The sequence below is a fragment of the Pezoporus occidentalis genome, unplaced genomic scaffold (genome assembly GCF_034315485.1).
Source record: "Pezoporus occidentalis ecotype Australia unplaced genomic scaffold, CSIRO_AGI_Poc_V1 ctg5, whole genome shotgun sequence".
Taxonomy (NCBI): Eukaryota; Metazoa; Chordata; class Aves; order Psittaciformes; family Psittacidae; genus Pezoporus; species Pezoporus occidentalis.
In genome coordinates this window covers 2032361-2176539 of record NW_026915835.1, presented here as the reverse complement: position 1 = coordinate 2176539, position 144179 = coordinate 2032361, and positions in this window count along the sequence as shown.

Here is a 144179-nt window from a genome sequence, read left to right as displayed (position 1 = left end):
ATATTGTTAAAGACATTTGAGAGCAAGATTGCTGAGAAACTTGGGTGAGATTTAATATAAATGTCATAGTGGTACTTGCTCAAAGCCATCCAGTAGATTGAATATGTCATTGTTTGTACAGTTATTGCAGCAAACAGTTTGCTAGAGTGGCAAATGTAGCAATTTATACTTGAGAAGTTTCTTACTATCTGGAGTAGGGAACCCTGACATTATAGGATAAATCCTTGGATTACTTGCCCCGATTTTATTTTTCTTTCGCTTCAAAACCAATTACTGCTATAATTTCAGAAGACAAATCCAATAATCAAGTCATAAATCACATAGAAGAATTTTTGCTTATAAACATCATAAAATCCTACTAGATAAAAAAAAAAAAAATCACAGAGGGTTAAGTACCAAAAAAAAAAAAAAGGACATATTTAGCCTAGTATTTATTTAACTAGAGTACTTTGGCATTGAAAAAAACCTAAACATTTAAGCTGTAATAACAAAGATAGAATCATAGAAGCCTAGAATGATTAGGGTTTGAAAGGACCATTAGATCATCTAGTTCCTACCCCCCTGCCATGGGACACCTCACACTGTTACCCCTTGTCCTGTCACTACAGTCCCTAATGAAGAGTCCCTCCACAGCACCCCTACAGCTCCCCTTCAGATACTGGAAGGCTGCTATGAGGTCTCCAAGAAGCCTTCTCTTCTCCAGGCTGAACAGCCCCAACTTCCTCAGCCTATCTTCATACGGGAGGTGTTCCAGTCCCCTGATCATCCTCGTGGCCCTCCTCTGGACTTGTTCCAACAGTTCCATGTCCTTTTATGTTGAGGACACCAGAACTGCACACAATACTCCAGGTGAGGTCTCACAAGAGCAGAGTAGAGGGGCAGGATCACCTCCTTCGACCTGCTGGTCACACTCCTTTTGATGCAGCCCAGGATACGGTTGGCTTTCTGGGCTGCGAGCACACACTGAAGCCAGCTCATGTTCATTTTCTCATCGACCAGCATCCCCAAGTCCTTCTTTGCAGGGCTGCTCTCAATCTCTTCTTTGCCCAACCTGTAGCTGTGCCTGGGATTGCTCTGACCCTGGTGTAGGACCTTGGCATGGTTAAACTTCATGAGGTTGGCATCAGCCCACCTCACAAGCGTGTCAGGGTCCCTCTGGGTGGCATTCCATCCCTCCAGTGTATCAACTGAACCACACAGCTTGGTGTCATTGGCAAGCTTTCTGAGGGAGCACTCAATCCCACTGTCCATGTCAGCAACGAAGATGTTAAACAAGAGTGGTCCCAACACCAGTCCCTGAGGGACACCACTCGTTACTGGTCTCCAGCTGGACATTGAGCCATTGACCACAACTCTGTGTGATCTAAGGCATCAGAAGAAATCACAGATTGCTTTCCACATTTGTATCCAGAATTCACTTACAAGAATTAAGGATATTTTCTTCTTAATAAAATATATTGAAAATCTTTAGTGTGACAGTCAAAATGTAAATTGATTCCACATACTTTGCATAATATCTCTAGTACCATAAACATCAAATGAGATGAGGATAGGACTATTTCTAGTACTCATGGCACCATAGATCTATGTATTGTCCCAGGCTAATACCCTGGGGTCTGAGCTAGCCTGTACCTGCTGCTCTGAAACTTGTGCCATCATCTCTGTTAAGATTTTGGCAAGTAAAACCACAAATGTTGTGTACAGTATGTGGAGATCTGTAAGCACTCTTAAGGGCCTGAGGAGGGGAAATTCTGCTTGCATAAATTATCTGTTTACCTGTGTCCAATGAAAACACAGTGAACTGGTACGTTTTAATTAGTATTAGTCCACCTACGACTCACCCCACCTAGTAATTTACATTCAGCATTGTAGTTCAGTAATAGTAGAAGATCTGCACAAAGCAGACTTAACTGGTTCAGATCTGTCTTTCTAGGGAACATTTTGCATTTTCTCTAAAATAAGGTATATGGATATTCTGCAGGCACAATGTTGTACCTTAGGTATCACAATCTTAGGCAAGAAACACACACTGCCTGTAATACTGGTCACTGGAGCTGAAAGAATTTGTAGTACTACTCAAACGCAAATTTTCTAGATTCTGTGTTGGGCTTTGGGAAAATGTAGGTAATATTCCAAAGGACTGTAGATGTGGCATAGGTAATTTTTAGTTTGCATTGACTGCTACTGTTAAGCACAAATGGAGGTAGCACCTCTGCAGATAGTTGTATCATTACAGAAACCTGCAGAGCTGTACAGGGTACAAGAAAGCAGATGTGATCATTCTCTGCATTGCCTATAAGATTTTCTAGAGCAAATATTTTTTCATATTCCCCCCACCCCATGGTGTGTACATATGTATCAAATAAGCTGAGTTCAATCCTACATTCTTAAATTCATAAATTCTTTTTAGATGCATTTAAAAATATTATCAATCATATTTGCTGAAATAAAACCTAAGAAAACAATATAGAACTGGAAATCAGATCTGAAGCAAAATCTCAGGTAGGGTAAAAAGTAAAAAACAAAGCTAAAGTAAAGTTATGTACTTTTCAGAAATAGAGCTATTAAAACTCCAAAGTTAAATATATGTAGGTTTAACAAAAGTTTCCATAAACTGTGATTTGCACCCAATTTGTATGTTATTTTTCATAAATGCAAAAGTTTAAGTTTTCAGACTATTATTCTAGTTTTAAAAGAAAGAAAAATCCAGCCAAAAAAAAACCTTGATCTTATCATCATGGCATTGCCTTTTGTTCTATATCCCTTGCAAATTTTTCCAAACATATAATTTTATTTGAAACAGAGTTTAATTTAAACTCAGATGTGTCAAATCTACCTTGAATAGTTTAATTTAGACTTAATAATTGCTCCATGATTCTATGATTCTAAATCTACCTTGTGAAGTTTTAGTCTGAAGAAAATCAGCTCACCTGAAACATTGGAAAGAGTAGATGTTAAAGAACTGGAGCTGGAATTCACTGCTGGTTAAGAGGCAGCTTTATGCAGTTGTCATTCACCCATGTGATCATTTTGTTTCATGAGTGTTTCTACTGATAATTACTAGGTATATGTCCTGCTATCAGAAATATTGTGTAGTCTTAGTAGCAGAAAAGGGGGCAAGATTAGCATTCATGCCATTAGTTCCCTTATTAAGTCCTGTAGATGGCTTGCTGAATAAGCTGTAACCCAATGCAGTCAAGGAAATTCTGGTCCTGTAAGGACATATTTATCAATCTGACCTAAGGATCCTATTTATCAAATGTAAATTCAGATGAGTTAGATCAGATCAATTTTGGATGTTACCCAAACTTACTGACTACCTGCACTAGGTGCATGCCGACTCATAATGAATTTCAGATTTAAGTAAATTTTTAAAGGCATCTGCATATGGATGGAGGGTAGCTGAGATGGCACACCTATAGTTTGGACTCAGGCACAGGCCTGCCTACGCAGCAAGGTCAACTCTTTGGATTGATTTTTAATAATTCCTCTGCCACAGTCCATCCCATCCACCCTGGGATTTTGAAATTTTGTTGCACATCCATGGTGTCCTTATTGGAAAGCCATTGATGTAGAGAAAGAGGGATTTAGGGACATTTATAGTATTTTGAAAGTGGCAAATAAAGACATGATGGTCTACAGCTGACAGTGTGGATCTCAAAGTAGCTGCAGTGAATTCATACAAGGACAAAGATACAGATTGTCATCTCTCCACAGGAAACAGAATTTTACTTACAGGAAATACTTTAAGATGAACATGAAATGTTTACATATTTATTACAATTTATTTGACTTTATGGGGGATGAATTGATTGTTGAGAGATGAACAAACTAGTAAATATATATATGCAATATCAGCTCTCAATTGCCAAAATACATTTGGGAGGTTTAGGTAAAATAAAATTTAAAAAAAAATCTTTTGAAGAATTTTTTGTTTGAATTTGAAATTTATTCTGAATATGAAAGAGAGAAAATGTCCTTGGAAATCCTAGTAGAACAGTAAAAGTAATACATACTCTCAACTGTAAGAATAATACATGCCATTTCCATTTCAGTCTTATGTTGGCAACAAAATTAATTTGCCATTCAAGTGGCAAAACAGTAAGAAATAGCTATGAGAAAAGTCACTGTAAGAGACACTGGAACAATAATAATTTCTGTATAAGACAAATGTTCCTTTGCATTGTATTTCATGGCAGGAAATTCTCAATCCATATATTCATGTTTCAAAATTGGTCAGGAGAAAGAACAAAATTATTTCATCTACTCTAGAAACTATAAAAATAAACTCATGCATACATAGAGCAATGGCAGCAAAATCTTTGTTTTCTTGGACCCTTGTGGACCTTGAAGACTGTGATCCCTTGTTGCTTTGTTGAGATGCTGCTGAGTGAATGGAGTTCCAGCTCCTCCCAAAGGGCTTCTGTGTATTAGGAGTTTTGAGACTCATGAAATCAATCCTTAGTTGTTTCAGTTAGAAAAGCACGTTTTCTTCCCCACCTTTTTCTTTAAGGATTTCATGGCGTTAGATTCTTAGTATCCAACAGGAATAACAGCCAGCCATTTCTCAGCACTACTGGGGTTTTCATACTGTACAAGTCTCTCAGAAAAAATGTACTCAGTTAAAAAAAAAAGAAAAAAGTTTAGCCTTTGTTACTATCTCATTTTTTATATCTTCTCAAGTATATTTGCCTCTATTGTCCTGTTCTCTATTGAGATTCAGCCAGGATGAATATCAACCACAGCCTTCATTTGTTTCTTACTATTTTACCGCAGTATGTATGTCCTACTTCACTACCATCCTAAAGTAAACCCCATGCCTGAATATTTTATTTGTTCATGTCAATGGACTGAAGGAAGAAAATATCACAGTAGAATATAAAGTAACAAATTCATTCCCATGTTTGAGGATTTCCAAAAACACCTATTTATCTAAGTCACAGGTAATTCAAAGTCCAAATCCCTGTGCCCTTCACTGTGATTCTAAGTATTTTTAAGTATAAAAGGTATTTTATACTTTAAAAGATTTACAAAGGTATTTAGGGGCTTTAAGTTTCATGTAGATGTTTGGTAAGATTTTCTGAATTTGTATTGCTAGTCCCCTCTCATTGAAATTAATGTCACTGAAATCAAGAGAAGTTCACTGACATTTCTGAGAGGGGGGAATATAACCAGGTATCTGCATGTTTAAACACCTCACTTCTCAGACACATTTGAAAACCTTGTTAAGAAGCCAGGTCATTTACACACTTTTGAAAATATTCACTTAGTTCACTAATTCATATCCATTCTTGGCTATCAGTGAGCAGCTGGAGCTTTGACTGTAGTGACCTTAAGTGAAGTGTTACCATAGGGCTTCAGAGCATAGTATCAAAAACATTATTTAATATTTAAATGTGAAGTTCCTGATCAGAGATGCCAGAACACTTTGTGAGCTGGGGATCTGCCGTGGTGGTTGTTAAAATTATTTTTCCCTCAGAGAAAGAAGTCTTACTGAAAATTGCTGAGGCTTAAATTTAGATCACCATATCATCTCTGCCTTCCCTGTTTTCTGCTCCTTGCCCAGTATAATTTACTTTCTACACATTGGTGTTTCCTCAAGATTGCTTTCTTTTTGCATGCTGCAGTAACAATAATAAGATATTCTGCCATTGCCTTTCAGTCCAGTTATAAACATTAAGCCAAGAAGGTGGGGCTGCACCATGCAACATGCATTCTCAGAAATATGGAGGTTAATTTCTTAATTAATAGTGAAATAAAATCGCAAAGATACCGCAGTGTGAAAGAATAACCAAAACTATGTGAAAAAAAAATAGTTGCAATGGAAACCTTAAAGGCATTTTGAATCCTAATATTTCTTATAAACTGTTCATCTGTTCATTAAACCTTGTCTGGATATTCACCGACTGCTATACAGATGAGCAGAGGAAGCAAGAACTGCTAGCCACTTCTCAGTACCGAACTTCTTCATCACCAACAGAGCTTTTCACTCACTGATTTCTCTCGGTCAGCAGTCTTGTTTTTGTTCCCAAGAATACAGTGCATTTAGAAAATCATATGATAGAATCATAAACCTCCAGGATGAAAAGGCAGTTCATTTTGTGCAATGAATGATTGTTCTCTCTCCACACAAGGGAACAATCCCTCATTTCATAAGTGTGTAGGAGACTTCTATGATTCAAATATACTTCCTTTTATTTAGGGCTTGAACTGAAAGAAGATGGGGAGAGTAACTTAGTATTTTACTTTTGTTCTTCATGTTTAATGGGAGAAACTTTCTTTTTAAAGGAGTCAGTGATGTATGATTCTATGATTTTATATACCCCAAGGCAAGAGACTTCCATATATGCTGGCTTTCATATAGTGAACCACAGTGATCTCTAATATTGTGTGCACACACACCTCCTTTTTTTTTTTTTTTTGAGTTTGGAGGTGTCCTGGGTTCAGCAGTAGCACTCATTTTTCCCCTTCTTGGTAGCTGGTGCAGTGCAGTGTTTTGACTTTCAGCTTGGGAACAGAGCTGATAGTGATGTTTAGGTTTGGCCAAGGACTTTGTGAGCCTCATGCTCTGCCAGGGAGGAGGGGAGGCCAGGAGGAAGCAGAGACAGGACACCTGACCCAAACTGACCAAAGAGGTATTCCATACCACAGCACGTCATGCCCAGGAGGTAACTGGGAGTGAGCCGGAAGGGCTGGGAGACTGCAGGGTTGGAGGAGGTATCGGTCAGAGCTTGGTCGGGCTGGGGGGGGGCGAGTTATCGGTCGGCTGGTGGTGAGATGATGTATTCTCTTCCCTTGTTATTTCCTTTATCATTATTATCATTGGTGGTAGCAGTAGTGATTTGTGTTATACCTTAGTTACTAAACTGTTCTTATCTCAACCCGTGGGAGTTGCATTCTTTTCGATTCTCCTCTCCGTCCCTCCGAGAGCAGGGGGAGGGCAAGAAAAGGGGGGGAAGTGAGCGAACGAATTACCTGACTGGGTTTAAACCACGACAGTTCTTTTTGGCGCCCAACGTGGGGCACGAAGGGTTGAGATAACGACAGATCTGACCAGATTAATAGTCACTCGTCACAATGCTGATTTATTGGCTCTCAGAGTTGTTCTTGTTGATCTCACAGCTTCAGAATGTTGTAACTTACGTAGAGCCGGTATTTGCTGTGTTAGTGTTTATCAAGTGTGGGGCCTGGGCTAAGGTTCTTGTCTCACTGTGCTTTATGGCAATGGCTTGTAATACGGACGGGCTCCAGCAGCAGGGCGGGACGGACGTGGCCGTGGACTTGTACCTGGCCGTCCGGCTGCTCTTCACCGCCCTGTCCCTCACCCTACTCTCCATCTTCGTGAGGCTGCGGGGAGCAGAGGGGGAGCGGCCCCGGGAGCCGGCGGCAGCCGAACCGGCCCGGGAGAGCGGCCCCGGGGACCAAGCGGCGGCGGGAGCGGGGCCGGAGGCCGCGAGGGGACGGCTGCGAGTGGAGGAGGTCGGGGCGGTCGAGGAGAGGAAGGAAGGGGCTGCCGAGCAGCGGGAGAAGGCGGCGGAGGAGCCGAGCCCCGCGGAAGAGCCGAGCCCCGCGGCCGAGCCGAGCCCCGCGGAGGAGCCGAGCCCCGCGGCCGAGCCCAGCCCCGCGACGGCCGAGAGCATTCCCCGGAAGCCGCCCGCCGAGCCCCAGGAGGATGCAGGAGACCACGCAGCATTTCCCAGCAAGGCGGAGGAGGAAGAGCTGGACTCAGGACAACAGAAGCTGGCGGTGGGAGAGCCGGCAAGCACAGCAGCTGCACCAGCCCCAGTGACAAGTACAACAGCATCAACTGAGAGTTCTGGAGGTTTTGAATGGCCTTTGGGTATCCTTGGGACCTGCCTGCTGATTGTGATGGGGTTCAGCATGGTGACACACACACAGACTGTGTTCTACCCACAACCATTTTGTCTGATCTCAAAAGTTAAGCAGAGTCAGGTTTGGGTCTTGTCTGGGGTTAGACAACAATATAGCGTGACCAAGAGGTTTTCTCCAAGGCTGGACAGTGATGAGTGGCAGGGTGTGTGTGACAGTATGGGCAAGTATCTAGTCCACTGGGCCCCTCCAGTGCTTTGGAAGCATTGGAGATGGAAGGCAGCTGTATGGAGTCCCCAGCAACAAGTTGCAGAAACTGCTGAAGGGGACAGTGAATTATTTTAAGCCTGGTGGGCCCATGGCACTTCAGGCCATCAGAGCAGAGATGCAACATAGAGATGGACTCATGATCGAGGGGTGGATTTAGCAATGGACACTATTGCCCAGGTTATTCACGAGTGTGAACACTGCACACAGTCTCTCCTGCTCTGGAAGACTGTTACAAGAGATGGAGCCTGACATCATGGACCAGATGGATTCAGCAGCTTTATAGCTACTGGTCCATGCACTTAGATAAGAGTGATGGTATATTGAAAATGTGGGATCTGAGCATGACGTGAATGGTATGGAATAAGGGGTGGATAATGTCCTGGGTTCAGCAGTAGCACTCATTTTTCCCCTTCTTGGTAGCTGGTGCAGTGCAGTGTTTTGACTTTCAGCTTGGGAACAGAGCTGATAGTGATGTTTAGGTTTGGCCAAGGACTTTGTGAGCCTCATGCTCTGCCAGGGAGGAGGGGAGGCCAGGAGGAAGCAGAGACAGGACACCTGACCCAAACTGACCAAAGAGGTATTCCATACCACAGCACGTCATGCCCAGGAGGTAACTGGGAGTGAGCCGGAAGGGCTGGGAGACTGCAGGGTTGGAGGAGGTATCGGTCGGAGCTTGGTCGGGCTGGGGGGGGGCGAGTTATCGGTCGGCTGGTGGTGAGATGATGTATTCTCTTCCCTTGTTATTTCCTTTATCATTATTATCATTGGTGGTAGCAGTAGTGATTTGTGTTATACCTTAGTTACTAAACTGTTCTTATCTCAACCCGTGGGAGTTGCATTCTTTTCGATTCTCCTCTCCGTCCCTCCGAGAGCAGGGGGAGGGCAAGAAAAGGGGGGGGAAGTGAGCGAACGAATTACCTGACTGTCTTTCCCAGCAACAAATCACCACCGCTAACCCACATATATACATCCATATACATACAGAGGTTATTTTGGATTTTGACTTCTGCAATGAACAGCAAAAGTGAGACTTTAAATTTACCAGATTCAAATTTGTTTGAATTTTAAATTTCCCAATGTATACTGATACCATCCACCAAGATCTTAAGTCATCAGAAAAAGCCGTAATTGTTAGTAATTGTTTCCTATTAAAGACAAATTTTCAAGAATAATGGATCAAATTATCTAATATGAGGTGAGAAAGATGAGTTAAAGAGCAAGCCTTCTGATACTGTCCCAGCTCCTGCATTACTTAGCACAAAAAAAGGTAAATCAGAATTATATCCTGATCTCTCTTCAAGTACCTGTGACAACCCTATTATGCACCATCAAAGTCATCTTGCTCCATCTGTTCCATCCCTTTCTTGAATTCCTTCTGAATCTTGCTGCACTTCTTTTGTCCTTTGTTGTCAATGTGCCCAACTCATAACAGAGCTATGAAAACTAGATAGAACTCCCATAATTATTTGTTCCTTGAATCTTAGGTTGACTCAAAAATTTAAAATATAGGCCTTGATGTGCTGACAGAGAGAATAAGTTCAGAAATATTATCTTTTCCTTACTGTTTCCATGTCTAAGTAATGTCATATACTTAACGCACTGCATTAGGTTTATGACTCCTTGGGTAGCTGTATCAACAGTAGACACGAGCAGTCTCTGTTCTCCTACAGGGACTAAGTGACAAAGCTAGTAAAATTTAACACCAGTATAGAGGCTGATAGTATGTTCCACCTGTCTGGGACAGCAAATAATTTCTAAAATTTGCATGTAACATATAATTAGCAAACTAAAAAAAAATGTTCTTAAAGAGAAACACTCTGCAAAGCAAAAAGTTTTGGAGTGAATAAAGATTTATCAGTGTGGAAAACAATACAGAATCTTTACCTGAGAAAGGAATTGCAAATTCTAGGCAGGAAAATATTCTTCTTATCATTGAAAACTGAGACATAATCTCTAAATGATCTCTACTTTTTTGATCATGGTAATTAAAACTTTGACCCAAAATTCTCATCTTATATTCATTATGTGTTGTTTTTTTTTTAATTATGTCAGCTGAATCCTTGATATGCACCAGAGTAACTGAAATAAAAATCTCCACACCTTGTTCCAATGTACTTTCCTCATATGTTAATCTAGTTTTATTGCTGAATCTGCTATTTAGTTGCTGTTATTTTTACTGAGGTTGCAGGTCCTGTTTACTGCTCATGAAATCAAATGGCTCTGTCACTTCTGACTAAGAAGGAATATCACCTACTATCATTTCTTCATGCTGAACTGCTTAGGAAAACATCATTTTAAAATGGCAGAGTCATGCAGTTGTTTGTTTTTTTTTCCTCTGGCATGTTCCTTGCTCAGATTTTTCTAACCTGATTTTCTTAGCAACAAGAAATAACAGAATTTTGTGCTTATTGTGCCTCCTACAAGCCTGTTTTTCTATTAGTTGCTATTCTTTATTGACCAGATGAAATGTTCACTAATCAGAATTTGAGCTCCTTTATATATCATAATTATCGATTTGTTGGAATATATGATCATGTTTAAAGTATACATTGGGTGTGAATTAATTTTCTGAGAATGATTGGATTGAGTAACACCAAACATTTGATCATTAATATTCACCACCAGAGCTCTGGGAAGATACACAGCAAAGAAAACAAAAACATGAAGACTGTAGATGAAGAGAGAGTTGGGGGTGGAAGATTATTTAATTTCTTTAGTTATCATATATCATAATCCTTTTCCAGTGCACCCTAACTAAAAACATGCCCCAAAAGACTATGTCAGATAAGCAGCTATAATTACGTCTGAAAAGGTTTGGTCATTTTTCAGCAAATGCAGTAATGACTTTTTTCACATGTACTGAGGACCAGGATGAAAAAGGAAAAAAATCTAAACAAAACCCACAGTACCAGCAACTGACACTAGCTCTTAGCTCATTTAAGGTAGCATTACTCTGTTGTCTGCTGCCCTGCACCCACTGAGAGGAGGAATTTTAAATATGAATGAGGGATTAGCTGTAGTACCAAGATAGCTTGAAAGATAGGATAAAGAAAAACAAAATCAGTAAAGGAAGATTTATTCAGGGAAAAAAGCCAGAAATCTAGAGTAAGATAAACTCATGTTGTTTCTTGATTTTTAATAGCTTTTTCTACAGCAGGGAATAATGTAGCTCCATACTGTTAGAGGATAATAAAGGAATATAATATTAAAATATCTGGCATTTTATGTGTATAAAAGGAAAACACATCGTACAGTTAGGTATCCAACTTGACCAGCCACAAAGCTGTCTGTTCAATATTTAAAAAATAGTAATGTGTCCTGTTCAGAGCTGTCACATTGGCTGTGGAGAACTGAACACCCAGTCTGGGGAAGAGCACCATCCATTGGAGCTAGAGGTTTCAGCAGACCTTTGCAGCCAGGCTAAATGATAAGTTCTTGTACAGTTAATCAAAATAATTGGCCTTCTCTCTCCAGTTAGCTTCAGACCTTAGCTTTCAGAGAGCTGCAAGTGCCAGTTTTTCCTCCAGGAAAGGGAGCTGGGATCAGTAGGGATAACAGTGCAGTCAAGAACAGCAACCTGACTGTAAGAAGTGAATTCCAGGTCAAGATCAGGGCAACAGATAGTAGCCAGGGTGAGAAACAGTCCAGTGATCACTCAGCACCAGGTCCAGATTGAGGGGGCACAAGCCCAAGTGCAGATATATGTGCAACACAGCTGCGATGTTGCCTGAAGTGGGCTGGTGGTACCACCACAGCTTGAAAGTAACTCCCATGGGAAAGGTGGTGCAGGACCTCACTTCTAGCTCCTTTGCAATAGCTCTTAGCATTAATGAAACTGATCTTGGACTCAACCAGCTGAACTCCTTGACTCAGCCAACTAATCTCCCAGAAGGGAGATGAGCTCCTAGGAGGGAGATGAGCTCCAGGTCCTGACCAATAGGGCAGTGCTCATGAGTGCCCACTGCTACGCTGTGCAGACCTTTAGGAGACTATTTATCCTTTCACATAGGTTCTCAATCACAGATCTCAGTGTCACACTGCTTGTGTATCTTATTCTATCCACACTGGTCTACAAACCAGCTATATGGGAAGACAGAATAACTAGAAACAAAGCTGACAGTACAATGGAGCAATCATAACTACTGCTTGGCCACAGGATGTGTATCAACACATTAACTGCTCTACATAGAAGTTTATTTGAAAGTGGAAAATTGCAGTTATGTATGTTCAATTTTAAAGCTGTAGAAGACAGGGCCATCGCACGTGGTCATCTAGTCCGTGTGCACCATTCATCTAAAGTTCAATTGCATGTCATGTTGAGATCTAAGCATACCTCACAGTGCCACGTTCCATACTAAACATGAGCACTCCTACATGGGGAATATACGCTAATATGTAAGCCTTGGGAATCCAATTTTCCAGCTTAAACTAGAACATACGCAGTTCACGCCAGAGCTATAATCTGACTCCAGAAGAAATTGCTCCCATCCTCAGCTTCAGTCATTGTTTGTCCTACATCTACTACATTCCACTTAACATTAATATTACAGTTAAGAAAATAATAAATTCTTTATATAAGATTAGCATAGCTTGTGTTGAATTAAAAACTAGAGACTTTATTTGCATTCACAAGAGTTAGTCTTAAAAATGACCACTACTGGCATGAGATACTGTGGTTCCCGCAATTTGAATCTTCAACTTTTGTCAACTGCAAGTCTATCTTTGGAGAATTTATAAACTTTCTAAGCCTCTGCTATTCTAAAATATTAATAATAAAACCTTTTAGTCCCAATACACAGAAATAACCTTACCAGCTGGCATCAGCATAGTTTTTCACAGTGGCTGGTAGAAGGTAAAGTTTCATATACTTAAAAATCTTTCAAACAAGTTAATCTGTGCCTTGTCAAATTTTCACAAGTAAAAGCAAAAAATAAAATAAAAATAAAATCAAACCAACAAAAAAAAAACAACAAACCAACCAAAAACACCCCAATCCTAAACCCAAAATCAAACAAACAAATAAAATACCCCAATAAAAACAACAGCCAAACTTTAGGAAATTGAATGAGTTATTACTTTTTTTTATAGATTTTCATAGATGTTGGAATGGCTGTGAAAAAAACACAGAAAAGATCAACTATGAAAGTTTCTTCTGCCCATGAGATGAGAATGGGTGTTAATAACTAGATTCATATGTTTGGCCAAATGTCCAGGAGAAAAGTGAAAGGGCAGAACACTGCCAAGATAAAAGACTATACCTGAGGTCAGAAAACACTGTAGGTTATAGTTAGGTTATTTTTTACTTTGCTTCTCTTTCTCTGCTTGAGCCACATTACAAAAACATGCAATACTCCAGAGACAGATCTGTGTGAGTGGGTTGAGGTATCCATTCTTTTTGTTTGTTTGCTTGTTTCTTGCCTCCAAGCAGAGACTTGCTGTTGCAGCTACAATGTGTATGCGTGCATTTTGAACCAGTACTTGCCTGTAAAAAATAGGTTCAACAAGGTGAAACCTGCTGAGTAAGACAAGGATACAGAAAGAGACAATCATGAAATCTGGGGTTATTCACTCATTGAGGCACATCCCAAGATAATTTCAGTATTTTTCTTTTCTTGCTCACATCAAAATTCTGTATTCAAACACTTTGAACCTCTGACTGAGACCAACAATCAGAATCTCTTACACTTAGTCCTTACTGAATTTAGAGGATGAGAGAGGAGGGGAAAAAATTATTCTAGTTCAAATTAGATTGAGAAAAGTGAAATTAAGAACTGTTTTTCAAAGCTTTTAAAAAAAAATATATTGCATAAACCACACAGTAATATAATCTGAAGAAGAGAGAAAGGATTAACCAGCTAAACTTCCTTTTGCATGCTATTTGCTTTTGTCTTTTTCCTTACATTATAAAGAAGCAAGATTTGCTTTTTCTTATTTGTGGGTGGGGTTTGTATCTGTGTCTCCACCTTTTAATTTATCAGCTAACATTCAGCCAAATTCAACAGAGGGATTTAAGTCTCAGTGGTGATTGTTAAGGTCCTCCAATTCAGATGAAAACAGGAGGCAGGAAAGAGGAGTCTAAGGTAAAAGTCTTGAGATAAGTGCAGTACTTACCAGATGTGAAAGACTTCAGATAAGAGAAATTCAGTGACAAGGCCTCAGTTTGTAAAACTTCAGGTAGAGACCACATGTTAGTATGCGCCAGTAACCCAGGAGAAGGAAACTGTTCCCCTACTTACAGGGCTTACTGCCTCATGTACTAGGATTTGGTCATTGTTTCAGCCTCCTGGGACCCTTGTCATGTCTCTGGACACAACAGTATTGCAAAAATATCAGCACTAATGAAGGCAGAAAACAGGAAATGAAAACATCTGGTAGCATGACCAAAGTTCAAATTCAATGCCTTGTTGGCCATTACCACCATAAAGAGAATCTCGTGCAATACCTGGGCATCCTAGCTAAGGGCATAACAGAAAGGGTTTAAAACTACTTTATAGCAACTTATGACACTCCTTCTTCTAAGAAAACCTTTATTTTGAAGGATAACTTTTCCATAAGCATTAGCAGTTCTTTTCTTGTGTGGATTTTCATAATTGAATTACTGCCACATTGTCAACTTTTCCAATTTTAATACAGCTCTTATAATTTTTGTTGCAACAGTTATTAAACACAAGCAATTACACAACAAAATTAACTCAGTGGTAATTTAAAATAATACTAAATAATAAAGTAAAAACAAAATAAGTGTTTAACTCTTGCAGCTTGGTGAAATGATTGAAAATGGTACCTGAATTATATGCAGATACACAGACAGAAACTAGAATAATTAAAATTGCATTACATTATTATATAGATACCCAGTTCTACCAATTATAATGTACATATATCCATTAAAATCATATTATACCAACACAGTAGCATTATATTCTGGGGGCTACCTTATGATTTAGTATTGACAATATTTTTATCAATACAAACATTTCCTTTGCTAAAATGTTGTTCCAAAACTGCAGCTGGTTTAAATTGACCTCCCTTTATTGATTTACATCTAACAAGGATCCAGCCCAGTATTTTGAAATGCTTGCTTCTAACTTAAGGCACTTTTAGTAATATAAATTGATTACTCTAACTATACAACCAATTGACTCATTCTGTACTTTATATTAATCCACTATTTGTAGCCTGCCAATGAAGTTCATAAAGATCCTTCTCATAGTCCGTTAATATTGACTCTCAGATTTAATGAGTTCATTACAATAACCATTACTGTATTATTAAAATGCAGAAGGAAATGTAAACCTGTTTCATGCAAAGAATGATATAATTAATCAAATGATACTTTTATTATTAGCATTATTGCCATCATCCAACATTTAGTAGTCTTAGTTTATGTTTCAGGATAATTTTCTTTTAGGCACTGTAGAAACCCAAGCAATATATAAGCAAGCAGCAGGACATGAGTTAGACAGAAGAATTTAAAAATACACTTAGACATTACAAATTAGTGAAGAAGACATTTGTGTCAGTCCAATAAAACCTAATCAACACATTTATATTAAGGCTTATTAAGTAAGACCACTTTAAGCTTATTGCAAAAATGGTAGCGGAAGCTCTAAGTCATACACCTAGGATCAGTTTTGCATTTATCATTTATTCACACACCATTTTGTAATCTTTCTTTTTAATTCTACATGCTTAGTTCTTCAGTGCTGTGAAGCAGTCCCTCCTTCTACCATAACTCAGTGTCCTGAAACAGGGAAGGGAAAGTTTTTGTTGAGTATGTTGAAAATAGATTTCCTTCCAGCATACTCTTGTTAGTTCTTCTGTGGTGGTTGTTTTAAGAGAAAAGTATATACCTTTCTTAGTTCCTTGAAAATAAAAATGGAAATGTTCAAGCAGAAATTTTGGTTCTGTATGTTCAGATATTCAGTCAGCGCTTTGGGGTTCTGGCCTCAAAACACACACTGACATTTAAGAATCATACAACACCAAAACTATGGAAAGTAGGGATTTCGGACTTCTGCCCTCTCAGCTTTCCACCTTGGCCAGCTCAGGATGGCTGGCTTGGGTGCTGTTCTTTCCCAGCACTTGGGCACCACATCCAGGATTCTGGAGTCTGCTTTCTGCACCTACATCTGCACTCCAGCATTACACATGCCTGAGAGATTCTTTCTAACTCTGATCTGGCAAGGGACAGCCTGCAGCCATACTCCAGGTCATAGTGACTGGGCTGCAAAAAGGGAATTGTCCCACCTCCACACCCAGTCATCAGCTATTCCTAGAAATAATCTGGGAGGATCATATTTGGCACAGAAAATGACTGTGTCAGGGAAAGTTGTAATGATTTAGCAATATACATGCTGAGCTTCCAATGCCTGGGAAAATTCCCAGGCAGTGTTAATTTCACCACTGCATATGCATTCTTTAAGGATCATCTACCTAAACCACAGCTGTCAAGTCCCTTACTTACATTTATTGCTGGATCACACCCTCAGGTTTCTGTAATTACCAAGTGTTCCTTATCCTTCTGCTGCATTTCATCTAAGGCAGTCAAACCATTCTTAATTAATAACCTAATATATAAGCTATTTACATGGCTTATCAAGGAAGGGCCTGATCCTCCAGATACAATTGTAAGGTGGTATCCTGCAGAAAATTACCTTTGCTGACAGCTAAATTGAGTACCACTTGATGGAATTCCACCTCCCTATGACAAGAATGGATTTAGCTAATAGTCTGTGAAGAAAAACTCTGTCCTCTGAGCCAAAGGAAGGCATCTCACAGGTTCACCAGAAGCTGCGCTAAGCTCTTCTTACCTGGGAATCATTAACTGATTACCTCCAGGAACAGTACTCTAGAGAGACACTTGTAAATGCACGAGAAATTTTTCTTTAACCCAAAACATGAAGTCTGTGCTGTCACTTAGTTTTTCTTCCTGTACAGGTAAAACTGAGCAGCAAAGATCACTTTGATGCTGGAAGCTGATAAACTCTGTGACTTGGAAACTTCTTCAAAGGCACACATACACAACAACAGTAATATGTGTTTGAACTTTAATTACGCAGGTGGATATCATATTCCCAGCTGTGCTGGGTAGTCTAAAACTCTGGAAAAGGAATCAGCAATAAAGATATTTGCTTCAGGTGAAACCCACTGCAGTAAGATATGTGCAGTTTCACACTGCTTACTACATAGGTGAACTTCAGTACCTCTGCATGGAGCATGAACTGTAGCCACTGTCAGCTCACTGTCCGTGTCAAGTTGTTCCCTTCTATGGGTTTCTTGCATATTAGGCAGATTATTGTAGAAGAAACATACATAGTGTGAAAATCGGAACCGCTTTCTGGTTTTTGAACTCAAGCATAACCTGCAGCCACTCCCGAAAATCATACATGGGAAGCAAGATCCAAATATAGAACATCTTTTCTCCCCAGTCTGTGATTTCTTTATAAAGTGACCTTAGTTTGCAGGTCCTCTGGGAGGCCCAGATTTGTTTTTACCACACACTGGTATAGATGGCCCTTTTGTGCACTTAGCATGCTTAAATGCAATCCCAAGGAAGTCATAGACACTTGTCCAAACAGCTCCTGAATTTACAGCCCTGCATCAAGCAGAAAGTAGGGCTTCATGGAACAATAACATGCGTGGTTGGTACAAAGGCCAACAATAACTCAATGTGTTTTACTTTGTTTGACATGGAACTGAATTGATGGGCTGAGGACAATTGTATGGAATTTAACAAGGCTAAGCGTTGGGTCATGCACTTGGGCCACAACAACCCCATGCAAAGCTACAGGCTTGGGGAAGAGTGGCTAGAAATTTGTCCCCTGGAAAAGGACCTAGAGGTGTTGGTCACCATCTGGCAATGTGTCCAGGTGGCCAAGAAGGCCAACAGCATCATGGCTTGTATTAGAAATAGTGTGTCCAGCAGGACTAGTGAAGTAATTGTCCTCCTTTACTTGGCACTGGTGATGCCACGTGTTGAATATGTATTCAGGTTTGAGCCCCTCACTACAAGAAAGACATTGAGGTGCTGGAGTGTGTCCAAAGAAGAGAAAAAAAGCTGCTGAAGGGTCTAGAGCAGAAGTCTTATGAGGAGAAGCTGAGGGAACTGGGGTGGTTTAGCCTGGAGAAAAAGAGGCTCAGAGGAGACCTCATCATTTTCTGCAACTACCTGAAAAGAGGTTGTAGTGAGCTGGGTGTTGGTCTCCTCTCCCAAGTAACAAGTATTAGGACGAGAAGAAACAGCCTCAAGTTGTGCCAGAGGATGGTTAGATTGGATACTAGAAAAAATGTTTTCACCAAAACAGTTGTGAAGCATTGGAACAGGCTGCCCAGGGAAGTGGTAGAATCCCCATTCCTGGAGGCATTTGAAAGATGAATAGACGTGACACTTCAAGGCATGGTTTAGTGATGGACTTGATAGTGGTAGGGTTCTTAAAGGTCTTTTTCAACCTGAATGATTCTGTGATGCCCAGTTACCATAACCAAAACTAGTAAACCAATTTGAAATGTGTCACCTGATCTGACTTTGTGAATTTTGTGAAGTCTTCACACAACAGTTGTCAAATGTGAGCAACAGAATTTTAGACTGGATATTGCTAAAAGTTATTTAGCGATACATGATTGATCTAACACAGGACCAGTGAAATTTTTCACAGAACATACACAGTTCTCTGGCCCATATCATCATTCTCCCAGGGATAGATGCAAGTTCTTCAAAAGGAAAATGAAATAGCATGGAGATAGAAATATTGGAATTGAGTAGCAAAAGTAAAATATACTGGTAATCTTGGCATTATTTACTATCCAGTATTTTTGTAAAGGTAAGAACTTTAAATCAGTCTCAATATGTTCTAAACTGCTATTTATTACTGTCAGGCACCATATTACTGGTATTCAATAAAACAAAAAAAACCAAAATAAACAAAAAGGCACTTTTAAATATTGCTTCTGTCAATCTCCATATTGTATCAAAGGCACAAAAGCTGACAATTTCAGTTACTTTTTATACTTCTTTTTCCCTTTTAGATATTTTTGTTGATCCATATCTGAAAATAGGCAACAATGATGTTTGCACATTATAATACTTCTATAGTAAGGTGGGAGATAAAAAACAAGAATAATTCTATATTATATTAAACGATTACAGGTTGTGATTAGATGGCTCCTTTCATCCAGGAAGCTCAAAATACACTACAAACATACACTGATCTGGAACTAATGCATAACCTGTTAATGTCTGTAAGAATAGTTCAAATAATTCTGTGAGCTTTGAATCAGGCTCTTAATCTGAATTAAGATAATTTATTTGATATAAGAGTCAAAACAATTTTAAACGAAATTATATTGGTTTAATGCACTTAGATAGGTGTACATAAGCATGTCTATTGCTTGTCTAGTTTGGCATGTTTCTGTAAGTGCCAAAATGGTGTTAAATGATGGTAATAAAATGTTAGACTCCTACACAAACTTATGGATTGACCAGAAGTGGTCAGGCTAGCTTTTTTAATATTGTTGCCCAAAGGATCTATTTCCAGGTTTGAATACTCCTAGTTTTGAAAAAACTCAAAGTCTCTTTATTTTCCTCCTAAAAATAAACTGAAGTGACATCTGCTGTCCTTTTGTGCTTTTCCACATGTTCACCAATTTGAAAGTCCTGAAAAAATAGATGGAATTCTTTATTTACAGATAAGAAGATACTAGCTGCATGTGATCAATAGTGTTATATCTAGAGATTCAAACAGCTCAGTTAGAACCATAACAGGCAGAGTTATTACCAGTAAATCAATATGATGTCTCTTAGCTATGCATCTCTTTCAAGAATCTGTATAGTATAATGATTACCATTATAAAATAAAGTCCAGTCTCTTTTTTGCTATCTTCTGGTTTTGATCTTGTAAAACTGGGAATTGATTTTCCTAAAAATCAATATTATGTTTCCACCATGTGGCAGATACACCACTTAGCAACAGCTCCAGGTGCCAGCTCTTGAGTGGGATTGGGAATGAATACATGCTGAGGGAGAAATTGCTCAAAAATTTCAAGATCAACATCTCCAGGCTAAAGAGCTATTTATTTTCTGTTCCATGGGTGCACCACAGCAGCCTTTCCTAAGCAAACCTGATGTGCATTTCCCATTGATTTTTCTGTTTTCCCCAGTAGATTTAAACATCAGCAGAAATATTTCTCATTTATATGCTAGATTTCCACAGATGTGAATAAATCCTGCTCATCTCGCATGAGAGAATGTCAAGGAAAGCAGAAAGCCAGCTGCTGCCCTAAAGAAAAGTTGAAGGTTCATCTACTTTGATAATGACAGTCACACAAAATATCAGACATTTACGCTTTCAGCAATCCTTGTCACAACTGGATTCATTTAGAAGACTTGATGCAATAAGAGATGTAAAGAATCACTTACTTTTGTACAGGTATTAAAGGGCTATAAGCCTTCATTCAAAAGATGAAGACTGATAAAAAAACTTATTGTCTTTAGGCTATGCTGTACCTCTGAGATCTCATCAGTTATCTAAATCTGTCATAAAGCATGTTTAACAAAAAAGACAAAGTATTGTCTATCTGGACAACTTACTTCCTTCATTAATATATTGCTACTGATTTCTAATAGTGATAGGAGATTTTGTCATTGTTATCTTATTTTTTCTTCTTATAAGCCAAGATATCAGTTCTTTCATGACACCACCCTTATGAATATAATTTTAAACAAACCATGTACCAACTGTTTATGTCTCCTAGAGAGCCCTTCCAACTGTTCATGTCTTTAGGCAAGTCCCAACAGGGAAGCATAACTGTGTTCCCAGTAGTTATTTTCTGAGCGTGATTGGTGAAGTTTATTCATAGAGTCTAAAGTAAATGGTATTCCTGTATGTGAATTAAACATGGATTATTTATTTATTTATTTCCCTCTTTTTTTGTGGGATTTTTTTCTTTTTTTTTCCCAAGAAAAGCTTCACATTTCTGATGAAATGACAGCAACTATAAAATAATAATAATGTAATTTGTATAGGATTTGAGTATCAAGGCATTACTGTTGTATAGAGAATGAAATCAAAACAGTAGTGTCTTCCCAGCTTTGCCACTAACAGTTTTCCTGTAGTAACAGATTCTCCTGTGGTCCCCAGATGACTTCCAAATAGCCAACAAGCATTGTTTCTGCTACATACTTATTTAGCAGATATGAAAGCCTGTCTTGTCACACTGAAATATGTGAATTGTTTTGACACCAGTCTTCAAGCAGCATTACCTTGTATATCGCTTTATGATTCTACATGTTTGGGTTACTATGGAAAGAATGAACTATTCCAACTCTTTTTATGGGTAGTAAATTCAAACATGATCAAGTTTCTTAGAATGCAAAAGCTTCATTAGCAAAGATCTCATTCTCCATGCTTTTGGCCATTATGTCATGCCCCATTACCATCTTTACTGCACAGCTTTATAGTTAGCAGTAAACTTAATTTGGGTTTGGAGTAGTTTGCTAAGATTCCATCAGGACACAGTTGTTTAGATGTAGGCTTGTAGTCGCTGTACGCCACGTTTTAAAATTTCTGTCTTTTGGTAGGTTATTTTCTCTTTCTAGTATCCGATGATTTTAAGATTTTTGAAATAGCATTACAATGCACATTTTTCAGTATCTTCTTTTACTGAAGTTATTATTTCAAATGTTCTTTGATAATGTAATAAATCATACATTAAGGTAAATTGTCATATATTCAGATATTTATTGTACCCATTTCTCAATAAGAGTGCTTTCTCCCAGTTTCTGAAATGTCTGTTTTAAAATAATGCTCCAAATTTAACAAATCATAAAATAAATCTGGGCCTCACAACTTCATAGTTGTCATAAACAGCACACAAATGATTCTAGGTCCATGCATGCTACTTGTTTCCCACAGGCAAAAAAGAAGAAAAATCTTCCAATACCTGGCATCATCTTTATTTATAGGAAACCAGCACGTGGCAATCATAACACAAGAGGTTAACTGTTCTTCACCACCTGAACATTTTTCATCAGAATTTTAAACCAGAGTCCCTCAGCATGGGGCTAGCTGTATTCTCACTTTAGAAGATCAATGCGTAACATTGTTGGGAAAACCATGGAAATGTCTGTTTTATTAATTAGAAATGAGTACCTTAATTCCTTACACATAAAATTACCTCATTCTTAGTCATTATGAAATGTTTATAATTCAGAGACATACCTATATTTGCAAAAGTTAAGGCTGATTTTCTATTCCTATTATTTTGTCATTTGCAGATCATGTATCCCAAATCTCGAGTAAGTGCATTTTGATGCACTAGACAGATACAGGTAAATTTCCTAAAGAATATCGATAGAATATGATTTACATTTTTGTTTGGTTTTTTTCCTTTACTATTTGCTAAATGGAAATCGCTCATATGGTTAATTTCAATCAGGTTTGAGCTCTGATTTTCTCTCAATTAAAAATGAATTTGTTTCTGCATCTTTGCTTGTGATTTCTTAGTCATCTCATCAATCTAATGACTGAATAAGTTAAATGTGAATTTCAAATGCAGATAATTCTTTTGTATGCTTCTAATAGCCTGGCAGCCATGACAAAAACCTTTCTAATTTATAAAATACTCATATATATTTTCTTCTCACTATAAAGTGATCATAAGAATAACAAGTTTTGTTGGTTTCTTTTATTCCAAAGGGTCTGAACCAATATAACTAGATGTTGATACCTTCCTATCACAATGATCTGACAAATTTTGTATGCAGTCTGAAGCTTCACATAACACTTCAACTTTGGCATCTTCACAAGCATATGAAAATCACCAAATCTCAATGGAAAATTACTCAGAAAGTTAGGAAATTACTTTTTGAGCAGGCGTCTAGACGTGTCTATTTTAAATGTAAGTATACCATGTGACAATATGTGAAATTTGTGAGGTGACTTTAAAGTCACAAAGTCAAAAGCATTTGATCAAAGTTTTAAAAAATCCCTTAAAGAGGAATAAAACCCATTCTTTTTCTTTTAGTCTATATTTTTGTTAGATACAGTGAAAAATCACTGTTGTGATATACAGTGAAACTTAGAGTTTTTTCTTTCCCTTTCTGTTTCACTTACTAAATCATATTATCTCTCCATCAAATAAAACGTGTGCAGAACTCAATATGATTTGACACAGAATATTTTCTCTGTGGATTACTACAGGAAGGCTCTAATAACCTATGAAAATGTGTCATTGTGGATTCAATTTGATAGTTCTTTATCAGTCATTTCTATCAAGACCTCTCAAATCCATTTAAAATTCTATAATGACTTTATCCTTATAATTTCCTATGTAGGTTTTCTGATAACAGAAGAGAAAATTTTATAACAATTTTCTTAATATAAATCACAGTCCAGGTTCATTGCAAAATAGAAAGGATTAAGCAGTAGTGGTGACTGATCAACAAATAGAATAGCACAAATACCTGCAAGATCCTTTTACTGACATGAGCACTTGTCTAGAAAAATTAAACAAAGATGTGTAAGAATAGATGTACAGAAGTGACTTTGGCCTCATACTATTGACTGCAGCAATATTTGTGTGCATTTTAGATAAGTACCTACCCAATGGGATTCATAAGGGCCTGGCAGGACACCAGAAAATACAATGGGCAGAGAAGTAAGACGTGGGAATGTGATTCACTACAGCTAACATACTGCCAGGGAAACCTAAGTTAATTAATAGCAACACGGAGGACAAAAGCATAGATATGATTACAGCATCTTCCAGGCCATAAATATTTTAGTCTGATACTATAGAAAAAATGCATCTTTTCTTGTGGGATTGACGTTTCCAAGAACTTTCTCCTTCTGAGAAGGGAGGAAAACAATGAATTGTTCTGCTGTCAACTTCAGCTATTAATGCCTTTCAATATTTTTTGACCATTCACAAGTAAGAAAGTTCATAGAACATACTTTGAGAAATAAATTTTAGACCGAGGCTTCACCTCATACCTTTTGAACCACTACAGCTCAGTTTTCATATTCCTTTTGAAGAGAGCCATAGAGTGCCCAGTGTATGGATAGATGACAATATTGTAATGACACTGCTTGAAAGAAGAAGACGTAAGGGAGTCTCAAGGCTAACAGATGTAAATTATTCAAGAATAAGGTGAAACAAGAAAAGATGTGAGGAATAGACTTTCTTTAAAATTCTGAGTGTTTCAGTACACTGGCCCTGGGCAATTCTTTCAAAGCTAGAGAGAGGAGATTGGTTTTGCAAAAGGAGACACGAGGACAAACTGTAAATGTTATTCTGTTAGAGAGGCTAGAAGGGGCTCTTCATGTCACTGGCTGAAGAGTTCTGACACTGTAAACTTCCAAATTACATCATTAAATGCATTAGTGGACCAATATCTATCTTAAACTAGAATTTCTTCCCCTGCAATATTTGTCAGAAAGACAGGAATGATAATTTCCAGGTTAAATGCAAGATCTGGATATGTCTGTTTGCCACTGTGCCAGTGTAGTACCTGAGCTGCAATAGTTCTTATTATTCCTGTATGTTTATCTCTCTCCTAGATGTATTTACAAACATTTCCATTTTTCTAGTTGGCTTTTCCAGTTCTTTTCTAAAAACATGACAAGTTTTCCTTTTCCACAGTTATCATGGCAGACATTTTCTAAGTTCATTGCCTTAAAATTTTACTATGGCATGTCATATTATTGCTGCTGAAGCCTCAGAGTTGCTTTATTCTCCCTATACCCTATCTGCATTGACACAATCTTCCAGCTTTGTGGTTTTAACCCATATTAATGCTATACTTTGGTTACAGCCAGGGTTATTCAAAAAAGTTAAACAATAGTGTTTATGAGACACATGATAAGGAATTAACTAACAGACTCCCTCCATCTTAGTAGATAATTTTTCACTTTAAGTTCCTTATCATTTCCAGCTAAAGTTACCAATCCACCTTAAAATTCTTCTCCAGTTCCTTATAGATTCCAGATTAAGTAGGTTCATCCCACTTTACCATATCAAATATTTCACTAATTTAAGGGAGCTGCTTGTCCAGAAATAATTTACCTTTAAAAAAAAATCACTTTAGTCCTGTACAATCTGAAATAGAATCATAGAATCATAGAATAGTTAGGCTTGGAAAGAAACTCAAGATCATCTAGTTCCACCCCCCCTGCCATGGGCAGAGACACCTCAGACTAAACCATGTCACCTAATTCCATCCAGCCTGACCTTGAACACTGCCAGGGGTGGACCATTCACAACCTCCTTGGGCAACCATTCCCCTGCCTCACCACCCTTGCAGTGAAAAACTTCTTCCTTATATCAAACCTGAACTTCACCTGTTTAAGTTTGAAGCCATTACCCCTTGTCCTGTCACTACAGTCCCTAATGAAGAGCTCTTCCCCAGCATCCTTGTAGGCCCCCTTCAGATACTAGAATATCTGCTATGAAAATATTGCTATGAGGTCTCCATGCAGCTTTCTCTTCTCCAGGCTGAACAGCCCCAACTTTCTCAGCTTGTCTTCATACGGGAGGTGCATAACACATTCTGTCTTATCCGAATTTCTGTCTACCTTTGCATGTTTTTTCATACTTTTTCTCAAGATTCTGCCCAAACCAATTTCAGTCTAACAGTCATTAGCTATCCAGATAACATTTTATAGATAGCATTTTAAAACAAGCATAATGTGTTTCTCTTTTTCTGTCATACAGTGCCCCCTCTATTTTGAGATGTTTATTGCTAAATTTATAATTCCATGTATTGTGTCAGGACATTGGGATGACTTCTAGTTTAATCACAATGGTCTTCAAGTTTGGCTTCCACTTTCAGCATTATAGTCTCTTTTCCATATCCTCCAGCCCATTACATAGATTGTCTTTGCTCCATTCTCAACTTTCAGCTTTACTGAAAATTAAGATGAAGCATTTATTAAGGTTTTGAGCCATTAACTTTAATCCTGATCACATTCTTGTTCCACAGTAACTCCACCACTTATTTCTCTGCTTTTTGATAATTTGTATGCCAAAAAGGGATTTTTACAAGATTTGCCAGCTTATATCTTCAAAATCATTGAAAAATCTTCAGTAACTTCTTTTCATTTGTGTTAAAGAATAATATATATCATGATCCAATTGAATATTTTTAAATCATCATTACTCTCTTTGCTGAGTTTGCCTATTAGTCGTTAGGTCTTTCCTTGGGGATGCCAAAGGGCTTTTAAATAGAAGATTTTGAGTAATAGACCACATTTTCTTTCTTTCTTTTTGTGTGTGTTTGTTTGTTGTTTCTAGTTTCGTTTGTTTTTTTCATTGTTAATTTATTTCCTTTATTAGATAGTCTTCACAAATTTACAGGATTCAAACATTTTTATCTCAGTCTTTCTTCCAGTTTGATTCTGTGTTTTAAATTTCTTATTTCTTTCTATTATAGTCCTTACATTTTTCATCTCATGTTTGTTTCCTCCCTAATTTTACCTGCTAGATGTAAAAGATATTAACATTGAGAAATGAAAAAGACAAGTTCTTGACTTCAACACCTGACATCCAAATTTATTCAATTTGTTATTTATTATTAAAAGTGTATTATAGAATTGAATGAGCAGAACTCATAAGCAGGAGTTACCCGGGGTATGCATAAGTCATTGTGTGATAGGTTACATGTACTTAATGTAGCTATTCACTTTTTTATTCATGAAAAACTGGGTAGATTCTACATTAATTGTAAAATACCTTGAAGGCCTTAACTATTTTTGCAGTTTAAGGCTTCTTCAAACATATTTATTCATATGTTATGTGGACCTTGCCCATTTTAGACAGGATTAAGATGAATCACCCTAATTCATGAATGTCAACCCTCATTACAAAGCTGTGTCACATTTCATTATAAAAAGCAGCTTGAGAGGCGCTTACTAATTTTATTTATTAATTATGAAACAAAGTCTGAGAAAATGGATGTTTAGAGAGGTTAGTCATGCCCTCTATAACAAGAATGCTACATAAAATAACAGCCAGTACATAGAATATTATTTTCAATTGCCCTTTACAACATTCTACCCCCTCAGTAAAGCTGTAGTAAATTTATCAATATTATTAACTTACCTCTAGAAATGTATTTTCCTGCTGCCTGAAACTGTGTTAGCCAGAAAGTCCAACACTGAGGTTAAGACTTGAAGACATTTCTATGTGGAAATTTGGAATTAAGTTTTTATTCTTCTCAGAAAGACAGAAAGCAGAAATGCACCCTGCCTAATTTTTCCTCTAAAAGGAATTTGCAACTGAAGAAATCTCTTTGGAGGTGGTTAATTCGATCCACTGATTGTAGAGTGTCCTTAAGGCAAGTCTGCTCCATAGTCCATGTCGTTTAAGACATCTCGGAATTTTTTTTATTTGGCTTTGTTTGGTTCAGTTTGTTTTTCTTTAAAAAGTGTATGTATTTTTTTTTTTTTTTTGTATCAGCCTTGGATGTACATCTATGCAAACAGTCAATATTTCTACTGATCAATATTCAATTTCCAAAAGTAAAAAGGATCATGAAATTCTCTGCCCAGTATTACAGTGGAGAGGATTCTCAAAGTACAAAACTACACATTTGTTTAAAGGATCATCAAGTCTGATTTCTGCACACTGCAGCTCTGCAAACATTCCGGTAACTTCATTGCATTACCAAATGTCTTTTTTTTTACTTTATTTTTTTTCACTTTATTTTTTTTCCTAATCAAACTGTTGTTTATATTGCTGAGGCTATTTGGTTGTATGCGATAAACTCTTGGAAAAGACAGTTGTAGACCCAATCTGAACATTACACCTTGCAACAACACACTAGCTGATGATAATGATCATGTCCTTAACTTTGGCTATCTTCAGTTATTACTAGAGCTGAAAATCGGAAACTGCAGGCTGTGCAGAGGAATTGTGTTTCTCAGCGTTTTTTGGTTTGTTTGGGGTTTTTTGGTTTGTTTTGGGGTTGTTTTTTTTTAATGAAAAATTAATGAAAATGAAAAATTTTCATTTTTAATGAAAAAAAAACATCTTTCAGAATTCAACTTCTGTCCTTCAGGAACTTCACTACTGGAGAAGATGCAGCATAATAAATATATGGTATAACTCCATTCTGTAGTGTTTCATAAAGAGTAGGGGAATGTGACTCTCAAAAATTGCTTATACCTTACCTTGTCTTACCTTAATCTTAGACTGTAAGAACACATTAATGAAGGATACTTATATTTTTAAAAATTTTCCAAATAGCTCTTTAATGAATGATGGTAAATGTATTGTGCGCCTTGCTGACAATTATGAAGGAACTCAGAATGTTTTCATGCGCATGTTACTGGGATTATTAGTCTTAGGAGAATTTAATCATCAAGCACTATTAAAGCACCATTAAAGGTTCCTATCTTCTTCCAGTGTACCTGAGAAACAAATAAATGCATGAGCCCTCAGGCTGCCCATATTAAAACAATCTGTCTACATTTCTCCTGCCCCTATTGTGCTTGAATAGGTCAATAGTCTACTTCCTTCAGTCTTTTCAAATTCACCTTTAATGACAACCCCTAAATCCCTGGAAGTCCAACTTTACCAGCCTTTTGATGAGTTTATCACCTTCCTATACAGTTTTCCAAGAGTAATCTTTGCATCACATATAGGTTCCATGGTGTAACTCATTACAGCATTTTAGAAATAATATATACTTTGTCCATTTTAATAGCTGTATAATATGTAATAGTAAATATGTTTGTTTTCATTATTATATACTGATACAATTCTTATCTAACACCATCAGAACTTCGGTTTGGGCTTATGAAAGGATGAAGTTGGAAAGCAGAAAGAATGAGGAGGAGAGGGTGGTAGCAACTAAGTGCTATGCCAAGAATCTGTTCAATGTTCAATGCTCTTAAATTTAAAATTAGAAGTGTTTCACTGTACCTGAATTATTTTGGCTCAGATAAGTAATTCCAATAGATCAGTTTTAGCAATAATCTTCTAACTTTAAATTGTTATTTACTGAAATGTCTAGTTCCTTCAGAACACAATTTTAGAGGCTGAAGAAGTTGTCCTGTGGAGCTGCATTACGCTAGCATTAAGGTGAGAGACAGAGTAGTGATATTATACAATATATTCAGTTACTCAAACCCTGAGTAATTTTTTAATATTTTGAAACATTTATATACAAAGTTTCACTTTAATAATATGCCATATCACCATTATTAATGAGAAGAGTGACTGAAAGTTCAAAACCTTTACACAAGCAAGGAGAAAATGGAAGCAGGCAAATACAAATTTGCAAGTGAACAGGAGTCGGCAAAAAATCTCACAATTGAGGCTAAGGAAGAGCCACAAAGCAGAAAATTTCATATGATGATATAAATTTAAGGAGATATTTAAACATCCACCTACCTGAGGTGAAAATTAGGAATGTAATATGAAATGCTAGAAATATATCACATTTATGTTTTGCAGGCACATTGTATACTTCAGGGTTATAGATAAAAGATGCTGAGATCTGCCAAAATCCAAGTCCCTTTTAACTTTTTGAAAATAATCTGATTAATTCTAAGATCTTCAAAAGCAACTGAGGGACTTAAAAGCCTAGGATTGGATTTGCTTCACCTAACTTTGGTTGAAATATCATTTTAGGTAGACTATAGAATTAGTAATCTCCATAACTATGTTAGCCATCTGAAAGCAGCAGCCTAGTCTAAATGAGTCTTTTAACTTCATTCCACAGCCAATGCAGTCAAACGCAATCCTCAAGAACTATGAGGTTGGATACTTCCTTTTTTTTGTGATAATGTAAGTCATACTCTTCCTGTGTGAATAATCTGTGCCTTTCTTAGTGGTAATATTTTATACCTTTTCTTCAAAAGTACAAATATTTACATAAGCTACAATGCAAAAGAGAAGAAACCCAAGGAACTTTAAGTCCATACCCAACTGAATGAATTTCCTTGTCAGTCCTGTCATCACCAGAAAAGGATTGGGTGTTTGTGTTATATAAATTTATGTCCTTGTTTGCAAAGCATTCTCTGCCTTCTATCTAGGAAAAAGCAAAATTTCATACTTAGAGGTTTCTCCTGCTGGAATCACCCTCTTCCATGGAGATGGCAAATGAAATGTCAGTTCATTAAATAAGGTGTCTAGTTATATTTGTCTTAGATATCACACTCAATTTGTCTGTTAGTTTTGCACAAACTAAAGTCTTAGTTAATGTAAAACCAGAATACATTTCCACATTTTTCCTCAGGGGTCATGGAATGTCAAAAAGTATTAGCACATTTAGTTGACGTCTTAAGACACCCCATGATACTACAGAACCTTTGGGTGAAAAGGAGAAGAGTCCTTTATGTAAACAAATGAAAAAAAAACAAACAAACAAACAAAAAAAAAAAAAAAAACAAAAAACAAACAAAACCCAAACCAAGCAAATGATGGAAAGAGTCACAAGACAGAAAGACAAAGGTTATTACAAATGTGCTAAGCTCTGGGGGAGGTGATGTACTTCAACCAGTACCAAGAAAAACCCAACCAACAAATAGTTGTTATCCTTTCCATACAATTAATGCAGACCCCTCTGCTGTAACAGTTAAAAGGGGGGTGAAATGTGACATCTTTAATGACAAGTGCAGGGGCTGTAGTGCTCTTAGCCTAATAAAACATTCACAACCAACATGCAAGACATCTTTATGTGAACTAGGTTAAATTTTCCCAAGATGTTGGGTATGTGCCCATTACTGTACATAAGAGATGCTCAGGGCTGGGAAGGGGTACTGAAGAGGGAATGAGAGTGGGAAAGTCTGTGTAACTCTTCTTGCAGCAATTAAAGTGGAGCATCAACAGATGTTTGGGTTGGGAGTGAAGAAAACCAACATTACTTTCAGTGAGCAACACTGAAACTCAGAACCATTTAAGAAAGTTTCTAATGCCTAAGTTAGAACAAACTCACTAGATACTTGTGATTTTTTTGCCTTTGTTGTCTTAGCGTTTGGGTTGTTTTTATTTTTACTTGTTTAACCAGCATGTGTTTTCACAAAATGAACTGAGACAAGCACAATCTATGCTGAGTTTACTGTGAGGAAAAAAGGGTGCTGATTCAACCCCCACATGAGAAATGGTAGAAGTCAGGCAATTTAAAAAAAAATTTAAAAAGGAAAAGAGAAAGGAATCACATGGAAAGATTCAGGCATCTCTATGTAAGCAACAGTTTGAAAGAAAGTGCAAAATAGAAATTCACAGATCATCTGAGTGGAAGGCTGTTTAGTCCAAATTAATCCTGTTTCACGGAAGGCTTCTACCTGAAGCACCTATGCTAAGAGTATAAATGTTTGGGTCTCCTCTGAAGCCAATAAGGACAAGAAAGAGACACAACAACAACAACAAAACCAACAACCAAAGAGCCTACCTGTCCTCTGGAGTCTCCACACACTGGTGCTCACCCCCCCCTACGCAACATCAGATCAAGAGGGAGAGTGAGTTTTTCCCATTAGGGAAGTGTCTTGGGATAAAGTGAATCACCCTCTGGGAATGCCAAAATAATGTGCTCTGCCTGCTTGATCACCTGCTCTACTAGATCAAAACCAAAATGTGTATCAAAGATAATAAGAAAGAAATAATCAAGGGAACTTTAGTAGTTCCATTTTATGTATTGCATCTTAGTTCCATTGCATCTTCTCAAATTCAACCTTGCAGATTAATCTGAAATATTGTGCAATATTTCTGGACTTCTGAAATCTTTCAAAAGTCTACCTCTTGGTCCAAGACAAAATCAGGAGGTGAAAAGATGAATTTGAAAGAAAATGAATAGCCTACTTACAGGTGCATAAGGTGAGATCACAGAAATGGGACTTATATGGCATAATTTTGCATTGACAATTTTGTCTGCTACATATTCTACTGAAAGCTACTGCATTTTATTGAAATCATTGCATCTTTTATTGAAATGGGGAAGGATGATTTGGCTAGATACGCTCCATAGGACTTTTCCAGCCTCAACCATTGTATGATTTGGTGATTCTGTGATGATGATTTGACCATCATTACGCAATTTATGGTTCTACTTTTGGGGGGTTGATGAGCTATTGTACTCAGCTGCAAATTACTTTTTCTATTATTCATGTGATTTACAGAATGAGTAAACTGGGTGTTACTAAATCATGATAAGATAACACAAGAACATAAGAAAGGCACAGACCGTTTGGAACAAGTCCAAAGGAGGGCTGTGAAGATGGTCAGAGGGCTGGAGCACCTCTCCTATGAGGACAGATTGAGAGATTTGGGATTGTTCAGACTGGAAAAGAGAAAGGACACCTTACAGTAGCTTTCCAGTACCTAGAGGAGGTCTACCAAGAAATTTGGAGAGGGACTTTTTACAAGGGCATGTAGGAAGAGAAAAAGCGTGAATGGTTTTAAACTGAAAGAAGGCAGGTTTTAATTAGATATTATGAAGAAATTCTTTACTCTGAGGGTAGTGAGGCACTGGAACAGGTTTTCCTGAGAAGCTGTGGCTGCCCTATCCCTGGAAGTGTTCAAGGCCAGGTTGGATGGGGCTTGGAGCAACCTGGTCTAGTGGAAGGTGTCCCTGACTGTGACAGAGGGGCTGGAACTAGATGAGCTTTAAGGTCCTTTCCAACCCAAACTGTTCTATGAATACATGATCGATCATCACCCAGAAGTGAATGATAGATGACAAAATATTAAAACATTATTTTATACCTACAGCTAAAAGGCAACTTAATTACTTTTTATAGCTGCTTACTAAAATCACTGAGTAGAGTGTTACAAATATTCTGCAACTGTTTGATGTGACTGGCTATTCTACCAGAAGTCAGTGGCCTTGCTTCAAGAAGACTGCCAGAGAAACACCCAGCCATTTCCAAGTAGGTAACTGATTACATTGCGGTCACTGATTAATCTCCAATATGTAATTCTTTCTTTCTTCTACCTGCATGCATATATCTATAGAACAAGCAACGGAAAATAACATAAATCGCTACAAGTAATATGTCTCAGACAACTGTTTCTAAACAACTCATGAGAAATGGGAGATATAAGCAATTATGTTTTAGTTTGTTTCAAAACTCTTTAAAGGTACCCGAAGTTTTCATGAAACCAAGATTGCACAGACATAAACAGTGGGTTTGAGTTCCAGATACTCAGATGCAATCTTTCTCATAGATTTGCATTCCCCAGTTCTATTGCCCATCCCATCCCTGCTGTAGTTATATTTTGATGCCAGTTTTACTTTAATATGTGGAACACCATAACAATTCATAGTACATTAACGTATAAAAATACTCCTCTCCAAAGAGCTCTATAAAAGTAAATGACCCTGCTGAGCTGTGTCCAATCCTTCGCATAACTTTTATCTGTAAAGGGGAAACAGAGTTGAAAAGTGACATGCGCTTTTAAGATTTATAAGAGTAACAAGAGTAACAAGATCCTCTGGAGCAGCAGTTACAGAAGTTATGAAAATGTGTCATAAAATCATTGACTGTCAACTTTAACATTAACATTAACATTAACTTCATCCTAAAGCTTTTAGCTAGTAAATTTGTAATAGTAATAAAAGTTTTGTCAGAACCGGTACTTAATTATATATATAAACCCCAGTTCTGTTCTCGTAAATTGAAATATATGTCACTCTAATTAGAAATATATGTTATTGATAAGTGTCTATAAGCTGGATCTGTTTAACACCTATCCTTGTGACATTATTTTTTATTTTTTTTCAGCAATATGACATGATTTTGGGGTGTTTTGGTATTCAATAAGGACTGATTTTGATTTTCATAATTTGAACCACTCTAAGAGAGACTGACATTGCTAGTTAAAAGGAAACTGTCATTTCTTCATTAATCAAATAATGATGGCTAGAAATACACTGAATGATCATTATTTCATCAAGAGCAAAAACATGTCCTAATGGACATGAAATTACCATGGTGGCCAATGACTGATTTTAGTGTCATTGCAGTCTTATAATTAAAGCTCCAAATTGAGAATTAAGAGGTATCTCTAAGCTCCTAATTAACCCAGTGATGGAAGCTGTAATGATGTGAGGTTTTATCTGTGCATAACTTAGGCATAGTGAATAACAGTGGCAATTTGCTGTTTGTAACTATGTCAGTCAACATGCTCTATTTTGAAAGTATTGCTTACTTATTTTTTGTTGTCTTTTCTTTCACACCACATTCACCTTCTGAGTTCAACATTGATGACCCTCCATCCTTACAGAAATTTCACTATCTTAGTGAGCAAATAGGTATTACAGTTCTACCCTAAAGAAGGTCAGATAGTTGAATTCTTGACCCTCTGACTCAGGAGGTGTGAATTCTAAGGCACTGAATGAGATACAGAACGACGCCCACCCATGTATGGGGAAAAAGCTTTGACCATTAGGGTATACTGCAAATGGCTTGAAATGGCAGCTATTTTCTTTTTTAAGAATTCATCCAGCCCCATTTGACACCATTGCAGGCTGCAACCCAAGTGGATATATACTGCCCAGCATTGCTCCTTATCACCTGGGTTTAATAGACCTGGTAGTCATTTGAAAGGTCTTCAGACATACAGCAATTACATGTATTTGTTTTAGGAGGGTCTCACAGAATGATATGGCTAATAAATATATAGATAGAGCATTAAATTAGTGGCTCAAGCACTGTACCTCAAACAGCATTTTTTAGATGAAATCTCACAGTACATGTGTAGAAAAGACACATTACTGAACTTACTAGCTGGATGCTTTGCAAAGCTTCCTGCATATGTAGAGCCAAAGAGCAATCCAGCTAAAATCCACATCTTTCCACTATTCTTATTCCTGATGATGAGCTTAACAAATAGAGAAATCAAATGCTCCTATATAAAATAGATACCTTATACTTGACAAATCAACAATAGGAAAATTAACAGATAGAATTGACATTAAATTTCACTAATGTTACCCAGTGACAAGATAAAGAACTCATTTACTATGTTTGAAACAGGCTTATAAATGATGTTGAAAATGGAATAGAGTTACCTAGTTTTTCTGTGGTGAAGAAATCGTCTTATAAATTACCCCTAGAAACAAAAACGTATGAATAAAAGAGATAAAAGGGGGGTGGTTTGTATTTGTTTGGGATGCTGGAAAAGAATAATGATCAGTTAAAGATGAGGTCAGTGACAGGAGTATCACGTGGTGGTGGTTGGAAAGGGGAAGTAGATTTATGATGGTGGAATAAAAGTCAATTACAATTTGAAGTTTAAAGACAAGAAGCACAAATGATGACAAGTGAAGGGGTATGATAACATGATAAAGGCTAACCTGGCACTGTCTCTGATAGCTTTTTATCAAAAGATCACATACAACCAAAAATACAGACAGAGCCTTGGGTGACATGTTCTAGGGTGAAGTGTCCTTGCCCTTGGCAGGGGCGTTGAAACTAGGTGGTCTTAAGGTCCCTTCCAACCCAAACTCTTCGATGATTCTATACACTTTAATCTACCTTTTCAACAATGCAACCATGAGGTGTAATTAAACAATGTTAAGTGTGAATATGCAGTATGTAATAATAAAATCTTAGTAAGAAGATAGAAACTAGAGTTTAACCACATCTAAATATGCAAGATGCATCTAAATATGCAAAACATGCAAGGTCAGGTTTTCTAAATAAACAGAATAATTAAGCATCAGGTTCCATAGTTACTGGTGGACACTAATGCCAGCTTATGTGACTTTTAAGTCTGGGAGTATTATTGCTAGGCTGTAGAGCAGAGATAGTGAGCTTAGCTTAGCAGTAAAGCAAAAAAAGAAGATGCACCCAACTGCAGTATGTGAATTAGAATGCAACAGTGAAGAAGGATAAAATGATCACTTTCTTCTGTGATATTATAAAAAAATACATTGATAAGCAAAGTAATGTGTTCTTTTAGAAATGTTTTCCTTCATATTGTTTTAGCGTATGCTAGAGAGCTCACTGTTCTCAGTATTGGCTGCACCTTTTATCTTTGCTACCCCAGTGTAGTTCATAGTCATCACCCATTTTACTCCAGAATAAAAGGACTGAAATTTCCTGAACGTTTGTACTGTGAATTTGTTCAGCTGTCTTCCACCTAATCATAGGCTATAAAAAACTAGAGTTGGACTAATGACTAGGATGCAGTGAATTTGAACCAGTTTTGGTGTATATGAAGAGTGTACTGGCAAAGGAGGCATAAGAACTTCGTGTTTCCAGAGGAAATATTTTTAACACTCATGCAGTTTTGGGAGGACTGACAAACATAAGAAAGCTCAGCATCTGAGGCTTTCTGGGAATTATTTTTTTCCATGAGGAGTAATGTGATCTGTCAGAGGACCTAGCAGTGTTTTTCATTGAACAGGTCCAGTGCAGGCGACAGTAGGCACTGCTGTCAAGAAAAGGTCATCTATAAATTGCATACAGAAGCAGAAGAGTACATTGAGCTAAGCTTGTTAAAGCAATAGGCTTTAAAGTGTGTAAAGAGGGAATTCAACTATGGTCTCTTTGGAAAAAAAAAAAAATTAAAAAAAAAAAAACAAAAAAGAGAAAGGCATTTTGGTTTTGGTTCTAAACTAACACAAAGAGATTGCAGAATAACCTGTCATAGTCCAAGACCAAATTACTAATGTGTAAATTAAATGGACTTGGATATCAAAACAGTTTAATTACAGGTATATGCACCATTTTAAGTATTACACATCATCTCTATCTTACATCTGGAGAGATGGGAAGGTCTAGGAGGAAAGTTGGGTGGTCCCAGCTGTGCAGTGCATGGTCCTGGGCCCAGACCATGAGGTCCCCTGGAAGTCAACTTGGTGTTCTTTCTTCTGATCTCTTTGGATCTCCTTCTGGGTTCTCCCTCAGGTATTCCTGGAGTCTCTCATATATCCGTGCAATTTCTCTCATCTGCTCCTGAAGTCTTACCATCTGCATGCTTCCAAGAGCATCTTTCAGAGGATCTACTCTGTTTTCCAAAAACCTATTTCCAAGTGTGCCCCCAAGAGTATGTCTCCCAAAAACCTCTCCCTGCATGTTTCCCCAAAAGCCTCTCACCTGTGCATCTTCCAAGAACCTCTTTCCCATGTATCTTCCCAAGATCCTCTCCCTTAAGACTCCTCCAAGAGCTCCTCCCCATGTCCTCTTGAGCACCTTTTCCCACTTTTTCTCCAAAAGTGTCTCACCGTGTCTCCTGTTCCTAGCAGCTGCTATTCTTGTGTAAAGATGTGTGAGCCAGAGCCCCATGAAGTCTTCTGCCTGGCTACAGAACTAGACTTCTCCATTCATGCCAACCCCACCCCTCAACCCTGCCAGCTATTCCTAGTACAGACCTAGGTGGTGAAGTCCCAAAACACCACACAGAGGTGGAGACTGATAGCATGGAAGAGGAAAATGGTGCAGACTGGCTGACCATAACCTCGAGCCATGATGCCACACCAGCAAGGAAAGCAAAGCAGTGTTACCTCAGCACCCAGAGCTAAATGAAGCTGTCAGAAGGGGTGGTAAGAGTGTTTGTACAGTGCGTGGGGTTACTTTTGTTGTGTGACATGCAAAATATACTGTTAATTCTGCATTACCAGATGTAGCTTTTGGAAGCCCAAACTCCTTACTCTTCCACCCTGCTATCTGACTCTTCATGTACACCCAAACTAGTTTGAACTGTATTCATTGCACAGTAGTCATTAGCTCTGTGTGCTACTAACACAGAATAGTGTCTATTTTGAAAAAAAAATCCATAAAAAATCAATGTAACCTGGTTTCTGCGTGTGATATCTCTAAATGTACTGGCAATATTTAAATGGAATTTGATTTCTGTTATGATTATTATTATTATTTTTAGATAGATTCTTTTACTGTGTGGATCTCTATTCATGTTTAAAATTCAATCCCTAGCATAGGTCAGACAAAATTACACATCACTGCTAGTGTTTGGATGAGCATGGAAGCCATTCTGTAAGAAATCCCTCTGTGTGCCAATCAGTTAGTGAAAAAACTTGTGACTGAAATTTGCTAGTGTGTGATCCTGCCTGCTAAATTTTATTGCCTGAAGATATTCAAGTTAGTTAAGAGACACAAATATGGGTAAAGTAGAACCATCTACAAATGTGAATATTCATGCAATCTGGGTAGTCTCTCACTGTAACTGCAATTTCCCTAAAAATGTTTATTGCATTTCAAGATATCTTTAATTTTTTTTTTTTAAGAGAGGGAGAAAAATCTAGATAAGCATCTTTTTTCTTTTTTTTTCTTTTTTTTTCCTCTTCAGATGTGTATTCACTAATCAGATTCTTCCCCCCACACAGTCTCCAGAATCCAAGTCTGACTTCAATAGAAAAAGTTGGTTCCCCAGTAACTTTTGTAAACCAGTTTCCTGAATTAAATTTCTAAACATGCTATTTGGGTGGAATTCAATCTGAGATTAAGACAACGGCATTTAGGGGATTGATTCTATTGCCTAAGCACAGCTGTCTATGTCATTTCAAACACCAGTCATATCCTGTCTAGCCTCTAATGGGTACTTCAGAAGGACATGAATCTCCCACTGGTCCTGGGCTATATATGTCAACCCTGTGCAGATGTCTTGGATACGCCAGGGCTTCTGAAACTGCAGTGGAAACTTATGTTTCACTCACTGAAATGAGCCTTATGGCAGAACACTAGATCTTGAATATTTTCAGTAGCTCCCCAAGTGAGATTCAGTTATCTAAACAAAAGCCCCCAGCACCGTATTATATTCAAAACATCTGCAGAGAGCTGAAAGATGTGATACAGGACCTACAGAAGCTCTCTATATTTCAGAGTAACATCTAGAGATTAACTAAGACACACATCAATACCACTGATTCCTGTTCCACTGAATCTAATGAAATTTTAGAAACCTATCTCCCATTTAGACACCTATGCAGAGGCAACCAAGCTTGATGAATCCAAGTTAGAACTGAACTCTCCCTCTTTTTTCTCTATAGTACTTGTATTAGACACCTCAGACTCTCACACTATTTCTGTTCTGTGAATGCTAAAGATGTCTAGCCTGAGATGGTTAGATCATCTCGCATCCAGAGAAAAAAACAGATACTCTAAACCAATGCATATGTTCCTGTTGAATCTAATATTTCGTTGTGTATGGAGTCGAGCTCATACCATTGTATGGCGTATGAAGTTGTTAGTATGTACCTATGTTCATATTCAGGAAATCTCTCAGCGGGCAGGATCCAGGTGGGGCTGTGGTCCCTGACTGCAGTGTAAAGCACATTTTTCACATCTTGCTCGGTCTGGACTAGCCCAAGTGCTACTGTGTGAATGGTCTCCTGTTTAATTTGTTCAAAGGCTTGTTGCTGCTCAGGATGCCATTCAAAGCCAATCTTCCAGGTCATTCAATAGAGAGGACTTAAATCTGGAATATGCATTCTGCAAAACCCCACAACCCCTAAGAGTGTTTGTGAGGCTTTTTTATTAATTTGTAGAGTCATTGCTGTTGTTTTATTGATTACACCCACTGGGATATGATGACACCCATCTTTCCATTTTATTCCTTAAAAATGGATCTCCTGTGCAGGTGTTTTGACTTTTATTTTATGACAAAGCCAGATTTCTTCATTATTCTTTTCCCTTTCTCAGGCACTTCCTTTCTTGTTTTGCCCAACAAGGATGATTTCGTCAACATATAACAGGTGTTCAGGAGCTTCCCCCTCTTCCAGTAGATATCATTCACACCACAACAAAGGACAGCATGGGGCACCATCCCACTGGCTGCCAGGGAAAAATGCCCCCCCCCCCCAGCTGTCATCATTGCTGCCAGTTCAGGGAGGCCTTGCACTTCCTTTGGACCCATATTACCAAAGCAGTAATCCAAGGCATGAAGCACCATTCCCATCTGTGGAGCTGAATGTGGTGACATTCAATAAAAAAATCATAGTAATTCACCCTCAGCTATACTTCTAGTCTAGGTGACACCCATTGATGGCCAAAACCTGAATCATTTAAGATCTCTTTGGAGCCATTCCAGACTCCCATACTGCTATGTCTTTTAAAAACAATTTTTGTATATAGTTTATACTTTTTTGATATATTTTAAAGTATCACCTGTAAATGTAGATTTTTATCTCCCACCCCTCCTCCCCCTTAAGACAATTAGATACAACGTTTGGAATTCTGGTTTTATGGTTTGCAACATAAAAAATAGTAATTTCATATTTGAGCACACTTCTAGTAATTTCACTTTATTTCACAAAGCTAGTCTTAGAGTGACTTTTCAGATCTGGTATTAGAAAGAAAGAATAACAAAAGTTATATCCCACTCCCCTGCCATTTTCCTCCTGCAGTCTGCAATATGGCAAAGAAATTACATGAAAAGAGTCCTGGACTATAGCTGTATGAGAGAATGAAACATTTGTATTCTAGTTTTTTGTCTCTATTACTTGAAGGACAGCTTACCCAGAATACTACTTTTGTGACCCTACTAAAATGAATATAATGGTGAACTTTTCTAGGAGCTAAGACTTCTGGTATTCTTGCTCAGAGCTTTCAGTTTCTGCAACAGGCAATAGGCTTTTTTAGGGCTTCTGGGAATTTTACAGCGTAGTCAAGGCTGAAAGCCACTTTCAGAAAAGACTTCGAGGGCTTTTGTACTCATACCTCCTTGACATAGACCACAGATGTCATCATGTTTAGTCTTCTGTGGTCTGTAAGCTTTAGATCTCAGAACCCAGACTTTAGGGCACATTTAGGTCTGCCACAAGAGAAGCTGCCTTGCACAGGAAGCAGAAATATAAAAAATCCTGTCACATGTCAGACTTATCAGATGGACTGCTCAAGGGCTAAGTTGTAGTAGATGCCTATTAAGTGAGCTTCCTCAGTGGAGCACTACTTGCTGGGCTAGCACCCCAAGAAGTACGTTCTGATAAAGCCTGATATTTGGTGACAAAGAGTCACTCTGCATGAAACTTCTGGTTTAGGATGAAACAGAGAGTTCTCCAAAAGTGTTTTACTTTACATTTACTAGAAGGAAAGAGCTGAAGGTGGTATATTCAAAAGTCAACATCTACGCTGTAGAAAATTAAAGTTAGGAGAGGTGAATCCTACATTATATTGCTGTTTGAGTGGGTGTGGGGTCTGAAAAAATAAACCGTGCTCCTATTTGTTCAGTCTTACAAGATTATTTTTTTTTCATTGTGGTAGTTTCATTTCTCTGCAAATATTCCATAGCAGTTCTTTGAAATGCTTAGACTTTACTCTCATACCATTAACATTTTGTATAAATATATTTCTAATAAAGCAATAGTCTCTCCTACTACTTTCTGATAACCTACGATGAATACCCTCAAGCAAGTACAAACATTCTTCTATGCACTTTTGATACCTGTTTCCAAGATGTAGCTGCACCTAGCAATATGCAAGAACAGTTATTCCAAAGAAATTAATGTTTTCATACTCATGGGATCACCAAGTGGGAAATTTCCTGTTTCTTTATCTTGGTCTTTATAGGAATGAAACCAGAAACAATTGAAAATTGAGATCTTTAAAAATCATAAATGTATTTATTTCCCTGGAGACAGTTTTTCCTTGGCAATCAGGTGTCAATTTGGTCTCAGGCTTAGGGAGGGGGAATTTGCAGATTTGTTTAAAACAATTACACTCAAAGTGTGTAGTTGTCTGTGTTTGATGGGGCTTGGTGTTTCCTTGGCAGTAAATTTGTATAAGGTTAGTTCTTCCTCATGATAAAATTACTTTGATGACCCTCACTGGGAGCTGTGTAGCATGTTTTAACGTGGATTTTAGATAGCTTTAGCAACGTAAGGGTTTTTAATGTAAATGACAGCCATCTCTGTGGAGAAGCAGTATAATCTGAGAAAGTAAAAGTCTCATAATCTACAGTGTTCAAGTTGGTCAAGTCTCTAAGTGAGCTGGATTCTGTAAGTCCCAATCTCTCCTTCACCCCACTAGGGGAGAGTGAGCAAGTGTCTGTGAACGTTTTTATGTTGAGGACACCAGAACTGCACACAATACTCCAAGAGAGGTCTCACGAGAGCAGAGTAGAGGGGCAGGATCACCTCCTTCGACCTGCTGGTCACACTCCTTTTGATGCAGCCCAGGATACGGTTGGCTTTCTGGGCTGCGAGCGCACACTGAAGCCAGCTCATGTTCATTTTCTCATCATCCAGCACCCCCAAGTCCTTCTCCGCAGGGCTGCTCTGAATCTTTTCTCTGCCCAACCTGTAGCTGTGCCTGGGATTGCTTTTCCCTAGGTGTAGGACCTTGCACTTGTCATGGTTAAACTTCATGAGGTTGGCATCAGCCCACCTCACAAGCATGTCGAGGTCCCTCTGGAGGGCATTCCTTCCCTCCAGCATATCAATAACCCCATACAGACTACTGTGAAGAAATTCATCCCTATCCTAGCCTAAATTAGTAGTCTTCACTTCTTACACCATACCATTTATGTCATGCTCAGGTCCCAGACTATATGACTGATTGCTATTAACCACTGCCTCCCAAACCATCCTTTAATACAGTTCATGGATAGTCCTTCAGCCTTTGGACCGCACTTGTGAAATGTGTGTAAAATGCCTATAAATGTGCACAAATATCAACAAAATGCCCATGGAGTTATTTCAATCCATGACTTTGGGCTCCACCTGTTATGGTGGTCACTCAGGACAGGATAGGCAGTGTGTCGTGTAGTGTTACTGGTTTGTTTGATTATGGCACATGTTTTCCATTCACAGATAACCTGTGCAACACTGCCAGTGGTCAAGTCCACCCTCTGATCAAGAACCTGTCTGTGTGTTTCATCTCTTCCTAGATGTCCTGATGTGTCATGGACCCATCAATTTATAAGTAGGTCATCCTTATGTTTCCAGTCTAAATCCCCCTAAACCTATTTTAGCCATATGGACCACTTGCTTGTTGTTTTGATGCTCCTCATTGGCACAGCTCTTGGGTATGTGAGTATTTACATGACCTACTTTTAAAACAAGGTTCTCTACTTGGGCAGCTGTATCTTGCAAAAATGCAGCAGCCCAGATGTGTTTACTGCTGCACTGCTAGTTGGTCTGTTTCTATTAGTGTAGCCATCTTCACAGAACATTTGCTGCTATCCACAAGTCAGTATAAAGATAGAGTAATGGCCGTTTTTCTCACTCAGTATAAAGCCAGCTAGGTGACTTTCACTTCTGCAAACTGACTTGACCTTTTCCTTCAACAATTTTTGAATTTGTCCCGTAGAGCTCCATACAGCAGCTTTCTACCTCCAGCATTTTCCTAGAATACAACAGGATCCATCTGTAAACAGAGAATATTGCTTCTTATTTTCTGGTAATTTATTATACAGGTTGGCCTCTTCAACACACTTCACCGCCATCAAAACATATAAGCTCCAAAACATATAGGAAGCAAGGTTAACCACCTTGCCTTCAGTAGAAGTTATCTATCAGACTGTGATCACTTGTTTAGTGTTTGTATGTTTGCTTCCATCATCCCTGTTCTTGTTTCATGAGCCCAAGTCCCAGCTGTGCCAAACAGCACTGAGAGACAGGTAACACTCAGCTGTTATTAACATTAGCTGAAGAGAAAATTTAACATTTCTTCTAAAGGGATGAATTTTATTAATAAAATACACCATGTCTGTGTTTGCATGAGGAAAATTTTAGGAGGTGAGAGAAGCTTAATTAATTGCAATACAACACAAGCAGAGATGGACAATGTTATTTTCAAAATAGGTTCAAGTTTTGGCTTGCCATTGACCCAAAAGACTTGAGCACACAGGCTACATGTATTTGCTTACACCCCAGTTGGAATAAGTGAAATTACTTTCTAAGAAGGCCAAACCTAAGCACAGGATACACAAACCTGAGTACATTTGCTCACAGTTGACCTTTCCAAGAAGTACGCACACCACAACTAAAGCGTCTTGGTTTTACTAGTTCCACCCTGAATCAGAGCACAGTCATAGCAGAATACAGCATGCTATAAAATTAGGAATGGTAAGAGAAATTCTGGAAACTTCAGTGAGAAAGATGTTAAATAAATACTCTCCATGTATTCAAGTAGGAAGCCAGTAGCCTTTCCCATAAACAACAGTAAATACCTTTCCTTTCACAGTTCTGTTACATTAGTTTAATGCATTACATTTCTATTAATGTGAAAATATTGGACAAATCACTACAGACTCTGTCCCAGTTGCTGAAGTAGTTGGAAAGTTCCTTACGTATGTCAGCTATGTCAGGTAGTCCTGTATGGATACTGAAACGGAGGGAGGGATCAGTTTGCAGACCTATATGTGTTTGTCTAAAACCACTTTGGTTTTTATCAAAATCTCTAGTGTAGGACTTTCTATTTTATTGTGCAGGAGGATCATAAGATGCTCAAATGTGATTTCTGGGCAAGGCATGTTTCCAGAATTCATCGATAGCTTTGCAGCCCACTCCATTCCTTGTTAGGCTGTTCAGTGAGCAGGCAATGAAACTTCTCCTCTGCAGACATAGATGGATTCCACCAGTAGCCTGGAAAATGTGTTCTCTTCCCTCAGGGACTTGCAGAAGATTAATACCCTCCAAGGCTTGCCTAGCCTTAAATAATATTGAAAGAATAAGAACATTAGGTTCCTTGTCTGACTTGCCCTAACCCACAAAATTAAAACCCCTCAAAATATAACTGTCCAAACAAATTACATCTGAAGTAGTAATATCATTGTATCTGCTTATATATCCAGAAGGGGTATCTGAATATCCCATAATCCAAATTGTTCAAGGGTATCCTTTAATCATGAAAATATTATGTTTTCCAAGGAGAGGGAGGAAGGCTTAAATTTCTTTTTCTCCTACTATGGATAAAATGTAGACCTATCTTAAAAATGCAAGAAATTTTCTGCTGGATCAGACTAATCATACATCCAGTCCAGTACTCTGTCTCAGACAATAGCAGTGAGGAAGGTTATTTAGTAAGAGTATGGTAAGCCTGCTCATTTTCTGCAGCCCATCCCTCTTGTACTTCAATACCTACAAATTATATATTAGGGATGCTAGAAGGAAAAACCCTCCCTAGCCCTTTTAGCAGCACTTTATGTATTAGGTATCCAACAATTTGTTCTATCACTTCTTGAACTTTGGACCCTGTCTGCCACCAAAGTCTCCTATAGAAATTCACTTCCATCATGCAAAAATGTTCCTTCCTTTATGTTTTTAACTGGTCCCCTATTACTACCATTGAGCATCCTAGTTCCAATGTTGTGGCATTTGGGGGGTTAACAGTCATCTTCACTTGAACACTTCTAACTGGACAGAAATTAATTGTTCTACCATGTCCTACTCCTGACAGCTTAAAGTTTCTGTATCTCAAAGTTAAATGACGTGAAACATCATAGTCCTTTACACAGAAGCTGATTTCAAGAGCTCTGAATATTCATGTCAAAAAAAGTCCAGGAAAAACAACTCATTTTTTGAAGTGTATAGCCCAAGCCTGGATACAGTACTCGACCAGTAACTCTGATGAGTAAGGCAGAAGGATTTCTTCACACATCTTGCAGTCTATACATTTATTCACACCATACATGCATGAAATGTTTATGACAGCATTACGCAAATAAGAACCCTGCTTGGTCCTTCTGTTTTGATGCTAAAACACTAATAAATTTCCTCAAGATTTGGTTATTTGAAATACTTTCATTGTTTTATTGCCTTACTTATTTAACTAATGACATGTCTCTCTAAATTGTTTTTGAAATAATTCTTTGTGTCAGAAGCCTTGAGATTTTTTTTTCTGAAGGAAGGGAAGGACCTGCTCCAACACTTTCAGTAGTGAGTGCTGACCTAATGATTGTTTTTAAACCTTCCTATACTGGCAAGACCAGCTTCCTTAGCTATCCAAACTTCCTTGACCTCTGGAGAAAATCCATTACAAGAGTCCAAATTGAATGTGTGGGCTAGTTGTGAAGGCCTGTAGTCCAAGAGCTGTAAGATTTAAGATGTTTTTTTCCTTTGACTTCTGTCAAGAATAAACTTTATACTTTGTCTGCTGATTCATTGTCCTGAAGAAGGGGTTTTACACCCATTTTTCTTCCTCTCTTGGTAGATAAACAAAGAATCTATAACCCAAGATTTAAGACCAGATGCTGTAACTGAAAAGAATGAAAGTTTCCTATAAGTCCAGCCAGAGAGGCAGGCTACACATTGACAGCTGTCTCACACAGTGGGGGAGCATGTGCTTCACTCCAAGCAGTATAAATTCACAGGGTAAAAATGCCTTCTCAGCCCCACTCCTGCTGCACCCCCAGCAAATACATGCCTGAACAGAACACATAATATTTCTTTCTCTTTGCCACCCTGCAGAGCAAGGGGACTTGTGAACACAAAGCATACCTTATTTCCATTACTTGGCCTGCACCTGGCCACAGTGATGAGAGGATTTCTTCATTGCTTGAACCAGGTTAAAAATGTCAACCTGCCTTGCACCTACTCAGTCCACTCTAGCTTTGATGAGTATAGATGCATTTCAATTTTTTTATTATTTAATGAGAATGTATCACTGGTACAGACAACATTTGCACAGCTGGCATGCATATTTCTGTACCTAGTGCAGACTTACTCAAATATCAGAACAAGCACACGATAATCCTACTTAAAACAAAGTCAGCCTGGATAAAACCATTTTAGAATAGTTGAAGTTTTTAAAACACACTATCTAGAAAATCCAGACAGCTCAATGGTGCACTTTTAATCATGCTCCGACATACCATTACATTCAGAAAGCAAAAGCACATGCTAAGGTGCTTTTCTGAAAATATAATAAATATATAATGGAGGTGGAAACAATATACCAATAGATAAAGTCTTAATGCCTGATACCGAATAAAAGGCAATACACAGAGAAATGCAAACAATAATCATTAAATAAGGGCAATTGGGAAAGTAGTGTAACTCAGCAGAGCAGGGAGCCACTAGCAAAGGTATATTGGGGTCATGGCATGATCAAGGGACAAGCTAGGAAAATAAACATTATAAATGGATATAAATGGGCCAATATTGCATTTGTTAATTGCTAGAGAAAATAATATTATTTGTACTGAAACAAGAGACAGCTTAATGAGTTTTAGATTTATTAAAGAAATGTAAAGCCTTGCAAGTTTTGAACCTAGTCTAAATCTCAGTGTCTAAATTGGAAGTGGCCAATCTGTCACTCCTTATCTTTTCAGTGATACTGTAGGAGCTATTGGGAGAATATACTAAGACTTCTTGCTGTGGCTACATGCAGCTAAATATCATACAATCATAGACTCATACAGTGGTTTGGGCCAGAGGGGACCTTAACGACCATCTATTTCTAACCCACCTGCCATGGACCTTCCACTAGACCAGGCTGCTAAAAGCCTCATGCAGCCTGGCCTTCAACACTTCAGGGATGGGGCTTCTAGGGGCAACCTGTGCCAGTGTCTTACCCCCCTTACAGTAAAGAATTTCTTCTTAGCATCTAATCTAAATCTACTCTCTTCCAACTTAAAGCCATTATACCTTTGTTCTATCCTTACATGCCCTTCTAAAAAGTCCTTCTCCAGCTTGTAGGAGTGGGTCTTGTAGGCCTCCTTTAGGGACCAGAAACCTGCTATAAGGTCTGCATAGAGCCTTCTTTTTTTCCCATCTGAACAATCCCAATTCTTTCAGCCTGTGTTCATGGAAGAGGTGCTCCAGTCTGCTGATCATCTCTGTGGCCCTACTCTGGACTCACTCCAACAGGTCCATGGAGTAGCAGAAGGAGGCAACATGGAAAGCAACTTAGACAGTTCTTGAAATGTGCTCTGGAGCAGGACACTTTTAACACAGGTCTTCAGTCACTGCTCTAGCTATTTCTCTTGCTTCACCTGAAATAAAACTGATGGCATGGACTAATATATTCCATAGGCTGCGTCCTGTCTCCTGCCTCTTAAGAGATCAAAACATTTTTACAAATAATATCCCCTCAAGTTTCCAGATGGTCACATCATTTATGTTTTGAATTATAATCTGAAAAGCTAAACTTCAGAGTTTAGACAATAGTCTGGTTTGTGACTCTGTTTATCTGGCTAAAGATATAAACCTGAAAAGTAGTCATATTTGCATTTTACCCACAGCTTTTCCTCACTAAACATTGATTTAGGAACATATTATCTCAGAGGTGTTTTGAATGTATTACTATGTTATTTGTATTCTTTTTAGTCATCTTAATCTCAGCTGTCGATGATTAGTCTAATCATGATAAAATTCTCATGACAAACTGATGTAACACATTTTTTTTTTAGCCTTAAACATGACATAAAATGTCTTTTGTATTCCAGTTTCTCATCTTAAAGGAATCCAGAATTCTCTTAAAACCTATTTTAGATATGCTTTTTAATATTTTCCAGTGACTTTTAGTGACTTAGATAATTCCTAATAAATATGTGGTCTATAGGTACCCACTAAAGCAGAAATTTTATTTTCCCAAATTCTTTTTCAATTAGTGCCCATCAGTCATAAGTCAAGTTCAAAATTTACAAAACACGACAATAAGATTGAATGTTAGTACAAGATAAATTTCTCACACTCTTTGGTGTTCATTCCACATCATGATGTACATCAGTGTAAATTCTACTTGTGTTTGTGTTTGTTTTGGCTGACTTTTAATCTCATTGGCTTTTTTTTTTTTTAATGCTGCCATGAACATTTACCAGCCTTTCCTGAACTTTTTTTTAATAAGTGTATAGAAAATGTGTATCTGAAATATCTGCCAAGTGACTGGCATAAGCTTTTGCCTACAGTTATTGAAAGGTTACAATATGTTCTTAAGATTCTGACTATTAACTTTGTTTATACATCAGCATCCCAATTATCATCATTATTATTATTATTTTGCCTGGGTAACAAAGAAAGTTATATCTGGAGGCTGAAATCAAGGCCCTTGCTGATTCTCTAAAATGAAATTTGTTGACTATTTCCCTTCGGAAATGTGCATTGTTGTATGCAATATTTATAATATGGATAGATACGTCGTATGAAAATAATTTATTTGTCTGTTCTGCTCAACCATTGTTTAATGAATTCCTAAGAATTTGAGAGCAAGCTGTTGGAGGGCCATTATTAAATTTCATATTTGCTCTGCAGTTTTTTTCACTACTCCTTCATCTATTTAGGATTATGATGACATTAACTTTTGTTTTCCATCACAAATAAAATCTTTGAATATTTGTTATTTGCAAGATGCAAAATTTAAAATTTCATTGCCAATGCTTACTGGTCATAAAATAGACAATTTACGTTAAAATAGATTTTCACTTAAAAAGACCCTGTCAGGAAGAATACTGAAATCTGAAAGAAAAACATGTCAAAATAATAGTTCAGTGTTCACTAAGAGTATTTAAAAAGCGGCATCAAAATTATTCTGGCATTGTTGATTTTATTAGGTATTTCCTTGCTCTTAAATTATGTGAAAGGGAGACAAGTGTATGACCAGAAGGGATGCCATTCACTATACTATTATTCTTATATATAACTCTAGCCTGCCACCTTTTATTCATCTCGTCTATAAACTAAATTGACTTAATCTTTTTGATCTTCCTTCCAACAGAAGTTTTCTAAACCTATAAGGATTCTCATTTGCCTTCTTTGGACTGTTTCTCTTCTGCTGCATCTATTCACATCAAAATGAACACTGCAGCAATGAATACTGAGTTTCTGAAATGTGCATCATCAGTATTGATCTATTCAATATTTTACTGCTCAAACAGTAGTATGTCTTTCAGGTATCTCTGGTGGTTACAGAGCACTGAACGGAGGTTTTCATTTAACTATTCCAGTGACACCAAGATCGGTTCCCTAAATGGTTACAGCTAATTAGAAATCCATCAATGTGTAGAAGTAGCTTGCATGATTCATTCCAATGCCCCATACCTTCCACCTACAATAATCTTCAGCCACTGGGTTGTTTAATTGTCTAGTTTTCTTAAGTACTTTTAGAGTCTGATTATTTATATATACAGTGCTTTTTAATAAATTCATTATTAAAATATCCAAGCACCTCCTAAATAGAAGGTTTTTTAAAAATTATTAATCCCCATTTCAATTTAAATGTCTTGTTTACACAAAAGCTTCTCTTTTAATCTTTAATTCTTTGAAATCATTGCTTGAAAATGCTGTAAGCATTAAGCAGGGACTTGGCATTTCTGTGTTTGCTTTACGTAGACAGGTATGGAACAGTCAAGCCTACTGCTTAGTAAAGTGAGAGCAGTTCTATGTTATTGGTTAAGTGCACTAGAGCATCTAATATTCCTATAGCAGAAAGCAAAACTGGAGTGAGGTGCACTGGAATAAAACTCCCTGGCTCAATTTCCCCACAGGGCACTACATCTTTCTGACCTCTTATTGTAGGTCTGGCCTGCCAGTACATGCCAGTTCTTAAATTTTTTAGTATTTCCCATCATTACTCAGTTAAAGCTCTCAGTTACATTAGTATTTGCATTTAATGCATGTAAAAATTGGCACAAAGTTGAGAAGTAGGTCCCAGGAGCAAACAATATATAACAGAAGATAAAATAATTCTATCAAATCTTAAATCAACAGGTAAGATGGGGTCTTAATTAATTTTCCCTACACCCCCAGGCATCCTAAATGATTTCCTCTGACTTTTTTCATTTTTCATATGGATTCATACATATAATCACTTGATTAATGTATTTGACTTTTTCTATGGTAATGTTTTAGAATCTTAGTATTGACTTAAAGACATCATGACACTGTATTTTCTTCCATGGGTGAAGAGAACTATAAGGACCTGCAGACACATTTTCACTCTTAAATTGTGTGTTGTTTTATTCCCTAATCCAGAGATCCAATTTCAGTGTTTGTGGGGTGGTTTTAGTGTTTGGTTGTTTGGGTTTTTTTTTATTCTTTGGATGCATTTTGTTAGAAAGATAAAATCTTGAGGCTAAGGATGCACCCTTTGTATTTTTATTTTGGGTGACATTAAGACCAAATGTACTGTGACATATCTCAGTACAGAATATGTGTTCATCTTTAATCTCTTGCTTGTTTTAGACACAGATCCAGAATTGAAATTTAATAATGAAAATTCCATATTTGTTATATGAACTTGACAGAAATGCTGACTAGCAGTGGAATGAAACCATAGCTTGATCCCTATGCTACAGGTTCAGCATGGAATGTGTTTAGTCGTGAAACACAGTAATTTAGCAGGACAGATAGGAGGTGGGCAAGACAAATATGGCCAAAATACCTCAAACTTCACAGTCAGTTGACACTTCTGAATGATCAGCGCCCAAGAAAATTCCACCACTCTCATATTTTCTGGATTTTGCCCTAAATATAGGCTAGACACCATGCTGAGGATCTGGAATTCCTATAACTCTGTAACTGATGAAAAATAATCATGTATCTGGCATTTCTAGTAAAGAACCCAGGCATGCTGCATCCAAGTGTACTTCCTCACTGCACTCTGAATTCACACTGGGAAGTGATCTGGACATATGCCAGCTTCCTGTACCTTGATTTCAAAATCAAATAACCTGGATAAGCATCCCATATACCATAAAGCTTTCTCAGTGATATGGAAAATGGTGGTACCAGGGTTCGGGACATGCTCTGTAATACTGCCAGATGGTAGCAAGCATAAAGGCGCATCTACTGTTCTTGCTTGGCTTCTTCATTTTTATCTACAAGGCACTGCCTGTATATACTTGTGAAAGATGGAATGAAAAATCCTAAATTATTCTCTAATTAAAAAAAAAAAACAAAACTTTTGACTGAAAGATTAAGATTCAGTATTTGTCTCATGTAAAATACATAAACAGTTCCAGAAGTGAAAGTCAAGCCATTTTTCTTTTGCTTAGCACCTTCTAGGCACATAGTTGAACAGTAAGAACTGAGAAAGGATCTGACTTATTTATTCTCCTTTCAGTCAGAAATTCTGCCTTCTCAAAGACTCAAATTAAATAGGTAGGCTATCCATTCATCTTCAATGCTCCATAGGTTTGTGAGAGATAAAAATGTGATAGAGTTTTAGATCTCCTTGAGAGGAGAGTTTAGGCTAACTTTTAGGATTCCTTTTTCTTCACTGAGTGTACTAAGTTATTACAGAATAGTCAGGTCCTGTTGTCAGAATTGTCAGTAAAAATGTTGATGTCAGCACCTAACAATAAAATGCAGTTTTAAAATCACACTTCAATGAGATTTCTACCTACTATTTAAGAGAAGTCTTAAACCCAGGAAGAGTGTAAAATTTTCCTGCTTTTTGGTGTTCCCTATTTACATCCCAACATTTAATTAAGTCAGTTGCTGAGATCCTTGAATTTGAAATCTCAAGTCAGCAATCAGTAGAAACTCCATTCTAGATGTTGCAACACTGAGCCTTACAGCATTTACATGGGGACCTAGATGATCAGACTGCCTGCTCACTAAAGGTAGTGTCATCACTGGGCGTGTGCAACAGAATCACTAATACGGAAAATATTGCCAAAAGTTACAGCTGTTTTGTCTTTTCAGGAACTCATATAGTTTTGACAGATTTTCCTGAATATGAATGCTTAAATTTAATCTAAATTGTGCTTTAGGTACTCAGCTTTTACATGTATCAAAGGGAAATAGATGTTTTGCTGGACTTAGGAGCCTAAATACTTAAGCAGATATGAATCACACATAGTTCATGAATCAGAATTATTAGGGTTGGAAAAATACTTGAAAATTATCAAGTTCAACCATTAATGTACCACTCCCAAGTCCACCACTAAACTATATCCGTTAGTGCCGTGTCTACACATATTTTAATTATCTTCAGGCATGGGGACTCAACCACTTCCCTGGACAGCCTGTTTTAATGCTTGACAAACACTTCAGTAAAGAAATTTTTCCTAATATCCACTCTAAACCTCACCTGGCACAACTTGAGGTGATTTCATCTTGCCCTTTGGCTTGTTATGTGGGAGAAGAGACCAACACCCATCTCGCTACAACTTCCTTTCAGGTAGCTGTAGAGAGAGGTAAGGTCTTCCTTCAATCTCTTTTTCTCCAAATTAAACAATCCCAGTTCCCTCACCTGTTCCTCATAAGCCTTGTGCTCTATACCCTTCACCAGCTTTGTTGCCTTTCTTTAGAAACACTCCAGCACCTCAATGTCTTTCTTGTGAGAGTCCCAAAACCGAACGCTGTATCTGAAGTGCAGCCTCACTCTTAAGCGTACACCCCACGACTTAAAGAAACTGGTCTTATTATTAATGTCTGAGGCAAAGAAGGCATTAAGTACATCAGCCTTTGTCACTGTGCTTCTCCCTGCATCCCATAAAGGATAGAGCTCTTTTTTTGTTGCTAATGGATACGTTTATAATATATTTTTTTTATTATCCTTTATGGCAGTAACCAGATTAAGTTCTAGTTGGGCTTTGGCTCTTCCAATTTTCTCCCTGCATAATATCACAACATCTTTGTGGTCCACCTGACTTGCTTGCTCCATCTTCAAAGATCATAAACTAACTTTCCTTTCCTGAGTTTCAGCCAAAGCTCTCTGTTCAACCAGGCCAGTCTTCTTCCCTTCTGGCTTCTCTTTCAGCACATGTGAATGGTCTGCTCCTGTGTCTTTAAGATTTCATTCTTGAAGATTGCCTCCAATCAACTTGTGATCGAACAGGACGTGGCTGGGTTATTATGTGACAATGACAGCAGTGTATCTCAAAAGACTATTTTTTTTAGGGGGTGAATATATAAGAAGATGAAATCTTCTCAATGGGAGGCTAGTAAATCTCCAATTGGAGAACTAATATTTCCCTTACTGTAAAGAATTCCTTTACAGGGTTGTTCAAGCAACACTGTTCTGGGACAACAAAACAGATTCTCAAAGATTCTGGCTAGCCAGCACATTGTAAGTGACCTACCTCCAGAGTGACAAGGTACATGAGTGAATGTCTTAGGCAGTGAGCAATGAAAATTTATGTAAGACTATGACAAATATGCAGTTGGGGAAAATGATGCATGCTTGGAAGAATTATCAGCTTCTTAATGAAAAAATGCTCTAACTTCTGCTTTGTAAATTTAATAAGAGTGTCAACTTTGGACTGACTTTTCTATTCCTTGATTGTGGATGCAAATAATTATCACATCCAGAGGACAAGAGTGGAGCTGAAAGGCTGAAAAAAAGCTGGAAGTGTGTTGAAAATACTGTTTTATCCAGGATAGTAAGAATATAAGAAAACTGTGAAGAGCTGAAGGACTCACGATACTGGTAGACTGGTCAATAAAACAGAAGGTTCAGAGAAAGATGACAAGGTGTGGAATAACATCTGCAAGAGAGATGCGTAAGTAGGCTGGGACTATTCAGCATTAAAAGGAGACGAGTTAGAGACATAAGATGTATTGAGAGGACTGGTAGACCTTAACTGGTAGACCTTAACTGCTCCTTGTCTCTTCCAATACAAAATGGAGAAGTCATTAAGCGCAGCTTTGAGGATTAAGTTTCAAATAAAAAGAAACAACCAAACAAAAAAACTCAAAACAATCCAAGAAAGCAATTCTTCAGTGAGGATAGAATGATATTGCAGATGCAAGAATCTTCCCCTGGTTTAAAGAGAAACTGAGCAAGTACTTGGAATAGAGAGCCATTGGAGTTTACTAGAAAGACAAACATCAGCTGCCTAAACTAAAAAAACCATCATCAGAAACGCACATATATACTCAGTCTTACCCAGCATGAATCTGTGATCTGCCTAGAGACAGGGGATTGAACTAGATAAACCCTTAGGCTAAGCTAGTGTAACCAATCTTCTGAATATCATTCATCCTGTTCTCCTCAGAATGATAGTATGAAAATTTACCTACTCAATCACATTCATCAAGAATTATTTCCATTCTTTTATCCTCCTTTTTTCCTCAGATTCAGAGTGGCAGAATATAACTGCTGCAAAGCAGGATTAGAAACTGAAGCTATCCATCCACCAGTAATATGAATCTTTGGGCCCTTTTCTGACCTTTTCTATTTAATTACTTGTCTGTGTTCATCTCATTTTCAAGTAGGGATCTATTTTTATTTTTTTTGGGGGGTGGGGGGGAGGAGTGGTGGTTATGTTCTTTTTTTGGCCTTAAGGTTTCATTTTTGCAATGAAATTCTCAACTAGCTCTAGTCTTCTTTCCTTAATATGCTCATTATCTTAATTGATTTCACTTTGCTTATGTTTTTCTAAATCTTATTATGACCAGAATCCTGTCCCATTTATTCTGCATCATCCCAGGGAAATTTCTTGGAGAATAAGTGGAAAAACTCCACAAAACATCACAGGAGCTATTTTATGAATAATATTGTTCTGTTAGATTTGTATGTCAATTCAGCAATATCATACTTTATCTGAGAACTTCTTGCCCACCAAAATTTTTATTCATTTAGTCCCTCTGGGTTCTGGTGACTGAAGTGACACCAAATAGTTCTATATGGAAAACAAAACTGAGATTGCTCCTTTCTCAGAGAGTTACGAGATCATTCTGCTCTGACAGTCACCCATAAGTTGTATAGACTTGGTAGCCCTGTGTTGAGCCTCCTTTAGTATCTTACAACAAAGCTTATTATAAGGAAATTTTATTCCATCTTGGACTTTAGTGCTTCTGGTTGACTTGACATCAGGCAGGCTTTTCTATACCTGACCATAAAAGATTGTAGACTTATAATTCCAGCTGGAATAGCTAGGTACAAAATTGCTGTATGGCCCCTAATAAACCTGCTGTCCTTCATTTATACAGCCTACTCTGTTACACAGCAGGATTTGTTCAGTTTCAAAAGGTGAGGAGAGATTGAGTCATGATGGAATAAAATCCTTTCCCATGAATAAACATCTCTATTTGGAAGAGCTTTTTAGAGATATTCTCTTCCAAATCTCTTTCTAAAATATTGATGAAGATGTCTAGGCTTATATTTACAGGAGAAAAGGAGCTTAGATCTAAAAGCATATCATCTTGCATTCAAACCAGTTAAGAATATTGGTAATTATTTTTATGCATATTCTTATTAAATATGTATGTATCACTTTAAATCAAATAACACTTCACAGAGATTTAAAAACCCAAACCTTCCCACCCCAAAGTTCACATCAAACAATATATAAGGAGCAGAGAAAAAAGAACGTGCAATGCAAGATGGGGTAAGTGCTACCACTAAGATAATAAGAGTCTCATTCTGTTGTAAATGGGACATGCCAATGCTGATGGTTTAATGTAAGAACATGTAAGTCATGAGGGAGAAAAGCAGATAATGATGGAAAGCTTAAGAAGAGGGATTTGAAAGAAAAAGGGAGAGCATGCAGCCTTCTGCAAAATATATCTCATATCAAGGCAACTCCTCTGCAATTGCTCAAGTCATTAAATCAGGGTTAAGCTTGGCCTACAAGACCTAAAACATAGCTGTGACAAAGCCACAGCCCAAGGCAAGATTCTGTGCATAAGTAAGTACAAGCAGCATGAAATTCCAGGGTGCACTAGGTATACCACATAAGAGTCTTCTGAGACCCTGAAAGTGCTGGCTAAGTCGTGTCCAAAGAGTACAGAAGGCTCAGCACTTAGTCATGCCAGTATGTTTCTAGACAGACAGGCAGACAGACAGATACTTCTTCATTGCAAAATACCTTTCTGATGGGATTGTGATTCTGTTTATGTCAGTAGCTCATAAAGGGACTCTGGAAGATTATCTGTGACTTCTAATTGTCCTCTTGCTCACATAATTGGCCCTAAAATATAGAAAACTGTATAGCAGAGACTGTTGAACAATACTACCTTTACAGAGGATTTTAGGAAATATTTATCATTTTTCTTTTGGGAGAGACATAGGTAGATATAAGGATTATCCGTCAATTATTGAAAAGAAAATGGTTTTCTTTGAGAAAAGTAAAACTTTTTTCATCCTATTAGCCATGGACTGCACTGATACATAATTCTGTTTCTTTGAATTGTGCAGGCAGTATCATAACTATAATAAAGTATGTTTTTTTTAATATTGCATTGCTTCCTATTTAGTGACCTGACAATATATAATGTAGTACTTCATGTGGTATGTTTTGTTTTGACACACTGTATGAGCAGATTCATGATGCAGTTATATCACAGTATCACAGTATCACAGTATGCTAGAGATTGGAAGGGACCTCAAAAGATCATCTAGTCCAATCCCCCTGGCGGAGCAGGAACACCTAGATAATGTTACACAGGAATGTATGAGTGGGTATTTTTAACAAATGATGGATATGTTTGTCCGGTGTTCACGACCACAGATTGCTTTATTTGTAACAGGTATATAGCAGTACTTGGATACGGGGCACATAGATGAGCACGCACAGAAATATAGAAAATGTTTCAAATGCACGTTTCCCTCTCTTTCTCTGCCTATGCTCTCTTCTAGCCTGGAGGTGCACTGAAGGATATCACTAGGTCTAACAAAACTTGTTCTTATCAGCTGAAAGTACTTGAGTTGCTGCTTAGTTGAAGTTCAGCTCAATTTCATGGGTTTATGAAAGGCAGCTTCTGCTTACCAACCTGATCTCCTTCTGTTACAAGGTAGATGTAACAGAAAGTTACACTTTGTAGATGAGGAAAAGGCTATGGATGTTGTCTACCTAAACTGTAGAAAAGCCTTTGATAATGTTTCCCACAGCATTCTCCTGGAGAAACTGGCTGCTTATGGCTTACATAAGCCTTCTCTTCACTGAGTTAAAAACCGGCTGGATGGCCAGGCTTAAAAAGTTGTGAATGGAGATAAATCCAGTTGATGGCTGGTCACAAGTGGAGTTCGCCAGAGCTCAGTATTGGGAGCAGTTCTGTTTAACATCTATCAGTGAGTTTGAGGAGGGAATTGAGTGCACCCTCAGTAAGTTTGCAGACAACACCAAGCTGGGCAGAAGCTTTGATCTGCTAGAGGGTAGAAAGGCTCTACAGAGGGACCTGGAGAGGCTGGATTGATGGGCCGAGTCCGGTTGTATAAAATTTAACAAGGCTCAATGAAAGGTCCTGCACTTGCATCAAAACAACCCCATGCAATGGTGCAGGCTTGGTGAAGAGTGGCTGGAAAGATGCCTTTCAAAAAAGGACCTGGAGGTGTTGGTCAATAGCTGGCTGAACATGAGCCAGCAGCGTGGCCATGTATCCAAGAAGGCCAACAGAATCCTGAGTTCTATCAGAAATAGCCTGGCCAGCAGAACTAGAGAAGTGTTTGTCCCCCTGTATTTTGCACTCGTGAAGCCGCATATCAAATACTGTGTTCAGTCTTAAGCCCCTCACTACAAGAAAGGCACCAAGGTGTGTCCAACCAAGGACAACAAAGCTGTTCAAGGGTCTAGAAGTCTTATGAGGAGTACCTGAGGAAAAAGAGGTTGTATAGTCACCTTTATCACTCCCGACAACTACCTGAAAGGAGGTTGTAGTGAAGTGGCTGTCAGTGTCTTCTCCCAAGTAACCAGTGATAGCATGACAGGAAATGGGCTCAAGTTGGACCAGGGAAGTTTTCAGTATTATGAAAAATGTTTTCAACAGAAGTGGGTTGCCAAGCATTCAAGCAGGCTTCCCTGGGAAGTGGTGGACTTTGATCTCTGGAGGTATTTAGATGTGTAAATGTGGCACTTAGGGACATAGTTTAGTGGTAGTCTTAGCAGTTTCAGGTTTACAATTGGACTCAGTGATCTTAAAGGTCTTTTCAAAGCTAAATAATTCTATGATTCTAGCAGACATGTGGGAATGTGCTTTGCTTTTGGACAACAGATAAAGGGGATGCAGTCAAAAAGTACCTGCAATGTGCCAGGCACTGAGACCTGAATGGCTGTCATGCCTCAAGACTTAACAAATGCAATGTTCACAGGGACAACTTTCATCTAAGTGGGTAAATCTTTGAACCTGAAGTTACTTTTCCCACTTACAGAAAGGCAAGCACCTTCCCCAGACTTCAGCATCCATTGAATTACCAGTCTCAGCAGTAAATTTTTCTTTTTATCAGCACTGTATACTTTATTTGCATACCAGGGTATAATTCCAATGAAAGCTGCTAGCTTGCCTTCTTTTATTTAATATAAACCACTTTTTTTTTTCCTTTTTTTAGCTAAAGGAAAATATTTGATTTGTGGTATTTTAAAGCATAGTACTACATTGCTTTTATTGTGTATGCTACAATTCCAATTGCTTTTCTTTTAATTATGGAAGTGTCACTAAATGTGACTTCAAATATTTTTAGAGTACCTGATCTCTGCTTTTTTGCCATTTTAGAGAAGCTCAATGTGTCTGAACTAATAGATCAAGGAAATCTATTTACTTACTTTAAATGTTTAATGTTTTTTTTTCCTGAACAGCACTGCAAGATAGTGCAAAACACCAGCAGGGAAGGACTGGTGGGAAATCCTGCTCCAAGGCAGTCTGGGCTGCAGTGATCATGAGATGGTGGAGTTCAGGATCCTCAGGACAGTGAGAAAGGCACACAGCAAGCTCACTGACTTGAACTTTGCATTCCATAGGATAAAGCCCTAGAGGGAAGGGGGAGCCCTTAGTAATCAAGGATCACCTGCTCCAAGCTCAGGAGTATTGCATCCCAACAAGAAAGAAATGGGACAAGAAGGCCAGGATGCCTCCACAGGTGGATAAGGAGCTGCTAAGAAAACTCAGAGGAAAAAGGAAGGTGGAAGCGATGACAGGCAGCCTGGGCAGAATACAGGAACATTGTCTGGAAACCTAGAGGTCAGGTCAGAAAAGGTAAGGCCCAGCTGGAATTGAGTCTGGCAAGGGATGTCAAAAATAACAGGACAGGTTTCTATAGGTATGTATCAAACAAAGCACAGACTAAGGGTAATGTGGGGCTTCTCACAAAAGAAACAGGAGAACTGGTTCCCCTGGATTTGGAGAAGGCTGAGTTTCTCAATGAGTTCTTTGCCTCAGTCTTCACTGGCAAGTGCTCTGTCCACACTGCCCAAGTCTTGTAAGGCAATGCAGGGACTTCAAGAAAGAAGACCTGGGAGAATAAAGACCTTAGGCCCACTGTAGGAGGTGACCAGGTTTGAGATCATCTCAGGAACTTGAATGTGCAGAAGTCCATGGGACCTGTTGAAATCCATCTGTGGCTCCTGAAGGAGCTGGTGAATGAAGTTGCTATGCCACTGTCCAGCATATTTGAAAAATCATGGCAGTTAGGTGAAGTTCCTGATGTCTGGAAAAAGGGTAATATAATGCCCATGTTCAAGAAGGGGAAAATGGAAGACTAGGGGAGCTACAGACCAGCCAGTCTCACCTCTGTGCCTGGCAGGATCATGGAGCAGATTCTTCTGAAAGCATGTTAAGGCACATGAAAAAAAAACCAAGGTACTTGTTGACAGCCAGCATGGCTTCACTAAAGGGAAATCCTGCCTGACCAAGTAGGTGGCGTTCTGTGACGTGTCTATGGAAATGATGGATGTGGCAAATTTGTTCATGTCATCTACCTGGCATTATGTAAAGCTTTCAGCACTGTCCCGCAAGACATCTTTGTCTCTAAATTGGAGAGACATCAATTTGGTAGACGGACCACTCAGTGCATAGAGAACTGGCTGGATGGCTGCACACAAAGAGTTGTGGTCAATGGCTCAATGCTCGGTTGGAGACCAGTAACGAGTGGTGTCCCTTGGGGATCAGTGTTGGGACTGGTCCTGTTTAACATCTTTGTCGGTGGACGGTGGTATTGAGTGCACCCCCAGCAAGTTTGACGACGACATCAAGCTGTTTGTTTTGATAAGCTGGAGTGAAGGAATGTCATCCAGAGAGACCTTGACATGCTTGTAATGTGGTCTGATGCCAGCCTTATGAAGTAACCATGCCAAGTGCAAGGTCCTACACCTGGGTTGGAGCAATCCCAGGCACAGCTACACGTTGGGCAGAGAAGAGATTCAGAGCAGCCTTGCAGAGAAGGACTTTGGGTTGTTGGTTGATGAGAAAATGAACATGAGCTGGCAGTGTGCTCTCGCAACCCAGAAAGCCAACTGTATCCTGGGCTGCATCAAAAGGAGCGTGACCAGCAGGTCGCAGGAGGTGATCCTGCCCCTCTACTCCACTCTTGAGAGACCTCACTTGGAGTATTGTGTGCAGTTCTGGGGTCCTCAACATCAAAAGGACACGGAACTGTTGGAACAAGTCCAGAGGAGGACCACGAGGATGATCAGGGGACAGGAGCACCTCCCGTATGAAGACAGGCTGAGGAAGTTGGGGCTGTTCAGCCTGGAGAAGAGAAGGCTGCGTGGAGACCTCCTAGCAGCCTTCCAGTATCTGAAGGGGGCCTATAGGGGTGCTGGGGAGGGACTCTTCATCAGTGACTAGCAATAGGACAAAGGGTAATGGGTTCAGGCTTAGGGGAAGTTAAGGTTAGATATAAGGAAGAAGTACTTTACTGTGAGGGTGGTGAGGCACTGGAACAGGTTGCCAAGGAAGCTGTGAATGCTCCATCCCTGGCAGTGTTCAAAGCCAGTGTCCTGGGTTCAGCAGTAGCAGTCATTTTTCCCCTTCTTGGTAGCTGGTGCAGTGCAATGTTTTGACTTTCAGCTCGGGAACAGAGCTGATAACAAGCGATGCTTTGGTTTGGCCAAGGACTTTGTGAGCCTCATGCTCTGCCAGGGAGGAGGGGAAGCCAGGAGGAAGCAGAGACAGGACACCTGACCCAAACTGACCAAAGAGGTATTCCATACCACAGCACGTCATGCCCAGGATGTAACTGGGAGTGAGCCGGAAGGGCTGGGGGACTGCAGGGTTGGAGGAGGTATCGGTCAGAGCTTGGTCGGGCTGAGGGGGGGCAAGTTATCGGTCGGCTGGTGCTGAGGTGTTGTATTCTCTTCCCTTGTTATTTCCTTTATCATTATTATCATTGATGGTAGCAGTAGTGATTTGTGTTATACCTTAGTTACTAAACTGTTCTTATCTCAACCCGTGGGAGTTGCATTCTTTTCGATTCTCCTCTCCGTCCCTCCGAGAGCAGGGGGAGGGCAAGAAAGGGGGGGAAGTGAGCGAACGAATTACCTGACTGGGTTTAAACCACGACAGTTCTTTTTGGCGCCCAGCGTGGGGCACGAAGGGTTGAGATAACGACAGATTTGACTGGATTAATAGTCACTCGTCACAATGCTGATTTATTGGCTCTCAGAGTTGTTCTTGTTGATCTCACAGCTTCAGAATGTTGTAACTTACGTAGAGCCGGTATTTGCTGTGATAGTGTTTATCAAGTATGGGGCTTGGGCTAAGGTTCTTGTCTCACTGTGCTTTATGGCAATGGCTTGTAATACGGGCGGGCTCCAGCAGCAGGGCGGGACGGACGTGGCCTTGGACTTGTACCTGGCCGTCCGGCTGCTCTTCACCGTCCTGGCCCTCACCCTACTCTCCATCTTCGTGAGGCCGCGGGGAGCCGAGGGGCAGCGGCCCCGGGAGCCGGCGGCTGCTGAAGCGGCCCGGGAGAGCGGCCCCGGGGACCAAGCGGCGGCGGGAGCGGGGCCGGAGGCCGCGAGGGGAGGGCTGCCGGTGGAGGAGGTCGGGGCGGTCGAGGAGCGGAAGGAGGCGGCTGCCGAGCAGCGGGAGAAGGCGGCGGAGGAGCCGAGCCCCGCGGCGGAGCCGAGCCCCGCGGCCGAGCCCAGCCCCGCGACGGCCGAGAGCGTTTCCCGGAAGCCGCCCGCCGAGCCCCAGGAGGATGCAGGAGACCACGCAGCATTTCCCAGCAAGGCAGAGGAGGAAGAGCTGGACTCAGGAAAAGAGAAGCTGGCGGTGGGAGAGCCGGCAAGCACAGCAGCTGCACCAGCCCCAGTGACAAGTACAGCAGCATCGTGTGAGAGTTCTGAAGGTTTTGAATGGCCTTTGGGTATCCTTGGGACCTGCCTGCTGATTGTGATGGGGATCAGCATGTTGGCACACACACAGACTGTGTTCTACCCACGACCATTTTGTCTGATCTCAAAAGTTAAGCAGAGTCAGGTTTGGGTCTTGTCTGGGGTTAGACGAGGATATGGGGGGACCAAGAGGTTTTCCCCAAGGCTGGACAGCCAGGAGTGGCAGGGTGTGTGGGACAGTATGGGCAAGTATCTAGTCCACTGGGCCCCTCCAGTGCTTTGGAAGCGTCGGAGATGGAAGGCAGCTGTATGGAGTCCCCAGCAACAAGCTGCAGAAACTGCTGAAGGGGACAGTGAATTATTTTAAGCCTGGTGGGCCCATGGCACTTCAGGCCATCAGAGCAGAGATGCAACATAGAGATGGACTCATGATCGAGGGGTGGACTTAGCAATGGACACTATTGCCCAGGTTATTCACGAGTGTGAACACTGCACACAGTCTCTCCTGCTCTGGAAGACTGTTACAAGAGATGGAGCCTGACATCATGGACCAGATGGACTCAGCAGCTTTATAGGGACTGGTCCATGCACTAAGATAAGAGTATATTGAAAATGGGGGATCTGAGCATGACGTGAATGGTATGGAATAAGGGGTGGATAATGTCCTGGGTTCAGCAGTAGCAGTCATTTTTCCCCTTCTTGGTAGCTGGTGCAGTGCAATGTTTTGACTTTCAGCTCGGGAACAGAGCTGATAACAAGCGATGTTTTGGTTTGGCCAAGGACTTTGTGAGCCTCATGCTCTGCCAGGGAGGAGGGGAAGCCAGGAGGAAGCAGAGACAGGACACCTGACCCAAACTGACCAAAGAGGTATTCCATACCACAGCACGTCATGCCCAGGATGTAACTGGGAGTGAGCCGGAAGGGCTGGGGGACTGCAGGGTTGGAGGAGGTATCGGTCAGAGCTTGGTCGGGCTGAGGGGGGGCAAGTTATCGGTCGGCTGGTGCTGAGGTGTTGTATTCTCTTCCCTTGTTATTTCCTTTATCATTATTATCATTGATGGTAGCAGTAGTGATTTGTGTTATACCTTAGTTACTAAACTGTTCTTATCTCAACCCGTGGGAGTTGCATTCTTTTCGATTCTCCTCTCCGTCCCTCCGAGAGCAGGGGGAGGGCAAGAAAGGGGGGGAAGTGAGCGAACGAATTACCTGACTGGGTTTAAACCACGACAGCCAGGTTGGACAGACCCTTGGTTTAGTGTGAGGCACCCCTGCTTATGGCAGGGGGGTTAGAACTAGGTGATCTTAAGGTCTTTTCCAACCCAAACTGTTCTAAGATTCTATGACTGGATAAGTTTCTATGAAGCAATGTTCCATTTAAAGAAAATATGGAGGATATGTTTGCACTATCCAGAAAACTAAAATAAAAAGGGTGGGAATAGATTTTTAGGTATAATGTGGTGGTATATCTGGAACATAGAGCAGTTATATGTATTCAACATGCATATTGTGTGGAGGATTAATCCATCACTATCTCCTAATTCTGCAGTGTTCCAGTACTGTGTTATCTAAACAGACAAACACTGGACAGCTCCTACTCAGCTCACATTTCACAGCTGTATGGTAGCACAGATAATTCAATTTGCTCTTCTGAACTGTGCAGTGGCTGTGCATGAGCATATGTCTTCCATATATTATTTGTGCTGACTATAGTTCTCAGCTTTTAAGTAATCTTTATGCTATTCTAGGCTTCAGACAGTCTTCCTGTTTTTCTTATATCCCTTAAATATTACATATTATTTGTTATAGTACAGAACCAGACTACCTCATGATAATATTAATGTCTCTAGATAGTGTTTAACTTAAGGTGAAGGTGTTCAGATGAATAATTTGAAGACTCCTGTGGGCACTTATATTGATATACAGATAGCATATATGTGGCTAAGTCCGAAACACTATTAAAACTGCTACTGTGCCCTACAGGCATGTGCACACTGTTACTATGTCCATTACAGTAGGCCCAACTTGGACAGTTCATGAATTCAAGGCTGAACCTGGGGCATGATTACCTATACTTTGTAATTACAATTCAATTGTCTGTCCAAGTTCGGTCATATGCTAGCTAAAACCCTTCCAGAAAGCATCTGGGCACATTTTAAGGTATAGCAGGATACAGGGAATGTTCCCAATATGCAGAACAGATAAGGCTATCCTGTTCAGAAGAAAAAAAAAGATTTCCTATCTCCCCTCTAGAGGAAATTTTTGAAAGAACTAGAAACCTGCACTGTCATTTTCAGGGGGGCAAAAGTACAAATCGAGCAATTTAAATATAGAGTCAGGAAGAATCAAAGTAAAGACTGACTTGTCATTAAAGTACATTCGCCTTCCCAGTTCTTTCATGACAGGAAAGAGAAGCAGACTGGTAATTAACATGCTCAATCCACTACAGTTTGCAGACCTGGGATAAACTGAACACTTTCTACCCATCCTGCCAATTATGTGTGGCTTATACTGCTCTCTGTATGTATTTCTCACAGAAAAATATTTGTGCATGCATACATTATATCTAAGCCTTCACCATCTTAATCACACTGTGTACCCAGAGTGTGTAAAACCCCCCAAATCATTAGCTAAATTCATATTTAGACAAATACATAAAAAGTAGTCTGATTTTCAGTGATGCTAAACAGCAGCAGCTTGAAAGTATTTTATAAACACTTTCACAACTTCCAAAGCATTTGGCTTAAAGATTCTCTTTCTCCCTGATTTCCTTAACTTCAATTCTTGTCCCCCAACAGGAGTGCTCAGATTATTGCCCCTAACATTTGCTCATCATGGTTCATTCAGTAATGCTCTGGCAAGTTTATTTCAGGTCCAAAGCAAAGTACACACACAGAGTGTGATGAAAAGCCGCATTCTGGAAAAGTCAGATTCAGAACACAAAGTCAATTTGTGCCTTAAAAATAAACTGCCTGGCTCAAGATAAGTTATGAAAAGTAACACAAGTTTTTCTAAAGTCACTATCACATCGGTTTGATGACAAGCTTTAGACAGGACATGAAAACACCTAACAGATGATGAACATACTTTCTTCTCTGCATTACTTTCCCCCCTCTCAATAGACCATTGCAGAGATGTACATAGCCAAGATACACCAGTTTTCATGGATGTTGCTGCCTTGCCAGTATCAACTGCTAGAGAGAAATATTCTGGTAATTTTAAGAGTTATAGATGTAAAGTCCAAATTATTTTACATCCAAATGAAACCTTTCCTTAAGACTTCAGATAGTTCTGCTTTCTTAGTATCTATCTCATCCATCCCTATCTCTCTCTTTTTTCTTTTTTCTATTTTTAATTTTAATTCCCTGTTTTATTTGCTAATGTTCATAACTTTGATGTCACATATTTAAATAGGAAGCATTTGCCTGTTTGTGGTTACAGCTGGGAGATTGTTTTAAATAGAAGTGAGTAAATTCCTTTACTCTCAACTATCCAATACTGAAGATGGGGTGGAAGGAGTTGAAAGAGTACGTAATGTTTTTATCTTCTGTTCCATTCAAGTTAAAAACTACTTAAGGGTGCTGTTGACTTCTGGTTTCACTTCATTCTTGATAACTTTTTCCTTGATCCTTTCCCATCTGCTTTTTGCCCTCTCCGCTTCATCAAACTACCCTATCACTTTTTAAAGCAATTCATGGCCTTGGTTTTTCTTCCATTTTCAATTATAGGAATCAGTATTCTCCTCTGCATTGCACTGAGGTTTTCTGTTCAGGGGTTGCCAGCTGACCCTTAGTTTAGGCTAAATCCTTTCAATCCTGGTTTTGTCTTTCGCTTTTTACACTCCTTGATTGTGGGATTCACTTCTATTAGACATCAGAACTGTAAAGTCAGCACAGCTCTTTGGGGAAAAAAAGAGAACTGTTCAATTTAATTTTAAGACTCACTTCTCAATTTCTAGTCTAAAACTGTTCCAAGCTTTTGTTTGAGTTTTTTTTATTATAAAGTGCTTTGAGATAATTTGTATGGGCAGTATCGTATAATATTAATTTCTAGCTGTATTGTAAGGTGTATTTCATCTCCTCTAAAGCCAAAAATGAAGATTTTGCTTGATCTGCTTCTGTAAAGACAGATTTTCCATCAACCTTTTCATAGAATCTTAATAAATAAAACTTGTCTTATAGATCTAGGAAGGATCAACCATCTTGGATATATCTGCCTGATAATTCATAGAAAGGCATAAATTAGACACAGAAACTGTCAATTTGATGACCCAGTTTGTGTCAGAGCCAGTAAAAACATTTAATTATAATTCATTCTAATTTCAAAGTTTGAAATGGCCCAGACAGTGGGGAATCTGGAACTTCCTTTTGGATCAGTTGTTTTTAAGTGATTCATAGAGGCTCATGCCTTTCACAGAAAGCAACCTCACCAAAATCACTTTTGATCATGTTTAAAGAGTGGCAAAGTTAAATTCAGAATTCCATCAATAGTCTAATGCTCTAACACTTGTGGGACTTTTACATACACAAACATCTGTAAAGACATAACCCTGCACTAATACGCAAGGTGTTATTCTGTCTTATTTTGTAATTGCTCTTTATTACCGTTTTTCTAGTAAATACTTTTGAGCACATATTTGTAAGTGAAGGAAGAGTCTTATGTAAATCAGTTGAGAGTGCCTAAGTCCTCATCTGACTCTCACAGCTCCCATACTTTTTTTTCATTTATCATTAAACATTCACTTCACATTTCTAATCAGTGTAAACTAATCTAATAAATCCTATGTAGATAAATATAAAGTGATGCATGTGGGAGAAAACAATCCTAACTTAACATACAGAATGATGGGTTCTGAGATAGCTATTGCTACCTAAGAAAATACACCTTGAGTTGCTATAAATATTTCTATGAAAGTATCAACTTAATGCTCAAAAAAAGCAAACCAAATAGTAGGAGCTGTTGGTAAAGAAATACAGTACAAAGCTGAGAGAATTGTTATGATATTGTATAAATCCATTGTGTGATTTTATCTTGAATATTATGTGTTGTGTGATTTCCCCATCTTAAGAAGAATATAATAGAACTAGCAAATAGAGAAAAGAAACAAGGATGACCAAAATGTGGGATTCTTCAGGCTGTAAAATAGATGACTGAAGAAAAATACAACAAAGGTCTGCAAAATCATGCACAGCATGAAGAAGATAGACTTGTAATGTTTTTCCATTGTCTCTGGCAGTATAAGATCTGAGGAATCTTAAACAAAGGCAGCACAGAGGGCTAGAGTAAAGGAGTTTTTCATAGTAAGGCTAATTAAATGTTTGGAACTGTATACTACCAGATATTGGGTATGCTGAACATTCACAGGAGTTCAATAAGAGAGCAGACAAATTCATGATTGGAGGAAGGGAGTGGGAGGATAAAAAATAAAAAAAAAAACAACCATCAAGACCTATCAAAGATTAAGATTAAGATTGACTCTCTGACTCCAAAAATCCTTCAGTAGTAATTGATAGGAGCTGAGGGAATACATTTAAGAAGCTTACCTCTGCTGTTGCTATAATAGAATACAAGATAATGGACTAAGAAATACTTTTGGATATGAATCAAAATGTGGCTGTTATGTTTTGGGTTTAACCATTTATTTTCCTTATTTTATAATTCCCATTTTTGGTATATATTTATATTAGTGTTTTTTCTAGAATTGCAATTTTGTATTTGTCATTACAACCTGTCAAGTGGCATTTCTCCATAGTCCCCTAATATCTAGTTGCAACTAAATCTAGTGGAATTAGCAGTCTCATTTTTCATATTAAAAAACCCAGTTGGCATGTTTGTTTAACTTTGAAAAATAACATTAAAAAGTTGGACTTTTTTTTTGTCAGATTTTCCTAAAAGTTTGTTCAGTCTGTCTGCAATTTGCAAACAAAGGGATTAATACAGACATTTAATTTAATGTGCAAACATATCAACAGTTATGCATGAAGCTACGAAAGGTTAAACTTGGCTCATGAAGCTCCTTTGGTTAGCTAAAAAAGTTAATAAAAAACAAAAAGGTGCTTCTGGGAGCCTGCGTTTAGTGATCACAGTACTTAAAAAGGAAGCCACATTTCTCACAATTTGCAGAGAAACCTACCACATGGTGGTTTCTAGACTAAGTTCAAAAGCTTACAAAAATATGTTTACTGGGTAGCTGTCTAGATTCCCTCTACAATTATTAGAAGAAATGTATCCTTATAAGTGTAATGAAGTTCTTCTACTTTAGACACGTGGATTATGCAGAACCAAACAATGGAAATGTCTGTTTCTGTCTGCGAATGATGAAATGATTCTATACCATTGGCTCAAAAACAGGTGCAAGGAGTCTCTAGCACTGCCTCACAGTAAGTTACGTCACACTTTGAGACCTACTGATGGTACTTCCATTGATTATAGAAGTAAAGAGTGTACTAAAGTTATTGCTTTTCAGTCTCTGAATTAAAGTCTTGGGGGGGGGGGGGGGGGGTTGCAAAAGGGTCAAAACGACCTGACTAGTATTATAAATAGCTTCCAATAGTCCTATTCATCCAGGATAACAGGAAGAAACTTGGTTAAGATTCCTGAAAATGTGTAAAGTTAGTCATCTCCCACTCTGTCCCTCAGGAATATTAACATCATGCATCCAGCTCAGAGGGGCAGGTGAACTCAGGCAAATCAAGACAAATTCTCAAAGAACTGGTAAAACATTACTTTAGATTAGTCCTTATTTCCTTACTTCTTCTAGACAGGTTTCTTCTAACATTTATTAATGTTAAATAGACCAGTTAAATTACCCTTTTGTCCTGGTTTCAGCAGTAGCAGTCATTTTTCTCCTTAGTAGCTGGTGTAGCACTATGTTTTGACTTTTGGCCTGGGAACAGTGCTGATAACACTGGTGTTTTTAGTTACTGCTCAAATGTTTGGTCTGGCCAAGGACTTTGTGAGCCTCATGCTCTGCCAGGGAGGAGGGGAAGCTGGGAGGAAGCAGAGACAGGACACCTGACCCAAACTGACCAAAGAGGTATTCCACACCACAGCACGTCATGCCCAGGAGGTAACTGAGAGTTACCCAGAAGGGCTAGCTGTACTGTGGGGTTGGACAAGGTATCGGTCAGTGCTTGGTGGGGTGGGGTAGGGGGAGTTATCGCTCAGCTGGTGGTGAGGTGTCGTATCCTCTTCCCTTGTTATTTCCTTTATCATTATTACCATTGGTGGTAGCAGTAGTGATTTGTGTTATACCTTAGTTACTAAACTGTTCTTATCTCAACCCTTGGGAGTTGCATTCTTTTCGATTCTCGTCTACATGTCTCTGGGAGTAGGGGGGGGAAGGAAGGGGGGGAGTGAGTGAACGAGCTGCCTGACTGGTTTTAAACCACAACACCTCTTTAGTGACAAAAATAAGTTTAACATAACTTCAACTCATCATTTAAGTGACATTATAATATTTTCTATGAAAGCCTATTTTTCTTTCTTTTTTTTTCTTTTGCTTTTGTTTCCTTATTTATGGGTTTGGTTTGGATTTTTTTTATTGGTTTGTTGTTTTGTGTTATGGCTCACTTTCTTTTGTTGTTTTGGTTTTTTTTTTTGTTTGCTTTGGGTTTTTTTTTCTTTTTTATTCTCTGAGTAATAAATTCACAGTAGTAGGAGAAAACTTATAAATCAAGGATATCATACTGTTTAATTTGGATACTGAAGGGAGGGCCTAGACTCTTTGTGTAATATTCAATAGTTTTGTTTCTGTGAAATTATCAGAGCAAATAGAGGAGAGAGGCCTCTAAAATGTGGTATTGCAAAATAATATTTCCATATTACTCTCTTTCAGACATTTCCAAATGAATTTTTCATTATTCCAAATAGAATTAATTGCTATGTTTCTATGAAAACTCTGTTACAGTTTTCATGGTTCCTGTGACTTGATAATAGTTGCTGTGGAAATGTCTTAGGTCAAATTGTTCTTAATAGCCAAATAGGAATTTAGTATGCAGTGGCATGATATATAACAATAGCTGACGAATAGTGCTGTGGAGCAAAAGATATATCATTATTCTCAGCTAAGAAAAAGAAGACGACATGTTAAAATTCAGAATGGGTTTCTGAGTAGCATACTTTAACACCGCACTAAATTTTGGCTATACTGGATTGTGATGTGTTAGAGTCATAACTCCCTTTAAATTTAACAGCAATTGTTAGAGGCCAATGGTTGCATCTGGTTTAGATGAAAAAATATTTGAACTATATATTTGTTTCCTCTTCCCAATCCATTTCCACCTATATAGCTTCTTTGTTATTTCTCTGTACTGTCACAGCATGACATTCTCCTTGAGCAGAAATTGTCATCAGAAATGCAGTTACATTGCTTTGGAAGGTCATTGATGCCAGGAAAATCTGACCCACCAATAGTGTTCCCAGGGACAGGAAGAAGCCACACTCCTAGGTTTTAAGCTTGAATCCATAAATCAGGTACTTTAGGGGTAGATAAGATAGAAAATGAAAGCATTTCTAATTTATGTGATTTAGCACCTGATTTTAGTTGCTTAATTTATGCTGTGATCTGTAGAAAATTAGCTGCCAACATATCTTTTGGATATGCCAATATATCTTTTGCATATCTATGCAGTGAAAATACACAACCCTACTACTATAGACTGTCATAGGCACAAGTTCCCAATGTCATACTCACCTTAGTTTTACAGAAGTACAGAAATCTAGGCAGGACAGGACAGATGTATGTGGTAGCTGTCCTTGCGGCTCTTTTCCAAAGAAGTTTACAGTTTCTGGCTTTTTTTTGGAGCCTGGGGATCCCCCTTGGCTCTACTAAGGCTGTCCGAATATGGCCAGGAGCTGTTTCCAACATCAGGTCTTAGTCTCTGGAATATGCTGGCATAAAAGTTTCATCTTACCCAGCCTGTAAGGTGTTTTGAAACTGTGGCAGAAAGGGAAAAGAAAGAGGGAAATTCAGGACGTATTTGGGGAAGCTTTTTCCCCAGATTCCCTAGTGTTTTTTTGGTTGCTTTTTTCTTAAGGTTTCTTCTCAGTAGTATTATTTCAATAACATTTTACTTCATTATTTTACTATTCCTTCCTACACATAAAATTAGTGAGGCATGTAGTAGGTTGCAGAATGTAAGGAGTTATTCTGATCAGTACTGAATGCTGAAGTTACCTAAGGCTTCTGATAAGAATACACAAGTGCTCATTTCTTTTCCATTGTGAATGCAGCAGCATTAAAATTACTTATCTCCTTGCCTAACCCAGACTTATTTAGAGAAATAAAATTATAGTCTGCCTCTTCTAATGAGAGACCAGAATGCCGTCCACATCATATAGTAATCCTTTTTAAAGCAGGGACACTGTGTACAATTTTTTACATAAATGGAAAAAAAAGAAAAGTAATCTTATCTATTGCATATCACCCTTTCAGTCTTATGCTGGTTTAGTCAGACTAAAGCTGTTGAGAGAAATTTCTCCACTCAGATGAGAAGCAAAGATGAGAAGAAGCAAAGATGAGAAGAGGCATTGCAGTGGTGATGGAAAAGCTTTATATAATGAGACAAATCCCAGAATCTCTAGGGAGCTCATTCAGCATGGAAACCATTTCATGTTTCTTTCATTATGGGAATGATATTCTAGCTATTAGAAGTACAGAAGTGAGATTGTCCATGCAGTTATTTTAATAGGATTATTCTGAGTGGGTTGCCATTTGGTTTCAAAAACAAGAGCACACAAGCCTGTTTTTCAACTGCACCATGCTTCAAACAATTCCAATCTATCACAGGGTGGTAGCTTTGGAACCTCTGATTGTATAGACCTGTCAAGGCATTACAACATAAACTGCACAATCTACCAGAGCTGCAAAACTATTATTCAAGAGTCCATTTAGTTTCATAAACTCTTTTTCCCATTCCCCAACACCTTAAACAAAATATGACAGTCATTTATATTGTATAGTATACAAGAAAGATCACTTACTGCGTGAAAAAGCTTATCTAGTTGCCTTACAAATGAGGAGAGAAACGAAAGTAATGGAAGCCAGGAACAACTTTGTGACATGCTATGTTATTTTTTGAAGTGCACCGATAAGGTTGTAATTCCTGTGATCTCTGCAACGATACCTTTGCTGTCCAAGTTCAGTTATAACAAGGATAGAGGTTGCCTATCAAAGATGTGTAAAGTGACATATGCTGCAATAAAGTTGAGGCAAATACAGTTGTTTCTTTTGAAGAGTCAATTTTTATTTTGGTAAACTGAAGAGTTTTGTTTTCTTTTATTCTGGGTTTTATTTTTCTCTTTTCTGTCCTGGGTCTTTTTAGCTGTTATAAATTACGCTGTTCTCTGTATGTAGTCTGAAATGCAATGTCATATATACTGACATGTCATCCTGTGAGAACAGAGAGTACTAGACAATCCTTGGAAAAAAAAAATATTAAAAATAAAACCCCTGAAGCTCAAGACAAAACTATCCTTGGCACAAATATCTATTTTTTCTATACAGTAATTGCCCTATGTAAACTGAGCTCTCCTAGCAGAAAGATACCCTGAAGCAAGCTTGAAATACAGCACTGTACTTTATAGAACTGGACCAGATTTCTCAAAAATAGAGTGTTAAGAAGTCTCCCCGAGTATTAACTTGAATAGCACAAGCTGATCACACTGGAGAGCGTGCTGATATGAAGAAAGACAAGTATACTTTCAAGGGACTGAGATTTGAAGTATTGATTCAGTCACATTAATTGAATTTTTGCCTTGAGAAGTGATTACAAAAATGTTTCTCCAATATTAATTTGTATCTGCTTTGGATAAGATTAACATTAATTTCTTCACCAGTCCCCATTACACTTTTATTATTCATTAGCATCTCCCTTTGCATGTGTAAGAGACCTTGATGAAACATGTTTATTCATAGACTAACCTTTTTAAATAATTCTAACAGCTCTCTAACAGAAACCTTCCTGGCATGCTGAATATCTCGTCTTTGTTTCATTATTCAGTCCTTGTGCTCTATCTTCCACTTGAGATGCTGAACATGAATCATACTGCTCTTCCTACTGCTCTCTTCCTCCCACTGAAATGTCCTCTGCAGCCTGATCCCACAGGGTAGCTCTGTTCACAAAATACTGCAGCAAATTGTCTCTGGCTAGAATCTAGGACAGTGCAATTTCCACAGAGCTCGAGTGCAATTATTGGTTTATGCTGTCCTTAGTTCATCACATATTTGTTATCACGTTTTAATGCATTGTTCATTTACCTCTCATTAGACTATTTGGTGTGAATTAGTCTTTGATGAGAGCTTGAGAGGCAGCATTTCATTTTTTGCTTTTCATTTACAAACTTGTGACTATTCTGGGTTTTGTTTTTTTTTTCTTCTGTTTTTGGTTTGGTTTTTTTTTCAAGTAAAAGGCAAAGAGAAAGGGGGAACATAAAAAAAGGAAAAAAACCCACATTTTTTTATCAAAATCTATACACTTATCTCCAACACTTGCTAAGTTTTAATGAATATGCCCTTCAAAATTCACTACAATACCTTTATTTTAAAATACAGAATGCAAGCATGCATTCACATTTCTGATAAGGCCTTCTTCCACAGAAATAATATGTAGTTGCCTACAGCTAAATGCTGTCATACCTGCATTATCCTTTTGTATTTATCTTTCTAAAATACCTAAAGGAACTAACAAAGAAGGTGTTAAAAATGCAAAAAAAATATGCTTCTTGCTTTAAAGAGCTTACAAATTTTAATTTTCCACCTTAGAAATAAATTAGTGAACAATTTCTTTCCTTTTCCAATTAGGTTTAGGAAGGACTCTGGAAAAAGATACACTGATCATGCATTCATTTTTTACATACCTGAAAAATAACTCATTTCAAGAGGGAGAAAAAATACACATTAATTCAAATCCTGAAGTTTTTTATAATTAACTGGTATATTTAGATATTAAAGTAGCCACAACTGAAATACTATTACAGCATTCAAAAGAATGAGAGTTAGTTTCAAATATGTATTGTTAAAAATGTTTGATGTTTTTGGTTTTATGGGGGAAAGAAGGATTTGAAAGCCTAATAATCTGTTCTCAAAGTTAAGATGGTAAGGATACCAAAGATTTGGAAACCTAAGGGAAAATTCAGTATCTGGAAATTAAATTCCAACTGCCTAAGTAGTAGGCAAACAAGAGAGCAAGCATTTCAAAATGGAAATATTTTTTGAAACATTTACTTTAATTAAAAATAAATTACTTGCAGAACAGAAGAAGAGTCTTTTGGGGTGGGTGCCTTGTGGGAATATTTGAAGAGCTCAGGGAACATACTATTTTCTCTCTCTCATTAGACTCATCTATCTATCTCAACATATAGAAATTCATATCCCTGATTCCCATTAATGTTAATATAAAGAGTAACTAACTACTAACCTCCCAAAGACTGTAGAACACACTCATTTTTCCCACTGTCTCTCCACACCATGTTATCCAGCAGAGATGGATGAGTAAATCTAGGTTTTTTTTAAGTTTGAAAATGAAATAAATGAAAACTTAAGTGAACAGAAAGAAAGCTAAAGCACTTGCTTTGGCTAATGAATTGAACTATATTCTGCTCATCCTTAAATGCAGTTACTGACACAGCTTTTCCATCAGTTTAAATATGTGAATTCTGAAGAAGAAATTAATAAATTTCATTAGACCATTTATTATATCTCCTGTTTATTTTCAATTGAGGACAGAAAGGGGCTTCTACCAGGGAAGGAAAAAAAAGGACTAAAATAAAGAAGTTATGATTAATGTCATGGAAACTCCTTTATAATCCTCTGATAAAACAAGTAGTACTAAGGCATGGGTATTAAAATCCATCTTTATTAATGCACTACCTGCCATCTGTGTTGTCTCTGGTAAGATATTTGAAACCTGTCGGTTAAGTGCAGGGCATCCTTTGTGTTGGGAGCAGTGACAGAGGAAAGGCTTGCTTCATAGAAACACAGTTTTTCTGAACCCTCCACAGCCTGAGTGGAAGGCCACAGTCCTTATGGTGTTTGTACATGGCCTCTGCCTGCTTAATCACCCACTGCAGAATTTACATTTTTCCATCCTGAACAATGGATTTCTTGCAACAATTACCTAGAGCTACTGACAGCCGATCTAACTTTCTTCAACTATTTTTTCCATTGACAGAAGTGGCTTTTCCAGGATAGTGCATGTGTACTTTGACTTCTCCTAGACTTCCACAGACTACAATCATTTTGTTTTATATTTGCAGTTTATGGCTTTTTAGTATTGAACTGGTTTTATGTCTCAAGCAATGAGAGCACAAAGCATGTAAAGCAGGTGGTTTTGGCTAGTGTGCAGGTTTCTGACACGAGGTTTGCAGGCAATAGTTTGCTGGCTTGCAGACTTTGGACTTACAAATTTTAGCTTGTAAACTACACATTACTGAGGGATTCTTATGAATAAATGTATACCAGAGAATTAACTTTAATTCTAACCTTTCTTTTTATGAATAAAAGTAAGTCAGGCATGTAGCAGTAAATTTTCAAAGCTCTGTGAAGGTTTTTCAACTTCAAGACTCACATTAAATTCAATCAGCCATATGTTCTATTGGCTTGCAGGGTGCAGAGTTTAGTTTCACGATGTAACTTGTCGCAAAGATTGTTTCAACAGCTCCATCTTTCGAGGAAGTGAACTGATTTTGGATTCAGGAAACCTGAGTAAAATCCTCAGCTAATCCATGTTCTCCTCTCATCTTACATTGTCATCTCTTCAATGGACACTTTTTAATCCCTTTACCTCAGTCTTCTGTGCTTCTAGCAGCATGTGGAAATGAAACAACACATCTACAACATGAGCACAACACTAAGAATGTGGTAGTATCCAAGTAGATAGGTTACAGTTCTCAGAGCTATTATGTCTAAAATGTTGTAAAATAGTACATAAGAAAGTGTAATGACATTATTGTTGCTTCATTAAAGTAATGGTATCTGTTGTTTCATAAAGCTTTGAGCACTACCATATCTACAGGTATAAACTGGGGAGAGGGATCAGGCTGTCTCTATAAATAGCACTTGAGGGCTAAGATCCAAACCAACTTTTAATTTTATTTTTTTTTTATCACATACTATGTGACTCTTGCTCTTTAAACATGACAGTAATGCTGAGACATTATTTTCCCTTCTGTCTCATGGACTGTGGAGTTGTCGTGGTTTAAACCTAGCCAGACAGCTTGTTCACTCACTCCCAGTGAGTGGTGCCAGATCTGAAGCAATCAAGGCCCGCGTCCCCCGTGGGGGCTCTCCCCTTCCCCGCTCCCAGAGGGATGGGGAGGAGAATCGAAAGAATACAACTCCCACGGGTTCAGACAAGAACAGTCCAGCAACCAATGTACAACACAAATCACCACTGCTACCACCAACAACAACGATAAGAGAAAATAACAAGGGAAGAGAATATGATACCACCTGTCAAAAAACGAGTCCAACCCAGAAGACCCTGTGTCCTTCCTCGTACCTCCCAGTTACCCCCCCCGGCATGACTTGCTGTGGTATGGAATACCTCTTTGGCTAGTTTGGGTCAGGTGTCCTGTCTCTGCTTCCTCCCGGCTTCCCCTCCTCCCTGGCAGAGCATGAGCCTCACAAAGTCCTTGGTCAGGGTAAACATTACTTAGCAACAACTGAAAACATTGGTATTATCAGCACTGTTCCCAGGCTGAAAGTCAAAACACAACACTGCACCAGATACCACGAAGGAGAAAAATTGACTGCTACTGCTAAACGCAGGACAGTGGTACAATGGAGTTCTAAGTATGATAAAATATATACGTCAGACCTACCTGTTGAGAAAAGGTTCTTGCTCACAAAATCATCTTTACATTTATGATTGAGATCTAGAAGCAGATGATGAAAAATTTCTAAGACACCTTAGTCTATATTTGTTATGGAAATGAAAGACAGTGTAAAAAAAGTCCTACCACAGCCTCATGTCACTTAAGAACAGAACAAAATTTGCTGGATTTTCCACTAGATCACCATGGACAATGATCTCTATTCCTATATGAAGGAATGTCTCTATGGATGAATGTCTCTATTTCAATATGAAGGAATCTTTTTACTGAGTGCACAGATTGACACAGAAAGGTAAGAAAAAACTTGTATGAAACAGATTGGAGAAGACTGAGAAGCTGAAGTGATACTTTGTTCCCACCTGCATCTCCAAAATCTCAAGGAGAAAAAAATGGCACAGGCTTGAGCAGTGATAGTAGGACTGTCCAGAACATGAAACAGGAAATTCAGGAAAATTAAACTGAATTTAAACAAACAGAAAAAAAAAAACCAAAAAAAACACACACCAAAAAAAAAACCCACAAAACCCACAACCAACCAACCAAAACCAAACCAAACAAACAAATCCCAACAAACAAACACAAAAACAAAAACAGTTCCATCAACCAGAAAAAACCCCGACATCTGAATCAAACAAAAACCAGTTCTCTTACCTTACATTACACATGAAGGGGATAACAGGTGAATGGGGGCAGGCTGTTCGTATTCAGACTGTCAGAGTGAGGGGTACATGTAATATTTTCTTGTTTCATAAGTCAGGATATTTCTTGCTATCATAAAGAGGAATGTAGAGGCTATCATAAACATGATTGCACCTATCTGTACCACCCAGATGAGGGGATAAAAGTTTTCTTCTGTTAGGCTTTGCCTTGGGATAGGGTGAAAAGGGGGATAGATACCTTTAGTTAAAAGCAAACTTATTTTTGAAATGAAGAACTACAAAAATCAGAAGCCTTGAAAAATTTCAAGAAAAGATCAAATTGGTTTTAGGATCTGAGCATACAGAAGGTTCCCCAGTTTAAAAATAATGAATCAATCAGAAAGAAAAAGGAATATAAAAAAAAAAAGGAAAAGAAAAAGGAATAAAAGGAATAAAGGATTAGAAAGAGTGACAAGGCAACCAATGGGGTGGGGACTACAGAACTGTGGAGACCTGTACTTTTATTCAGATGGTTATGGGAATATCACTTTGGAACATGCACGTTAGCATGAGTCTGTACCAAAGCCAAACACTTTCAACTTCCAGGAAAGCAGAACAGGAAAACAGAAGATATTCTTCAATCCCTGTTTGGTCTTAAAGGATTTTTTTCACTGAGAATATTTTACACTAAATTAATATTTGCACACTAATTCAAAGACAATGTTAGAAGTATCGAGGGCCTCTTTACAGAATAAGAAACAGTTCAAAAGTTGTGTGTATCCTATGACTGCTGGGAATTAAGCAAGGAGAAACAAAAGCATTTTATGCCTTCTTTTTCAAGACCTTTTCAATGGTCACTTAGCATTGCAGACTTTTAAGGCACTGTCACAGTCAGCTATAGGCTGGGTATGTATACACAGAGAGACCTGAAAAGAAGGCAGCAACTCACTACTGAAAGAGAAAGCTGGAATCAGTTACATTTGAAGAAGCATTCAATAGGAAAGGCAGTAGAACTTTGTCAGATGCATTTGCTGAATGTAAGGAAAGAAAAATGCAATAGTATCTGATTGAGTCATGTCATCCTTACATCCATGGCAAGTGGATGATATTCCATAAATATGATGGATTGTCCGAGGTCTTTCCAGATGGCAGGAGAGGGGAGCACTAATATTTTTATAACAATGTAGATTTGAAAAATAGACAATCTAACAAGAATATTTGCTTCAGGACAAATAAAAGAAGTAGAGCTTCCCACACTTATTTTGTCAAAGAAAACCAGATCTTCCCCAGGTGTCCGACAAAATATTTTCAAAGATTCATGGATTCTCTCCTTCCAGGCCTGGCAATGTCTCAAAGCATGTGAGATGTCTCTTTCAATAAAGCCTCTCTCCAGGGTTTCTGAAGACTCATTGCTACCTTCTCTTTCTTTCCTCACTTCATTGCTACCTCAATCCCCCTCCCACATCACAAAAAGAACATAATTGTAAGAAATGTCAACTGAAATTAATTAAATACAGCAGCATAAAACATTGTGTTCTGGTAAAAAATGTCTTAGTAATCATCATCGTAACCATTTCACATACCTGAAGCAAGCAAGAGCAGGCATTCATTATAATGTGCAACCAGGCAAAAAAGAATTCAGGACCAATAAACCAATAAATAAGGAAGTGTATTAAATTGTTGCCTCCAATAATTTTCTTTTTCAGGCAGGAGTAACTTGTTTTGTCCTTACTGGTTAAGGAAGCTAAACTTATTGAACAACACTTTAAATAAATTCATCTCCACTCATAAGTATTTTACCTTCTTCTAAATGCCCTTGAATACTTCATCTTCTTTATAAGAAAAGATGAATAGTATCAGGCTATGCACATACACTTAGCGATATCCATAAAGGAAAAATTTTATGTCTTGTAGCTGCTGCTCAATATAATAGCAGATATAGATGGACAGGAAAACCTGGATTTGGCCCACAAAAAATATTGAATTATAAATTAAAAGAAATAGCTTGGGAGGGAGAGGAGGAGAACAGAAGCTTGTTCACAGAATAAGACTCTATATGCGAATTTTCAGCCAGTAGAATACTTTTATGGGCATGTTTTTAAATCCTGAAAATAGGGGTTGATAATGGAAATGCTGACAAACCTTTTGGTGTTCATAGGTCTGTAATATCCTGTTTAATGCAACCAAAATTGCAAGGTATGCTTTTTATCCTTTTCTGCTAAGAAGGCAATTACACAAGCATCTTGTTGGCATAGTTTATAATATGATTAAATAGGCAACATTAAATAAGCTGGTGATTGCATCCTCAAGAGAGAATGTATTTCAGTTAAACTTCAGAGTTACCATGCTTCTTTATATTCAAAAGCCCTTTAAGCAGGACACATAATGGCATAATGCCACTCATCCTGGGCTCAGGTTGAAAATGAAGGTGCCCAAAAATATAAATATTCTGTTTTTTCTGCTCCTGCTATCTTAATTTTAATGTTTACAGAATGTGATGAAAGCTGTCTGTATTTGCATTTTATTTAATCTTAGGGAAGACTAAACTTCACACATCTGGTGGAGGCAATCTCCTAAAGTGTTTGCTTATGTAAATTAAAAGTAAGATTTCACCTGCTACATTTCCAAGCAATTCATTTGTGCTCACAACTGTAACTAACAAAGATTAAATTTTTGAATTCACATAATTCAATTTGTACTTCCTTCTAATTCACCTTATATTAGTATTTTGTTTGCATCCATATAGTCTTATGTTCATAAAAAGACTGTGTTTGCAAAAAAAACCAACAAACAAACAAACAAAAAAACCCAACCTAGAAATCTTCCATAAATAATAATCCTCAATCTTGTGTTCCTCCTCTGCACTAGAGACAGAATAAGCCACAAACTTCGGACAGGAAATGAACTATAAAATTATAAGTTTTTGAAGGAGTTCTTATTTCAGGACTATGATTCTAGTTCAAATATCTGTAGCTTATTAATCTTCTGCTATGGCTGCTAATTATGAAAACTAAAAAAATTTAACTACATCAATACATCATTATATAGAAGTTCCTGTAATTTTCTTATTATTGTTTCTCTTTGAATATCCTTCAACTCTTAAATTTCTTTGTTGATGCAATGTCCAGAGTTCTAGGCAATATTCCACATGAATAACATTAGACTATCTATACAGAGATTCTTCTTACCTTCCTGGGCTGTAGAATCAACATGCATCTTGAAATTAATCTAGTCTGATTTATTTATTTGCCACTCAATTGTGTTATCAATTTATATTCTTCTGTCCTTAGATTACCAAAATAACAACTGCTTACCTTTCACAGTACGTCTTGATTAAATGTCATCTGGACATTGCACTGACCACAGCTGATTTCAACCCCTAAAGTACTGGATATGCAGACCCAGAATGTCTTTTGGGTAATCTCTTAGAATCCACCTTGGTGCTCTATTATTTGCTGTTTACAAAACCCCTCCATTTAACATTCTTTGGCCCCTTTTCAATCCATGCATCGGTATACATACCCAAGCCCCAACGAATTAATCTGAGGGTGATATTGTGCAAGAGATTTGAAAGCTTTACCAAAATCAAACTACAGTGCATCTGCCATTTCCCTTCGCTCACAAAGTTAAAAATTCTGTGCAATACAAAGCAAATAAAGTGAGCCTGGTAAGATCTATTCTTTAGAAATCAAGCTGCATATTGCTCTCGGTTATCTTTTAGAAAAATTAATTAGACTAACAGGGCAGCTATTGCCAAGAGTCAAAATGGTATAAGTCTCCCAAGGACAGCTGTTCCTGTGAATTGCATCCCAAATTAAGTAGACACCCTTGGATTTAAAGAACTGAAGAGATATAATACAGGAAAGTTTGAAGCATGTTATAATAATAGGATCAGTATAGACATAGTGGTGTATGAACTTCAAGTTTCTGAACCTAAAAAATATTCAAATTCCTGACCTTGAAATATGTACAGGGTAAAATTCACTGCAACTCAGCTGTTGAATTTTCCCTGTCAGAATACTATAAAATTGTGACATAAAGTATCAGCTGTATCAGAAACAGTCTTCTTTGGAAAATCAGTTTTCAAGACTCACACAGTGTAGAGGGTGGTAATATATAACCCAGCCTGTTCAACAAGTCAAGCAAACACAGGATAAGAGTGTCTCAACCCAGGCATGATAAGTTGTGTTTCCAATTTTAACCTACCTCTTTCCTGCATATATAGAAAAGGCATTTGCTCACACTAAATATGTTCCCATTAATGACAGCTTCCATTTTCTTCCTTGTCATTTGTCCTGGGTTTAGCAGTAGCAGTCAATGTTTCTCCTTCTTGGCAGCTGGCGCAGCGTTGTGTTTTTACTTTCAGTCTGGGAACAGTGCTGATAACACTGATGTTTTTAGTTGCTGCTCAGTAATGTTTACTCTGACCAAGGACTTTGTGAGGCTCATGCTCTGCCAGGGAGGAGGGGAAGCCGGGAGGAAGCAGAGACAGGACACCTGACCCAAACTAGCCAAAGAGGTATTCCATACCACAGCACATCATGCCCGGGGGGGTAACTGGGAGTTAACGTGGAAGGACACGGGGTCTTCTGGGTTGGACTCGTTTTTTGACAGGTGGTATCGTATTCTCTTCCCGTGTTATTTTCTCTTATCATTGTTGTAGTTGGTGGTAGCGGTGGTGATTTGTGTTGTACATTGGTTGCTGGACTGTTCTTGTCTGAACCCGTGGGAGTTGCATTCTTTCGATTCTCCTCCCTATCCCTCTGGGAGCGGGGAAAGGGTATATGGGGGGGGAAGGAAAGAAAGAGGGAGGAAGAGGTGGGGGGGAGTGAGTGAACGAGCTGTCTGGCTGGGTTTAAACCACGACATCATTAAATTAAAAAGTGAAAAGAAATGAGGTTTAAAAACCAAGCAGAAAGTGTCTGAACACTTACAAGACTCCAGGTCTAATTTTCCTGGGGTTTTTAGTTTTAATAAATCTTTGGTGAACAGTTAGCATTATCCTGCTAATCAACATAATTGTAATGATCGGAAACTTATGTGGAAACATGAATATATGTACATGCAACCAGAAAAGCTATATGGATGATAATCATATTACCTACACTTTTAGGCTCCGGCTTATTGGCAGAAGATCTTAGTTGTCAAATGCTTGTCTTATGTAGGCTCCTACACCTCAACTTTCAATCTTGTGATTTTGCATTAAAAGAGCAAGAACATTTCACTCCCACAAAGACTGCAGATATCTTCTGTCTGTGTGCCTAATGCTTCTTCCCTACTTCGACTTTTGAACATTACAAATTGCCAAGAATCATAATAGATATTGCATATTGATGTCATATAGCCTTGTGATTGGTTTTAATAATTTCATATGTTATAGTGAAAATAAACTTTGCAGCTTTTCTATTCTTTGAAAGACAGGAAGAATCACCTATCCTGGTTCCCTGAGAACAGGTTGGATACCTGCTAAAATAAACCCTGAAGACCTACAATGGAGTTTTAAAACTTTCTAAATTTTTTTTTAACAGCAATATTATGCCCACCTGAACAGGTGTCTGTCTTTAATCTTTACCTGTTGTCAAGGAAGATGAAAAGAAAGTTAGGCATCAAAATGCTTGCTTACAAATGAAAGCTGACCTATCAAATGACAGACACTCTCTCTGTTTCTCAAACACAAACTGGATCGCAACCATGGAATTGTCAAGAGCATTCCTATGGTCTTTCCTGGATTAGAATCATAGAATCATAGAATAGTTAGGGGTGGAAAGAACCTTAAGATTATCAATTTCCAACCCCCTTGCCATGTCCAGGAACACCTCACACTAATCCATGCCACCCAAGGCTTTGTCCAACCTGGCCTTGAACACCACCAGGGTTGGAGCATTCACAACCTCCCTGGGCAACCCATTCCAGTGCCTTATCACCCTTACAATAAAGAACTTCTTCCTTATATCCAATCTAAACTTCTCCTATTAAAGTTTTAACCCGTTACCCCTTCCTGCCATTACAGTCCCTAATGAATTGTCCATCCCCAACATCCCTACAGCCCCCCTTCGGATATGGAATGCTGCCATGAGGCCTCCACTCAGCCTTCTCTTCTCCAGGCTGAACAGCCCCAACTTTCTCAGCCTATCTTCATAGGCGAGGTGCTCCAGTTCCCTGATCATCTCATGCACCTCCTCTGGACTTGTTCCAACAGTTACATGTCCACCAGAACTGTACACAATACTCCAAGTGAGGTCTCACAAGAGCGGAGTAGAGGGGCAGGATCACCTCCTTCGACCTGCTGGTCAAGCTCCTTTTGATGCAGCCCAGGATACGGTTGGCTTTCTGGACTGTGAGTGCACACTGAAGCCAGCTCATGTTCATTTTCTCATCTACCAATACCCCCAAGTGCTTCTTTTTGCTGATGACACCAAGCTGTGTGGTTTGGTTGATAACCTGGAGGGAAGGAATGCCATCCAGAGGGACCTTGACACGCTTGTGAGGTGGGCTGATGCCAACCACATGAAGTTTAACCATGACAAGTGCAAGGTCCTACACCTGGGTCAGAGCAATCCCAGGCACAGCTACAGGTTGGGCAGAGAAGAGATTGAGAGCAGCCCTGCGGAGAAGGACTTGGGGGTGTTGGTTGATGAGAAAATGAATGTGGGCAGGCAGTGTGCACTCACAGCCCAGAAAGCCAAGCATATTCTGGGCTGCATCAAAAGGAGCGTGACCAGCAGTTCAAAGGAGGTGATCCTTCCCCTCTACTCCGCTCTTGAGAGACCTCACCTGGAGTATTGTGTGCAGTTCTGGTGTCCTCAACAGAAAAAGGACATGGAACTGTTGGAACAAGTCCAGAGAAGGGCCATGAGGATGATCAGGGGACTGGAGCACCTCCCGTATGAAGATAGGCTGGGAAAGTTGGGGCTGTTCAGCCTGGAGAAGAGAAGGCTGCGTGGAGACCTCATAGCAGACTTCCAGGATCTGAAGGGGGACTGTAGGGATGCTGGGGAGGGACTCTTCATTAGGGACTGTAGTGATAGGACAAGGGGTAATGGGTTAAAACTTAAACAGGGGAAGATTGGATATAAGAAGGAAATTCTTTCCTGTTTGGGTGGTGAGGCACTGGAATGGGTTGCCCAGGGAGGTTGTGAATGCTCCATCCCTGGTGGTGTTCCAGACAAGGTTGGATGAGGCCATGGGTGATATGGTTTCATGTGAGGTGTCCCTGCCCACGGGAGGGGGGCTGGAACTAGGTGATCTTAAGGTCCTTTCCAACCCTAACTGTTCTATGACTCTATGATTCTTCGCAGGGCTGCTCTGAATCTCTTCTTTGCATTTCCTGTGATAAGAGGAAGCTGGAGTTACAAGTGTCTTTTAGCAACATTCCCTTTGAGTCAAAAGGGAAAAGCGGACATATTTTTAAAAGAGATGTTGGCTTCACAAACATTATGATTCTTTAATTTTTATTTTTTTTTTTTAATTGTCTGGAAAGCAGGAACATCCTATCCAGTATTTCTCTGCTGTTTTCCTTTCAGCATGTAGGATAGATTTCTTCTGCTTCCATTTCTGGAAGCAGAAGAACTTCTAGCACAGAGACATAGAAGTGTTATCTGTAGATCTGTCCAGACATGTTTCTCTTTCCATCCATCACCTTTTCTCTGGTTCCTTCAGGAGTCTTTCATTCTGTAAGCAGAACATGACAAGAGCAATGGTAGATGTAGAAAAGCTTTTGAAGGGTTCCAAGTCCTAGAAAAGAATAAAAACCTTTAGCTAAAGATTAGTTAGGCCATTCAAAGGCATGTTTCAGTACAGCATACTGGGGGACCAGTAGCTTACTGCATGAATTGACTGATGGAGCTTGCCTGATTTAATACGACTTTCTCTTTGTCGTGGTTTAAGCCCAGTAGGCAACTCAACCACAGAGCCGCTCGCTTACTCTCCCCCTTCCTCCCGGAGGGATGGGAAGGAGAATCGAAAGAATGTAACTCCCACGGGTTGAGATAAGAACAGTCCAGTAACTAAGGTATAACACATTTCCACTACTGCTGCCACCAATAATAATAATGATAAGGGAAATAACAAGGGAAGAGAATACAACTGCTCACCACCCACCAACCGATATCCAGCCTGACCTGAGCAGTGATCTAATGTTTCCGGGTCACTGCTTACCACCAGCCGAGCAATAATTCACCCCACCCCACCCCAATAAGCACTGACTGATACCTTGTCCAACCCCACAGTACAACTAGCCCTTCCGGGTAACTCTCAGTTACATCCTGGGCATGACGTGCTGTGGTGTGGAATACCTCTTTGGCTAGTTTGGGTCAGGTGTCCTGTCTCTGCTTCCTCCCGGCTTCCCCTCCTCCCTGGCAGAGCATGAGCCTCACAAAGTCCTTGGTCAGAGTAAACATTACTGAGCAGCAACTAAAAACATCGGTGTTATCAGCACTGTTCCCAGGCTGAAAGTCAAAAACACAGCACTGCACCAACTACCAAAAAATCGAAAAATGACTGCTACGGCTGAACCCAGGACACTCTTCTACCTTGCTGTTAGTTTTACTGTACTTAGAAGACAGTTATAAGCTTCAGCTCATAGTTCCCTCTTAACACCATTACCAGGGAATTCAACAGTTGATTTCCTCTAAAGCTAGAAGTTACATCACTGAATTAAGCACTTGTTGCTAGTGGGCTTATTTTGGTTTAACTGACTTCTTCAGAACCATCCAGCTCTAATATCCAGCAAGAACTAGACCACAACGTTGATAATGCCTGAAAAACAAATACATAAATAAATAAAATGTTTAAGACTGTTGCTGTGCAGCCAGTTTTTTTGTGCATCTTTGGTCCAGGCTAGCTAGTGTTCTCCCAGACAGCAACAACAGATGGTTTAACAGTAGCATAAATAAGAGAGGAATATTCCTATTCACACAGTCTGGGTACAGCTACCACATTTTAGAAGCTGAGGTAACTGAATCATAGACATCAGCCAGACAACAGCACTTCCCCTCAGAAACAGAACCTCCCCCATAGTGCTTTATTTGTTGAAATAATATATTTTGTAAACTTATTTCTTAGTAGTGGGTTAGTAAACATCTAACTGTCAGGGCACAACATGGGCCATAGTCTCTGTGGGGCCAAGTGCTGTGGAGGTTCCCCATGGGTGCTCCCCACGTGTTGCACCACCCCAGACAGGAGCTGGGCAGCTGGGGGAAGCAGGGCAACACCGGGTGTCAGGCTCCTCCCCAGGGACAGAGAAAGGCCAAGGCTGGGCTGGTATATGGACCTCTGTGTGGTCTGGCTCAGGGTGGCACATGGACGGACAGTGCAGGGCTGTGGGGACCTGCAGACTTGCTGTCACATCACTGGGTCAGGGTCTCATGGCCCAGGGGGACTGAAACTAGGTCCTGGTCCATAACTTGGTCAGGGGAGCCATCAAGGAGTGGGCAGGGACAGTTAAGCACATCAGTACCCCCACAACCCTGGCACCAGCAACAGGGTAGATTTATTCCTGCAGATATTTTTTGACTTAAGGAACAACAGGTTTGATTCCTCATAATACATGGAACTGAAATGGGTAGGAAAAGCCACAGCAAAACTGCTGACATTTCTGCATGGCTGTGCAGCCTTTTATAAAAGAGCTATTTATTTTGAACATGAAAATCTATGAATTCAAGTAATGATCAACACAAAGCTGGTGACCCACAAGACATTAAAAATGCCTCCTCTCTCTTCCATTAGCAACTGAAGGCTTCCACCATGAGTGCTTACCAGAATGACAGTAAGTGATAGCAAAATTAGCATAAAACTGATTTTCTTTATGTAGAACTTCCTGGTTTTGACTGGGATAATTTTCTTCCTAGTAGCTTGTACAGTCCTGTGTTGTTGATTTAGTCTGAGAAGAATACTGATAACACACCCATGTTCCAGTTGTTGTTAAGTAGTGCTTACCCTGATCAAGAACTTTTCAGTCTTTCATGCTCCTTCAGCATGTGCCCAGTGAGGAGGGGCACAAGAAGCTGGGAGGGAGCACAGCCAGGACAGCTGACCTGAACTATCCAAAATCATGGGCAGGTACTGCAGTCTTACAGGTACTGGGGGTCTTGTCAGGTACCACCATCCAAAACCAAGGAGCAGACAATTCAGCAGGTAACATTTGTGAGCTCTCCGTTTCTACTGTGAGTTTTTGACAGACCATTTGTGAAATGACTGTAACTTTTTAGCCTGTGTTTTGTATTTGGATTTTATCAACTTCTGAAATGTTGTATTTGAAATGTAAGTTGTTTTAATCAAATTAGGGATAGGCCCATATCTTGATATAATTTCTTCCTCCGTTTAAATACATGTTACTCTTACAACCAGGAAGATAATGGCTTACATAGTCAGTGGTACTTCTGTTCTTATAAACACAAAGGTAGAAAAGCAGCAGTTTAGGCAGAGGTGTTTAACAAGGAGGATTAGGAACTCTTTAGGGTTCCTCTTCTGGGTCAATAAGACTATCTCCTCTGAATATAGATCCTACTACATTTCCTACAGCTAAGATTTTGGTTCAACGACTTGATTTGAAACTTAAATTTTTGACATTACATTCAAACTAAGTACATGGATTTGAATAAATCTTCCTTGTTACAAAAAAATGTATAAAATACCCATAAGTACTTTTGGGCACACCAACTTAAAATGTGAATGTGGATTATTCAGATGAATTTAAAGAGAATCAACACTAAAAGAACATAATCCTGCAAAGTATTCTCAGTGTTTTTATATTATATCCAACTGCATATCAGAGTGAATAGTCACACAAAAATTATACTGTGCCTTGACTGTAGTCAAATAACATGTCAGGCATTACCATTACAGCTGAATTTCTAAGGACAAAAGTAGTATACAACAATATGTTGCACCTGGCATTGAAATACAGTAAGAGCACTCAGAGCCCTCCACTTAGAGTGGTAACTTTTGTGTGGGGATAATAATTTCTTGAGACACCTGAATTACATCACACTTGCTCATCTGAGATAGCTCACCATGGGTTAAAGACAGCAGGACAGTGGGACTGACTGCTTACCTATAGCAATACATTTGCAGAATAAAGATTTAATATTCCTATGGACCAGAATTTCAATGCTTATATTACAGCTTCATGAGGCTTCATCAGCTAGCACTGCATAAATCCTCCAACAATTTTTTTTTTCTGCTGTCCCCAAGGAAGTAGTGAGAAGTAATTCTGCTACTTAAAAGAGAAAATAGAGGCCTGATTAAAGATTGGGAGTTTTGTGGGTCTTTTTAAACATAAAAATTAAGCAGTGAAGAGCACCACTTTTTTTTGTCATGATGTGGGGTTTTTTGGAGTTTTGTTTTTTTTTGGTGTTTTCTCCTTTCACAGTTTACCTTTAAGCTCAATTACCAGTTTAACCAACTTGCCAAATTTCACTTCTGAACTCCTCTACTTCCATTTTTGCCTTAACTGTAGTACTAATTGAAGCTGCTGCGTTTACTTTGATTGAGGTGAACTGCTCACTGAGTTTCCTGCAAGAAATCTGTTCTATTGTTTCCCAAGGACACCCTAACTGTGCACAACTGACTGTAGAACAGAAAATTATAAGTACTGTACAACTTTTATTTTGATGCAAAGTTATGAAATTATGCATATCATTACAGAAAAAGATAGAGGAATCCAGTCATATGTTGCAATTTGACAAAGACTTCTCTAAAACACAAGGAACATAACAAGAATAATGAAAAAAGTAGAGTTAAAAATTGTCAACACCAACAGAATCTAATTGGTCCTGTACTGAAATACAAACATAAGATAATTCCAGATAACATAAAACAGTGGCAGGCATCCAGCAGAGTAATCTCACAGAAAGAAATAAAGATTAACTATTTTCAAAAAAAAAGAGCTAGGAATTCTTGTTTTAATTTATATTTAAAGTTTAAAAGAAAACTTTAATATTCTTCCTTTTCCCCTTCTGTAAATGACTAAATATATTTCTATAAATGTTGGAAAAGGTACATTAGTAGATGCAAGTGGATTTTGTTGGCTATACAAAAACATTTCAAATGAAAGGAAGGACTCATACTCACAGAGGTCAACAATAATATAGTCATGTTGTAGCATAAAAGCTTAAAGATGTTAAGACGCTCTAAAGTATCTTCTATTTAAACATACTATGAATATTTTCAATATTTCCTATACTTACTGCAAATTGGAAAGTAATTATTTCTCCACTGCTACCTTTATATTTATACATGAAAAAAAGTGATATTTACATGTGCATATAAACATTTAAATAAAATATTAATCATATATTTAATTTGGGTAGTGAAATCTGTTGTGTAGCTGACAGTCTCCCAAAATAAAGTTACAGTGTTATTTCTGTGGAAATTTCAAAATCTACACTGGTCAACACCAGAAAATGTACCAGAGAGAATGCTCTTGTATTGGCAGGAAGATGCACTGCCAGTCCATATCACCAATGCCAGCGTAACTTTATTACCACTTCTTGAAATTTAAATCCTTCTGAAAAATGTGGCAGATTTAACAGCACCATGGCTCATGTTGAAGGTGTTCAGCAGTGGCCTCAATACTTTCCTGACAATAACATATTTTAACATTACGTTAAGATTTCTTCTATCAGTGAAATCCCCCTCTTCCCCTGAAACTCCGTATTCGAAAGCCTACTTGAAATTTTCACTTCAGCTACCCAAACACCTTGTGAAAAAAGACTGCCTGTACGAGGTTCTTGTTCTATACTTGCAAATGTCAATATCATAGTTACATCTTGCCTTCACTTTGTGAGCAAATCAGGAATTCTACTTCAAACATGTTGACACTATGCAAAGCCATACTAGAAAGATGGATGAGTCTAAAGGGATAGTGTATCTATGCCTTTGTGGGCCTGCAAACTTAATTTGGTGCATAAGTTGCCAGAAATGAGATGCTCTTCAAACCATATCATTTAGCTATTCAACACTGATTTCTATATAAACATAATCTGATCTATCTTGTTCCCATAGTTTATGTCCGTAGCTAATTTTGATGATTGCCTCATTTTCAGCTAAGGAAAAGTATATGCATCAATGATAACCCCAAGATCTCTCACTTTTTGAAACAAGCTGAAGCTTACCTCACACAAATACATGAAAATCAATGATCATTCCTCTCCTTCCTAACACAGGAAATTCAAATGTCATTTGAGCTGGTGTTGAAATTACTATTAAGCATCAGGGATAACAACTCACCAAAACAAATCCTTTTAGGACATACATGCACATTCAGGCAGTCTTTTGTTTGGATGTTGCTCCCTGAATCCAAACACTGAGACTTGGGAGTCAGTGACTCAACTCTCCTCTCCTGCACCCTACTCTGTATTTCTATTGACATTTCCTGAACTCTACAGACAGCCCAGGGTTCTGCTTCTCCTGATCCAACCCTGCCAAGAACATGTTTCTTTTAAGGGGAAACACACAGATTCCTTTTGCATGTAAAGCAAGGCATGGAAGGAAAAGGATCTGCTGAAGACTGTTCTCTTAAATTTATGGATGTGCCATGGGAGAGATATTTGAATGGTAAGAGCCTGGACTAAACACCTGGAATGATAAACAAAGTCTTATTTGACTGTATTGCTGATGTACCATAGTTTCATTTGACTAAGGCCCTGGCTTCACATTTAATGCCTTCACGAAGGCAGCAGACAGACAAGGAGTAAAAGCTCAGTAAAGAATTTTCTTTTACATTTTTCCTTTAGAAAAAATTGTTCTACTTTGTTGTAATTATTTGAAAACCAGCAAATGTCAAAGCGCTGTTTTTCTGAGAATGATCTCACCATTTGAGCTGTATTAGCATAGTTATATACACAGAATCCAACTAATATTCCAGTCAAGTTTCATATTCTTTAGATACACACAGCAAACAGTGTTGTGCTAAGTGGATAACAAAAGTAAATGAAGACCAGGTGTTTCCTGCTTTCTACCTTTTCTAACCTTCTTGCATGTGATAAATAATCTGTGATTATTTAAACAATGTTATAGAAAGAATATTTAATGATTCACTGAGCCTCAGAAATTTCTATATTTTCATAATTATGCAGTTTATTGCCCTTAGACATGCCCAGGATTTCATTGGATGTGTCTCAGCTTTTTACGATTTTCCTTTGCATCCTCTTTCTGCTACTCGGTTGTCTGTATCTGATGGACAATTGGTTTACTATTTTCAAAAACCTCCAATGGACGTCAACCTCAGCTGTTTTCTTCTCCATATCTACACAACTGCCCTTGCAACCAAAATTGCTCACAGTTTCAATATTTGGGCTTTTGCTTATGTGGGCGACTTCTTCCTCTGCCACCCAGGCTCTAGATACCTTCTACAGTTAGCCACGCTGTCTGCAATTTTCTTCAAACAGTAGGAGTCAGGATTAATTATGATAATCATACTCCTTGTCCAGTTCATGAAATAGAGTTTCCATAATTTATGGAAAACTACTACTCCATTTCATGGTATAGGCCAGTGCTCAAGATAGATAGAACCACAGCCAATGTCTGAACCTGGTTAGAGAGTATTGGACTCTGACAGGCAGTCATGGCCTTAGGCCCAGTTGGTCATGAGTTCTGTTTACTGCTCTGCCAGAGATGTATTATTTCAAAATTGAGTTGCAGGTAACTTGATCCAGACATTTCTTTTTCCTTGCAATTGAAAGCAAAATTTAACTTTGTTAATTTAAGACTTGTTTAGTCCTTATTTAAAGCACTTTAAAATACAGTATATAAAACTGTTATGTAAAAGGAAGTTATTTGTTCAATGTAGGCATGGTAACTAAAATGTATGGGTTGTATTTCTTTTTCCTAAGCATATTTTCTCTGGTTATTGCTTTCTATTCACAGCAGTGTCATTCTCTGTCCAAATAAATAGAGATTATGTGAGAAAAAAAGAAATTGCACTGTGCTCTATGGAGGCATCTCTTAATACAACAGGCATTGTAGAAACCAACATGCTCCTTAAGCAATGTGGGATGCTAAATCCATTTGGCACCACACAGATCAAACCTGGGTGATTGATTACAGACCTAATAGGAAAAGTAAACAATCCATCCTCATTGCAGAGCAGCAAGCATACATCTTCTTAATCACAGTGGGATTATAATATTCTACTCTCCCCAGGTGTGTAACTTTATGTCACCAGTCTCTGCTATGAATCATATAGAGTTATTATTCTTATTTTACTGTAAATACCAAGATGAAAATAACTATACTGTATTTGATTTCTGATTGCACAAAGAGAATAGTTATGTGCAATTTGGGCTGTAATATTTCTTTTTGGTTGTCTCATTTGGCAACATGTTTTTTCCAACTGCTATCATCATATGCTATCCATAAAATTGCACTTTTCACTGCCACCTAAGATTATTAACTACAAAGCAATTATACTTCCATTAAAGGACTATGGCAGAGCACACAAGTGATTATCACAATTGTTTTTTTCTTTTTCACCATGCTGTGGTATTGTTGCTAAGAAGAAGACATAAGAAAAGTAAATTCTGCCTAAACATATAATCTTCAAGGTTTTGTTCTGCTTTGCTTTAACTTGAAAGTTGGGCTTTTTTTGTTTTTGGTTTTTTTTTTCATCCATTCGTAACCATTTCTACTTTACCCTAACAAATGTCACTACTAGATATGAAATCTGAACTGAGGTTCTACCCTAAACACTGAGCATGTTTTACAAACTGGAGAAGAACTTAGGTTACTGGGATCCATATCTGTTTAAATCAGCAGAATGGACCCCATTAGCTTCAGGACAATCCAGATCTTTTTCTGAAGCTCCTCCCAGAGACCATACAAATCTTCGCTGTATCACCTGGATTTCATTTTTAGGTGATATAAAAAAAAATAAATGAAAAAAAAACAAGTTATTTATTCTAACCACAATGATGGGGTTAGAATAAATACCCCAACTGAATGGGGTTGCAACGAATACAGAAGTCATGACTTAACCTCTCTTCCTTCAGGCAGAAACAGGTACATCTACATCCTTCCCATCCCAGACATAATAAATGCAAGTTAACTTCTTAGTATTAGACAAGAAAAGAAGTTAGACAAGATTTCAAGTTTAAAAATTAGTATTTCCTTCAGATTCCTTTTCACTGGCCTTTGTTGAAACTGCATCTTCAGAATGCAGACCTGAGTAAAGCTGCTGTTCTTAAATGGTTCTGCTGGAAATGTGGGAAAAGTATAAACTATCTTTTAATCATCAAAGAGAGAGAGAAAAAAAAAAAAACAACAAAACCTATTATTGGATAATTGAGATTTTTTTGGCAAAATAATGGAATTCTCTCTTTCATCACTACTACACTGTCAATTTTCTTGTATTTTATTAGAGGAAAATATACCATGCCAGAACAAACAATGGCGGGGGGGGGAGGCTGCTGCTGCAGCTCCATGTCCTCAGGGACACTCAGTGGGAAGAGTGGATATGTATTTCCAGTAAGCACACATATACAGAACACACATTTGGGTTCCCCCTCCTGCCATTGTCTCTCTGTGCTACTTTGTGGGTATGCTGTTTAGCTTTTATCACATGACAAATCTGGTGTATCCTGACTTATATCAAAGGAAGTTTAAAGCCTGGATCCATCCAATGCAAGGCAATTGCCTTGTGACCTGAATGCAAACTTGAATTCTATGTAATGAATTTCATGCAGTTCTAGGTAACTCCATGACTCAGGACCCAATCTAAAGTTCAATGAAATGTGTAAAAGTCTTCTTTATTTTCTCATGTGCCTTTGCAAGTACAAGATGAAGAAGCAGATCGTTCTGTGTTTGAATCTGATCCATGCAGCAAATGGGTTCAGTCCTTTGCAATAGCTTGCTTGATTTTGAAACTTTTTTTAATTGAACTTTAAGAAAAATGGCGTTTCCCTTTCTTATTTATTCCAATACAGGATTGTCATGTACTGTGGGTAATCAATTTAACCACTGTATATTTAAATACATATATAAATATGACAAGTTATATATGTATTTAAATACATATATAAATACATATATATAAAAGAGATAAAATATAAATAAATATAAATATAAAAGTTATAAATAAGAAAGTTCTTGGAGATCAGATCTATACTTAAACGGCCTGTTTCTTCAAAATGAACATTTGTAGAGCAGAAGCTCTTGACCGCTTGTCTGTCATTTTTAGCAAAAGTGCTTAGTAACTGACTCAGAGGAAGACAAATTCATGTCCTGATTCAGGTAGAAGAAGTGGAAAATGTTTAATCCAGCCTTTTTAATAATGAAAAGCCAACATTCAATTAGGGTTAGCCAGTTACTTTCTGCAGGTTCAGCTCACATTGCAATTATTGTTGTTTCATTCTGTTTCAAGCTATTTTAAAATATTTTTTCTGCCACTTTTGCTTTCCCTGCTTCATAGGTTCCTAAGGATGGATCGTATCGAAATGTAGAGAAAGATACATACTATGTTTGTGAAGCAGTGCTTTTACATACAATAAGATTCAATATTCCACGTAAGGTGCATGCAGTGATCCAAACTCTACAATGCTGATATAACTAGAATTGCTTTGTGCAACAAAAAGACAACCAAAGTGTATTTTCAAGGGAGTGTCCATTGAAAGCTCCATTTTACCCTTGCTGAAATAAAACATATACCCCATAGCATATCTTTCAAAGCCTGGGATATACAGGAAAGCAACCTCTTCCGAGTAGCTACTTAACACAGGTGACATTTATTTATCAGATTTTCCTTTTTTGAAATGCCCCTAAATGTACAGAAAAATTAATTATTTTAGAAACTGTAAAGAGACTGAGCATTTGCTTATTAGTAGAATGTGCCTCAATCAAGAAGTATACCACCATACACACCTTTTTGCTCCTTCTCATACATAAGCCAGGACTGCGCCCCTACCCTTGCCCAACATTGTAGCAGACTTTTGTGGAGAAGCCATGACACTAAGTAGCTGCAAATTTGCTTAAGGGCAGACAAATCCTTAGGCTAGGAAGAAAGAAGTGCATTTTGTGACTATCAGATTACAGTTTATTTGGCTTTGCTGGTTTTTACATATTGCATGTCCTTTTGACCAGCAACTCTTTAACTACCTACATCAGGAGGAGTAAGCATTTTTAAATATATGCATTAATAAAAAGAGCATCTTTTTATAAGGTTTTCTTACATTATGACTAAAGTTTTTATTTATATATATAAAATGACAAGTCTTATTCTTTTAACAAGGTTTTGATACTTTAAAGTAGGGTGTTACTTCTCATTTCTTACCCCTTTATTTCACTACTGGTAACATAACAAAATCAAAACTTAATTGTAAGTACTTGCCTTGCACAAAACAGATCAATCTGCTTCACTAAATGTGTCACATGAGAACAGCAGTCAAGTCTAATTTGTTTCAAAGTTCTGTGGCACAACTACTACTATAACATTTTCCGTAGGATGGGCTCAGCCAATATGTTTACTATTTTAAAAAAAAAACACCCAACCTATTCTGGAAATGTATGTTTTAGGTCAATCAATTAGTATAAAAATATAAGTACATATTCTTCCTGGTCTTAAGGTTTCTGCTTATGCCTTAAATCTTGAATCTATATCCTAGCCTGTGAGCACACTCAATTTTACTGCCCGCCCTAATAGTTCCCGAAGTGTGATGATGATTTGCATGAGTAGATGATTATGTAAAAGTTAAAATAAGATGAGTTTAGAAGGATTAAGTGATTCCGTATGTTATCTCAAAGACCTGTATTTCAAGACAGAACAGTTCAAATAATCCATTGATTTTCTCTTTGATAGAAATGTAGGGTTTAACCTTTTGGGAAGTCTTTTTCTACAGTGTCAGCAGCAGCTCCAACCTGTCAGTTCAGCAGTAATTTACAACTACTGCAGTTCACTTTGTGTGTGATAGGGAAGAGAGCAGCAAGACTGATACACAGGCTCTTCCAGAACTGTGAAAAATGCAAGATATGATTAACCAGTTATAAGGACAGTTTCAAAAAACCCAGTGGAGTGAGAACAGCTTCAAGGCAGAGTAGGTAATAAATAGAAAACTTATTACAAAATGAAAAAGTTCTGTAATGTGAGAGCTGGTTCAGGGGACATGGGCTTAATGACTTCCTCTGTCATAGATGGCCTCAGAGGCTTTAGGAAAATTACTTAATCTCTTCTGAGTCATGATATAGGGATAGTAGATTCCTTTTCTTTTTCTTTTTTCTTTTATTTTCCCTCCTTTTTTTTTAATTTAGATTTGAAAAGAAGTTTTTTCTTATGATGCACCTGCACAAGTCTTTGGCACTGTCTCCCATAACTTCCTTATTAACAAAATAAAGTGCAGACTACACAGATGGACAGCAGGGTGGACTAACTGAGCTGCCAAACTCAAAAAGTTGAGATCAGTGGCACAAAGTCCAATAAGTGGACAGTCACTAGTAATGTCTCCACTTGGAGGGGGGGGGGGGCAATCTTGGGGCCAATAGTGTGTAACGTCTTCATTATCAGCCTGGATGACAGGACAGAAAGTACCCTAAGCAAGCTTGTGGGTGAATCAAAACTGGGAGGTGAGGTTGATGGTGTTACGTGTGGGTTGTAAGGGTTTGGTAGTGGGAAAGCTACAGTGGTGTCCTCTATCTATAACAATGGGCCAAGGGCTGCCCTGTGTTGAACACAGCCGGTTCCAGCCAGTTTCAGCCAGTTTCTCAATGGACCCACCACAGGACATAGCTGATCCCATCAGCAAAGTCAGAGGTGCTTTTGTAGAAATGTATTTAAGAAAGAGCTGGAAACACTGGAGAAAGAGAGAAAGAGGAAATTAGGAACAAAAGGGGAGCACCAAGGGCAGAGGAGCAGGAGGTGCACAGCAGCCACTGCCCAGCTTATAAAAACCCATGCAAAGGAAATTTTCTCTATAGAGGAAATGGCATACGGCTGATCCCATGCAAGAGCACTTATACCTGGAAAGGATTGCAGCTTGTAAAGGACTAAAACCACAGAGTAGGAAAAGAGTGAGAGGGAAAGATCAGCAGAGAAGAATGACTACTACCTGTTACAATGGCAGTTGTCTCACTGAGGGACTGAGTATAAATTGCATCAATACCAAGGTAGGAAAAGAAGCCTCTTGCATTCTTAGCAAAACCCTGAAATTTAGCTTCCTTGTTAGTTAGCAAAACTCAGTAATCTGTCTCTATTTAAGTAGAAGATGATGCGGTTCTCTGGATTAAATAATGCTATCATAAACATGCAGAGTATTAGAATTAAATATGCTGTTAACGTACAGTAACATGGAATCTCTTTCCTTTTTTTCCTAAAACTTGAATAGAAGTTAAAATATTCCCTAACTACATGAGAAAATCAATAGAAAATATTTTAAGTCTGTTTCTGTAAAGCAGTTTCTTGTCTTGCAACTTAATTTAAAAGTTTCTATCTTAAAAAAAATACATAATTATCTTCTTGGTTTTGCCTGTCTTAACTGGACATTATCAGTCAAAACCAGTAGTTATTCCTCTTGCTATTTGTATTTGTATAAATCCAAATTAATTGCCTATAGATTTGGATAGGAAAAATTTGTAAAATATTGGCACAGGTGACAACAGAATATAGCCAGTTGTACTGGCTGGAATGGAGTTAACTTTCTTCAAAGTAGCTATATGGTGCTATATTGTGGATATGCGACTAAAATAGTGATGACAACACAACAATGTTTTAGTTATTGCTGAACAATGCAGCACCAGGCTTCCTCTATTTCTCAAGCTTCCTACCCAGCAGGAAGGCTGGGAGTGAGCAAGACACTGGGAGGGGATACAACCAGCTTAATGACCCAAATTGACCCAAATTGACCATATTGTATGAGGTTGTACTCAGCAATAAAAGCTAACAGACAAGAGGAGGGAGGGGAAGTTTGGAATTATGGCATTTGTCTTCCCAAGTAGGTGTTGTGTTTGCTGTGTACCTGCTTTCTAGGAAGTGTCAAAATAGCTGCCTGCCAATGGTAAGTATTGAAGGAATCTTTTATTTTGCTTTCTTTGTGCATACAGCTTTGCTTCACTTACTGAAATGTCTTCATCTCAACCCATGAGTTTTCAGGTTTCGTTCTTCTCACCCCTATCCCACTGTAGGGTGGGGAGCAAGTGACTGAATAGCTGTTTAGTTGCTGGCCAGGGTCAACTCACCACAATAACTCCCACCCTCAGGATCATTGTTCTTTGGGGAAAAAAAAAGACAATATATATTCCCTAGAATGGTCTACTGAAAAGTGGGCTTTAGCAATAAATCATCCTATAGTTGGTGTGAAGAGGTCAGGTTACCACCGTAACCAGAGAGCAAAAATTTAATGGCAGTTAAGAATATAAGAGGTTTAGTTTGGTTGAGTATTTTTCTGAGAAGTAAATGAGAGAGATCCTAGGGGCAAGTTTCACTGAACAACCATACTAGAAACTGGTTTGCTTTTAGACAGACTACAGGCTAAAATACTATAAAAATTTAGAATTAGTGCAGCGCATGCGTCAGCAAGACAACCTATTTCAACTGTCTCTAGGATGCCAAGGAGTGGCTGATAAACCTGGGGTGCACTCTCATCAGGGACAAATTTTTCACGTTTCTTGATCTATGTGGTACTTATAACCTTAAAATGGACAATTTCTTACTAGAAATTCAACTGAGAAAAAATACATTTCATACAAAGTATTATGTATTTTTGCAGCACTTTAGTGTTACATTAACTACATCCAATCCCATAGCTAATTTCCTTTTTATAGCTTGCATACTTCCCACCTCTTCAGAAATGCCAGGAGAGGTAAAAAAAAAAAAAGCACTTTCCTTGGAGTATTGTTACTAGTCTGCTTCATATTCCAATCCTAATCAAAATTGTACAATGTATCCTTATCCTGAAAATAGAAAATACGACCTACTCTCAAAGGTGTGGTATAAATGGGGCTGAAGATTGATTTGGTTTTTATTTTCTCCTGATCACATCATTGGTGTGCCCTTCTAATAAGAATGAAGTGTGCATCCTGAATATTTTTCCTCTTCATTAATTATTTTCTAATGTCTTGACTTCTCTGTATCTTTTCATCCTCTGACTCCTTTCCATGTCTCAGCAGCAGCTTTTTTTTCACCTTCTCTATTTCAATTTCATCCAGCTATATCTTCTCCATCACATTTGCTCCCCTGTATTTTTAAACAACTCAGTGATAGATGTCTGTAGATTTATTTCCTTTTTTCTCCTTCTCATTTCAGTGATTTTCATCAGCCAGTCATCTTTTGAAGTATTCCTATGTTTGCTTAAACTCAAGGGCCAATATTATACCTGTAAATATGAAACCCTGTCTGCCTTCTTTGTGTAAAAAGGTGCCTTTGACTTTTGTAGCTGTTTTATGTTTTGCATTTAGTTGAGATTTAGGATCTGTGGATATTTCAAAATATTTAAGATCATTGTGAATATAGGAAAGACTATAAATATAAAATATCTAGAAGAAAAAAGAAGACCTGGATTATGTGTTATGCAGAGAAAGTTTAAGAAAAATAGGCACTTGCATTTTCAGGAAGTCTTGCATTTTCAGGAAACTCTGATATTAGATATACATTTCCCACTTCCTACTACATTGTTCTGCGGCAAAATGTCTATGCTGTGAAGTACATCTCCTATTAAAACAAATAAAATAATAGCAGGGCATTTGAAATGTGATTCCTATGTCACACTAAGGGCATTGTGTTTGTTAGCTGGATTTAGCTATTTACCCAAGATGACATCCTCAATGGGTATGAATCTTTCAGCTGAGCCATTGAGGCTCAGCTGAAGACAAGAGGGCCGTGATATTTTGCATCAGCTAAATAATTTTTCTCTAGGCAGCTTGCTTTCCCCACAATTGAATACTTTCTACCAGTCACACCAAGTGGGTGAAAACCTCCCCTTCTGTGCCCAGTCTAAATAAGAACTCTTTTTAACTCTTATCTGGGTCAATATATAGGTCCAATACACATCTATAAACCTATTATATAGCATATGAAGAAGGCATATTGAATTTTTCATTTTTTTGTATCATGTCACAATATTTATAATTTTTAGTTAAGGTGCATTTCAGCCATATATTAAAGTTAACCTTATTTGTCATCTTTTCTTTTTTTTATTTATGACTTCAGAATTTAGAGACATTCAAACAGGTATAAGATAATGTAGTTGTTCAAGGCATAAACTGGGAGTTACGATAATCATGCTCAGGTTTTTCATTGTGATGCTATGAGCTGAAATGTAATAAGGTATTTTAGGTACAAAAGCAAAAATATTTATTCTTATTTTTATACTTTTTTTTTTTTTTTTCTTACTAGCTTTAGTGCTTATTCCACCAACCTTAGACATTAAGGTTGAGAGTCAACTTCACACTGTATACACATTGGACAGTATACAGCTACTGATGACTGACAGATGGCTGAAAGATGGGTTTGTAAGTGTGAGCTGTAGAGTCCAAACACAGTAAAAAGTGAAGATGTAGTCAATAGAGGTGAGCAGTGAAGAGATCTCTGACCAAACATGGGTGGGTATTGTCAGGCAAGTTTAGGTGTTTGATAAAGTCCAGCAAGTGTATTGAGTAAAGGAAGGTTTCAAGGAGTGAGCTGGATTGCAAGATGGTGGAGAGAGACATATGTTAAACTTATGTTGGAGGAGTAATATTTTTTACATGAAAGGCTGGGAGATTTAGGTAAAATTTATACGTCTTTAATAAAGAGTCATTAGCTAAAAACTAAATTCAGCACTGGGATGGAATGTGAATCTCTACAGAGGAATGAAAAAGTTAAAATACGTTATTTATGTATAACAGCATTATCCACATTCAGTGATTATTGATGAAAAAAAAGGTGAAAAGAGGAAGACACGAAGGGCATGCAGAGTTTGTGGCATAAACTAATAAAGCAAAAGCAGTTTCAGCCGTATGCAGAATGAGTTTTATTCTCTCCAGCTTCTACCTGCCTTCTCCTAAAGCCAACTTTTGCTCTGTCTGCTGTCAAGAGGTACAACCTTTAATGTATGCTACAGGTCTGTCAAGTGTAGGTGATGCTTTTTTTGTTCACTCTGTTTGCACCACTGAAAGCCTACAAACCTAACTTGAAAGCTACAGATATCTCAGTAACATTTAATTATCTCTGGCTGTCAGGTTTTTTTAAAGTTATATATTTATATAAAATGACAAAAAAGAATAATACTAAACAATAAAAAAAAACAAAACCAAACCACAAAAATACAAAGGATATTTTGTCAAGTAAAACTATTTTTTGAGGAAATGCAAATTATTAAAATCCATTAATCCTCAGTTTGAAGAGTAGGATAAATTCACTTTTAGTCTCTGAGTAGAAGTATGCTTAGATTGACTAGTCTGCTTTCAATTTCTTTGACTGAGCTCAATTCTTGCCTCATCCACATAGTTCTGTAGGAAGTAGTGTGCTACCTGTGCTCTAATTGCTCCTCTAAAGGGATACAGGTCTTACATAGCTCCAGTGAAAACCTTGGATCTCAGGGTGTCTCAAAAGGCATTAGGTGCATCTGTGTAAGCAACAGAATCAATCCCTTTTACCTGGGTTTTGTTTCTTTTTTCTCCTTTTTCTCCTTGAAAATAGTAAACTTAAGATTTGTTGGAAAAGTTCTATACACAGCAAACCATTTGATCATATCAATTCTGTGTAAACCAGAAATTTAAGCCCTCCACAGGGAAAGAAAACATTTGTTTTCTTTAGGCAGGGGTTAAAAACATTAGGGTTTTGTGTTTTGCTTTGTTTTGCTTCTTTCCCCAAATCTGTTCTTAAACAAATGAAGCAAACAACTCATCTTACCAAGCACCACAGGGAAATGAATATAGGGATTCATAAGTATTCTCCTAGTTTGTATGCATGACTCACTGTCTGGTGGCAAAAATCAATTTGCCTCTTTAAAAAGGCCCGCTTGGGGATAGAAGAATGCAGAGTTATAATGGTTTACTGTCTTGAGTGTCTGCCTGATGACAAACAGAACTAGAATTGACAACACAGAGTTATACTCATGAGCTAAAATAATTCATGTGTTGTGACATTTTTCCTCACCTGGTTTTGCAAAACTGCACCTGCAAAACAGAGCATCTATGTTATTCATGTAGTCACCTTGATTGCACGCTTCACTGGTATTTACAGGCACTGGCAGTGCCTTGTGTCTTACCAGCTATTTATGTGCTCTGATGTCTCACTGAAAATCAAGCACTCTGCTGTCTGCAGAAATGTACAGGCATTCCTAGATATGAGACCATGCACAGCTGAGAACCCCACAGAGAATGTTTCAACTTTCATGTCATACAGTGAAAAATATGAAACAAAAGATGGGGGTGCAAGTCTACACATATTTTATTACCTTACAAGCAGCATTAGAGAGTGGAGACATTATTAAACAGAAACTCAGGAAATCCAGGGTTTGTTTACAGGTCTGGCCCAGTACATTTTGATTTTTGAATCATGAACTTATCTACAAATAATGTTAATTACTTGTTAAGTTTCACTGCAAAACAAACTAAGGCTTTGATGTAATAAACAAGACACAGGAGATCACAGTCTGTGGCAACAAAAAGCTGGACAGGTCAGGAAACCTTTTGAATTCATATTTGATCTGATTGTAATTTTTGCGATCCTTGTAGGTTTTCTAATAAAGGAGTTGTGGTTTAACCTCAGCCAGCAGCTAAGCCCCACACAGCTACTGGCTCACTCTCTTACAGCGAAATGAAGAAAAGAATGAGAAGATTAAAAATGAGAAAACTCTTACATTGAGATAAAGATAGTTTAATAGGTAAAGCAAAAGCCAACCACAACAACAAAAGGTTTCAACCATCTCCAGGAAAGCAGGGCTCCATCACATGTAACAGACCTGGGAAGACAAACACTATCACTCCGAACATCCTCTCCTTTCTTCTTCCCCTGGCTTTATATGCTGAGAATGACATGATACAGTCTGGGGTACCCCTTTGGTCAGTTGGGGTCCTGGTTGTGTCCTCTCCACCTCCTTGTGCACCCCCAGCCGAGTCTCTGGTGAGGTGGTGTCCTGGGTTCAGCTGTAGCAGTCATGCTTCTCTTCGTGGTAGCTGGTGCAGTGCTGTGTTTTGACTTTCAGCCTGGGAACAGTGTTGATGATACCGATGTTTTTGGTTGTTGCTAAGTGATGTTTACTCTGACCAAGGACTTTGTGAGGCTCATGCTCTGCCAGGGAGGAGGGGAAGCCGGGAGGAAGCAGAGATGGGGTGCCTGACCCAGGCTAGCCAAAGAGGTATTCCATACCTCAGCATGTCATGCCCAGGGTGGGGGGGTAACTGGGAGTTACCCGGAAGGACACGGGCTTCCGGGTGGGACTTGTTTCTTGGCCGGTGGTATCGTATTCTCTTCCCTTGTTATTTTCTCTTATCATTGTTGTCGTCGGTGGTAGCGGTGGTGATTTGTGTTGTACATTGGTTGCTGGACTGTTCTTGTCTCAATCCGTGGGAGCTTCACTCTTTTGATCCTCCTCCCCGTTCTTCCGGGAGTGGGGAAGGGGAGAGCCCTTGGGGAGGGGGGGGGACGTGACAGGACGGGACGGGACACCCTTGATTGCTCTCAGCCCGGCACCACTCATTGGGAGTGAGTGAACAAGCTGTCTGGCTAGGGTTTAAACCATGACAGGTGGTGTGAGGAACAGAAATGGCCTTGACTCTGTGTAAGCACTGGTTCGCAATAATTAAAATGTCCTGATGTTATCAACACTCTTTTCATCACAAATACAAAATATAGCACTATGCAAGCTCATATGAAGAAAACTAACTCTACTCTATCCAAAACTATCACACAAGTGAAAATAAAAATAAATATTTTTGAAAAGTAAAGAAGAAAAAGAAGAAAAATGAATTATTAAGAAACCCTTTTTTCCAACCTCAATGTGTATTTGGTCTTGTAGTTAAACCAAAAGCATATAAATTCAATAAAAATGGAAAATCTAACTTCTGAATCTTGTTTCAGTTGAAAGAGAGAAAGATGTTCAAAAACAAATAAAAAGGCATCTAGGCATCTGTCCTCTATAAAGATACTCAGGAAGACAAAAATACGTCCCAAGTTCATGTTATATGCTGTGATAGGCTGTCAGCATAGAGATGATAAGTTCTGTTGGCATTGGATGCAGAAAAATGATTCAATCCAGAACAAGTTAGTATTATGAATAAGGATATTCTGGATTGATTGTGCAAGCAGATGTTCTGTAAATTAAATCAAAAAATGTTTTTTGTCACCTCTGCTCAAACAAACAAGCCAGCTTCATTCCCAGGTGAGATAAGAACAGGAATCCATTGCTTACTCTATTAACAATTGATGATTTTTCTCATGATGAATAGATTTTTTTCCAGTCCTTGATGAGACTGTTGAGTGCCAGATGTACCTGTGAGAATTTTCTTTTTTTTTTTTTTTTTCTCTAGAGAGGGAGCAAGTGTTTAATTTTGGTCTGAAGAGCTTATATTAAATGCATCTGAAGCAGAAGTCAGCTACTAAGTGGCATCTGCCAACAAGTGATGTATCCCATTTAAACAACATAATGCATACATCCTGGATATAAGCTAGGAAAGGAGATGGGTAACAAGAGAAAAATTCAGCATCATACAGGCATATATTTATTTAGTGAAAAGTTATTTGGGTGCAGGTCAGCTAGAAGATATCATTGCTAAGGTACAATAACAGCAAAATGTTCATAAACTCACGTGTTTTCTCTGGTTTTATAATAAAAAATATGCACTGAAAAGTATATATATATATATACAGTTAGTCGTATAAACACAGACATACTTTTCCTAAATTGTGGTGTGTTTTTTTTTTTTAATTTAAACTTTTACTTATGATCTCATACCCACTGTGGGTTTTGGAGAGCTCTTTTCTCTAAAGAAGAGACCACTTTCTCTCTTTCTTTTTAAACAATGTGAGTAAATTAAAAGCATTTTACCATGATTACACACAATCAGAAACAAAAAAGACACAGTGTCAGGTACTCTCAGCATCCCACTCCTAAACCTGTATCTTTGTCCTTGCATAAAACTGTAGTAAACCGGCGCTGCATTTTTTTACATGCATTTGCTTCAAAGAGGATTCTACATACTCTAAGGCGGCAAGGTTAGTCAATGAACTCGCTATGACAGAGTTGGAAAACTGAGTTTTTGTTGCACAACCCTCTACAGCTTTCTGTTTGAAAAAAAAAAAAAAAAAAAGAAAAGAAAGCCAAAAAAAAAAAACAACTTTCTGAGCATAACCCATCGGCATCTTGCTTAATAGGCACATCTTGTGGCCTGCTGGGCCAGCATAACTTAGTAGGTAAGGGAGATGCTGCTGGGAAAACACGCATGAGAGAGATGAGTTGTAAAAGTGTAATTGGCACACACACAGAGCAAAATATCCCAGGAGACTCAAAAGTCTTCTCAGTCTTGAAAACGTTTAGAACCAACTGCAGTGATTTATACCCCAATTCCAGTGGATTTACTCAGGAGAGCAAGTAATATGCTCAGTAGTAATTAACAAGCCCAAATTTTCTCTGTTATTTTCACTGACTCTCACACCTTTTAACACTGTCAAAAAGGTGTAAAAAAAGAAAATCTGAGAATAGATTTTAATTCGCATTTTTTCCTCAAAGGCATTTTTGTACTATCAATCCAGCTTTGGAGAACAAATGTCGCCTACCAAATAGAATCAACAAATGGGTAAACCCACACGTCCCCATGTCATTCGTCTCACCATGTGTGCTCTGACAGTTCCCCAAAACAGCATTCATCTAAATAAGTTGTGAACTTCAAAGTTTTATCAGCAAAATTAAAGTCATAAAGTGAGCAATTTGTTTGTCTGTTTAGCTCTTTCCATTTTCTTTTGCTTTGTAATTTTCCTCCAAAACGCATATACACAAACTGACAAATATGAAACTATCTGCAGTTTGCTTCGTGAACTCAGGTATCTTGATGTGGTCAGCAAATAAATATTTGCAACAGTTAAACACTGGCTCTAGGAAATGATAATTATTTGTCCTCTTCTAGGTTTTAAACCAACAATCTGAGGTTTCTTATTCAAAATAGCGTTCAAATTCTTGAGCTTTCAAGCTTATGCTGAAGTTTCAGCAAAGTCAATGGGACAAACATGTGCTTAAGCAATGTCTTATTTGATTTCTCAAAACCAAGCTCTGGTTTAGATACTTAAATGTGAATTTAGGGCTAAAGCTGCCATATAAAATTAAATATGAAAAAAGTTACTTTTCACTTTGTAATCCAAAATGAGTGTGCATCCAGGACACATTTAATATTGCACCGTGCTTCCATTACTAGGCAAAATAAGCAAGGAAGGTTTGGCATAATTCAGACAGTGTTTTATGTGCATTTTGTAACTGTACTTGTCAAGAAAGCTTTCTGTAGGTACTTGAGTTCGAATCTTGTATCTTGAAATAAGTATTTTTCTACATATTCTTTTTTCTGAACTTTAATCCAACTTTATAACATCTGGTTTTGATTTTTTTCTTTGTGTAAGTTATAAAGCTTTTTGCTGTCTATCTGTCATACACAAATGTGCATACACAGTTGTGTATGACAGATAGACATGGTTAATGCTCAGATGTACAATATGCATTCTAAGAGTAACCTTTGAGGTATAGTTTTTGTCTTCAAGATAATTTGGGATTTACAAGATATTAATTAGTTTAAAATGTCTTGTTATTTCTAAGATAAGTTACTACTAGGTTTCTCTTATATTTCTCACAAATGTTAAATATTGGTGAACATCTTTCATTCAAAATTTTTGCTACTTAATTTTCCCTAGTAGAAATATTTTAATTAAATCTTCTGTTTCATACATAGCAATATTCAAAATCAGTACAGTAGGTGGAGTAAAATTAATTAAAGCTAAATAACCAGGAGTAAAATCTTGATCGTCATTCAGCTCTATGGGCGATGACCTCCAATTTCACTTCAGTCAGGATCCAAAACCACTTGTGGTATTTATGCTATTACAGCCAAGGTCTCATGACATTCTTTAATAAATAATGAATCTTGGATATTTTCCTGAGAAGAAATATGACATGGCTAGTTAGTTTGTTTTGACTGATACCTTGTTCCTCCTCGCAGTGGATTACCCTGAAAAGACTGGCTAAAGCAGAGGTCTCATTACAGCACCATATGAGAACAGTTCTGAGAGAGGAGAGAATTTGGGATATTTGCTTCCAATAACTTCTGAAATTATCCTTTTTATTCTTCTTTCCTCTACTGTGTCTTTCACTATTGCCTCCCAGCAACACCTGGCCTCCCAGACCCATCAAAACACTATTGCAACCCCAAGGCAGAGTGGGGTAGCGAGGAGGAGGTGCAAGGAAGCAAGGAAGCACTTGGTGCAAGGCTGCTGGGAGAAATCCCTGTCTCTCAGCTGCTGCTGTCTTCTGCCCTCCTCAGCTGCTGCTGTGAAGCTTTGGCCTGAGGAGAGATGCCCTTATGGGGCAACCACTGATCCAGAGAGTCAGGTGAAAAATAGTCCAGTAAGAACTTTCATATCAAATAAACTCAGGGTGTATTGGACAGGACTTCCAGCTGCATTGTTAGACTGTGTTTATTCAATTTCACAAAGGCCCACATCACACACTTTCGAAAGTGCCATTCAGGACTAACTATACCGGGTAACCAAACAAACCTTAGCATAGACAATACTTGAGGGAGAAATTCTTCAGAGAAATCCAATTTCATGTTGTTTCATTTTAAATGAGACCTCCTCCAGAAAAGACTCCTAGCTAACACATCATCTTTATTCTACCACAAGGTTAGAAAGATTCTTCACCATTGCTGTAACTCATTCCTGAGCTCAGATACATTGATTTTCATTCCTGACTGAAAAGGAAGTTTTGCTGTAACACCACAGAACACCTTCTGAATTCTGCCCTTATAAGCTGTATAGGTATTTCTAAGGGCAGAATTTGCTACAAGTGTCTCAATTTTCCCTTTTTAATGACATGATATTATTTCACTTTAAATAATCTGAGTATACTCGGTAGCACTAGATTTTGATAGAAAATGCTATTTGAAAAAAATATCTTTTATGCCTAAGTCATATTGTCACTTTATATTAACTTTCTTATCCATTTCACCTTTACACTGTCCTCTGTATTCATTCATTTTTAACTAAGTTATCTTTTTTTCAGTCCTGAAATAGATTTTAAAAAGACAGGCAATTAAAAGTAGCTTGAGCTCCCAGTAAGCAGAGGAAAAGTTTTTAGAACCACGTTCCTCCTGTAAGATAATGAAGATAATGCATAACTCCTTCACATAGCTTTCCATTCATGAACCTTTGAATGTTTTGCAAAAAGCAAGTGACTTCAGTACTATGATGTAATCTTATTCAGCAACCAGGCATCCTGAGCATGGTTTTAGTACCAATAATTCCCTAGACAGAAATGCTACTTTATATAAAAATGTACATGGTCAACCAACTATGGTTTAAATACCATTTTTCTTTTAAGCTAAATTTTGTAAGCTGTTTGCATGGGATTTTGAAACACTAAATGTGATGTTTCTGTAAATATACAAGCTGATTTTGCTCCACATTTCTAAAAACATGGTCATACTTTTAGCTAAAAAGACCTCCAAACTTAAATTAGTAATGACGGTATTCAGCATCTCTAATTGCCTGTTATGGCTTGGGTTATATTTTGCTTTGTTTTATTGTTTTTTTTTTTAATTGTTCAATTTCAATCTGATATCAGATTATAGAGACAGATCAGATAAGTCTATTGCTGTATTAGGCCATTTCTTTGGCTGTAACAAGTAGGAAGGCATTTAACTAATGTCCTTTCTATCTTCAGTCAGCAGAGCTCAGACCCTGCTGCTGTTTTTATGTACATACGTAATTACAGTACAGTTCACAAAGGTTTCTAAATGCACTTGAGAACACAGAAAGTGTCCTTACAAGAGATGTTCTCCATCTGCATGTGCCCACATCAAGAATCGCAGTATATATTAACACAGGTACACCACAAATGCCTTTTGAAATTATACCAATGATTTTGAAGCATCATTTAGATATCTGGTATCTCAACAGCTCGTGTTGCCCTGAATTGTTGTTTGTGGTATGTCAATGCCTCATGAGAAATCACACAAACCTTCTAGTTAAGGTAGCATCAAGCCAGTTTATTACAAAGATTTTTGTAATACTGTTCTATGTTGCTTGTTTGCATGAGTGCCTGTGATACACAAAAAGTAAAGCAAATGCAAAGAGCCAAAAAAAATCTCTTCTGGCTTGTTCTGCACTGGTCTTACCCCAGGTTAGTGAGTGTGTCGCTTTGTATTCTTGCAGCAGCTCTACTCCCTCAGCCACCATATAAAACATTTAACAGGCTCCTGCTCATCCTCCCAAAATTTTCAACTGTGGGATTTTAAACAGTGACATAATAACCCTACCTGCAAGGATGCTATATCCACCTTCATTAGCTTGGCTTTCAGTAAGAAATTTAACTCTACAGAAGCATCAAAATCCCTGCTGTGAAATATGACATCTTGTAAGTGCAGTCAAAAAAGCTCTATAATTTCTTATTCTTTTTGAAATAAAAATTATTTGACTCTTGATTTTTCCTTCATTTTCTAGCTGTAGTCTTGGTGATTTTGTAAATCCTGAATAAAAAGAACACATCATGCTTTGGACAGACGAACACAAATTTCTCTATTATTCACAATCCTTTGTAGTCTTCATCAGCATTAATTGAGACACCAGTTTGCTAAATGAACAGAACATATAGGTTAGACATATGTATTTTCATGTGGCTTAATTCATGATGCAGAAAAAGCTTAAGTAAGTTCTGTTTAGCCCTTTCTTTCTTGGGTGAGAAAAGAATGCTCCAATTAATACTGGCAACTTACAGCCAGAAACCCATACCTGAATGAGCTTGTCAGGACAATGAGGCTTTTCCATTTTTTATTTTCAGTTCAAAAAAGAAAATTCAATTGTAAAAGTGAAGCTGTGAGAAGCTGTAAAATTCTTATTCTTATATCAGGAGTATATATATGTATGTGTATGTGTATGTGTATGTGCATGTGCATGTGCATGTGTAACAGTTTGCAGGATTAAAGGCTTTAAACTAAAAGAAGAGAAAACAAAACAAAACACATTTTTATGGATGAAGCATTTAGATGTTGCCAATTTTTTTAGTACTGCTAAAATTTTTTTAGTAATGCTATCACTTATATGCTCATGAATTAAAAAGGTTGAAATTCCTCTTAGTACACACCACCCCGAAGCATCTATGAAGCACTTAGTTATGGTGAGGTAACACAAAGATCACATGTGCAAAAAAATGCCTGTTCAGATGAAGCCACAAACCTTCCACCATAGGTAACAGTGCAGTAATTGCAATTTTTTCATCAGTTACCTTGTTCACAGCTATTTCCTAATTGCAAATTAGAAATAGTTGCAGAGGAAAGATAGTAAAAAAATACAAACTAGCCAATTCCAGCATGGTAATTTTACTTGGAATAAATTCTCTCACTGAGTTTGTGAGAGTTTTTGTTAACACAAGCTTTTGCTTTTGAACAAACATTTTGTAAGGGGGAATGAGAAGAATGGACAAATCTGTCAGTAATACTGTAGGATCAAATCTGAGCAAAATTTTATCAGAATATGATTTCATTATTATTATTATGTCTATTATTAAAGTATATGATGGTAGTTGAAAGAATATTTTTGCTTTATTTTTTCTGCTGTGCTATTCATTGCGGAGCACATTGGCACCTGCCTATCTTCCCTAAGGAACAGCTTAACACAACTGTGTTGCTCTCAGGAACCCCAATGGGGGAAGTAACCTGTTCCAGTTCATTTTTTGTTGTAACTTATTTTCTCTCACTGGACAACAATTTGGATGCTACTTGCATGGAAAAAGGGGAGAGCAGCTTATTGGCAGCTATTTTGCTGCCATGATGATTGCTACAGGTGAATAGTGTATGGTAGGAGACATCTTCTTATACAGAAGAATAAATATTAGAGAAAGAAAAGTAATGTAGGTCTGTAACAGCAAAAAGAAACACTTGATATATCAAAGAAAGAGAAGGCAGCAGAAGGGATACAGAGAGGAAGGACTGGGATGACTGGCAAATTTCATTCAATTGGCTTTGTATCATTTTAAGAAGCTGTTGTGGGACTGGGTAGGTTATTTTGTTTGCTTGTTTTTCTCATAAACTCATAGACAGAAAAATTCTGGCCAACTTTGAAATAGGGGCATCAGTCATGCAGGCATTTAGCCAACATCACCATTGGGCCCTATGAATGTCAGGTGCTATTCAAAAACCTAATTAGTGTGTTTTCCTTCAACACTTTGTTGAAAGAATATTTCATTACCATGCAAATGGTGTTAACTCACAACACAAGCTAATTGAATTCTTACAAAACATTCCATGCAGACTCTTATCATAACCTGCCTAACAATAAATGCTAAACTCTAAAGAGCAACTTCAGAAGATAGAATTCATATTTAGTAGCAGGACACTGACTGCCAGACTATTTACAGCTTCTGTTATTTCAGATACTTTGAGTCCAAAAGTAATTAATCTTGTTATCTTGGTTAACAATGGATTTGCATTTGCCACTGTAACCAGCTGGACTGATAGCTGAAAAGTAAACTACTGCCTTCATTATGGTTAACACAGCCCACCATGGGTGTTTTATGTTGTCTGTTTCTGCTGCTGCACTCCCCCTCTCTTTCCTGCCAGCAGCAATTAAAACAGGACCTCAGAGCAGTAAACGGATTCAGAAGAGCTGCAGCCATGTGCTCAGTCCTCTGTCATCTTTGCTAGTACAATTACATGTGAATTCAGTCTTTGTGCTGGACTTTCCTGCCCAATGCTTTCTCCAAACACTTATTAATAGTAGTTGGTGTTCAATTAACTTTGCTGGATGCTTTCATTGCTTTCTACTCTTGTATTCACTTTGGCTGGATCAAAACATTTCAAAAGTAAGTCTGGATCAGTCCCTACCTACTCATTAATTACTCATTAAGCTCAACTTATTCCTGGCCTTTCACTTAACAAGTTTACTGATTCAAGCCATGGTGAAGCACAGGTCCCAACTGGGAGATGAAAGATACCACTAATGGTATCCACTGAGTTTGCCATTGGCCCAAATGTTGGTATAAGATGAACAGCATTATATAGCAGTGCTGAACTGCCAAGCCTACATTTTACTCATGCAAATAAAAGGTAAAATATTATGCGTTACACTGAGTTGAACAACACGTAGTTATTGTCTTCCAGGTGAGACAAAAATTACTCAACTGCAGATGCACAAGCAGGTGAGAAGCTTGGCTAGGCAAAAAGCATGCATTTAATACAACATGTAAACATAAACCTGACTGCTCTGCTATTCAGACCTGCAGGGCTGACATTCAGTACCACCCTACCTCAGTGCTGACAGCTAATAGAGTTTACACTGATCCCTTACAGGTACCAAACACCAAGGTCTGAAAAGTGACTGCTGCTGAATAGAAGAGAGTTTCAACCCCAACAAAGGGTAGGTTTTTTTTTTCCTGGTGTCAGTTATGTTACTTATTTAGAAGTCTCAGTGATTAAAACTGTAATACTCAGAGGTTGTGGAACAGCAATGAGAGCAATATTAATGTCACTATTCCCCACTATATCATAAGCAAAAAAAAAAAAAAAAAAAAAAAAGAATAATAATAGCTCTGAGCTGACAGACAAGAGATTTAGATTAGGGAGAAATTCTTTACTTTGAGGGCGGTGAGGCGCTGGCACAGGCTGCCCAGAGAAGCTGTGGCTGCCCCATTTCTGGCAGGCAGTCCAGGAAGGACAGGGTTTTGAGCAACCTGGTCTAGTGGAAGGTGTCCATGCCCATGGCAGGGGGGTTGGAACCAGATGATCTTTAAGGTCCCTTCCAACTCAAACCATTTTATGATTCTATGAATACATCAAGGACAAAAGTAAGGGGAAATGAGACTCTGAAGGTGCTTATTGTGCAAGTATGAAGAGGAGGAGCAGAAAGAATCTGCAGGATGTGAAAAATGAGAAATCCAGGCTGGCTATTGACAAAGTATCTGTAAGCACACCTTCACTGCTAGGTGTTTATATTATGTGGGAGTGAATGAGTCTAGATAGAAGAATAACCAGAGAAAAGGAGTTCATTTAGCTTAAGACCATTATATACATTCATTCTGTTCTTCACTTCTCATATTTTGAATTTCTAAACCAGAGAAATACCCCCCCTCCAAATCCTCAACTAGCTCACCAGAACAGAATTTACCTCACAACTAGGAAGAGTATTTGCTTTGAAATGTAGTTGAAATAAGAACAAAGTAAAATTACAGAACAGCAAAGCAAGCACCCACTACATTTTCTCTGTGTGAAACTCAGTGGTGCAAGATGCACATACTGTGTAAAATGTTAAATTATTCATTCTATTTGTATTTAATGGTTCCAAAAAAACCCAAGCTAGTAAAACACAACGCTTAATGCACTTTTCTTTTTTTTTTTTTAACTTTAGAAGGCACTCATTCCAACACCTTCTGTGTGCAGGCAGAATTATTTGCCTCTAATTTTGTCTCCATCCAGCATTAGTGGAAAGGTGTATAGTCTTCCCTTCCCATGAGACGCACATACTTTCACACACCCCCAAGCATGTTGCCTTCTATTGCTTGTTAAACAGACAATTCTTAAACAAAACACACATTAGCATGCTTCTTGCTTTCTTAGATTTTCATTGCTCCATTTAGTATTTAGAACTTCATCCCACTCCTATTGAAGTGAACAATGAAACTCCCATTGATTTCAGTTTGAATGCCTCTCGATAGCATTAATTAACATCTAACTGCTCAAGAAAGAAAATCAGCTGCGTAGTGTTATCAGCTAATGTTTTGCTCCTGGATCTGCCCTACACTTTTATTAGATTGTAGAATTTACTGCTTACCACTAGATATCATCTCCTGCTTGTGGTCATGCTGGCATATCTTTTGCATAGAGTCTCAAATTTTGTCTGAGTCATAATAAAGACAGGGATAAAAGGAAATTTAGAACATGCATCCCACTATAAAGTCTTGCGTGACCTGTAGTAGTTGTCAATTATCATTTAAACTTCTGAAGCAGAGGAAGAAGAGATGCAAGTCCATCCTCTGATAAGAAGTCTCACTGAATATGAGAGATTGAACAGCAGCTGCTTCAGAGATACATACATCAAACAACAAGCTGCTCTGTGTATATTTCTGAAGTTCTTGATAGGATAGAAATGTTAATACCACTTCCTGAACTTCTATCAGCTGCACAAGTAACTGCCCTCCTCACACTCCTAAACACCTCTGTGGCTCTGTGGCTGTCAGCACAGCACATTCCACAATGCATTGCTTCTCTTCCCATTGTTTCAGACTCCTATTATCATTTGTTTAACAACCTGCTCCACTAACCTTCACCATCTCTATGCTTTTCCATCCTTCACCCTTGAATGATATTACAGGTTCCAATTCATCTGAAGATGATGATGCCTGTGAAAAAGTAACCATTCAGAAAGAGGTAGCCTGAACAGTAAATATTTTGCATCAGGCATTCAATCTCATAGATGAACTGGCTGAGGTCTTTCAGAACAGTGAACAGTGACCTAAAGCTGGCCTCCAAAATCCAGTCCTGCTTCTCCATCCTTCCCATCATATATACTATCCCATGTGTTTAAACTGTGCATATTTCTGAAATCCCAGCATACATCCCTCCCTATAATAATTGCTGGAGAAAAGAAATATCATTTGAAAGGAACACAACTTTGACAGATCATGAATTATGATTTGTGTATGTTAATATTTGTCTATAAGCATAAGTAGACCTGCTTGCATCGCATAATTTATTTGTTTAAAACAACTGTAGCTAAAATTTATTTCTGCTCCCAACCAAATTTATTTCTGCTCTGAGAAAAAATACATTTGAAGCTCAACAATTTTCATATCCTCCCACCTGGTCAAGGTGTATTTAAGTAAATTTCATCAGCTTTGTTCTGAAGAAAAGTATTTAATTGAGGCTAAGTGCATATTTTAAAATTCTTCATTGCTGATGCATGGTTTAAGTGTCAGTGATTTTCTTCTGCCTGTGCCCAGCACTCCTCGCCTTTCTGGTTTTGGTCTGTTAGAGCCAACGGAATTGTGATGATTTACAAATAACTTGAGAGCTGGATCACCATTTTAGGCTATTCTGAATGAAAAAAAGAAAGAGAAAAAATGAAGTATTAGCTGTTTCTTGCTCAAATTAAACAAAAAAAAATATTTTGGGGGGGGCAAGGATTTGAATTTTTAACTGTAGGACACATTCATGAACAGTTTTTCAGTGTAATGCAGGTATGCTTTCATTTAATATTTTTTTCTTCCATAGGTCATCTTCTCCACAGGAGATAGCTTTCTTTCTTTTGAATATAGAAAATCCTTGGTCCCCAGTATTCACTACAGACCAGATTCTTTTCCCTTTTGGTATTTTCAAGAACAACTTGTGGAATGGCTTAACTGCTCACCTTCAGAGATCATGGGGAAAAAAAAACAAACCAACAATCAGGTGCACTTCTTAATTCTTATTATTGTTTCCCTTTAATACTATTTTCAGAGTTAACACATTGCTGGGTTTGAAGCCAAGAGAAGATAGAAAAAAAGATCTCTTTACCTGCTGAGCCCCTCACTTAATGCAGCATTTTCAGTATATGTTTCTGAAGGATGAACAAATTTAAACTTTTTTTTTAATCCCAAAAGATTTTATGTAATATTTAATAGGATTTCAAAAGCAGAGCTTTCTCTCCTTCTTTCCAACTCAGAACATCATTTTGGATCACCTTTGAATTTTAACAGGTGAGAAACTCCAATGACTGCCATTACTGCTTGCAAGACATAAGCAACTTTATTGAATGCCTGTGAATTTCTGAGACCTATTCCTTCTACTCTTTGTCATTTGGACAGGATATATGTAAGTTCTTGTCACCAATATAACCATAGATTTTTTCAAAAGGAAATTAATATTTTTTTTCTCCTTATTCTCATAACGACTGTGTTCTACTTTTCTAAATCCTGCTTCCCATTGCAACCAAAGCCTCTCCAGATAAAAATGGAAGGAAATTTCAAGTAGCAATGATACATTACTGATTAAGGTACTGTGAGCAAACATATCATTTTTTTTTCTTGTTATCTCTACTGGAAAAATTCCTCTTGAAACATTTGACCCTGGATATTATTTTCCAGTTTGGGATTCAGATAATAGACTTATTTAATCTTATAGACTTGGAGAAAATAAACATAAGAAGAAGGAGAACAAAAGACTTAAAACTTCATGTAAGAATTAACACAAATGGAAAAGCCCATCAGTTCCTGAGTGTTTCTACATTGCAGTCATGTACTGAAAACCCCTTTGAGGGAAGGACTTCTCACAGATGCCTCAGCTGTACTCTTATTATGCAAATATATGTTGACATAAAGTTGCTTAAGTATCTGAGAACACTATTGTCCTAGTGATTCTCACAGCACTATCATAGATCCTATCCTTCCATACCAACAACAGTGTGTTTGTATTGTGGGAGGGTTTGCAACATACTGAAGCAGAAGTAGAGCAGAATTTGACCCTTAAAGTATCAGAGACATTGACATGTTTTCTCTATCCATTTGGCTAGTCTACAATAAAATGCCTAGTGCTCCATCAGAATTTCTAATTGATTGGCCAGTAAACAGCTTGTTGATAATAACATATTCTAGCCATCTGATGTTTTGAACAATCCAGTAACAATTTGCAGTAACGCTATTTACACTGTGTTTCCTGCACTAGTCATGGGTCCAGCTTCTACCACCACCAAGAAGAACAAAGCAGGTCTGTCCTAACCTTCAGAAGGTTTTGCAAGTAACTTTAAGGTTTTCAGAGGAAGTTTGGCTGCTAACAGAGGATTTAAACATGGAAATCTTTTTTATGTTCTTTGCTTCATGCATCATATAATCTTATAAATGGGGCATAAAGGTGTACAGAGCAACTTTTCATAAAAGGTAAGTATTTAAAAGATATCAGATTCGACTCCCTGAAAAGACAGAGAAGCTAGTTTTTTCAGGGAATACGGGGGACCTTCTGTTAGTCATGTTCAGTGACCTCGGGCTGATCTTCTAGGCCATGTAATGCAGTCTTTCAAAACAGGTCCATGACTATTCATACTGTCTATTATTCCCCCCTGTGTCCATTCTAAGGAATTAAGAACACAGGAGAGCTTGGTCTATGTGTGTTTGTTTATACATATATATATGCAACTAATATATGGGCAGGGTAGAGAGTCCTAAGTGTTTTATAGTAACCTCAGATCAAGCAATATAAATGTAAGTATTAACAGCAAAGACCAAATTGCAAATGAAGCTTACATACCAGAGGTCTGAGCACCAGAGCACTGCAAATTCTGCAATACCTGGAACAGTATGAGGTGAAGAAGACGGAACTGCTCAAAGTCCAGTGGAACAAAATTAGGAACAAGTTCCTGTACATATCTAGGGAACACTTCAGGTTAAGTTTTTGCCAGACCAGAGTTTGAAAGCTAAATATCTTCAGAGCTGAGGCCACCGGCCCCTTCTGGTTTATGCTCTGTCTAGTCAAAAATATTTAAATATTATCTGCAAACAGGGACATGCAAGTACTATCATTGATAGATGTCTTAGGGGAAGCCAGGTCTCTCCCAGGGTCAGAAACATCCTTGTCTCTCTATGAATGCTTAGTACATTGGACTCCACAGGCAATTCCCATAGAGAAAAGCTCAGGGTGTGAGTACCAATGGGCTAAATTGTGAGATTGAGGAATGTACCAAGATGGAAATGTGTTCAGAATGGAACATGAAGCTTCTGAGAAGCAGCCAATTGCTTTCAAAGCACTGTCTAAATTTAGGCAGGTCCATTACTATACAACAGCAGAGTAGGGATTGAGAGGATCTACATTTTGCACTTCAATATCCATTTCAAATCCCCATTTCCATTTTAACAGCGAACATATATTTTCTTTAATTGAAGTGTATATTCTGTGTGTAATCATAAGGCTTAATAATAATTTGAGTAGTGTTGTTATCAGTCATATTCCAGTGACTTTAATGGATTTATCTGGCCTTATTATAACTCTGAAAAAGAGACTTCCCAAGGGCTATGATAGTCTAATATTTCACTAGAGTATATGTATGGTAAGAACCAAAAAGACAAGACCTATTCAACACCTCTATTGCTATATAGAATCTTTTTAAAAATACTTAGCTAATTCTGTTTCATGAATATCCCTTTGAATTCTTACAAGCAAGCACAAGATCCCAGTGTTGTCAGGTTTGAGTTCTTGGGAGTAAAGATGAAAAGCTCCTCTTGGCTAGAGAGAAATTTAAAGCCTTCCATAAATTTAAAAAATAATTTCATGTAGGATTCTTGTACAAAACCATCACCATGATGTATTTCAATGTGTTAACCTTGTGTCTTCCTTGTTCACATCTTTTCCTAATAAAATACTTACAAAAAAAAAAAAAAAAGCCCTAGAATTCTACTTAAGCTCTTCTTTGAAGAGATTGTTTTATTGGTTAATATTCTGTCATTTATACAGCCTAAGAATTAACTCTTTCCCATTCACACTTGTTGTTTTTTAAATACTTGTCTGAATTTTATCTCTACATTTAATCTCCAATTAAGCTTTTTATTCTTTGGCATATAGGCTATATGCTCGGGGGCTCCCAACATAAGTAGGGCATAGACCTGTTAGAGCAAGTCCAGAGGAGGACCACAAAGATGGGCAGATGTCTGGAGCACCTCTCCCATGAAGACAGGCTGAGAGAGCTAGGGTTGTTCAGCCTGGAGAACAGAAGGCTCCAGGGAGACCTTAGAGCAGCTTCCAGTACCTAAAGGGGGCCTACATGAAAGCTGGAGAGGAGCTTTTCGCAAGGGCCTGTAGTGACAGGAAAAGTGAGAATGGTTTTAAGCTGACAGAGCATAGATTTAGATTAGACATTAGGAAAAAATTCTTTACTGTGAGGGTGGTGAGGCACTGGCACAGGTTGCCCAGAGAAGGTGTGGATGCCCCATCCTGGGAGTGTTCGAAGGCAGGCAGGACAGAGTTTTGAGCAACCTCACCTAGTGGAAGGTGTCCCTACCAGTGCCGGTGGGGTAGAACTGTATGATCTTTAAGGTCTCTTCCAACCCAAACTATTTTATGATTTTGTGTTTTTCTGATTCTATGATATACCAGTTCCTTTTTTTTTAAATCCTTTTTGCAAATTCTTCAGCTCAGCTGTTCCATATAGTCTGCCAGCATTTTTAGATGGTTGCTTTCATTATTTTTTAATGTGTGTTGGTTTCAGCGAATATTGTAACTACAACTGTTGCTTATTATAGGTCTCTTCTTTCCCTATAGTCAGTCAACTGGCAACATTCCCACCCCTTTTTAATTTCCTATGACTAGAAAACTATGCATGCGAGGTCTGTTTGTTCTTTCAGATGTTTAACATCATTGCTATTTAATATGCTCCTTCAAGAAATGTTGTTGCTACAGCATTTTCTGACAGCTTTACAGTTCTGATACTTCATTAAATACAACTGTAATTATGTTAAAAAAAAAAAAACAACTTTGTACAGAGACCTTAGGAACCTTCTGAATTTCATTTGCTACAGCTACTAGGAGACTAGGTTGTTACAAATTAGCTATCTTTGCATTTCCTGACAACAACTGCATCTGAAACCTAATATAGTTCTCAGGATTTCCTGGAAAGTAATATCTGCGTGTCTAAGCAAGAGATGTGTACAATGAAGTATAAACTGAACAGAGTATAGAAGAAATTGCTTCAGCACCTCTGGTTCTTTTTCACTTCTTTAGTTTCAGAAATGGAGGGATGAACAGGTTTCAGAAGTCACTGAAAACTTCCCTCAATCATTTAAGCAATCAAAATTTAGCTAACGATTCCAATTCCATGCAGAATACTTAAATCTGGTAGACTTTTCACAGGCCTGTGAGCTTTTAGGCTTTGTGGGGTTTTTCTACTCATGCTCGCATGTAGAATAAATATTAATAATGCGTCAGGGAAATCCAAATCCTTCTATGTCCTTAACTCTTGTGATGAATATCTAGCTCTTTATTCACCCCACAAGTAATTCTTTAATGTAGACCTTGAAATAACACCACAGGCAATTTCACAAAATTCTATAAGGGCTTTCAGTTCCTAAAAAAAAACAATCTTATCCTGTTTTCTACCACCTCCTCAGCTTCCTCTTTTTTCTTTCTTCTGCCTCTCCCTCCTTAATCAGGACTGAAAATAAGAGACTTCAGAAACAACAAACCTTATTTTTCTAGCTGTATTTCTTCATGTTAGGAAGAAGAAAAAGGTATCTCTTAGAGACATTTAAAAGCAAGGTGACTAAGAGGGTAGTGATGGTGTTCTTAAGGGTATGTCAGTGGAAAAGAGGGTCTTGCAGACTGATGAAACTGGAGAAGGTCCAGCTTCAGGGGACAGAAATGCAGAACCACAAGAAGAATGTGAGTTGTTTCTTTTTAATCACTTGTCAGCCATAGATAAGCTGGGATCTTCTTATCCGAGATGATCTAATGTTGTCTGCTAATTCAGTATCACTGTGTAGCTGAAAGACTGCGGTTCAGTTGTAAACCCTAACCGTGGAAAAATTTTCTCCATATGGTGAAGACTAACCACATGGGAAAAGGATATTGTTGACACAGGAGGTGTGGACAACGCAGAGACGATCAATGTGATCAAGCAATTGCCATTTATTGCGCATCAGACATGATCTTTTACACACAAATCCACACATTAATTATACGCTGATTGGTTAACATGCCTTGCCAACAAGCTTCTGATTGGGTTCTACACAAAGCTGCTTAATACAAGTTACAACAGTTACCTATGTTTAGCACTAACCTCAACATTCTTACCCTGCAGTTTTACATTCTGTTTTTTGTTCTTAACATCGCTAACGTTGCAATTCCATTCGCAAACGTTGCAATTTCATTTCCTCCACTGCTATCTCTGGCTAACCTCCCCTCTGGCCTAGTATTTTTCCACTTACAGAGAAGCTCTACTTATGCTAACTGAAGCTCTACTTATGCTAACTGAGAAGCCCGACTCATGCTGAGTCCATACTACAGGATATTTCTAAAGGAAGGGAAGCAGTCTGAGACTGTGAAATGCCAGAGGCACTAGGGCCTCCTTAAACCTGATAAAATACTATTTACAATACAGGATCTTGTCTTTTCTGTCATAAATATAATTAATGCATGTAAGACACAGCAGCATGTCTTACCAAATGCATTTTTTCCTGCTTGTTCAGTTCCTTCTTCTGAGGAGATAGGAGGGATGGGGGTGCGGGGAAGGGGCAGAGAGAGAATGCCAGTGTTGTTTGATTCACTCCTGGAAGTTATTCAAACTATTATTTTGATGGCTGTAAATGGTCTTATTCAGAAACTGAAAGCAGCTTTTGGTAAATTTCTGTACCAGAAACCTGAGTATCTAACCCAGGCATTTGCATTCATGACAATGAAAAATGAGTATTAATTGACTATTACCTTTCAAGATAGGTTCTTTTCATCTATATAATTGCACAATATTTATAGATTTGAATTCCATTAGCTGCAGCCTGGAAGCTGAAGCAAGAGGTGGGTCATTTTGCATCAGGTAGCATCAGTCAAGTCATCACCTGTAACCTGCCGTCATAGTTATGCCATTATGCAAATTCACACAACATTCTGTGAATTTAAAATAAAAAAAAAAACTTATGTCAGAGAAAAGCATTCATTCTGCATTTCCATCAGATATTTGTCAGGCACGTATCTACTGGAAGCAATTATTTGAATTATGCATGATTATCTCAATTATTTAATACCTACACATCTGTAATAAAACAATTAAGTTCTACCTGTGTAAAAGAAATCTTTTCAAACTTAACATGAAGATATGGAATAAGTAAATATTCATACACTAAGCCCATGCCATTATTTATTTGTATTTCCCACTTTTAGTTCACTAAGCACTGTCCCACTTGCATTGAAAACAGAATTTCTTACAAACATTCCTTTCAGCTATACTGTTTAGTTTTTAAAATTTGTTTTCATGTGTGAAATTACCATCAAATTTGTTTACTTCAAAACAGGAATTATATAAATTAAATTCCTAACGAGATCTACCTTAAAAGAATATTAAGGTTGAAAAGTCAAGTGTTAGATGAAGAACTACCAAAATTAAGAATGTCTATGTAATTCACATGCACATACATCTTCCCTTGTGAATCCTTGCTGTTTCTAAATGCCAGATCCTCTAAAATCATCTCAAATCCATGCCCAATTCAATGGCTGGGAATAGTGATTCTTATAATGAAGTAATTATAGTTATGTCTATGTAATATTGCAATTTTAATTCCATATTAAAAATGCAGTGCTTCTGTGTTTATCAACCACTGCCGTATTTGTCTTATAGTACTCTTCTTGCACCTAATTAAAACAAACAAAACAAAACAAAAAAAAAGATCAAGTAAATCGTAAGCTTTAATATTAGATTTTGCTCTATCTGTAAGACGGAGTCAATGGGATGAGAGGCAACGTGTATAAACTGTTTGGCCAGAGAGCTAGTTTCTGTGGTAAAGTCAGATAATAAGGTTCCATCTCCTTTGGTTCAGTGGCAATTGTTAAGCTTATACATAAGAGTTTAGCTGGACTGAGCAGCAGATCTTATTGTTTATAAATAAGAGTTATGTTATTAAAAAAAGGATAAATGTTTCCTTCTGAGAAACTTAATAATGGGACTTCAAGCGATCCACTCCAAATACCACACTTATAACTTCCTGTGGATCAAGAATTAGGAGGATTAAAAATGTCTCTTGTATTCTCCTTCAGATTCTTTATGATTTATTTTACCGCTGCATTTTCTCTTGTGTTTATTTTGTCACTGTTTTCATTTTCATTCAGATTTACACCAGATATGTAAAATGCAGTCCCAACACATTAAAAACCACGTATATTACAATGCTAAACATTCACTGTACATCAAAAAAAGCTCTAGCATTGCTCCCAAAAGATTTTTTCTACCTAAAGGTAATGTTTTAATGCATGGTCTCCTTATACCTTTCCTTTCTCTATGCATCAATCTGTTCCTGGCATCTGTCAAGCATGCAATAACAGGGAAATATTCTCTGGGGCTGCCAGTGAAATGACACCTTTCTCCTTTACTGGAATTGGAAAACAAGGCCCATATTTCCCTGAAACTCTCCAGGCAAAGTATGTCTGTCTTATAAAACCAACACCATCTGTCCAGGCAGACTCTTGTGAGCCAATGACACATAAAAGGTTTCATCTGATCTCTGAGGTCAAAGATGTTACATTAGGTTATCAAACTTCCACTTAACTAGATGACTTACCTTGCACACAGTATCACAGTATCACAGTATGCTAGAGATTGGAAGGGACCTCAAAAGATCATCTAGTCCAATCCCCCTGCCGGAGCAGGAACACCTAGATAATGTTACACAGGAATGTGTCCAGGTGGGTTTTGAATGTCTCCAGGGCAGGAGACTCCACAACCTCCCTGGGCAGCCTGTTCCAGTGTTCTGTCACCCTCACTGAGAAGAAGTTTCTTCTCAAGTTTAAGTGGAACCTCTTGTGTTCCAGTTTGCACCCATTACCCCTTGTCCTATCATTGCTTGCCACTGAGTAGAGCCTGGCTCCATCCTCGTGACACTCCCCCTTTATATATTCATATACACTAATAAGGTCACCCCTCAGTCTCCTCCAAACTATGGAGACCCAGCTCCCTCAGTCTATCCTCATAAGGGAGATGCTCCACTCCCTTAATCATCTTTGGTGCCCTGCGCTGGACTCTCTCCAGCAGCTCCCTGTCCTTCTTGAACTGAGGGGCCCAGAACTGGACACAATATTCCAGATGCGGTCTCACCAGGGCAGAGCAGAGGGGAAGGAGGACCTCTCTCGACCTACTAACCACCCCCCTTCTAATACACCCCAGGATGCCATTGGCCTTCTTGGCCACAAGGGCACAGTGTTGGCTCATGGTCATCCTGTCCTGCACTAGGACCCCCAGGTCCCTCTCCCCTACACTGCTCTCTAACAGGTCGTTTCCCAACCTATACTGGAACCTGGGGTTGTTCCTGCCCAGATGCAGGACTCTACACTTTCCCTTGTTATATTTCATCCAGTTATTCCCTGCCCAACTCTCCAGCCTGTCCAGGTCTCGCTGGATGGCAGCACAGCCTTCTGGCGCGTCAGCCACTCCTCCCAGCTTAGTGTCATCATCAAACTTGCTGATAGTACACTCAATTCCCTCATCTAAATCATTGATGAATATATTAAATAATACCGGTCCCAGTACTGACCCTTGAGGCACTCCACTAGTTACAGGCCTCCAACTAGACTCCGCCCCATAGACTACAACTCTCTGGCCTCTCTCCTTCAGCCAGTTCACAGTCCACCTCACTACCTGATCATCCAGTTCACACTTCCTCAATTTAGCCGTGAGGATGCTGTGGGAGACTGTGTCAAATGCTTTGCTGAAGTCAAGGTAGACCACATCCACCGCTCTGCCATCATCCATCCACTGTGTTATTTCCTCATAAAAGGCTAAGAGATTGGTCAAGCATGACTTCCCCTTGGTGAAGCCATGTTGACTGCCCCTGATAACACTCTTATCCTTGATATGCCTTAAGATGGCACCAAGGATAAGGTGTTCCATCACTTTCCCAGGGATGGAGGTGAGGCTGACTGGTCTATAGTTACCTGGGTAAACACCTGGCATTAAAACAAAATGGTTAAACAGAACAGTGACTAGGGTTGGTTCACTTAGTATCTGTATTATCACAGTCAATTATTATAATCAAGGACTCTAAGGAAGAACAATGCAATCAAATCTTCAATTAAAAGATGGGATACTTTACTTTGCCATAGTATCACTGCATGACAGATTACCTTATTGAAACTATATGGATTTTTGCATTCTTTAGATATTTAGAAACAAACATTGTATCTATAGGCAACATACAGACCTGCATTTACGCTGCAATTAATCATTACACAAGCAAGTCCTTAGAGGTTTTCATTTTGAAGTAAGCAAATATTTTGTGGTTTCCAGTACCAGAAAGCTCAAAAACATTGAAAATTAAAAATGCCACATATTTCAGAACAAGGGATAAGTGAGTTGGACTTATTTCTTCACTTCTTGCAACCAATAAAATGGGTGCAGTAAATTATTTCCCCATCTCCCTTAGTGTAAGGATGATTATCCATATTTATTAGTTCTTCTACTAATTGTTCTTGAGGACTTCTTGAAGAATCATCCCTAACTCCAAGTTGAATAAACATTTTGAGTAAAACAAAAGCTTCAATTCAACCAACAGACAATGTGATTTTGCTTCTGATATTCATGTTTAACTCCAGGCTAATGATACAAGTACCAAGTGCCAAGGCATCACCTTTTACAGAAGATAGCAGAATTTTTATCCAAACAATCTTCCTTCCTATTAGCATTATCACAGCACCTTCAGGTATGACAGCTTTGAATTATTTCTCTTTAACCTGGTACTTTTCATCTTCTGTAATCCCAGTTCTTCAACGTGATTAAACCTTATCCTTTAAAATTACTGACCAAACAATAATGTATATTGAGTGAGAGCTATACTCATGTTAAGATGAAATCTTACATTTAACTACTGTTTTTTTACTGAACTTATGATAAAACTGTAACCAAAGAATAAATGAGGATGTGACACAGATCTATAGTAACAAAGAAGATAACCATGTACTTAAGCTATAGTGTCTTCAATAGTTTTGAAATGTAGTGGCTAAGTGTTTTCCTGAATAATGATGAATGATTTAGTTGGTGCCAGTGTGTCTGATTTTTATTAATGTCACATCAATGGGTACATTGTTATTACTTTTCCTGAATGCGGTATAACCTAATTTCAGCAGGACTTTTGATGAGTAAAAACACTGTCTAAAAAGAGCTGATTATTTTTCTGCAATATGAATTCATTCCTAGAAAAAACATAATTAACCTAGATTTTTCTGAGCAACTCAAAGCCATTTGCGGATTTGGAATTTTTTCGTACTAGATGCCTCTTTTACACCTTTATATATGATATAAATGTCCATTTTTGTTAATACAAACATCTGAACTCAAAATATATTTAAATTTTATTCAATACCAAATGAACTAGAAGAGAAGGCCTAATTTGATGGAAATCTAGAATAACTGCTTTCATCAGTCATTTGTAAAACATCAGCAAAATATCACTTCTGATCTGACTGCCAACAAGTGCTTTCAGCTTAGAGCATTCCAGCACTTCCTTCCCCAGAAAATTATGACCATAGATAACTTTTATTTCTTATCAAATGCATAGCAGTCTAGAAAGGAGATAAGAACAGTTTAATATCTGTGCAGTAAAACTTCTGCTATTCCATACAAAAGTAGCTTCCATTGTATTTTTGAAGTTCCTTCTAATCTTCATGTTAATACTTAAAAAAAAAATGTAAAAAAATATCCAACATTCTTATGCATGATAGCATCCAAGATTTTACTGGAAAATATTAAATCTGAATTGGTTTGACTCTCCCAATAGCAGAGGAAGGATCAAATCTTACAGATTCCTTTATGAAAGCAGACTTCTACAGCTTACGACTAAGCCAAGGAGATCTTGAGCACAACATGGGTTAAACTGCAAAGAAAACTTCTAGGGGATCATCCCAAATACTTTATCCAGATAGTGTCACAGTCAGCACACCAATTTGTATAACACGGAATAGGAAAATAAAAAAAAAGCACTATTCTTCTCATGCAGTTGTGTTTGGTTTTTTTTTCTCCTGCTTTTGCAAATAGGTAAGCATTTGCAAAGCAGGTAACTGCTTTGACCAAGGAAAACCTTTCAACCTCAGACTAATAGTCTGTAACTGTGAGACATGAACTCTTCTACTAACCCACCTTCTGAAAATGCTATAGTTGGGAACTGGAAATTGTCTCACTCAAAGTAAGAAAGCAAACCATGTCATCATAAGTTACTTATAGAACGTTTCTGCTTGTCTTTTGTCATCCTCTCATATTTCAGACACTCTAAATAACTGAGCTGGCTAGAATTCTACCAAGTTATCTATCTCTGATGGCTGGTGTACTGTAAATTCATATCGAAAACTATTACATTCTACTGAACTACTGCAGCTCCCTAGATAAAAAGGTAAATTTTCCACAGATTTTCTTGTCAGCTTCAACCTGAAGGTAGGATTTAGGAAAGTTACATTTCTCAGAGAAGAGGGAGCTGGAAGAGGTTTTTCAGCTTCTCTCAGTACTCCTTTTTACTAATCAAAGTTGGGTTTTTTCAGGCCTCAAAGAAAAATAAAAATTGAACACTTTTATTATGGTTACAAAACTTTGCGGTAACAATTTTAGAAATGTTGTCTTGAGGCCTCTGCATTGTCAGAAGACCTGAAATGTTGCCTCTCTGCTAGGAATATAACAACAGTTTCAGGTTTCAGCAGCCTTCCAGCATGCAGTGGAAGAATTTGGCAGCTATTCCCTTTACAGGCTCATTATTTAGTGTTTGCTCCTTCACTTTCTCTTGTTTGCTGCTTTGAGCTGAACTCCTTTTTTTTTAAGAAAAAAAAGAAGGATGAAGGAGTATCATTCTTTAAAATTGATGACTCTGAAGACAAACACTTTGTGGGCAAGAAGTCAGAATATGTGCCAACTTTTTTTCTAAAAATCTAATGGGTGAATACTTGTATTCTTTTTGGAATAAAATTGTTTTTAAAAATTGATTTTTTTTTTATTCTCATTTTTATTTTGTACAAATATGAGAAGCTCAGTAGATGAGAAATGACACATAAGGTCTGAAAGGTCCAAAGCTTGTGCTGAGTAAGCTTCATTCCGGATCTTCTGCTACAGCTAACTGGCCAGGCACATGTTATTACAAAGCCCCTGATTCATCTCCCTTCATAGAAAACTTTCGACAGCATCAACAAAACAAGAATGTTGGGAGTTTTTGTGTTGTTTTTTTTTTTTTTCTTTCCTCTTCTTTCCATATTAACACCCACTCTGATGCTACCAGTTCTGAGACTGCTTTTTCTGAGTCAGTGGATTGTACTGCTCCACACACAAAGCCATTGACTGGCACTTCAGAAAGTGATGTGAATAACTCAGAGCATACTGGTCTTGACAGAGTAAAATAAAGGATTTGGCCCCCTGCTGTTTTTACCTGAAGGTGCACTTGTGGAAAATAAAAATAGCTTCCAGAAGTAAAACTTTGAGAGGTAAAATTGTACCATCTGTGTAAAGGGAAAATCTGGGAGGAAAAATGAAGAGAAATCTATATCAGGGCTCACAGCTACCACTATTTTTTTTTTAATTACATGGCCACCTGTCAGTTTTTGTCTGAGATGGCACTGAAATTGTAGGGGACTGTCCTAAAAAAGGAATGTGTAACATTTAAATTATTTGGCCACAGGTGGTCCTCACATCTGAATGTTTTCAGACTTAAATACTGTTAAAAAGTCATCAGTTTTTCTTCCTAGCTGTTCATAAAGCAATCTGATAAATACCAAATTTATCTTTCAGTAAAATTATGCATTAATAACTTTGCTATTCAATCAGAAGCATTATTATTAAGTACTACACCAAGCATTAATAATCTGAATAAAAACACCAAAATCATGGTTTACTTTCATATAGCACTTTTAATCTGAAAGAAACTTTAATTTCATTACAGAGGTTATTCTTTTGTCTAGCACCTATCATGGAAATGGGTTTCAGTACTCTTTCTTAGCATGCTATATGGATTGTTCAAACAGCATACCCAGGAACGCCTTGACGTATTACTGAACTGTTGTTTTTTCTTTAGTGGGATACAGTTGTTTAACAATGCACAGTGCAAGCCTTACTGAAATTAGCATGAAAATTTAAATAGGAACAATACTCCAGTGAGGTGATCTTGGTTTTCCGTTTTGTCTTGAGTAAAACAAGACAGTTGTTGTACTTTGTCTTGTACGATAGTAATCCATTTCATTTATGCATTTTCCTAGTCTTTAGGCCATTTTTTGAAAAAAAGAGCCAGCACCAACTCTAGGCCCTTCTTAGCCCAAGGGGTTTTGAGCTTTCTGCTCTTATCTACTCATAGGTAAACACCAGGTGAATGGCTCTGAAGATGACATGTGAATCAGCTCCAATGTGACTGATGTAGATACTAAGGTATCATGAAAAAATGGGCACTGCTATCTCCAGATGCCTTTGTGAACATAAGTAACCAAAGCCAAACGTTTCTGGCCTGGATTAAGCATATTCTGATGACATCTAATATACTGAGGGGTTATGTAAACAGAAGTCTAAAATCAACTTAGACAGTTTAGATCTCATTCTTCTCAGCAGAAACAACAAAGACAATAGGGACGAAAAGAAAATTACCTATGTAGTTCCTCTTAATTTGCTTTTGTCTTTCAACATGTCTTTCCCACTATTTCTGCTCCACAGGCATTCTGCCACTGGCAACAGCCTCACCATTTGTTGGTTACTTGCTGCAAATGTGCCTTCTTGTTTTCCTTCACACAACCTTTCTATTTTGTAAAACCACCTGTGTTTATTTCCTTATCACATCCACAGGATTCACTTCTGCTGTGTTGCCCTCAGTGTTATCTATGGCTAGGTACAGATCACAAAAGAGTTTCTGAGTTCCTGAACCTGGTTATGTACATCTGCTGTATTCCAGTTCAGTGTCAGATACAGATCTGTAACCCAGGTGCAAAACCCTCCCTTAACTTATTATCCTGCTATTCCTCCTTAGTATTTGGCCCAGCTAAGTTGTCCAAAGAGGAATTTCAATAAAGTTCAAAGACATGCTACATTGGATGTCTGAAGAAGGAGAACTCTGAGAATTCGCATCTTTCTATGCTGCTAATGTTTCCACATCTTTCCCTCCTCATTGTTTGCTTTCAGCTGTGTTCTGCCATATCCTTAATTATGTCATAGAATCATGGAATCATAGAATAATTAGTGTTGGAAAGGACCTTAAGATCATCTAGTTCCAACCCCCCTCCCGTGGGCAAGGGCACCTTACACTAAACCATACCACCCAAGGCATCGTCCAACCTGGCCTTGAGCACTGCCAGGGATGGAGCATTCACAGCCTCCCTGGGCAACCTATTCCAGTGCCTCACCACCCGAACAGGAAAGAATTTCCTCCTTATATCCAATCTAAACTTCCCCTGTTTAAGTTTGAACCCGTTACCCCTTATCCTGTCACTACAGTCCCTAACGAAGAGTCCCTCCCCAGCATCCCTATAGGCCCCCTTCAGATGCTGGAAGGCTCCTGTGAGGTCTCCACGCAGCCTTCTCTTCTCCAGGCTGAACAGCCCCAACTTCCTCAGCCTGTTTTCATACAGGAGGTGCTCCAGTCCCCTGATCATCCTCGTGGTGCTCCTCTGGACTTGTTCCAACAGTTCCATGTCCTTTTTATGTTGAGGACACCAGAACTGCACACAATACTCCAGGTGAGGTCTCACAAAAGAAGAGGGGCAGGATCACCTCTTTTGACTTGCTGGTCACACTCCTTTTGATGCAGCCCAGGAGACAGTTGGCTTTCTGGGCTGCAAGCACACATTGCGACTCATGTTCATTTTCTCATCGACCAGCACCCCCAAGTCCTTCTCCGCAGGGCTGCTCTCAATCTCTTCTCTGCCCAGCCTGTAGCTGTGCCTGGGATTGCTCCGACCCAGGTGTAGGACCTTGCACTCGTCATGGTTAAACTTCATGAGGTTGGCATCAGCCCACCTCACAACCGTGTCAAAGAACCTCTGGATGGCATTCCTTCCTTCCAGCGCATCAACCGAACCACACAGCTTGGTGTCATCGGCAAACTTGCTGAGGCCGCACTCAATCCCATTGTCCATGTCAGCGACAAAGATGTTAAACAAGACCGGTCCCAACACCGATCCCTGAGGGACACCACTCGTTACTGGTCTCCAGCCGGACATGGAGCCCTTGACCACAACTCTCTGTGTGCGGCCATCCAGCCAGTTCTTTATCCACCGAGTGGTCCATCCATCAAATTGATGTCGCTCCAATTTAGAGACAAGGATGTCGTGTGGGGCAGTGCCGAATGCTTTACACAGCTCCAGGTAGATGACATCAACTGCTCTACCCCTGTCCATCAGTTCCATAGCCCCATCATAGAAGGCCACCAAATTGGTCAAGCAGGATTTCCCCTTAGTGAAGCCATGCTGGCTGTCACCAAGCACCTTGTTGTTTTTCATGTGCCTTAGCATGCCTTCCAGGAGAATCTGCTCCAAGATTTTGCCAGGCACAGAGGTGAGACTGACTGGTCTGTAATTCCCCGGGTCATCCATTTTCCCCTTCTTGAAAATGGGGGTTATATTTCCCTTTTTCCAGCCATCGGGAACTTCACCTGACTGCCGTGATCTTTCAAATATGATGGCCAGCGGCTTAGCAACTTCATTTGCCAGCTCCTTCAGGACCTGCAGATGTATTCCATCCAGTCCCATGGACTTGTGCGCGTTCAGATTTTTAAGATGGTCTCGAACCAGTTCCTCTTCTACAGTGGGCCTAAGGTCTTCATTCTCGCAGTCCCTGCATCTGCTTTCCAAGACTTGGGTGGTTTGGTCAAAGACTTGTCATAAAACCTTAGAGGCAAGAGCCATGAGGCCTCTTCCTGGATGAAGTTCCATCCAGAAATAAGTATCTGTCTGTTCCTGACTGTTCCAGCTACATATTACCATTGAGTACAGAACAGACAATAAATATTTTGAAAAACTTGTTTTCTGTTCCTTCAGTGAACTTTTGATACCACACACGGAAGAGACTGGGGCCAGGAGGAGGTGAGAAAAGAAAGATGACTACCCACCCTCTTATTATATCATCCAAAAATTTTAACTGATATAAAATTATTTGTACTTCTAACTTAAACTTAGCATTTTGATGTGCTGAAAATTGAAAGGGAAAAAAGAAGAGGAGAGCAAGGAATACAACATACTGTCTTAGAACACAGATCAGCTATTATCTCCATTGCTTGTCCTATTTTTTTTATTGCTTCTGTCTTATAACTTGTCTCCACTTTTTTGAGTCACTTATGGATTACCGTGATCACTTCTAAATAATTTTCCTTTCATTACTCAGGGTTTGCTCCCAAATAATTTTCAACATTGCCAAGTGCCAGTCAGTGTTGAAAATAATTTCTTTCTGGTATCAGTTTCAAAACAAAATAAAGAACAGATCAATTTTTGTACATTAAATAAGTGGAAGAAGAGATTATCTGACTAGAAATAGTTCCACAAATGTTTCCTCATGAACAGCAATTGAAGACAGTTACTGATTTGTTTTCTTTGTGGGACACAATGCCATTGTAAGATAGTTTTTATTTGCTGGTGTGTTCTATCAACTTAGAATTATAGAATCATGGAATCATAGAATAGTTAGGATTGGAAAGGACCTTATGATCATCTAGTTACACCCTCCCCACCCCATGGGCAGGGACACCTTACACTAAACAATGTCACCCAAGGCATCGTCCAACCTGGCCTTGAACACTGCCAGGGATGGAGCATTCACAACCTCCCTGGGCAACCCATTCCAGTGCCTCATCACCCTGACAGTAAAGAACTTCCTCCTTATATCCAATCTAAACTTCCCCTGTTTAAGTTTTAACCTGTTACCCCCTGTCCTATCACTAGTCTCTAATAAAGAGTCCCTCCCCAGCATCCCTATAGGCCCCCCTTCAGATACTGGAAGTCTGCTGTGTGGTCTCCAAGCAGCCTTCTCTTCTCCAGGCTGAACAGCCCCAACTTCCTCAGCCTGTTTTCATACAGGAGGTGCTCCAGTCCTCTGATCATCCTCGTGGCCCTCCTCTGGACGTGTTCCAACAGTTCCATGTCCTTTTTATGTTGAGGACCCCAGAACTGCACACAATACTCCAGGTGACGTCTCACAAGAGCAGAGTAGAGGGGCAGGATCACCTCCTTTGACCTGCTGGTCATGCTCCTTTTGATGCAGCCCAGGATATGGTTGGCTTTCTGGGCTGCAAGTGCACCTTGCGCCCGGTTTATGTTCATTTTCTCATCAACCAGCACCCCCAAGTCCTTCTCTGCAGGGCTGCTCTGAATCTCTTCTCTGCCCAACCTGTAGCTGTGCCTGGGATTGCTCTGACCCAGGTGTAGGACCTTGCACTTGTCATGGTTGAACTTCATAAGGTTGACATCAGCCCACCTCACAAGCATGTCAAAGAACCTCTGGATGGCATTCCTTCCTTCCAGAGTATCAACGGAACCACACAGCTTGCTGTCTTTGGCAAACTTGTTGAGGGCACACTCAATCCCAAATTTATCATCCCTTAACTTCTTCAATTTATGCATTTATGTGTATGTAATCTCGTGGTGCTGTTTTTCTTTCTTTCTTTTCTTTTTTCTTTTTTTTTTTTTTTAATTTATTTTCTTCTGGGTTGTTTTTCCGTCAGTGTTGACTTTACATTGAGACCTAAGGGGGTTTATTTTTAGTTTACTTATATCTTTTATCATGCAAATCTGAAGTTTAATAGTGGAGAAAGTTAAGAGGCTCTCTCTAGAGCCTCTCCAAATCCTTTGTACAATGCTTTGGAATTTAGACAAAATTGCTAATCCCTTCTTCAGATTGTTATCTATTCAGACAATGAGAATTTGAATTATGATCTTGGTTAAATAGAGCACCATGGGGCAGCACAAAAAAAAAAAAGAACCAAACTTCTATATCATACTGCAAAGGTAAGGAGTGGAGTTTTAATATGGTCTAAGTAACTTTAGGATAGACCACAAAGCTCTTAGTCATACTGGGGAAGTACTAACCACTAGAAGAGGCATAGGGAATTTGTATAGGTGTTCTTCAACACAACACATACCTCTAAAATCCAGACCATAAATTACTTTCTGTTTTACATCTAGTGGATGATGCATGTAAGGAACTAAATTTGGTCTTAATTACAACATTTGAAGAATATTTTATTCTTTAAGTGGATATTCACAGTTTCTGATTTATTTTAGCTAACTTAGGACACTTAGAGATCATTAAGAGCCTTGCTGTCTCTTCAGTCAATAGAGAGAAATCAGCTTTCAGAGGTGATACAATATTTTTTATTTAAAGAACTGTTGACAGAAAAGTTACCCTAAGTGCAACTGAAATTTTCCAATATAATTGACAGCTTTTTTTCCCTTCATTAAAAAAAATGTGCCCCTTTTTCTAGTCCGCATTTGGTTAGCAACCTCATCCAGCTGCTGGTTTCATCAAGTCTTTTGTGCAGAAAGACAATCTGTCATGAGAGAGCTCTTGTCAATGCACAAGATAATAAAATCGCCCATTTAACTGCTCTTTGACAAACAGAAAAGCTTTTTGTCAGTAAAGTACTTTTTTCTTTCTCCAAGAATCCTATGAAACCTGTAGTTCATTTACTTTTTTTTTTAAACACTTTGATGTTGTTATGAGAATTTGCCTGATACCCCAGTTATAAGGTTTAAGACCCATCCACATAACAAACTTTGGTAGATAGACTATCAAAGAATGACTTCTGGGATTATTCTAAGCATGGTGAACCTTAAACAAATTTATTCAGGGTTACAAGAGCTATTTCCCTTACAGAGATTCCAAAAATACAGGACAGGAATTAGATTTAGCCATATATCTGTGAATGCCAACTAAACCAAACCCAGAATCCTTGAAAATAATATGTCATCCCAATATGTTTAAAATGTGAAAAGAGATTATTGCAAAACAAAAGCCATACCAGCTGGTAATTCAATACCACAGAGCCACTTGCTCACCTCCATTTCCCCTCATCCCAGGTGGAACACAGAGGAGAATCAAAAGAATGTAAACCCTGAGGCTGATATAAAATACAGTTTAATAATTAAACTACAATATAACATTGGTTGATATAAGTATCAAAGTTGATGCAACCTTGCTTTATGTAGCCTTAGCTGCAGGGAAGATAAGCAACTGTAAAGGAAAGGAAGCCTGAACTCATTCTATCCAAGGTCTTATAAATGAACAATTAAATTTGAATTAGAAAGCCAGTGCAAAGATCATGACATTTCTGTTAGGAACCTGTAGAGGTGCTAATTCTAAGCATTTCTGCTCTACCTACTAATTCGGAATGCAACTGCAAGGCAAGTAGAAAATACTACTTTCCCCTAGTGAATTATATATGAGAGGAGGAAAAAAAACAACCAACCAAACATATAAGTTTGCAGCAGCTATGGTCTGAAAAAAGGAAAAGACATAAGGAGACTCCAGGAGAAGCAGAGTAGGGGAAGAGTAGGATCTGCACAAAGGGGAGGCAGCAAAGAGTGAAAGACATTGAGCTAAATGTCATAAGTTTGTGACATTCTGGAGTGAGTAGAGATTCCTGAGGTGCAAGAGAGCAGGGAAAAGTTGCAGGGCTTACTTAATTTTGAAACAGAGGATAGTAACTGGCAGATGAGAAAAGTTTGGGAAGGAGATGAGCAGATCAATACAAGTAAGTACTGAAGTGTCACCAACAGCAGGAAAAGCAGAGGAAGGTTTCAGAAAAGCAAGCAGAAGAGAGAAATGAGAAATTTCTGTAGAATTAGCAGCAGAAAAAGAGAGGAAAGATTAAAAGGATGAGAGGAATGAAAGGAAATGAAAGAAGTAATAGAAGAACGTGATTATGAGAAAAAGTAACATGAGTTAGAAGAAAAGTATACTTAAGATCCAATTTGGGATGGGGAAGGGTTTGTAGAAGCACAGAGAAATGAGAATAATCACTAGAGATAACAAGGACAGAACAAAAAAGGCAACTGAAAATGATTGAATGAGTTGGATTATTTCAACAGGTAGAAGCAGTTAGATTGCAAGCAGAAACCACTTTGGAACCATTCTTCAAAGGATGAATTGCATTAAAGCAGACCCAGAAACTGTATTTTCCTAGGTATAGCCTAGCCCTTAAATAGCATCTGTAAAAGCACTGTCTCTCTCCAAATACATTCAAATAACATGTGGATTATCTAGGTGTGCAGGCCCTGGATACCAAAACAGCACTCGGGACAGCAACAGGACTGTTTCAACAGCAAACTCTGTCCCTGCTTCTCACCGCCCTCTTACCCCTGCCATGTGCCACTCCCTATGTCTTGCACTTGATAGCCCTGAGACTCTACATCCTCATTGCTCTAGCAGAATGGGACAGCTATCCTCTCCACAGTGTAAGGTCCTCTCAATTCGTAGGTTGGGAAGCAGGGTAGCTGAAGGGAAAACAGACAGTTATAACTATGATAGCAGCAGCCATCCCCACCACTCAGGCGTTTCCCTCTCACTCTCCTTTCTACTTCTCCCAGAGCTATGAGACCTGGGGAGGAAGGTAGAGGCAGAAGCACCATGGAAGGGTGGGAGTCAACCCCTAACTTCTAGATGTAAAGTGCCTATAAATCTAGAAGAAAAGACTTTGGGAATAAACTTCCCATTTATCACCCACATTGTTATACAAGCCACAGTGCTGCCCAGTGACATTTTAAATGAATCAGCTATAGGCTATGCATGTAGAATGATGGATTATGGTGCATGAAGAGGTAAAACACCTTGCAAGAATAGCACAGAGAAATAGACTGGGGAATGAAGCTCCTGCAGCTGGGCATGAGCAGGATCTCCAGTGACATGAGGGCAGACTGCCTCACCCAGCATTTTTCATGAGGAGAGGGATAATGGGGTGCCTCGGCAGGAGCGTGTAAGATCTCCTTAGAGTCAGATACATCCATTTTGTCATTGATGAGGACATAAATGGGAGAATTTGGCTGTGCCTTGCAATGACAATTGTCATGGGAAGTTAGGGGAAACCCAAGGTCTTTCACGAAGTAAAAGAAAAGGGGGCCTTGCCTGTCTTGTCACATTATACAACTAGTATCAGATCAGATCTCAGGCTAAAGCATGAGACATTGGTAACAGAGTCTTGCAACTATTTTGACAAAGGACTCTGCTTGAAGAACTTAAAAACAGCCTAGAAATTCTGCAGTAATGGTCTTTATATTCTAAAACTTTAGCTTGAAAAGGAAAAAAAGTTTACTAGAGAAAACACACGTCAGAAGCTGCGAGCAACCGGCATTTTACTGCACAAGCAGTGTGATGCTACCTAACAAATGCACCAAAAAAGACTTTTGTTCCAGAAGAATTCTGTGTCTTAGATATAGCTGTAGTAATTAAGTTTAGAAACTGCAAAGGAGAAACAGATCACTAAACTGAGTGACACCAAAGTAGAATTCTAATGAAAATTTCAAGTTAGTTGAAAAAGGCTTAGGGCAAGGTATGGTATTTCTCTGCCTTCTTTTCTTTTTAATTCTCTCTCTGTGGTAAATGAGGTGACAAAATAAAGCTAATTTCTTTGTCAGAACAGGCTTCTTGGACAATGAGGAGAATGGGTATATATGCTTGCTGCTTTGGTCATTTGGATTTATCAGAAGAATTAATAAATTTGTTTCTTTCTATGATCATCTTTTTGAAAGGTTTGCATTGTGTCACTCTTCTGTCACAACAAATGATTAGTAAAGGTATATAAAACTAATTGTTTAACACTTGGGTCAAAATTTCATTAAGTTGATGACAGTATTTCCTTTAGGTAAGTATTGTTTGGCTAGACTGTTATTTCAGGGTCCTCAGCTGAGCAAAGTATTCAGATTAACAACGATATTTCTATTCTTTGGAAAGCAAGCACAGAATTAACTGTGTACCTCCATACTTTCAACTAATCAACTGCTTATATATCATGAGATTTTATACATATATATGTGTGTGCATGTGTGTGTGTGTGTGTGTGTGTGTTTGTGTGTGTTAAGGGATGCTGAAAGTGTTTGCCCTTTCCAGCTGCCTCAACCCAGGACTCTCTCCTGATCAGGTTGCCACTTTCCTGCTTGCAGGTTCAACCAGTAGTGGAGTTGAGCACATCCCAGAAACACACAGACACAGGCACAACCCTCCTACACACACATGCAGTTTTAGGAACATACAGAAGCTCATAAACACCCCCCAGGTCTGACTTCAGTAGCAAGCACAAGATTTTGCTCTAACACATACAGGTCTCAGTTAGACCTTTCAACATGTGTACACATGGTACAAAGAGTGAGACATAGCTGAGAAACCATTCAGTAAGAAGGCATAAGACAAGACAAACAGGGTTGATCAGGCACAGGGCTCATCCATACAAGTATACTGATGGGCCCTGTTTTACACATGACCAGCCCCTTTAATACTCCTTTCTGTTTACTCCTATTTGTTCCTCCCAGCTTCCCCTTCCTCTGGCATATTGCCTCATTGTTTGGCATAGTACCACTGATCCCCCTCATCACCCAGGATCTTCAGGTTTTTATCCTTATCAGTTGTGAAATTCCTTTTTGCCTACATCTTCTCAATAGCCTATCAGTTGCCTTAACAGACCAGGTTTTTTTCCAAATACTGTGTTAATACTAGTTGGTCACATTTTATGTCTGTGTGCTTGTCTTCCTCCCTTTTCTTTCCCTACCTTCCCAAAAATTAAACATCCTCATACTCCAGGTATTTGGACCAAGTAATGTGAATGACCAGGTTTGTTTTTACCACAACCTCCCTTACCATTTGTCAGTCAGGTTTGCCTCTGTTCTTATGTCTTCTTTCTCCAAATACCTTTAAAAGAGGAGACACTCTACTTCCACATACTCTACACTTTGTATTGACAAGATCCAAGTGAATTCAAACTCAGAAGTGTTTTGTTTTGCTTTTCCTATAGTTTGAAAACTCAAAGGAAAGAAGGTATTGTTATTATGATTGAAATTGAACATGCTTGAGTGATTTGTCTGCATTTTTCACATATGGTTTTGTTCAATGTATGTGACCACAGAATAACTTGCTACAAAAGAACTGCACATCCGAGGCTATTTCTGATAACTGGTGGCTTTTGATCTAGATCTAGTGCTACTTAAAAAGAAATCTGAAATTACTCAAGGTAACTGGGATTAGCAGAATACATAAAAGACCACAGCAAAAACTGAAAAAGAGAGTGACTAAACATTGGAGATCAAATACTGTTCACTTTGTTGCCCCAGGTAAACTTTCAAAGTTTGTGGCTAGGTTATTTGGAGGATTTAGGAGAAGGCCTTCTTCATTTCTTCTTCTGCAAGTCATGTGGATAAAACCCCAAATAAGTATATGAAGCAGGGTGCAGGATATTAATTTTGATTGCATGTTTCTTAGCACCAGGAAAGCAGTGATATTAATTCATGGTTCCATTAATTCATATCCCTTTCCAGCTGCTCATTTATTGACGTTTCCTTATTCTGGTGTTCACAGTGCTTTGGTTCATTTTCCACATCCATTTCAAACTTTTCTTATGCAGGTACAGCCACTCTCATAACTCCTCCCATTTACTATTGTAATTTTTCTTGCTAATTACTTTTTAAACTTTGGTTTGAATTTCATCCATTATTGTTTCAGTTTTCGTGCTTTAGGGCCCTCTCTTAAGATAATTTGGGAGTCACTATAACAGGAGAAATCTTGGGATTTTCTTGCTAAAATGACCAGGGGATATCTGGAAATGTCAGTCTGCAGGATTTAGGGATTTAATTTACTTCATGTAAATTGGGTATGGGTGGCCAGTCTGAGAAACTTTGGGATAGATGTGTGCTCTGCCTAGCATCACAGCAGAAATCAGTGTGATGTCAAGAATATTCAGATACTGAAGGTAACTGAACAGCTTCTGTGTTCTTCTTTTTTAGTGCTTTCACTGTGGCATATCAAGCTTGCTCTTTGCATAGTGAAATTTTCAGAAGTACAAGATGTTAAAAAAAAAAAAGTCAATAAATTCTTCCTAACTCTTTAGATTAAAAAACAAATAATAATAAAATAAAATAAAATCCTCCCAGTCTGCTTTATGCACAAACCTATTCATAGAGTTCTAGTTAAGGGATTTTTGAAAGTTTACAAATCTCATTATCAGCAATGATTAAACATGGATGGTTAACCCTGGAGATGAATTTGGGAAGAATGTTAAAGTCGTGATATTTGCCTCTGGATAATCAAGCCTGGAAAAGAGAGTGTGAAAGTAATTTGTATCCATTCTAAGCAGCTTCATATGTAGGGTTTCTTTGCACTTAGTTGTTCTATGTTTCACTAGCAACTTATTTTCAGCTTAGCAAAGATTACTTCTGAGGACTCAGCCATGCACCTTAAATTAAGCCAGTTTCTTTTCAAGTCAATAGGTGCAAAAGGGATCTAGTATAGCATTTTTCATTACTAGATTAGTTTTGATACTCAAGAATCCATCAGAATATACTTTGAAACTTTAAAATTTGTAAAGTGTAAGATACATACTAACAAATAAAGTTCACCCGAAGAATATTTAAAGAGATGTAGTTTTCACTGGTCATAATAGCTTCCTCCTTCATAAATCACAAAAGCCTGACTTAAAACAGTTTGAAGAGACATGATCTTCCATCATGTTCACTGACCAGGCAAAGTTAACATTATGATATTGTAAGACACTAAACAGGGCAACACAAGTAATGATGGGCAGGCCAATTTGTGGGTGAAATACTGAACCAGCTGTTGCATGACTCAGGTCATAACTAATAGAAGGCATAATTAACACCAGCAAACAGATTTTTAGAAAATGGATGTTGTTAAACTAGTCTTTTAAAATTAAATTGGTCTTCTAGTTAGTAAAGAGAATTGCTACAATGTGATCAAGACAAACCCCATATTTCACATCTCTTTCTCCCTGCCAAAAAAAGAGCTGCATATATGTTCAGGGAACTAAATCCTTTGCAGTGTTCATAGTGTTCATGCAAAACAGTTTTAATTTCTATAATGAAATTGACTATACTTCTGATTTTTGGTGCAGTCTCAAAAAAATACATGCGTATGGACAGGACTCAAGTTCATGGTTTTGTCCATGGTTTTCCCCCTACGCCTCATTTAGTTCCCTTTCTCATGAAGAAAACATTTTTAAATAGGGTAACATTAAAACATCTATGGACATGACTACATGAATAAATGGAATAATAGCTATTTGGATATGTTGCACTTGACAAAAATCACAAGAAAAGCTTTCCTAATCAAGGAATGCCATCAAAGAGACTTCTGACATACTTTGGATGTACCCATTGTGTGAGTACAAGTAGGACTTTTAGATTCCTACCATTTTGTGTCAATAAAGAAAAGTAGAGACGCTACTGTGAGACATGTCAGATTTCTGCCAACCATGAAGCCTGCTATAAAGAGGAAGGAAATTGAGACACCTCAATCACGGCTCATGTGAAACACTGAGGTGGCATTTCCCCAAATCACATGCTTTGCATTTGAGATCTTTTTAATTATTTGAATTTTTCCAGTCATGGATAAAATCAGAAAAGGTTGAAAAAGATGTTCCCCCAAATTACCATAAAAATACTTGAAACAGCCTTTGTTGTAACTGTGTTCCCCAGCAAATGCTGTATACATTAGTTTTTATGTTGGTCCAAGAAAACTGCATCTCTAGACTATATATCTCTGTGCAGTGTCTCTAAGTTGCATAACAATCTCAAAATTAGATAACACTATTTTATAAATAGTGGTTTTCACCCTGCAGATTTTGATGGTTTTCAATCTGAGAGTAACTACTGAACAATTATTTTTCTTTCTGTACAGCAGTTTACAGAAAAAGAAGGAAAATATCACTTAGAATACAAGTATGTTAACATTTGTCAGTACATTTAGCATCCAATAAGACCATCCTATAAATATGCTTTGGTATGTTGAAGGTATGAGTGCAGCAAATAATTGGCAAGGTTCTTCTCATGAGCTGTATTTGTGTTTTACTCAGAAAAGTGTAATATTTTTAAACATGGTACAAACCTCAGGACAAGGTTTGTGTTATTCTATAGCTGTAATTATCTGTGATCATATTATCTTTAAAAGGACACTTAATTCAGTATTTTTGCAAATATTGTTGCTGTCTCCACAGCAGTCCACATTTTTGTGCCATGCAATGACTCAGAAATATGCTTACTGTTCTGACACAGATTGTCAAGCTGTGTCATGCCATCCACCTTGGCCAGCTGTAAAGTCAAATTCACAAATTGCACAGGAAGCAAAGTAAGTACAAAAAAACCTGAGTATGCTTAATTAGGTGGTCAAAAGATCACTTGGTGTTGTCTCCGAATGTCAAAGCATTCTCCTTTATTTTATAGGCCCCCAGACACATCTCTAACATACTAATTTGCACACCATATATAGAGAGGGCTTTTTTTCTCTCATTAAGAAAAAAAAAAACACATGAAAACTATTTATATTCTAAATGTAAAAAATATTTCTGTCAAAGTATGTGTATATAGTTACTATAGCAAGGGGCACACAGAAAAGCTGACTAACTTTATTTGTTGTGAGCAGAAGTTGTATCATGTTTGCAGCATAAATGTGCATGGAGCTGCTTGTGTTTTGCTTTGAATCCATGTCTCTTTGTTGATGCTTCAGTCTCCAGATCAAAGAGCAAAGGAAATACAGTTCAGTATAGGAAGCCAACCACCAAAAACAGACAACAGGCTGTTCAAGTGAAAACTTTGCTAACTTCTTTCCCCAAGTATTTCAGGAGTGCACAAAAAAAAAAAAAAAATCAGTCCGGTCAGCTCTGGTTATTACTACTTATGCCAAGCACCGCCACACACTATGTTGTGTTCTGTGTAATTCAGACTACAGAGAAGAAGCAGGCTGAGATGCAGCTCAGACTTTGGGTCTACATCAAAGGCTGGATTTCACCTCATCAAAATTTCAGCTGCATTTCCAGCAGAAAGGTGACCTGTTTCACACAGGTTTTTGCTTAGGCTTTAGTTGGATAATGT